The sequence below is a fragment of the Haliotis rubra genome, unplaced genomic scaffold (genome assembly GCF_003918875.1).
Source record: "Haliotis rubra isolate DU_JTF1 unplaced genomic scaffold, ASM391887v1 Scf175, whole genome shotgun sequence".
NCBI classification, from domain to species: Eukaryota; Metazoa; Mollusca; class Gastropoda; order Lepetellida; family Haliotidae; genus Haliotis; species Haliotis rubra.
The window spans coordinates 79,212-223,390 of record NW_025765725.1 but is presented as its reverse complement, the minus strand read 5'-3'; the positions used below and the strand labels follow the sequence as shown (position 1 = coordinate 223,390).

Below are 144,179 nucleotides of genomic sequence, written 5' to 3'. Positions count from 1 at the left end.
GTAGTTTTACTGTCCGTCGAGGACAGGTTTTTACGTTCTCAATTTTTAATTTTGTTTATATTGATATGATTTACATTGTTCTCGTCACGATATGGCTGGGATATTGCCGATGTGGCGTTAAATCATAACTCACTCACTCACTCGTGAAAATGAAGTGTGCACATCCCCTTTCTCAAAAAGCTGTATCCGCCCCTGAATTATTATTGGGCACGTTCCACATCGAGGTATGTGTTTGCTTGCTGTTGTTTGTTGGCTATTCAACGACACACTCATCAATATTCCAGATATATATTGACGAATAATCGAGTAATACTATGATCAAGGCTATCCAGAGATTGACATCATGTGCGCAATTGGGATACGATGACATGTGCCTTACTGAAGACCAATTTTAACCTGAATCTTCAAGGGTGATGCACGTGTGTGTTGGTGTGCGTCTGCGTGTGGGTGTGCGTATGGTGTGTGCGTGTGCGTGTGAATGTGTTAGCTCACATAAAATAGGGATTGTGTATGGAGATTGTATGTATTCTTGTACTGTCAAAGACAACTTGTTTCGTATGTAATTATAACAGGATAACGTATCACGTGTGGTGATATGTATGTGTTGAAATGTATCTCACGAACCTGTTTCAGAAGGAAGGTAATTTAAACACTGATAAGAAGGAGCAATCGTATAGTGTTCACTTTGGCGTAGGTTCGTTTCAGGCTCTTAAACTTGCCACAATGAAAAAGGAGAAAGCCGGATTTTTACCCCGAAGTATTTTTAAAGTGGAATTAACAAAAGGTTTTAAGCATTCAATCCTACCAATTAAGACTGAATGGCAAGAATGCCTAGATTTCGGTAATTCTTCGAACAGTGAGTCAGTTTAGTTTCACGCCGCTTTTAGCAATATTCCAGCAATATCACGGCGAGGGACAACCATGTGAGGAAACGAACCCGGGTCTTAGACGTGACCGCCCACCGCCCCAAATCTTCGAAGAATGTCATTTAAAGCTTGCTTAAAGGTTCACAGACTACTCTTAGTCAACAAATGTGCTTGAGGAATGTATTCGTGTGATTAACTGTAAGATTATGTTATGTTATGTAATGTTTTTAAAAATTCGTAGTATATGTGTCTTTTTAAATGTATGGCTAGATGTGTCTAAATTGCTAACGGCTGAGGGCATGGTGTAAATCCAGCTAGGGCCCATACAGGAAGCAAATGTACTGTAAGTCCCCATGGTCCCTAGTATGGTGATCTACCTTCAGTCGTTGGGAATCTATAGCCTGTTTTTATATCGTATTGTCATATATAGTCAAAATATTTTAGATTCAATTACTAGTTGTATATTTATATCTGTGATAATCTACTTGTTTTACTGTCTTTCGCTGACAGAATTTTATGATTTATCTTTAATTTTTAATATATTTATAACTTGATATAGTCACGATATGGCTGAAATATTGCCGATGTGACTTAACTCTTAACTTCCTCACTCACTAATTTAAAAAAAAAGCGTTTGGTATTATTGTGAACAAAGGCTGTTCTGTGCGTTTGGGGAACCCATCAAATGAAGCGTCCCATAAATATCAGCATGCCTCGAAATGAACTGGTTATTGAATAGGTTCCGATATCATGCTTCCCACAAATTTCAGGAACCAACGTTTGAGGTGGCGGACTAGCGCATTAACAACGCTAACACATGTAGAAATGTAGACATGATCGCAAGTATCTGCTAGACATACTAAATGATAGGGCGGAATATCAATACTGTTAGTGAAAACTATATTGTGATACTGTTAGGCTCAACGACTCCAGATAGCGATTAGCAATTGAACCTGCTTCAATTCACGAGGTACTTCTATAAAATGGCTGAGAAATATGTTATATCATTTCAGTTACATACTTGTAGTTGAACCGGTGAAGGTCCGGGTTAGAATATTGATCTTCAGTAACCCATGCTTGTCGTAAGAGGCGACTAACGGGATCGGGTGGTCAGGCTCGCTGACTTGGTTGACACATGTCATCGGTTCGCAATTGCGCAGATCGGTGCTCATACTGTTGATCACTGGATTGTCTGGTCCAGACTCGATTATTTACAGACTGTCTCCATATAGCTAGAATATAGATGAGTGCGGCGTAAAATTAAACGCACTCACTCACTCACTACTTGTAGTTGATGTCGTGACACTGACGTGGTCGTGGGTTTACTGGTTTGCCAGGAGACATGTGGATATATACACCGCCCACATATTGCTACTTTACCTTTTTGTATATCTACATGTATTATATTCTTGTTATGATTTTCAATTTATTTGTTTTCTCCAACATAATTCGTTTAAAAAGATGTTAATTATAGGAGGAGCTAATATATGTTAACATAGACATCTGGAACACAAGATGTGGTGGGGTAGTCTAGTGGTTAAAGCGTTAGCTCCTCACGCCGAAGACCCGGGTTCGATTCCCCACATGGGTACAATGTGTGAAACCCATTTCTGGTGTCCCCCGCCGTGATGTTGCTGGAATATTGTTAAATGCGGCGTAAAACCATACTCACTCACTCACTCACTCTGGAACACAAATGTTCTAGTGTTATTTGTCAGCAAACAGAAGCTTATCAATGCCATTTGTGTAGTTAATTTGAAACACGCTTGATTCCGAAGTTTAACACTGGAAGTGTCTGACGGAAGGAGCTGATTTGACCTCACTGGACACTGTGATGTGTATCTTTATGGTCACAGGTAAACATTTTTATGGCTACATGTCATCCTTTTGTCAAGGCAACAAAGAATTGGTCTCCTTGGTTGTCAAAAAGAATGGCTTTGGTGCATTCTGTTTCTGAAATTAATAAAACAGATATATGACGTTCACATTTTCCATGTTCAGTTCTGTAAAAGATCACGAATAGTCCTTCAGTTCTTTTTATCGCAATAGTGGTTGTATGTTTTATGAAGTGTGGTCACTGATCAGAGTACTACTGATGTAGTAAAGCCTTGATTGTAAATCAGGATCATACCTTGGGTATAGAATACAGTACCCAGAATGGATATACTGAAACCCTGGCTTTAACAAGATCATGATCTTGTTTGGGAGATATAGAATCAGAAACATGCGGTGAAGCGATGGTTGTGTATTATACTGAGTCCTGGATCATGCTTTGATGCTGTCAAGCCATGACGGAATGATAGGCATGAGGTCATCGAATCACGCTCGGTCATATTTTACTCTATATATCTGGAGGAAGATTCATTTCCAGTTCAGTGAAGTAAAGTTACCTATTAAATCACGAGGACGCTTACGTCAATTATGTGTAACGTGACGCAAAAAGTGTACTTTATGGCCTGTGGGCGGTGGGACAGCCTTGTGGTTCAAGCGTTGGCTCGTAACGCCGAAGACCCCACATGTGTGAAGCACATTTCTGGTGTCCCCTGCCGTGATATTGCAAGAATATTATTATCAGCGGCGTAAAACTAATCTCACTCACTCCAATCTTACTGCAATACCGTTAAAGGTTAGGACAAAGGTTTAAGACATACGTTTGTCCTGCTTCCTTCCTTTTTCATATGTAAATCTGATATACATCGCCACGGGTCACATCGCTGTGGGATTGACGTTAACGTGGTTGAGCAAAGGAGGAATAAAATCCTTCAAAATAAATGTTCTTTGCTAGCACCCGTTGAAGCTCATCATCCATCATTACATATGAATTGCTTGGTAACGTGACAGAGACGAATGTTTCATCGTACATTCAAGATCTAAGACTGAAAATGAACATTTCTTTTTTTCAAAGATAACAGCCACACCGTTCAGAAATGAAAGATTACATGTCCCATACTTTTTATCCCTTCCTTTACTCCTTGGCTAAAACAGGGGAACTTGTGGCACACACTCGCAGGTTTAACAAAACATCAAAAGGGCAAATATGCACAGAACGAGGTTTTGAAACAGTTCAGAATTCCAATAGCTTCAACTGAGTTACTTCCCTTTGATGGTCCGCACTCTGATTTTAAATTTGAAAAAAAGAAATTGGGATCCTTAAAAAGGTTGAAAGGTAGATAAAAATGCATAGAAGAAAGGTAGATAGAAATGGTTAGAGGAAAGGTAGATGGAAATGCATATATGAAAGGTAGATAGAAATGCATAGAAGAAAGGTAGATAGAAATGCATAGACGAAATGCAGATATAAATGCATAGAAGAAAGGTAGATAGAAATGCATTGAGGAAAGGTAGATAGAAAAGCATAGACGAAATATAGATATAAATGCATAGAAGAAACTAAGATAGAAATGCATAGCAGAAAGGTAGATAGAAATGCATAAGAGGGAAGGTTGATAGAAATGCATAGAGAAAAAGGTATGACTCGTCTTGCAAACAAAGAATGGCGAAAGATGTCATGGGAGCAGAGAAACAACTCATTCTTCGAACTCGTTGTTTCTCTGCTCCATTGACATCTTCTCGTTCAATACAAAACATTCAAATGCACTAATATGACGTTCTGTATATACTGCACAAAGAATAGTTGGGGATATAAGTAAATTTTGAAATTATGAATTATGATCTATTCATTCATTGACACTCTGATACAATATCAATCATAATAATACCAATATCCCTAACTTATTTTGTCCAGTATATGTATTTTATGTTTAGTAAAGTGAAGAGGAGCACGTTTTATTGATAGACAACTTCTTGGTTGCAGTAAATGTAACGTTTCGGTGTAGATCTCCGTCACATTTTTGGCAATAAAGAAGTTGTCAATCCATAAAAAGTGCTCCTCTTCATCATTCCATCTCCTAAATGCCACTTAAATAAGTTAAGTAAAGTAAGTTACAGTTTTTGCTTTAAACAAAGTTTTCATATGATTTCGGAAGGGAAACAAACTCCATCTTTTAGTCGTTCAGCCGGCGCCTATGTAAAAACAACACTGTATTCAAAGGATTAACCAGTTATATACAGACTGATTTTCATTTTCTAAATTTGCTTTTTTGTAAAAAACCGTGAATATCATAAACGTATTTATTACCCACGTGGTCAACCTATGGGTAGTTGCATACTAATCTCGTACGTCACGTATCGCGTTGACCTGTGTCGTAACGACTTAACCTGAGATTCTAGCGATTTGATTGAATAACCGATGACCTCTCATTTAGGTCACGCTGTGACGGAACTACTTTTTCATTCATAACAAACGCGTGAATTCATTCATTCTACAACTTATATGCATTTTGGGAATGTAAACATTGCGAACTTTGCCGTATCGCTGTTTAATTGTGAGTCGAACTGAGTCATTATATGCGTCGAAAAACATAAACTCAAAGTTTCCACCAGTAAGGTTAGCCGACTGAAGCAACTGCAAACTAAGAAACGGGGTGCTACGGAGTAGTTTAATGTACGAGGCGATGACAGCTGACATGCATCTTGACGTCGGTTACCAAGGGGGCAGACGAGCAAGGCGTAGTGACGTCATTACAGTGTGACGTCATGCAAAATGTGTACTACAGAACAGACGTGGGTAATAAACATAATACCACACTCGGTCTCATAACATACGAATTATACGAAACTCGTGACCTTCTTATGGTTTCAGACACCATAGGAAGGACACTCGTTTCGTAAAATTCGTATGTAATGAGACTTCGTGTAGTATTCTCTATATATCAAGTATGCTATCTTAGCTGACCAATGTGACAAGACACCGAAGTTTAACAGATGAAACCTACGTGATCTATTGAATACGAACGTGGGTTATAAAATGCCGAAATATGCAGAGATATTTTTTAATATTAGATTGTTACAACGACATCGTCTTGTTTATGTTTGAAGTTGTAATAATTTGGCCATAATCGCCAGCTGCTTAAAGGTTGATATAAATCCAGCTAGGGTCCATGCAGGTAGCCAAAGTCTTGTAAATCTCCATGGTCCCTAGTATGGTGATCAGCCTTCAGTTGCAGGTGATCTACAGCCCGTTTTTATATTGTATTGTTGTGTATAGTGATATATTTTTTTATGAGAGCGTACTAGTTTTAGATAAAGAGCTGTGATACTCTTTTACTGTCCTTCGATGACAGATTTTTTATGTTCTCAATTTATCGATTTTAATGTTGATATGAATTAAATTGTTCTCGTCACGATATGGCTGTAACATTGCCGATGTGACGTTAAATATTAACTCACGCACTCACTCACTCACCCAAGTTGTAATATAACTGTTTCATTTATCAAAAATTATACTCTGTGTTCCTACATCTTATACACGATGACATGGACGTGAACTGGTCTAGTGGTGTAGTATAAGTATCATGTTATAATATAAGACATTTTTGCCGTTGAAATGAAGCCCTTTTCTACATTACCAACATTCCCAATCAAACTGTTTTCAGTCTCTGTTGGCACCCCTGAAGAGCCACCTCCTCGTGGTGGGTGCTGGGTCATGCTAAGAGCTCTTCGACCCCCCGTTGTGGACCCGGGGGGATATTTGGTCCACCAACCCGTTTGCCGTGGGTTGCGCCCCTGTGTCGGTGGAGGACGGGAGTCTGGTGGTTGTGGGCACTGGTTCCAGGAACAGCGTTCCTTTGCCCAACACACCACTTCGCCCCTTACTTCACCTAGACGGGTGGTTGAACTGGCCCGGTTCTATCAATCGGCTGGTCATGCTAAGCCCTGTACATGTACATTTTGCTGCACCAATATTGAAATTCTTTAAATTTTTTGTCAGTTGTCTTAGCTTCATGAAAATATATTTGAATCTCGATTGTTCAACTCCAATTTTGTAATTTGCCTTGAGTCCTATGTCCAGAAGGCAGTGGCTCATGGGCCAATCTGGTGGAATAACTCACTTGTTGATTATTCTGCTTGAGTATATCATCCGGGTATCCTTGGTGCTGCAGGCTGGAAACCCGCCTGTTTTTAGCATTGTCCTAGTGATACTCCGTGGGGGGTGGGGACCCCGGATGACGAATCAAAATAAACTCACCATGGAATACCAAACCCCAAACAAGAAAACGAAACGTCTACTCGACAATGATGACAACGAACAACGACCCTCGAAATCCATTGATTACTGGCCACGTTTTCTGATTCTTGAGACTCCCTTAAAGCTGAATCCGTTTGCGATATCTAAGGGTGTCCACGGAATAGCAGGAGAAATCAAAGGCGTGAAACGCTTGCGTTCAGGATCTCTATTGCTCGAATGTAATAGAAAACAGCAAGCAACCAACCTGCTGTCCACTGAAATGTTTGTTGGAGTTCCGGTTAAGGTCTCTGCACATAGAACTCTGAACACCAGTAAAGGTATTGTAAGAGATCGAGATCGTCTATTTGCAGATATGACTGAAATTGACATCGTATCAGAAATGAAGGATCACGAAGTGATATATGTAAAAAGATTTTCAACCCGGAAAAATAATGCGACTGTTTCAACTAACACATATCTTTTTCGTTTTCTGCGCCGAATCCACCAAAATCGATCAGGGCAGGTTACTGTAATGTTAACGTTGATTTGTACATCCCCAAACCTCTGCGGTGTTTTAAATGCCAAAAGTATGGACATGGTGTGAACACTTGCACATTGTCTGTTACATGTGCTCACTGTGCTGAGAATACACATGTGACAGAAGATTGTGACAGTAGTTCCAAAAAATGTGCAAACTGCCACGGTAATCATTCAGCCTTTTCTAAGGATTGTCCCATTTGGAAAAAACAGATGGAGATCAACAGAATTAAATTCACCAATAATATCAGTTTTGCTGAAGCTAAAAAGTTGACACAGTCAACTGATACTACTGAAACCTATGCAGCCATCGCCAGGAAACCATCAGAAACAGCCCCAAAAGGAAACACTTCAACAGTAATTACTTTGTCACATGCCTGTCAAACAGACTTGACATGGATCAGCACGGACACTCCGGAACTCTTTTCCCCTGAACAGTCAACACAGACCGCAAATTCACTTCCTGATCAGCAGAACCTCTCTCAGCAACAATCTCCTATTTCACTCACTCGATCTCAACCTGAGAAAACTGAAAAACAAACAGGAAAAACAAAAGTCAAACCAAGGTCAGAAACTTCTAGCACAAATAGAGCCCGTAAGGGGTCAGACAAGATCAAATTATGTAATAAGTTTGGGTCATTAGAAGATATGGATGTGTCTGATTACATCCATCCTCGGGCACATAGCTCGTCGCCCTCCAAGAAAGTGCGGGGTAGATCCCAAATCAACCCACCAAAAAGATAATGTCTTCCACAAATATAGTACAGTAGAATTGTAAAGGATTAAGAACTAATTTAAATGAGTTACATCTATTAGTCCAAGATCTGGCACCATCATCTTTCTGTCTGCAGGAAACCCATCTGAAACAGACAGATACTTTTAATCTACGTCAGTACGTTGCATATCATTCCTTCTCACCGCCGGGTGATAGAGCCACTGGTGGATCATCAATTCTTGTTAAGCAGAATATTATTCACAGCCCTGTCCCACTTACAACTAATCTTCAAGCCGTTGCAGTGAGACTTACACTTCAAGTTGTCTTTACATTATGCTCTCTGTATATTCCGCCTTCTTCAACACTTCGCCTGACTGATCTTCAAGCTCTCTGTGATCAACTTCCGAAACTCTGCATTATAATGGGTGATCTTAATGGCCATAATCCACTCTGGGGCGGTACAAATACTAACACTAAAGGTAAAATACTGGAAGATTTTATCTCAAATAATGACATGTGCATATTCAATGATGATTCAAGCACGTACCTGCATCCTGCGACAGGCACCTACTCTTCTCTGGATTTGTCTCTTGCAGACTCAAATCTACTTAATGAATTTGATTGGTAAGTACACAACGACCTCTGTGGAAGTGATCACTTTCCAACGATACTATCAGAAACTTCTCCAACTGATTCTCCATCTTCTACAAGATGGAATTTTTCGAAGGCAGACTGGCCCTTCTTTCAAACTTTATGCACATCTAAACTAAGACCCGAATGTTTCAGTGATATTGCTGATCCTATTCAGGTATTTTCTGGCGTTTTAAATGTAATAGCTGATGAGTGTATACCAAAGTCCTCTACAACCTCACATGTACGAAAGCCATGGTTTAATGCAGACTGTAAAAATGCTAGAAAAGCGAGGAAAAAGGCAGATAAATATTTCCGCCATCACCCAACTGTCCACAACTTGAATAAATTTAAAATACTGAATGCAAAGGCACGCCGCACCTTCAAACAAAATAAACGGCAATCTTGGAGGAACTATGTCTCCAAAATTAACTCACGAATGCCAATGTCCAAGGTATGGAACATGGTTCAAAGAATTCAAGGCAAAGGTTCAAAATCTGCTGTTCACCATCTTAAAGATGGTAATAATTTAATTACTGACAATTCTCAAATTGCAGATAAAATTGGCGAAACTCTTGCCAAAAATTCTTCATCGGCAAATTATGTCCCTGGGTTTCAGAGATATCAGAAACAATAGGAAAAGACAAAACTTAATTTTGAATCAAATAATGGTGAAGACTATAATGAACTGTTTTCATTACATGAGCTATATACAGCTCTTGAGCAAGCTCATGACACTGCAGCGGGTGATGACAACATTCATTATCAGCTACTGAAACACTTGCCTGAGCCATGTCTGGTCACACTTTTAGACTTATTTGACAAAATATGGACGTCCGGAAATTTTCCTCCCTCGTGGCGTAATGCCATTGTAGTCCCTATTCCAAAACCTGGTAAGGATCATACAGATCCGTCGAATTACAGACCAATATCTTTAACTAGCTGTGTCTGTAAAACCATGGAACGTATGGTGAATAATAGATTAACATGGTCTCTTGAAACCAATAACCTTATAACCAATATTCAATGTGGTTTCAGGAAAAATCGTAGTACCATTGATCATTTGGTACGCTTAGAATCCTTTGTTAAGAATGCTATAGTAAATAAACAACATGCTGTATCAATTTTCTTTGATCTTGAGAAAGCTTATGATACGACCTGGAAGCATGGCATTTTGAAGGATTTACATGATTTCGGTTTAAGAGGCCGTTTGCCTCTTTTTATAACACAGTTTTTAAAAAGACAGACAATTTCAAGTCCGAGTGGGTTCAACCCTGTCTGATCATTATAATCAGGATCAGGGTGTCCCTCAAGGCAGTATTTTGTCTGTCACTTTATTTAGTATCAAGATCAACAGTTTATCCAAGGTTTTAAACGATTCAATCGATGGATCACTTTTTGTGGATGATTTTAATATTTCTTGTCGTGGTAAAAATATGCATACTATTGAACGGCAATTGCAGTTGTGTTTAAATAAAATAAATAAATGGTGTCTTGAGAACGGCTTTAAATTTTCCAAGTCCAAAACTAATTGTCTACACTTTTGTAGAAAATATAAGCCGCATGAAGACCCAGAACTATCTTTAAATGGCACTCCCATCAAAGTTGTCAAGGAGGCCAAGTTCTTGGGTCTAATTTCTGACTCCCATTTAACCTTTTTGTCGCACAAAGCTAAATGCCTGAAGGCCCTTGATTTGTTGAAAGTTGTTTCCAACTCAAAGTGGGGAGGGGATCAAACTACCCTCCTCCACCTATATCGATCATTGGTCCGCTCGAAACTTGATTATGGCTCCATCGTATATGGTGGAGCCTGCAAAAGCAACCTAAAACTACTTGATTCTGTCCATCACCACGGCCTGAGACTTTGTCTTGGGTCCTTTAGAACCTCTCCTATTGAAAGTCTCTATGTTGAGGCTGATGAGCCATCCCTTAACCAACGTCGTATTAAATTATCATTACAGTATATAACAAAACTCTATTCTAACGAGTCTAATCCTGCATTTAACTGTGTTTTCAATCCTCTTTATGAGGATTTATACAACAAAAAGTCTTCTCTTGTTCCGCCTCTTGGGCACAGAATTAAGCCATTAATTTCTGCTGCTGGCATTTGAGCTGGCACATATAGCTCCTTCCAGTCTTCTTTCTTCTCCTCCTTGGCAGTTGGTTAGGCCACAAGTTGACCTAACATTAACAGCATTTAAAAAAGCAGAAACTAATGAATTACAATATAAACAAGAATATAATCAATTAAAAAGTAAATATAATACATATAAATCCTTATTTACAGATGGGTCCAAGGATGGTGGCGCGGTGGCTTGTGCCACTGTCATTGGATCCAGAACAATCTCCTCTCGATTACCAGGTAACTGCTCTATTTTTACAGCAGAAGCAAACGCCATATTAACAGCCTTAAAATATATTAAAAATCACCCTAAATATCAACAATATATTATCTTTTCTGACTCACTTTCTTGCCTTCAGGCTATTAAAAATATTTCTTGTAAACATCCACTTTTATTAGAAATTATTGAATAATATAATGAGCTTGCTACTGGCCAATGCGACATCGTCATTTGTTGGTTACCCAGCCACGTTGGCATTTCTGGGAACACGATGGCTGATCTTGCTGCTAAGGCAGCACTCAACAAATCTGTGACACCACTTCTTATCCCATACTCTGATTATAAAGCCAGCATTAGAACATACATCCGCGATCTAATGCAGAAGAAGTGGGACACCCAAGTAGGTATTAATAAATTACATGCCATAAAACCCTACATTGGTTACACCTACTTGGGTTGTCAGTCCAGATTTGAAGATGTCATTATGCGACGAGGTCGCATTGGCCACACTAGATATACTCACCAATATTTACTGAAAGGCGAAAATCCTCCGTTTTGCATCCCTTGTGATGAAAGAATCACAGTCAAGCATGTCCTGCTTGACTGTGTTGAATATTCCATCACAAGGGATAAGTATTTTAATGTCAAGACATTGAAGGATCTTTTTTATAATGTTAATTATCATTTAATAGTTGAATTTTTAAAGGATTAGATTTGTGGACTGATCTGTAAATAGTTAAATATTATATTGTTGGTAGTTTCTATTAGTAACTGAGATTGTTAGTGGCTGTACCCTCAAAGGGGGTTGACGTAGCGTAAAATTATTGTCCTCCTGAGAGGGTACGTAAGTCCCAAAACTTTCAAAGTCAATTTAAACTTGCCAGGATTTTTAAACGTAGTATTCTTGTTCTTTAATTTTGGCTAACATTTCTTCCAATCGCCAGCAGCTGAAGGGATGGTGTAAATCCAGCTAGGGTCCATGCAGGTAGCAAAAGTAATGTAAGTCCCCATGGTCCCTAGTATGGTGATCTACCTTCAGTTGTTGGCGATCTATTGCCTATTTTTATATTGTGCTGTCCCCTAAAGTTAAATTTTTTTTGATTTAATTACTAGTTTTACATGTATATCTGTGATATTCTAGTTGTTTTACTGTCCTTCGTTGGCAGGTTTTTATAATATCTGTATATATATTCTCTTTAAATGTCAAATGTTCTCGTCACGATATGGCTGAAATATTGCCGATGTGACGTTAAATATTAACTCACTCACTCAGTCTCTGTTCGGTCTGGCTGAGGCCGGGCTTTCAAAAACAACTTAAAACTCACTGAATTTTGTTGATCCATGCACTGATATTATGTCTACCAAAATACCACTTTATATAGTATCAAAGAGATGTATTGTTAAAAAGGAAAACGCTCCTCAAAGTGAAGCTCTCTTTACACATTCTTTAGCACAAGTCTTCGATCCGACTTGGCCTGAGCTGTCAAAAGCCCCTTATACATGACAGATGTATCCTGAATTGTATTTAAGCCATTGACTAGTATTATATCTACCAAAATACCACTATGTAACGTCATAATACATCACTCTTATAGATAATTGGTCCGTTAAAGGAAGCCCTTTTCTCTTTAATTTCCAACATAGCCTCAATCGAGGGTGTTTGGTCTCTGTTCGGTCCGGCTTGGGACAGGCCATCAAAAACAACTAATACCTCACAGATGTATCCTGAATTGTGTTTATACCTGTAGAATATATTATATATGTACCTTAATATCACTTTACATAGTCTCAAAGTGAAGTATTTTAAGCAACCACTTTGTCCAAAGTGAAGACCTCTTTCCATATTTCCAGCATGGTCTCCATATCAGAGGTGTTCGGTCCCTCTTGGCCAGGACTTTAAAAAATAACTTCAACTTCATAGATCTACCTTGAATTGTGTTAGTACCTCTAAAACAAGTATCTAAAGTATTCTATCTACTGATGACAGTTGACAACATTCTCAACATGGTTGGCCACATGCACAACCACAGAGCTCCCGTATTCAAATCCTAACTTACCACCGTTCTAGAACAAACACCACAACCCCGACTCCGCAGACTTACCAAGAAGAAATATGCAACCCCAGACGCAACCCCGACATCGTCTGCAGAATATACCCACCTATGACGCAGTGAGAACCAGCATGTACCGGCAGTGACACAAGGCTGTTCCCGAACTCCCGCAGACGCTTCCTGATATCAACCTAGAAGACCAGAGGACGAAGACACAAGCTGGAGACAGGTTCCTGCATACCCCCAGACTGTCCAGATACAATGCTGATCTTTAGAACCTTGGGAATCTTTCTGATGCAGTTGTCCTCTTTGCAAGTGGAACCTTTTCTTCAGCATCAAGGTTGTTTCACCAGCTACATGTATATTCCATTCATGCATATTTTCAAGGACACATGCTACCACTTGTCTTCGCGCTTATTCCGAACCAAACAGAAGACACCTACACAAGATTCTTCTCTTGCCTGAGAGATTCTTAGCTGAATCTTGGACATCCCTTGGCAACGACAACCTTTCAGATGGACGTCGAGCGTGCTTCCCACAATGCTGCTAGATCTTTGTTTCCTGCTCCATTTCTTCTTGGCTGCGAGTTTCATTATACCTAATGCGTTTGGCGGCGGGGTTCAGAAGATAAGACTGGCGACTGAATACAAGAACGATGAAGCAGTTAAGGAGCTTGTGAGACGTGCAGCTGGTCTTCCTCTAGTGCCAGAGGATAGTGTAGAGATGTGTGGTTGGACATTGGCCGATGCTCCAGCTGGTGAGAAGAAGGCGACTCAGTTCATGGACTATGTGACGACGACTTGGATTGAGGGCTCCTGGTCTCAGTCAACACAGAACCACTTTCAGAATAACGGGCATCGCATCAATAGCCACCTGGAAGGGTGGCATCACAAGGTGAACAAACTCGCAAAGAAAAGCCACCCCAACAACTACGAAGGTGTACATCTGTCGCAGAAAGAACAATCTGCGACTGAGGTGAAAATTCAACAAATTTCAAGGACAAGGACGAGAACCAACCAGAAAGAGGAATACTGTGCCATAGACTCAGGGCTGAGGTCCCTGAAGTACGATTGGATTGCAAATCGTTTAGGTGACCTACAGTACACCGACCGTGTTTCTAAAATACTGTCCAACCAACATCAGAATGAGGTGCGCGAAACTCGCGTTTGTGAAAGGAGAGGGGGGAGCGTGCCGTGAACTGATCCACTACCTACTCGAATGGGTAACAGGTGTGAAAACTTGGCGCACGTGATTTTTGTGATCCTTGCAGTAATCACTTTCTACGCAATGATTCGGAAGCGTCGTGTTTCTGCTGGAGCATTTGTATACTAGTATCTTGTAAAGTGGACTGTTTTGTATTTGAAACTTATCATATCGCACTCTAAATTGGGTAAACGGGGCCAAGTCATTCATTCACAAACAAGTGAGGTCGCCTACAATGTCATTCAGTACATGTGTACTATTTCCGACAGCACACACAGTGCACTCAAAAAAGCCAGCGATGCTACTGGTATATCTGTCAGTATCTTGCGCAAAATATATGACGAAGGTAAATGCGTTCCCGCGATGGGTACCAGTAAGTTCACAAGCCCAGGGAAAGTGCGTACTCGTACAGAAGGGAAAACTGAATTTGATGATTTTGATAAATGCGCAATTCGCCAGTACATTCAACACTGCTACACAGTAACCAAGACAATGCCAACACTGACAAGCATTATGAAAATGGCTACTGATGATTTGGGATATACAGGGAGTAAAGAACCAATGCGTAAATTTTTCAAGAAAAATTGGTTTCAAATGGCGGAAAACTCGTTCAGACAGACAGGTCCTCATGGAGCGAAAAGACATTGTTGCATATCATATCTCAGAATGATTCGCCAGTACCGCAAAGAAAACCGTCCAATCGTGTACATCGACGAAACATGGGTACACGCCCATCACAGAGTATCAAAATGTTGGCAAACTGACGAGGAGGGAGCAGTTGGCGGTGTTCGGGTACCATCGGGGACAGGTCCAAGATCAATTATAGTCCATGCTGGTACATATGAGGGGTTCATTCCTAATGCTTCTTTGATATTTAAAGCCAAACAAAAGAGCGGCGATTACCATTACGAAATGAATTTCAACATTTTCTCTAAGTGGTTGCAAGAAAAACTTATTCCTAATCTGCCCCAAAACTCAGTAGTTATAATGGACAATGCCCCTTACCATAGCAAACAAATAGACAAAGCTCCAACAACAGCCAATCGGAAAGATGAAATCAAATCGTGGCTACAAAGGCATGATATACCTTTTACACATTCAATGTTGAAGGCTGAATTGCTTGCACTTGTGAAATCACGTCCGCGCGGCCCCGTATATCATGTTGATGAAATTATGAAAACCCATGGGCATACTGTTCTCTGATTACCCCCATAACACGCCGATTTCAATGCCATATAATTAATTTGGGCGAATTTGAAAAATTGGATTGGGTCCCTGAATTTAGCTTTCAAAATGGCTTCTGCACAGAGGGCTTGCGAAGAACGATTGACATCTATTGGCCAAAAGGAATGGTCAGACTGTTGCAGACATGTGATGGAAATTGAGGATCGTTACTGGCATCGAGAAATTGCCCTAGAGGATGAAATCGAAAAACTTGACATCAAACTTGGCGTCGATACTGATGACAATGATATCAGTGATATTGATGACGAGTAGCAGATTCAAGAGACTTACATGTAGCAAATAGCAGATAAACCACCACTGAGCAATCAAATTACTAAGGTTTGTTTGTTTTATTTATTAGTACCCCGTTTTGAATTTACATAACGTTATTTCATTCCCCTCGAGGACAGCAGAAACGTATTATCCATAAAATATTCACACGCACAGAACCTAGGCTAGGACAGATATTAACCTTTTGGTAATTTTTTCTATCGTTAAACACAAAACAAATTAGAGTGTTGTATTGGGTTGTGTATGGACATCGTCAACCACAAAATAGCAAATAGCACCCGTTCCAGAAGAGCGAGAGTAGACTGACACGCTTCACAGCAGTTTATCGTTTTACATACCCTCGGCCCCTTAATGGTAAAATGAACTGCACCGCTATTCAGATTCACGGGTTCAAATGACAGGTCGGCATTATTCTTAAGTTCGTCTCACAGTATTACGTCTTGGATAGTTTTTCTGTCATGAACTGCAGTCGGAATGTAACTGAATGTTAATGCATTATGAATAATATGTATCTACGTTCAATTAGTTTTACTTTACGTAATGATGCATAAACGAGGAAGCGACCCTATTTTACAATGTTGAAGTTTATTAAAAAAAATCAAAGTGATAATACGACTCATGCTTATAGATATACACGTCGGAACAGCCGAAATTAAGAAATTGTTGAACATGAAATCTTGCTTTTCATTTGCTATTTTTGTAATATCAACAGTGTCTCGAGAGCTATAAACTATACTGAAATGCGGCATATCAATTCCAATGTCATTCGTCAATAACCACTTCCAAATGAAATATATATTCTGTGCTGTTTCAGAACCAATCCGCTAATCAGGGAGCCGAAATCGGATAGTTGGGAACTCTGGAGGTGTATGTACCCTGATACGCACGTTTCAAACAGAGCCAGTTGTATCCTTTGACAATATTTTCACTGAATATTCTATTCTCGATATTTGAACTCGTATCAAAGCTGACATGGTTAAATTTTTCAGGAAACCGCAGTTTCGAATTTAGCAGCCTCTTCATTGTCGTCTTCAGACGTCCTTTGGGGGGATCTCTTCAGATATCTGACTTCAGCCAAAGCATACAGGGTCATTCCCAGAACTAGGAAGGTCATTGCGATTATAAGTTTGATAGAAGTACAGAGCATGCTGCTGTATACAAAGATACAGGTAAATGCTATCGATTTGAAACCCTCATATACTGCAAATGCTGACTGCTTGTTGTCTTGAAATATTTCCCCTAAAACGGAATTCGTCTGGGTTTTCCAAATACCTTCTGACACTCCCCACACTGAAGAAATAACATATACTAAGTGAATGTCATGGTGGGACGGAACCCAGTGATACAACCACAGCATCAGCACCATCTGAAGAACAGCAGCAAGGCCCAGTAACACATATCGTCGTGCATATTTAGCTATTTTGCTGAACAGGAAACTGCTTGAGGCAGAACAAACCCCGTATGCTGTCATCACGTACCCAACATTTTGTATCCCGAAAGGGCAGCTGACGTAGGACTTGGTTAGTTCAGTGAAGACCACAACCTCTTCTATCGCTGTGTATAACATAAATGGAAGCAGGAACTTGATATCCATCTGGATGATGAGTCTGAACCAGGACCACAGTGACTTTCTGATGGTGTTCTTGTTGGCTGGTGACTGATGTTGTATCGGTTGAAGGAATACACTGACAACCCCTAGACCCGTGGCGACACATCCGAGAAACACCCGTAGAAGTATGTAAACCACAGTTGGCTCGGGATCGGCGATAATATCAACTGTTTCTTCTTGTGGACAATCATTAGCGCCACAGAAGGCAGAGGAGTTGATGTTGGTGCTGTTATACTGACCTTGATAAAGAACAAGGGACGATAGTAGGTTGCCCACGATATTACAAAGTTCAAACATACCGAAGAAGATCCCGTTTGTTCTGCTGAGAGAGGTGGTTAGTTCCATACCCGTACGCTCACTAGCTGAAATAGCACACGAGGTGAGGTACATCCCTAGTGATGTCCATAACGGCCCCGTGACTGCTCCAAGAATAATTGATGAAGGAATAAGAGTTGCGAATGAAGGGTAGAAGTTGGACGCAACGTAAATCAAATGTCCGGTAAAAGCAATCATCATGGATCGTTTAACCCCAACAACAGTGATACACGTTGGAGCATAGATGGCCGACAAAATGGCGGCTCCGTAAAGACAACTAAGGGAGAGAACTCCCAAACCACCTTCATCGTTCAGACTTCCTTGTAGATTCTGTAGCGACAAGTATGACGCGAACACAAACAGGAATCCTAGTCCAAGGACGATCGTGTTCTTTGTTTCCTTCCCAGACAGAGGTGATGGAGGCTCTTCAGTCTCTACTCGAAACGTGTGGTTGTCAGCCTCCATTGTGTATGTACTAGGCGTGAATCATTAGAACTTCTAGCACCAGTGAGTTACCTTGTATAACAACCTGAATGTAACTCCAATATTAGTTAGACATGACACTGGGATTGTAAATACAACATTAGTTCGACGTGACACTGGGATTGTAACTCCAACATTAGTTAGACGTGACGCTGGGATTGTAAATCCAACATTAGTTCGACATGACACTGGGATTGTAACTCCAACATTAGTTAGACGTGACATTGGGATTGTAACTCTAACATTAGTTAGACGTGACACTGGGATTGTAACTCCAACATAAGTTAGACATGACACTGGGATTGTAACTGGGACTGTAATTAGTGCGACATGACACTGGGATTGTAACTCCAATATTACTTAGACGTGACATTGGGATTGTAACTCCAACATTAGTTAGGACATGACACTGGGATTGTAACTCCAATAATTAGTTAGACATGACACTGGGATTGTAACTCCAACTGTAATTAGTTCGACATGACACTGGGATTGTAACTCCAATATTAGTTAGACGTGACATTGGGATTGTAACTCCAACATAGTTAGACGTGACACTGGGATTGTAACATCCAACATAATCTAGACATGACACTGGGATTGTAACTCCAACAGTATTACACATGACACTGGGATTCTAAATACAGCATTAGTTAGACGCGAACACTGGGACAGGTAAATCCTAGTTAGGCATGACATGGGTGTAACTGGGACTTTAATTCCCAGACATGACACTGGGATTGTAGGCTCTTCATTAGTTAGACATGACACGTGTGGATTGTCAACTCCATTAGTGTACACTCCACTGGTGACACTGGGACTGTAACTCCAACATAAGTTAGACATGACACTGGGATTGTAACTGGGACTGTAATTAGTTAGACATGACACTGGGATTGTAAATCCAATATTAGTTAGACATGACACTGGGATTGTAACTGGGACTGTAATTAGTTAGACATGACACTGGGATTGTAACTCCAACATTAATTCGACATGACACTGGGATTGTAACTCCAATATTAGTTAGACATGACACTGGGATTGTAACTCCAATATTAGTTAGACATGACACTGGGATTGTAACTCCAATATTAGTTAGACATGACACTGGGATTGTAACTCCAATATTAGTTCGACATGACACTGGGATTGTAACTCCAATATTAGTTAGGCATGACACTGGGATTGTAACTGGGACTGTAATTAGTTCGACATGACACTGGGATTGTAACTCCAACATTAGTTAGACGTGACATTGGGATTGTAACGCCAACATAAGTTAGACGTGACACTGGGATTGTAACTCCAACATAAGTTAGACGTGACACTGGGATTGTAACTCCAACATAAGTTAGACGTGACACTTGGATTGTAAAACCAGTATTAGCGTCATGAGGCAAGACATGAGACTGTGAGTTTCACACTCCTCTGATAACAGTTATAAATCAAAGGACGCAACTTTTTTATGTCCAGGACAGATATCAGTGTTGTCCTTTCAGATATAGTCCAGGCAGATAACGGACGTCAATATCTATTCCCCACAGAGGGCTACTTACTGACCCTTGCTGAAACGAATCACACCCCGCACCGTAACTTTCAGTGTCAACATCTGATGGGTGTTTCGCAAACTGGTAATTCAACAAATGTGAATCCAGAATACACAATGCCAATGGTCATATGTAACGTATTTTATATTTGGGATTACATTTTCTCAGAAAAGTACAGATTCAAGTATGAAGGCGTTTCCTATTCTCGCGGTACGTACGGATATCGGCTGAACAAATAACACAAACAATTCTTATCGTATGAATGCTTGTTGTTTTTGTCTTCTCCTCTATCATCTGCATCTATCAGCTGCTTGATCCATCAGGTGAATTACCATTTGTGAGCCCGGTGATAAACAACGCCATCCGCCACTGACGACATGAGGCTTCTCCCATTCTCGCGGTATAACGAGGAAGCAACGTTGTGGAGTGTATGTAAGAGCAATCCTGCCGGAAAGCGCTGGGAAAAGTTATGATATGTCCAAGTTGGTATAAGCTCACCAATATTCGTGACATTGCAAGATTTTGATCACTCGCAGACTTGGTCCACTTCTAGTTACCGGTCGGCAAGGTTAACAACCGCTCCGTGTCGCGCATCGGTGATATCGGCAGTAAACGTGTTTACCGCGAGAATAGGAAACGGTAGTATTTAGTTGGGATGAATTCCATCCGGGATTCGAACCCACACCCTCAGATCGAATCAGACACCTAATCGACTAGTCTAGACTGCCAGATGTCTAACATTCCGTGGAAGCCGAGCTAGCTGAGTGGGTTAGACGGCTGACGTTGTGTGCTGGCGAATAGGTGCCTGACTGAGGATGTAGGTTCGAATCTCGGAATCCCAAATATAACATATGTTATAAATCAAGACCCGCAGTTTTAGTTTTGCCTGTAATCCTTGACACGGGCAACATATAGCTCAATCAAAACAACTTCACCAACAGCTACTTTGTCGCTACCTATTAGCTAGTTGCATTAAGACTTTGTCTACTTGACATGACGCAATATTGCTGAACACGTGTCTATATGACCCATGGGATGGGTTCAACAAATCGCTGGAAGTATTTGATTGTCATCATAAAGCGTGCCAGCTTTTTATATGGGAGGACACCCCGAAATGATACAGATTTGAGACCACTTCGTTGAAACAGGCGAGCACCGATATGCTGGGACAAACCTGGAGTGAGTGAATGAGTTTAGTTTTACGCCGCTTTTAGCAGTATACAAGTACAACCAGACATTATTGAGAATTTAAAGACTGTAAGTTTTTATATATTTTTCACTCATTACTCACGTATTAAATGTGAATATTAGCAGAACATAACTCCAGATTCAAAGACAGAGGAACAGTTAGTATTTTGTCAAGTCACCATGGGCAGCAATGCAGGCTTCAATGCGGCGGGGCATACTACTGATGAAAGAAGTTAGAATGCTGTCCCAAAATCGGACCACCTCTTCTTTCATTTCAACAATATTTGTCAGATTTTTCGTATTGACACTTTCCTTCATAAGTCCCCAAACATTTTCCATTGGATTTAGATCAGGGCCATAGCTTGGCCAATCTAATAATGTTATATTTTGGGTCCGAAACCAGGCCTGTGAATGCTTTGAACGATGTTTTGGGTCGTTTTCCTGCTGGAAAATCCACAAATTTCCATAGAACACGTGAGCAGATAGAAGTAAATGTCCCTTGAGAATATCTGTGTACCGCTCACTGTTCATATTCCCTTCAAATACACAGAGGGGCGTTGCCCCTAACACAGATATGCCACCCACACGTTACATTTAGCACTGTACTTTGGGCGCTGATACAAAGGTTTTTTAGTTTGTTTGGTCCAGAATTTCAGTGTATTAGGAAACAGCCACACAGAACTTTCATCTGAGAAAATCACATTGTCCCAGTTAAAATGTCTATGCTGTAAGCACCAGTTCAACCTTCGGTCCTTTTGTTCAGGTTTCATGATCGGTGATGGAATTCCTCGACTTTTCTGCCAACCAATTGCATGCAGCTCAGTTCTAATTGTCTCCTTACAGTTCCTCTATCAATCATATCCAGCCTTAAGTTTTCTAAACTCCTTCGTTTGTTTTCAGAAACAAGAATACCAAGCCGCCTCCTGTCACCGACAGTCAATTTTCTGGGCCTACCTGCACCTCCCTGGTGCTCAATGCCATATCCATTTGCAATATTTTTTGAAACACGATAAACAGTGGACAAAGGGATGCCTGTTCTACTTGAAATCACGTTAGCTGATCTGATGTCCTTGTTATAATACTCTAACATCAACTTCCTCTTCTCTAAATCATCCATACTGAGGATCACTGAATATGTCGTCTGCTAGCAAGTAAACAAAGGGGGATAACTCTTCACAACTTAATGAAAAGGGATAAGCGGAGTTGTCTCTCTTGAATAAAACCAAGCACTTGATAGCTGGTCAAGGTTGTTTATACTAGAAATCAAATTAAACATATTCCTAAAATTCTCAAAAAATTCTGGTCATACTATATCACGGCGTGCCAGCTTGATATGGGAGGACAACCCGAAGTCATGCAGGTCTAAGGCCACCTCGTATTTCTAGTCCCAAGGGAATACACTATCAGCACCTTAAGCCATTTCCCAGTTTCGATGTATATCTCCTCCTTCCAAAACGTATTTCTTTACCATTATTGAGATTTAGAATATGTAACCATAGTTTACATCAAAATATATCCTACATCTATCATCTCTTGTCAGAAAAAAATGTTAATATGTTGTTTACTTCCATCTTGAATGTTTACAATATATGCTCTTGTACCACCAAGGTGGTTTATGAGAATAAAGAATTGAATTGAATCGTTGAAACCTAGACTAAGGGACGCAACTTTGCACGACGAATTGTGTAGATACCTGGGACACCCGTGACAACATCTGACCTCTTAGATATCCTTCACTATGTATGTGAAAATGAGCCGAATATAGTCAAGGATGTGGTTAAATAAAATTCCCTTTTAGATAATTGAGTTGATTTAGCAACATTTAGCAATAACAGGTGAATAAGATGTAACGTTCACCTGTTGAATGACGTAGTTTATGCATTCACGAACCATAGCCTCAGTAGAAACAGTATATATACATTTGTTAAAAAGCGATGGAATGATAAAAGCGATAGAAACATATTACATAGTTGGGCTGGGACGGGTCCAAAATATTCTATCGGGGTACCCCACCCCCTATTACCCAACCCTACCCGGATACTCGTTATGTTAATTCCCGACATCAAATTTGTAAGAATTCGAAATGGCAATATATTCTTCAGCTCGGAGGCTAAAGTATCAAGTTTTTCAATATCTTAACCGTGTATTATATTCAAAAGAATTGACTGTAATTATGTCTAAATCTTCAAAACGTTACAACCTTTTAATCATGAAAGAATAACATATTACATTGTTTAATCTAATAGTCACAGGATCCGGGTACTGAGACGGGTACCCGGGTCCAAGTGATTACCCACCCGTCCCAGGTATCCGGGTTACCCGTAAAAGCCCTATTACATTGGTATTAAAATGACTAAACATTGTATACAGCTGAAACCTAAAATGTAGAATGACATCGACAGCCTCAAGTTAATTTATTCAAAATACCTACATCATACTGTTACTGTTATCAGGACCCGTAGCTTGTCCCCGCACATGTGTTGTTGGTTCACTCGAATGCTGTCAGTTTATAAACACTCTGTCAATTCCAGGAACTGTTGTTCACGCGATGATTTACCCGGAACGAAACTTATGGCCGAAGGCAGCTCGGCGTGAAGAGAAGACCAAGGTAGATAACTCTTGAGAGCTTACTGTTCTTGTTTATGCGTGGAGGCGTTACAGCAGGGTGATACGTTCGTTTCGTACATGTTGGGGTAAACATGTAGATAGAGAGTGACTGCTTAATGTTCCCTCTGTGTGTGGATGTGTGCCCGTGCATTGATAGACACCTTTCTGTATATGTGTATATTGAACCAGTGTCTCTCTTCAGGCCTAGCAACGATTTTACCACTCTTCATTACGTCAACTGTCCTGGGTGGACGTTATATAGTGTTTGTTGTTGTAGTGACGTTGAGGGATGCCGTATATTCTTGGCTGGTCGTATTATGATATCATCTGTGTTTATTCGACGTTTTAAATAGGAGATCGTGTGTAATTGGGGGTGACGTGGTAGGAGATCGTCTGTTATTCCGGTGACGTGGTAGGAGATCGTCTGTTGTTAGGGTGACGTGGTAGGAGATCGTGTGTAATTGGGGGTGACGTGGTAGGAGATCGTCTGTTATTAGGGTGACGTGGTAGGAGATCGTCTGTTATTAAGGCGACGTGGTAAGAGATCGTCTGTTATTGGGGCGAGTTAGTAAGAGATCATCTGTTATATGGGCGACGTGGTATGAGATCGTCTGTTATTAGGGTGACGTGATAAGAGATCGTCTGTTATTGGGGCGACGTGGTAGGAGATCGTCTGTTATTAAGGCGACGTGGTAGGAGATCGTCTGTTATTAAGGCGACGTAGTATGAGATCGTATGTTTTTAGTGTGACGTGGTAAGAGATCATCTGTTTTTAGGGTCACGTCGTAGGAGATCGTCTGTTATTGGGGCGACGTTGTAGATTTGTTATATTAGTGTTGCGACGTTGTTTGAGATCCACGTGGTAGAATATAATCGGGTGTTGTTAGATATACTACCATAACCTCGGATAGAAGCAAATCATAGGAACACCTTGCTCCTTCCACGCTGTTTGGCTTGACATCAACTAGGTGAGAGACAATTGGGTAATGGATCACAAAATAGACAGAGTCATTCCTGATCTCCAGTTCTGCAATTTGGCGGGGTATCAAGTAGGTGACTGCAGCAGGACGTATAAAGTGGGGCACGACACGGAGCTGACAAGGTAATGCATGGCATACACAGTGTGAGAACAGCAGTAATAAGGGAAGTCGAAATACCAACACGATAAGGAGGATTGGAAAAGTGGCATTGTACATGCTTATTACTTCCGCCTATGTTGTATATTTCGTTTTAACACATGAACAAGCGTGACAAGTAAGATCTACTGTAAAATATTACTCCAAAGACGATGCCAATATACGACCCGGTAGATTCATTATCTATGGGTGAGAGGGTGAGAATGGTTTTACGCCGTTCTCAGCAATTTGGCAGCAATATAACGGTTGGTTACACCTGAAATTAGCTTCCTACGTTATGTGGAGTCTGATACCGGTATTCTTATTGTCTCGAATACCGGAGACATTTAGGTATAGTTCAAGAATCCACATTATTGGAACCAAGGATCCCCTGTGTACATTGCACAGATAAACATAGTCAGAATTTGTCACTGATAAATGGCACCAGTCATAACAAAGGCAACCCTTGATGATACGAATTTATTTTTAGCCACACATGCCTGCTGTAACGGGATCGGGTGGTCATGCTCGCTGTCGTGTGTGATGTGTGTCAACGTATCTTAATTGCGTAGATCGATGTGCATGCTGTTAATCATTGGATTGTCTGGTCCATATTATTCACAGACCGCCGCCATATTTAGCTGGAAAATTGCTGAGTACGGTGTTAAACATCAAACAAACAAAATTACCCAAATATAAATGTGATTCTTTCAATCCGCATTGAAAATTCTAAGGAGTGTAGTTTTATTGCCTATTTACAAAGATCGATTCTCATGATATCAATCACTGGATTGGCTGGTCCAGACTCGATTATTTACATTTCGAGTCACGTAATTATTACTACTGACTGAAACATTAAATATCAAACAAACAAACAACAACGGTCCTACGTGCTTTAGTGAAATCTTCCAAATGTTAAATGATAGACGGCAGTTTTTAAAGTTCCCAGTGTGCATAGTTTTTGGACACTTGCTTTTGTTTTTTCACTTACAAGCCTCATGATGCTCACGGTTGCTGAACCTTAAACACCTTGGCAGCATGCCAACCCCTTCCCAACCCCACTGCATGGGCATTACACTTCATATAATGGGGATGTGTGGGTTATATTACTGAATGACGTATAGGTGTAGTAATGGTCATGGAGTAGGCTGTGTCTTTATTGGCTTAAAATTCATTATCCACCAATCTCAGCCAACTTTAGAATGTGTCTGTGGCTCCTTGTTCTGAATCACGAGACTCTTAGAGGTTTATTCTGATCTACGTTTCACGGCAGCTATAAAACTTTGGTCTTGCATTTTGTTTGCTCTGTGCCTTGAGCTCTTGGAAGAACGCATTCAGCACAAATAATTTTCTTTTTAATGCAGTGAGTGACTGTGGAGAGGAGTGAGTTTAGTTTTCCGCAATATTCCAGCTAAATAATCGAGTCTGGACCATACAATCCAGGGATCAACAGCATGAACATCGGTCTACGCAAGTGGGAACCGATGACGTGTGTCAACCCAGTCAGCGAGCCTGACCACCCGATCCCGTTAGTCGCCTCTTACGACAAGCATAGGTTACTGAAGATCAATTCTAACCCGGACCTTCACGGGTCCTTAATGCAGTGAGCACAAATTAACACTGGGCTTGAAACTTCGTGGTGTCGTTGTAAAGCAGATGGAAAAAAACTACCTAAGTAATATACTGAAATGAGAACGCTGAAAATGTTTCATTGATGCCAAACATGCTCAACTCTCGCAATAGTTAAAACTTTAACTGTGAACAGTTATTCAGCGTGGTATTTATATTCGGGTGTTTGTCTTACAAAATAAAGTTATACAGTCGTATTTTACACATATCTAGAGCCAAACTGGCATAACAAAATAAAAAGTTTTACGGGCACAATTACCCTCTCTTACACTCTCAAAAGAGCTCAAGGGTGGCAGCTCTAACGAACAGATTCGAAAACGTGGAAATTGCTTCATGTTAGGGTGCAGTGTGAATTCTCATGAAGCCCTAGACATAAAACGTGTTCTGTAAAGTATATAGTACTTTCAGGAGAAGTCTTGTAAATGTCTGGCAGTGAATGCCACGACGGGGGTATTCCTCTGATCACAAAGAGCGTCTTTTCCTAAGAGCACCATCCATCTTGAAAGAATGAACGACAGTCGTTATGAGCGGAAGAATCTCGTGATGCTTTTCAGAGTGGGGAGAAAATCATCATTCTGAAAATGCCTATTCATGAGCGTGCAATAAAGGCACAGACGGCAGCATTTCGGAGTTATGGGTTGGCTTGGCTACAGAAATGTTCCCCCACTCCTGGCTTAAGTGAGCTTCATCACTTCCAGGATTATATATCCTCAATGGGTAACCCTAGCAGCCTACCTGTAACGTGTTTCACTGTGCTTAAACAACCACGACTGATAATGAAAAACACTTGTTCCTTTACAGCTCGTGTTTGATTACCGACAAAAAAGCGTCCTTCTGAAGAAACTATTGCAGTCACGGGTTACTATCTCCTGTGTGTGTCCTGCCACGTCGCAAAGAACCACTTCTGTTGAAAGGGGGTGACTGCAACATCACTTCTTGTCTACTCCAGCATTCCCCTTGAAAGGGTGTGACTGCAACATCACTTCTTGTCTACTCTGGCATTCCCCTTGAAAGGGCGTGACTGCAACATCACGTCTTGTCTACTCCGGCATTCCCCTTGAAAGGGCGTGACTGCAACATCACTTCTTGTCTACTCCGGCATTCCCCTTGGAAGGGTGTGACTGCAACATCGCTTCTTGTCTACTCCAGCATTCCCCTTGAAAGGGTGTGACTGCAACATCGCTTCTTGTCTACTCCGGCATTCCCCTTGAAAGGGTGTAACTGCAACATCGCTTCTTGTCTACTCCAGCATTCCCCTTGGAAGGGTGTGACTGCAACATCACTTCTTGTCTACTCCAGCATTCCCCTTGAAAGGGTGTGACTGCAACATCGCTTCTTGTCTACTCCGGCATTCCCCTTGAAAGGGTGTGACTGCAACATCGCTTCTTGTCTACTCCAGCATTCCCCTTGAAAGGGTGTGACTGCAACATCACTTCTTGTCTACTCCAGCATTCCCCTTGAAAGTGTGTGACTGCAACATCGCTTCTTGTCTACTCCGGCATTCCCTTGAAAGGGTGTGATTGCAACATCGCTTCTTGTCTACTCCATTCCCTTTGAAAGGGTGTGACTGCAACAGCATTCCCTTGAAAGGGCGTGACTGTAACCCAGCATTCCCTGCAACATCGCTTCTTGTCTACTCCAGCATTCCCCTTGAAAGGGCGTGACTGCAACATCACTTCTTGTCTACTCCAGCATTCCCCTTGAAAGGGTGTGACTGCAACATCACTTCTTGTCTACTCCAGCATTCCCCTTGAAAGGGCGTGACTGCAACATCACTTCTTGTCTACTCCAGCATTCCCCTTGAAAGGGCGTGACTGCAACATCACTTCTTGTCTACTCCAGCATTCCCCTTGAAAGGGCGTGACTGCAACAACACTTCTTGTCTACTCCAGCATTCCCCTTCAAAGGGTGTTATCGGAGTAGTCTCCTACACTCCAATTACATCTTACCTACATATTTTTACTTTCTACTACACGGTAGATTACCTCTGCAGTAAGACAATTTTATGTCTGTATATAACATAACAAATTGTTGAAAAACTTAAACGTTTTCCAAATGCATATAAGGCATGACTAATATAACTATGATAAACTCACTTAACATGTTAACGTTTATATCATTCTGAACGTGATATTCATAACTAAATTCGATATCCAATTAAATTATAGCCATGTTTCTATAGCATACTGTCGTATTTCATCTGGTAAAGTCCATGCACGGTGGCCGAACTGGCTAAGACCCTAGGCTAGTGATCCAGCGAGTTTGAGGTGACGGGATCGAGCCCACCTGTGACCGGATGTAAAAAACCTTCGAGTGCAGACTCTTTCCGTGTTGTCACAACCCCTAGTGTACAGTACACAACCCCGTGCACTTAAAAGAACCCACGAATCCGTTGGTATATGACCAGATGGTGGCCACATGAATACGTGCAAACACCCAGTTGCGGGTACAGCAACGTGCAGTAAACTTGGACAAAGTACTGTGACTATGTGTCCCAGTCCACCCAGCTGTGATTGGGTACCTCGTAAGGATGGGAATGCCACACTAACTCGGTGCGCCTAGTGGCTGCAAGAGTTGTATGATCCCCAGGGAGTTGAGATTGACAATACGATGTGCCGTTGAGATTGACATCCAGTGATCGAGGGAAAAACAAAGCGCCTTTGAGCAGCTGAGCTGAGCTGGATATCGGCGCTATACAAATGTATGTATGTATGTATGTATGTGTGTGTGTGTGTGTGTGTGTGTGTGTGTGTGTGTGTGTGTGTGTGTGTGTGTGTGTGTGTGTGTGTGTGTGTGTGTGTGTGTGTGTGTGTGTGTGTGTATGTATGTATGTATGTATGTATGACGTCCTCGCCAATCTGTTAGTAAATACTGAATGTTAATATTTCTCAAATTATTACAAAAAAGGACGGAAAGACGTCAAACAATGTGGAAAATCTTTATGGTGATATAAACTATCAAGGCAAAACAATAAACAACAAACATGTAGGAAATAAAAGAGATCGTGCATACGTCAACGTACAATCTCGGAATAAGGCTGCTGGAATCTGTACAAGGCACACCCGGAAGTCGCTTACAAGACACACCCGGAAGTCGCTTACAAGACACCTCCGGAAGTCGCTTACCACACACCGCATCCGAACATATATAATATACATCCGGCAAACACCAATGCCGTTTGGGAAGCTTCCTTAAAATTTCAACCGAAGGCAATCCACAATATATTGAAATTGGACTCTTTTTCATACATGATCTTTCTAAAATCGGCCTACCGTATCTTGTTCTTTTCTTGTATTGTAACCATTCCCTTCACAACCACCTACGCCTGTTTCTGTGGTCAGGGCGGTTTCGTGTATATCGTGGTAGTAAGACCGTAGGGTATCCTCCATCAATGTGAGAAAATAATGATTTATTTTTCCATTGTCGTTACGTGTTTGTATAGTAGGACAAGCTTACTCCACACAGGCCCAAGATGTCTGCACCTAGCAGACGGCTGATACTCTGGCAGAATACCATTGTGATACTTGGCTTCGGGCCGTTGCCTCGCTCTCGCCTCTCGATGGAGTAACGGAGAGGCGAGCGGAGCTGAGAAAATTGGCTTCTGCCTCAACACCTGTCATCAGATCAAATCACGAAATATCACCTTGAACTATCACACTCAAGGTCATTTTAGCTTTGTCAATAGGTTCACAGTATAAGGAAATTATGTACATTGATCGGTGTAACAGGGATTGGTTAAATGTACATAATGGTAATATGGAGAAAATTCTCTTTTTACGCTTTCGAGCTAGCTATATACATGCGTTTTGAAAGGTATTGCTGTCATATTTTACATTTGTGAAGGCGAAAAATACCTTTGTTCCAATGACCATTTATTAAGCAATGGCACTATAGGAACTAACCAGGAATATGTACATATGTACATATGTACATATTGTTCGAAAATAACATCTTGTTGAAAATACAGTCAAGACATTTTGCATTTGAATGAATGGTCATGTGATCTGTAGGTATTTCTTAAAAATATTGTAATATGTGCTGCTGTATAATGTGTAAATACATCCAAATCCATATCCTTTTCAAACCAATCATCACATTTACTCAATGGTTAGATAATTTCAGTTTCATACAGATGATTCCGGTTTATCGATAATCCCCATTTTCATGCCCAACCATCTACACTTGGCCTTGACGTCTTCCTGTACAAGGTTAAAGCACATAGCAATGAGAGACAAGCCAAACACCAGGTATATTGCACACAGCACCAGTTTCTCCTCCTGGGACCAGGTATCCGTTCCGGGGACAATGTCGCTGAACCTAATCGTACTGAGTGTGATGAAACAGAAGTACGACCCTGTCAGGTAATCCCATTTCTCCCACAAAGCGAAAAGAAGTGCTCCAGCGAAGATATACCCTGCTATAAGAAGTATACACAGAGACGTTGGCACATGGATGACCTCTTTGGGCTTGTCCTCTTCTTCCTCTTCAGAGGCCATGACCTGATGAGCGAGGCCCTTCTCCAGGTCAGGTAAACGACGTCTACGACGACGTTGGAACAATTTGCAACACACACCACAACAAATCTTTCCGTAAAGTAATCGAAATCCCGTCGCCATGACGTCACCAATATTCGTTAAACACAACAACGTCAAAGGTATACCCAACACAGCATATCCAATTGTGACGATCCGTCCGGTGTCAGTTTTAGGAGCCACATGACCGTAACCTAAACAGATAAAGAATAAAGTGAGATACATGCCAATGTACATATAGATTAGATGTATTGCATACATAGCAAAAAACAAATCTGTTTCGGACAGTGACGATGACGAAGCCATAGCTCGTGATTCAAGCCTCCGTTCGTTACCTCAAGAAGCACATTCAGTTCCCCACCTTGATACAATGTGTGAATTCTATTCTTGCTTCCCCGCTGAGATATTTGTGGAATTTTACAAAAAGCGGAGTAAAAACATTCCTTATCACTCTTTCTTGCCAACAGGGCAATAAATCATTGTTCATTAGAAATTTCAATGCGGGTTTAAAGAATCACATTTGTATTTAGGAGATTTTGTGTGTTGTTAAACGCCACATTCTGCAATTTTCCACTTGTATATCTCGGCGGTCTGAAAATAATCTGGTCTGGACCAGACAATAGACTGACCAACAACATGAGCATCAATCTACGCAAATGGGATACGGTGACATGTGTTAACCAAGTCAATGAGCCCTACCACCCGATCCCGTCAGTCGCCTCTTAGAAGCATGGGTTGCTGAAGACCAAATCTGTATTTGGCTCAATGAAGCTGTCAGTGAGAGGCTGTAACTGGACTATTGTACGAAGCGGTGTTAAACCTAGTTTGCACACTCACTCCGTTAGTTAAAATACTTACGAAAATGTTGCTGTCCTGAACTACAGACTGGGTATAGCTTCTTAGCTGTATCAATAAACAATTGTCTCCCTTCACCTACTTTTACGTGAAAAAAATGTTTCTGTTCTGAATTACAGAGTGGGTATGGCGTTTTAGCTGTATCAATAAACACGTGTCTCAGTTCACCTACCTTCATGTCAATCCTAGCCTGTATTGAATACATGAATGCCCATGTCTAGTGTTATCGTTTTACAATACATACATAGAATTATGGTTCACTTAAATACTGAAATACACTTTACGAGTCTCGCAAAGTGTACCGTTTAAATTATAACATTGTTCAAGTGTTATTTTGGTTTACGTGTGTCGTCTTCCATATAGTGTTTATCTGCATGTTTATTGTTTCATGCGTTACGCATATAACATGATCAAATCCTGTCAGTATAGCATCTGGCATGATGCATGACTTTGTTGATGGTCTGTCATCAAACACCAACGGCATATTCTCCACACCCATCACCCAACGCTATACGCTTTCCACCAAACAGCATATTCTCTACACCCACTACCCAACGGTATACTATCTACACCCATCACCCAACGGTATACTCTCTACACCCACCACCCAATGAAATACTCTCTACACCTAACGGCATACTCTCTACACCCAGCACTCAACAGAATATTATCCACACCCACCACCCAACAGTATACTGTCTACACCCACCACCCAACAGTATACTGTCAACACCCACCACCCAATGAAATACTCTCTACACAAAACGGTACACTCATTCATTCGTGGCTTACCTGTCATTCGTGGTTTACCTGTCAAAAGCTCAAATGTGACATATTACATATTAGATAACAATCGTTCACTGACCCATCCATAGCAGAAACTATTCCCCAACATACACCCTTCGCGGTTCAGCGTCGTCATACAAACTACGCTACTCCCGAAGCCATGCATTCTTCGCCCTATTGCTGACAATATAGACCCAACTTTGTTCACAGTACACCCTAGATCCCGAGGCGTACTCTCTTCACCCAGCACCATGCGGCATTCTCTCTACACCCACCCACCGGCATATTCTCTACACACACCACTCAACAGCATAATCTCTACGCTCCACAACCAATGGCAAACTCTCTGCGCCCAACATCCAATGAAATACTCTCAACACACAGCACTCAACAGCATATTCTCCACACCCATCACCAAACGGTATACTCTCCACACCCATCGCCCAACGGTATACTCTCTACACCCAACGGCATACTCTCTACACCCAACGGTATACTCTCCACACCCATCGCCCAACGGTATACTCTCTCCACCCAACGGCATACTCTCTACACCCAACGGTATACTCTCCACACCCATCGCCCAACGGTATACTCTCTACACCCAACGGCATACTCTCTACACCCAACGGCATATTCTCCACACCCATCACCCAACGCTATACGCTTTCCACCAAACGGCATATTCTCTACACCCACTACCCAACGGTATACTATCTACACCCATCACCCAACGGTATACTCTCTACACCCACCACCCAATGAAATACTCTCTACACCTAACGGCATACTCTCTACACCCAGCACTCAACAGAATATTATCCACACCCACCACCCAACAGTATACTGTCTACACCCACCACCCAACAGTATACTGTCTACACCCACCACCCAATGAAATACTCTCTACACAAAACGGTACACTCTACACTCTGTAACATTCTCGACTCTGCATGCGAAGTCCTGTACCCTCCACCCTTCATCTCCTAACATTACCTTGTTCCAAGTGGAAATATCAAGGCCAATACGCTGATATTTCTACTCCAACATCCTGTTCAGATTCTTTCCCTGAGCTACAACACAAGTCGTGGGCCCTTTTCCGAGCAAACAACACACTAATTTGTTTACATGCCTTGACGTCACAACAACTAAACCTAGCAACATTGAAAACATCTACAGTCTGTCGTAAAGGTCTAACAAGCTACAAAATCAAAGCCCGGATCTAAAATAAATTTGGCTGGGAGACACAAACCGTGTTATCTATCCACATACTTACAAACATCTCCACTATGTCCTGACCTCGGTTTATCAAAAGGAAACCGTGGAAGCCTATATACTCCGTTCTATCAAGTGATTATATTTGTTTTGGCGCAAGATATTTGTTACTTTAAAAGCATGTCACAAAAACACCGTTTCTTCCCACTGGCTATTTTGGCATTCAGCATCAGTGGAAATGATGAGGCTAACTAGGGGGTAAATTGCCTACTTGTCCTGTCTAGCTTACATTTCCCAGGAGACAAGCTGCATTAATGCTTCTGGTATTAAGACATGGAGAGCAGGAAATGAACGCTGTCAATTGCTGAGGTGAGCTCTTTCCTGCCCTATTTCCAGTTTCGCTGACGCATCCTTTCTCCAGTGTTGATAAAGAGAATATTTTATCTGTTTCCTATTACATCAAATGTCCAAGTATTAACCATGTTTCTATTAGGTCACCAGGAACCATGTTGTACGAATCGACAGTAAGGGGAATCAGTGGTACTGAAATGTTGTAGTATTGCGTTCTCACACACAAAACCACACCAGAGATTACCGCAGCTACCAGGTGTTCATCTAGGGAATCTAGTAAGGTCTGGTTTCCTTGTCTGATGGCACCCGTCAGGTAAATAGGCCCTTAATGAGCTACCATTACTTTGGACCTGGACGCATGGATGCCTTACCGAGAGTTAATAGACGTGAAACTAATTCAGTGTATGTCAACTAATAAAATGATAGATTAAGAAAAATCCCACATACACCGATCCAAAAAAACTTTATCCATCACATCGCACTACAGCTCAATGCATTGCTACAGAAAAATTGCGTCAGAACATATTTCTACTAATCTTTGCTAGTTGTAAAAGCCAAGGTAATGAATTGATTGGTCAGGATCGTGCCTATCAAGGTGAAGACCCGGGTTCGATCCCCGGTGCAGGTACCTAGGTTCGGGTCCCATGGTGGGCACATTTGCGTAGTATCCTTGGACAAGATACTTAGATCCACATTGTCTCAGTTCACCCAGCTGTAAAATGGGTACCCGTGAGGATGTGCTGGCAATGTGAGTGTTTAGTTCATTGCGCCTAATAGACAGCATGGCTCTATGATCCCCAGGGACTTGAAAGAGTAACGGAAAGTATGATAGTGTCCTATGACTGGGCATAGTAATGTACGTAGCGCCGTGAGCAGGCAATATGGGTGGATATGAGCGCCATATAAGCGAACTATATCTGTTACTAATATTGCTAAACTCTTTCAATCAAAAGCGCCTCGAGAACATGCATGCAATGGTATTTTTCTTTGCAGAATTTGGCCCCGCAAAATTTACCACTAAACACCTGACATCGATCATACTCTTTATCAGACATTTAAGTTTCATAGCACCAAATTGACAGTTTCAAAAAAGATTATTAATAAATGACTGTACCAGTTCAAAAAGAGATAATTAATAGACTACGTTTGTAGACTTTGAGGATGGAAACCGTAATTACTTCTTACAGCGGGTGATAAAGGTTGTTACATGAGAGCTTCCCGTCTTTCATCGCTATCTTCAAACATCTCACCTTGTTGCTTTTATTTGTTTGGCCCGTTGTCAAATCAACTGTACATAAACCGTTATATAAACCGTTATAGAAACGGCTTTTCCTGCAAGAACATGCGTTTACATAGACACAGATATCGAGATATCCCGATGCTTCACAAGGAAGAGGAAACTCCTTGTGACTCTGTGATTAGGTAGGATTTCAGGGTTTGTTTTATTTCGCTGGCTTGTTGTTGGAATGTTTATCATGACTTACCCTGGACCAAAGTGTTATTGTTGGATGATACATGTTCAGTCGACCTGGCCTGAAGTATCACTGTTCGTGGATTTGTGTTGAAGTATTCAGGAACAAAGTATCTTTATTGGTAGATATTGTATATCAAAATATATATTGGAAGAGTTACCTTGGACTATAATAGTTTGTAGTATATTTTGAGTGACTATGGGCTAAAGTGACATTGTTTGTAGCTGTATGTTGAGATACCCTGAGTTAAAGTGACATTGTTGGTAGATTTATGTTGGTTACTTTGGCTTAAGTGTCATTGTTCGTAGTTTTATGGGCTATGCTGTCATTTATGTGGGAGGCGAATACGCATTTCGTCATTTTCTTACGTGTGTGAAACAACACCAAATTCCAAGTACATGACGGTTTCACGATCGTCAAACAGTTCAATTGAAACGCGTCTATTTCGAGGATTATAAAACACAATATTCCAAATTTAAGCATTAAAACTGGGTAATAAATTATTGTTCGTCCAGTAAAGCTGAGATATCCTTTTTTGAAATATCACTATCGGTCGTTGTTTGTCGAGTTAAACGACCAAGGTTAGCAACACTGTGGACAGATGTATATAGTTATAGTAGATAAACCCACAATGTCTTACAATTTAATGTAATCCAGCTAAAGATGAGATAACTCTTATATTACTTTAGAACTGAGCTCTTTAGTGCTCAGTGACTCATAGAATGCATGTACATGCCCTTGCCAATATACACTGGTTAAATGCGTCTATCCTATTAACATTGGCATTGATTAATGTGTATAGATACCTTGGCAGTTAACACTGACAGAATTCATTTCAGATACCCTGAAATCAAATTATAACTCCCACCTATCAATTACTTACCGCATGTTTTTAGTTTCTGGTACTGATTAGTCACTGTGTATTGTGTTTGCCTGTAGACATTCATACCAGTAAATGTCAACCTCTGAACGATCCTTTATGCTCAGTACAAGTATCCGTGGTTCAAACTAGTGTTAAAGGTGTACAGAACAGGACAGCAGTCCGAACAATAGTGTCAGGAGAAGTTTCACTTATCACGGCCTTCACATAGTGTATCTAGAATACCATCGAACCAGGGTCCCGTTCCTCAAAGCGATCGTAGCGCTACGACAGTCGTAAGTCTATGTTAAAGTATTGGAGTTACGATCACCTTAGCGCTACAATCGATTTCAGGAACGGGGCCCTGAACGCTTTACCCACTACCATAGAGGCTCTCAATACCAACACAGATAAAAAGGGACGAAAAATATCATGGTTATATCCGTGATATATTACATTTGTAAAACATTTATTTAATCTGTAAATGTAATACTGGAGTGCATTTCGGTCCTTCGAGACCTAGCATGGGGTAAACATTGTGACAGTACACCATAAACGCACACGCACGCACACACACATTCTTTCATAAATGGAGCAGCATATTTGTGTATCTTGTCTAATTCCACGAAAAAACTTCTGATTCGATTAGCCCATCCCTCATTAAACTACTGTTCCTCCCAGTGAAGTCTTATTTAAAATAATATATTCGTCATGCGACTTCTTATAGGAATACCACGCACTGAGAACACAAGATATAACGTGTTTAACGTATGCATTGTTGTCTTTAGAGCTGAGGTTTTTATCCTGTAGATCTTTCCTTGATTAGATAGAATTTGGAGAAGCCGGTACAATCATTATGCGCCCGTCTCCCATCTCTATACTCACCTCACCAACGTGGAAGGACTTTTTTAGCCCCAATTTTGGTTTACTTTTCCATCAGTAGTTTATCTGTTTATAAAAATACGTTAAGACTCGTTGGACTCGTGTTTGCTGGCAGGCACGGTGGCAATTCTTCTATTCTGTTTAAAACTACCATACTGTTGAAAGACTAACGCACTGGGCATCCCGTCTGTGATGTTAAAATAATAGCTGAAAATGCACGAGGATGAATTCCCAAATGCAGTTAACTGACTATTTAAGAGATGGCTTGATAACAGATATTTTAGCAGATGAAATCTTAACTGAATTCTCTTCACGATGCTCCTATCACTGAGGAAGTACTTTCAGTGCATATACATACATGTTATCTCCAGACTACAACAAAGCGGGAGAGGTGTTATGCCTATCACAAGACGGTCATCGTCCTAAGGCAAAAATTTTAGCAGGGGGGGAATAACATGAAGGTAAACTAGCACAAGGATTCGATCAGAGATTACATCGATGCAACTTTGGCTTATCATAAGGAACTATAAGGAGCTACACAACCTCAGCTATGAATAAACAAACGGATTCTCCAGGATAAGTAAGCAATGTTTCTTTACAGATATCGAAGCAATGCAATCTGGTCAACTAAGCCTAAGAAAACAGCGATGTTCCCAAGAGAGAACATTGATGCAGTTCCCTTTTTTAAATGAGTGGCTAGATTACATGCCACCCACAAGGATTGACACATACTTTGTTTTCTTTAACTGTATCTAAACGTATTAAGGGCTTACGTGGGTTCGGATGGCATACTGAAGAGAATTACATTGTTCTAATGTTTCCAATTCTATTTGAAATGTAGAAATGAAGGTTGCCTGTAGCGAACGTTTAGATGTGAGCGTGACTTGATCAAATATACTTTTATGACGAGTATATGAGTATTGCCTAATATAACAATGCTTCAGCTATGATCCAGCAGTGGTTTACAACTACGAAGAGAATGGAATAACATTTTGCTACCGTAGTCAGAACATTCACGGACAGACACGTCCAACCAAATGCTCCAGTCACTATTTAGCTTCTTTAGATCTATATTCTTGAAGAATGTAGGCCTACTGTCCATGTCCGTGCAGGTGATCAGTCATCATAATCATAATAATTATTCAACCAGTTATTCCGAGGTTAGCATCAGGTGAAACAGCTATTTGCTACATGCCAGACAGACAGACACGGAAGGATGGAAACGCCATTAAATGCTTTGAAAGCGAGTTACGATACTAACGAGAGGTAGGGGGTTCTTCTAAATTCCGAAATGACAGTAAATGTAATATAAGTTTTGGCTTCCGGTTATATGTTTTATCCTATTTCTTAAACAAATATTTTAGGTGGGGTCGGGTTAGAGATGAGGATAAGGTTTGGGTGGGGGTATCCTTCGTTATCAAACCAGTAGCACTTACATCTTTCTTTAATGTACATTGCAAGGGAGGCCGCTGAAATCAGTTTGTATCCAGGGACGTTCACGCATGCCCTGTACATTAATCCGTCAATCACATGCACTGAACTGTCAAACTCTCCTGGTTTTTCAGGTTCAGGATGAGTTTACCTCCAACAGCGAGTTCCTGTAGCATGTCTAAAAACATACCGTCTAGAACCGTTCCTTCATAACAGAGCATAACATGTTGGCATGTGAGACACGGTTATATCAGAGGTCTCTCAGGAAGATAGTTGTGTTCTTCTGCTGGTATTATGACCAGCCTGGTATCAATTTCAATTCTCTGTTGGCTGTCACTGATAATGCATTACATTAAATCTGTGTGAATGTTTAAATGTAGTTTGTTTTAGATGAGGTCATGCATGCATTCTGAAGAAAGGGTGTCCAGTACCATCTTGGTTGTATATTATGCAATGGGTTGTTTATTTTTGAAGATCGTGATATAAGCTATCATTTGTTGCTCATGAAGTACTGTTATTTCTTCTTCATCGTGAGGGTGCGGTTGGGTAGCCTAGTGGTTAAAGCATTTGCTCGTCACAATGAAGACCCGGGTTCGATTCCCCACATGAAGCCCATTTCTGGTGTTTCCCGCCATGATATTGCTGGAATATTGCCAAATGCGGCTTAAAACCAAACTCACTCACTCACTCTTCACCGCGAGTTGACCTGAGGTAGAGTGTGGCTTCACGACACGTTTCGGTTTGACTGCGCCTTTATAGCGACGTGCGGGCACTTGTGTGCGTGTGTGTGTGCGTACTTGCGTGTGTGTGATGTATTTTACCAAAGCTTACAACCAATTTTATAGTACTAGTGTAATGAAATATTTCGTGACTTACTGACAGTGTGGTCTAATCACTTGGGCTCACTTAGATCGGACTGCAGTTCCATCGCCATGTTGACGGTTATACCTGAAATGACCTCGTGTGACCCGGGTCTGAAATTTTACGTGATGAATTTGCCCTGACCTTACCCATGGGGCATCGTGCGATGACGTCATCAATGTGATAAATAAGGGGGGTTGCACGTGCCGAGGGGCAGACGTGTTGAGATGGCTGGAGAGAAGCAGCAAAAAATTGTAAGGGCGTCGGTTTGATCACACACACTTAGTTACGGTAGACACTTTGTGTCACTTGGGTCACAGGTAACTTGCTATTTTGTCAGTCACTACTGTTCACACTTTCCATTGGTATAAATTGCATATTTCTCGTGTGTGTAGCGCCCAGCAACACTTGCCACGCCTCTGTATTTTGCAATGTGATGCGCCTTATTTCTTTACGCTGTGAACTGTTGTTGGAATGCTTGCGAAACACAGATTATTGAAATATCGGCATGTGTGATGTTGCGGTGAATATGAAATGTGTACTTGAGCATGTTTGACTACTGATTGTCGAATTTGTATAGTGTGCTTGCATTCTCGTATTTGACACACGCACTCAGTTACAGTAGACACTTTGTGTCACTTGAGTCACAGGTAACTTGCTATTCTGTCAGTCACTATTGTTCATACTTTGGTAGGAATTGTATATTTTCCGTGTTTTATCGCCTAGCAACACTTGCCACGCCTCTATATTTTACAATATAATGCGCCATAATTGTTGACGCTGTAAACTGTTGTTGGAATGCTCGCGAGACACTGGATATTGATATGTCGGCATGTGTGATGTTGCAGTAAATATGAAATATGAACTTGTCGAATTTGTATCGTGTGCTTGCATTCTCGCATTTGGCACCGTGATCATGATATATAAGAATAAATCTGTATCAGCAGGAACTATTCTTGTGTGCTTCTTTTCTTTCTGCTGTATTTGTGTCGCACTTTGGTGCTGGTAAGTTGGTGAAGCACGAGCCAGTCGTACATACGCACAACATTTGGGAACACAGTAAGCACAAAGTATTATACTTTGGGGTAACCACGAATAAAGCTTACACTAGCATGCCAACATTATCTAATTAATAATGGATACCTCATACAAACATGGTGTACAGACAGACTTTGTCTTTTCACCCTTGATTTTAAGCCCACCATTAGTCAGAGTAACAACAAATAACATATGTTAACGTCTTTTGTTTGACGGATCGAACCACCGTCCGCGCCCCGGCATCACCCTATCTAATTAAAAGGCATTACACTTACGAGAACTAAAACATATATATGATCATGATCTACTGTTTTCGATACATTCATGAACTATCGTGTTTAGATGTACTCACGCAAATGTCGAGATTCCCCAGATACCAGCTGGCTCAGACAGAACCCCGACTCTGCAGTTTTGTACGGTAAGTTAACAGAGCCATAAAAAACACTACCGGTGATAATGGCTTCCCGACACGATTACTTATCGAAATCTAAAGTTATTTCAACAAAATGTGACTGCCATGAATCTAAAGTGATAACGCATGGACGTCAGATCTGACATCGCTTCCGATGTTACATTAAATATTTATACAAGGACCGATATTGGAACCAGCAAGACTATCATTCCACATGCTATGTCCATACCGACATACACTTGTCATAACTCGCGGTAGTCTGCGATAACATTATAAAGATAGACACGTGTGTCTAGCTCCGTACACCACGTAAAAACATGTATTTTAATATAAATGTTTACTTGTGGTTTTCCGGCAAATTTATTTTGATAATCATAAATATCTCTATTTTCACCTCATCTTCCCTGTGTTTTTAATCCGGTATAATACATTCTGTATATTTATGAGCATTAATATTGTATGTTTCTATTTATAGAATATGTGACGTTTACGCGTACTGACCCCACGTTGACCTCCGCGTGTATTTCTGACAGGGGTGTTGTGCTAAGCTTCTGCAAGCATGTGTTCAGCACGGGAGAGGGGTGGCATCGGTAGTAGATTTCTCAGCAGAAGTATAGCAAGCTGTGAGAGGAACCTTATAACAGTTCTGAAAACTAGGGAGGGCATACGATCAAACAACGTGATGCGCCCTTGTCTTGTCTCATAACACGCAAGGTACTCTCATAATACTTACGTCGAAGGTACAACTCCATGTAGTAACAGAATGGCAGTATTTACCAATAATTGATAAAGTATCGCAATGTGAGCCATACGATTGAATAACAAAGGATGTCTTGCATTACATGAGAATTTTGGAGATTTCTCATTTACCAGATACATAAGAAATCACCAGCAGCACATGTTTGTTTGTTATAATGATTAAGGCATAAATCACATCCGTTAACCCGGACCACCGTTAACTCCGACCGCCTTGGTTTCCGATACTTCACTGCTAAATGCTATCGCCGTATCCATACATCATTATGTGAAATGGCTTCATCTGTCTGTATTAACAGGGTTTCATTATGCATCCATTTAAAACGCTATTTTGAAGGATACATTCTCATCCTTTTGCCCGTTTGGACGTGGACTTTATTCTGATTTGACAACGTGAAAGTTACTCTGCTTTAAGGAAAAGTCGGCTAATGCTTCTAGCACCAGAAGAAATAATAACGCCATGTGCTACAGCACTTAACCTGCAAAACGTACTTCAACGTTCTGTTATCGTCTGGTCTATTTCGGATGCAATGTTTTTGTATAGCTTTTTAAACTTAAAAATATGTTTTCACATTCATAACTATGTCAATAAACGTTTTTCCTATTTCCATATCATTTATAGCATGAGGACAAGTCAAATCATCTTTCAATAAAATATCAAAGATACTTGGGAGGTTTGTCGTTGGGATGGTACGAATGCAGAAATGCTACTGTCAGTTTCAGTGGAAGTACCGTTGGTGTTTTTTAGAAACCATTATGCAAGACTAGCTATCGCTTACTTGACTTGGTGTGTGGTATAGTGTTATGAAGTTATTTTGAAAAAGGGAATTCAACTTATCTAATGATTACCGAATTCTATATCCATGTGTCTTTTGCAGTTGATATATCATGTATGCTTTGTTCACCATTCACCTGAAAACGTACATGCAGTTTGCTCTTTTACAGACAAATCTTTCAAAATATTTAGGTAATGTCTTTTTGTCGCAACTTAAATTGAGAAGAGAACCTAAACTGAGAATAATGTTTGTTTAAACATTGGATTCGAACCCGAGACTTGGGGATAAGTAAATAAGCAATACAGCGTTTCATAATAAGTTGAAATGAACTCATATAAAATAAACAAATATGATCACTAATAAAATGTTTATATTGGAAATGATGCCTTTTCTTGACACACGCCAGTATAGAAAGGAGGATCACATGGAATCACTAAGGTTTAACTAATTCTCAATTGGCTATGTATTTTTAAAACAACATGTGTACATCTTGTCACTTGCGTCATATGATATGCCCCCGCTCCCCACACACCTGCGAGCACCTGTTATGACAGTGGTAAAGTGATTTCTATCTTTGTGTGTCGAACGGTACACATATAATATGTGTTGTTGCTGTCGCTTGTTAGATGTACTATGTTATGTGCACATGGTGGAATGTTCTGCTCACACATTCTCTATTGGTGTTCACGAAAGATGAAAATGTCTGCCACCTTGTCCGCGGGTTTTCCACGTACATTAAGCTCACATGCCGGGATGTAAATGAAATGCTGTTTAAAGTGAGTTTCAACTCGGCCTCACATAAATTGGTTTTGTCAAGTCAGCCTTAAGTGCACCACTACTGTGGGTGTCCAGCAATGTCAGCAATGTGTGCAGCGTTGTACGGTTGCTGCCACAGGTATACACAATCAATCATAGACTGAAGGCCCCTGTCCCACGAGGCATCCGCTATCTCAATCAGTCCGTTTCTTTGAGCATGAAACAACCGATCATCTTTCATTTGTAGGCGTATAGTGTTTGGTACAACCCAAACCCGCCATGTGCAGGGAACTAAAAACTGTGATGGCTTTTGGTCTTTGAAAGACGTGATTGACTGAGACTGCAACTGTTTTGTTAGTTCTGTCAGTTTGCTCATTATATTGAAATATAAACTATAGATATTTACTTCAAGGAGGAAGCAGGATCAGGTAAGGTTTGGGGATCAAAATACCAACAAGGACTGACGTCGGGCTACGCTCGCAAATAATTTTGTACGACCGCACTTGTGGAAGGAATGGATATTGAGTGAGTGAGTGAGATTAGATTCAGAAAGGATGGAAATACAGAACTGAATGGTGGTTTCATGGTGATGGGTGGATGTGTGTGTGGATGTTTATGTGTATGTACATGTGCATATGGATGACATATGTGGATGTGGATGTGGAGGTTGAGGAACACGTGGATGTATATGTGCACGTGAACATATATGTATGTGTGGATGTATATGTGGACGTGGATGTATATGTGTGGATGTATATATGTGGACGTGAATGTATTTGTATATGTGTGGATGTATATATGTGGACGTGGATGTATATGTATATGTGGATGTATATGTGGACGTGGATGTATGTATGTGTGGATGTATATGTGGAAGTGGATGTATGTGGATGTGAATTGTGGATGTATATGTGGACTTGGTATTTGTTGATATGTGTGGATGTATATGTGGACGTGGATGTATATGTGGATGGACGTGGATGTGGATGTATATGTGTGGATGTATATGTGGACTTAGATGTATTTAATATGTGGATGTATATGTGGACGTGGCGGATGTATATGTGGACGGATGGACTTGGATGTATATAGACTTGGATATATGGATGGATGATGTATATGTGGACGTGGATACATTTGTGGACGTAGATATGTATGTAGATATGTGGACGGATGGATGTATTTGTATATGTGTGGATGATATATGTGAATGTGGGTATATGTGGACATGGTTTTATATATATTTAATGTGTGGATGACGGACGTAAGATGGATGGATGTGGACGTGGGATGGATGGATGGAGATATATATATGTGTGGATGTATATGGACGTGGAGATGTGTGGATGTATATGTGGATGGACGTGGATGTATATATGTGGACGTGGATGTATATGTGTGGATGTATATGTGGACATGTTGGATGTATATGTGGACATATGTGGACATGTAGACGTATATATGTGGACGTGGATATATATGGACTTAGATGTATATGGTGGATATGTGTAGATGTATATGTGGACGTGGATGTATATGTGGATCGCGGATGTATATGAATGGACATTGCTGTGGAAGTGGGATGTAGACGTGGATGTATATGTGGAAGTGGATGTATATGTGGACGGAATGTGGACTTGGATACATATGTGGGGATGTATATGTGTATGGAATGTATATGGACGGATGAACGTGGATGTATATGGACGTGGATGTGGACGTGGATGTAATGGATATATGTGGAAGTGGATGTATATGGTGGATGGACGTGGATGTATATATGGACGTGGATGTATATGTGGGCAATGGATGTATATGTGGATGTATGTGGACGTGGATGGATGTATATATGTGGAAGTGGATGTATATGTGGAAGTGGATATATATGGACTTGGATGTATATGTGGACGTGGATGTATATGTGGATGTATATGTGTGGAATGGATGTATATATGGACGTGGATGGACATGGATGGACGTGGATGTATGTGTGTGATGATATGGACGTGGATGTATTTGGATGGATATATATGGACGTGGACGTGGATGTATATGTGGAACATGGACGTGGATGTATATATGGACGTGGATGTATGTGTGTGGATGTATATATGATGGACATGGATGATATATGTATACGTGAATATATATATGTGTGAATATATGTATATGTGGATGTATATGTGGACGTGGATGTATATATGTGAAATGTATATGTGGACGATATATATGTATGTGTGTGGAATGTGGATGTGGGATGTGGACGATATGGACATGGATGTGATATGTGGACGTGGTGGAAACATACATGGAAATAAAAGACCAAACACTGGAAATATATGTGGACTTTAATATATGTGGACGTGAAATATATGTATGTGTGAATGTCGGAAGAGGTGTGTGGATTGAATATATTAACCGTAGAAATGTAATATTCCCTTTTATCGTATATATTATGTGTTGATGTGTAACGTGTAAAACAAAGATCCAAACACTGGAAAAGAAATACGCTGATCAATCGTATATAATCGTCTTAAAACTGTTGGAACAAACGCGATCAAAATATAACCTTGCCTTTGAACCTTCTTTGTTAGAAATACACAAGAACTACCCCGACAATTCCCATGTACGCAGTACCTCCTCGCTATCGCTTTATAACCGGAACTGATTACTCAGAACAAATCTATATCCGAACAACACATTTCCTAATGAAAACCACTTTCCAGACGGACGCAAGATGGCAGGCGTTAATCATACAGCAGACAGATCATATGTTCTTGACAACTAACATCATGTACACTGCGTGACCTATAGTCCTCAGATGAACATGATACCCGCTGTATGGACGTGTGATTAGTATATACGAACTACACCCTACATGTGTATATTTACACGAATTGCACTGAAACGAGTGAATAATATACTGCTTATTTAATATGTTTCTTGTATCTCAGTATCAAAGCCGTCTTGAGCGCCGTAGTCAAAGAAGTTAGACCTGCAGTACGATGTTCTACATTACACGTTTCATGGTGTATATTTTCTGTAGTAATATTAACCACAGAAACTAAAAGAATCACTGTCTTAGTCAGTACACGGGTGTGTTGTTATTGATCGACAGCAGAGTATGGATAGACGTTATAATACATTACAGGTTTTCCCTAAAGGTTACACTTCTACAGCAATGTCCCCGTTGATGGGGACGTCAACAAGACTTTAGCAGTTTGTATCAGTAGTTTATAGTGTGAGAAGACACAAAATTCACAGAAACGTAATATACATTTAAATATAACCACAGCTCAGACAGGTGAATTGGCCAATCACCAAATTCGTTACCAATAAAGTACTTCACAATTTCAGCAGCCATTTTGACCATCTGATACTCATTTTGGACCAGCTCAACTATTCACATACGTAATGAGTATAATATTAGTAACCTTAGAAGTCGCAACTTATATTCTGTATATATAACAAACATCAATAGAAAAGGTCCCATAATACAATGTTGTCCCTTAAGATATGATAGACTCATTATAGACTTGCATGGGCTTTCATGGATATATTTGTTGGGTCTGTATGGGTGTAGGGTTGGAGAATGTGTATGTTTACATCTACACACAGAAGACGGGTAAACACAAAGTTTATGCCAGCTAGTTACAGACGCTGATGATGATGATGATGATGATGATGATGATGATGATGACGCTGATGATGATGATGATGCACACGACAACATTTCTTCTTGTTTTTCATCTTCAGAGCCACATACGTGGCAAACAGCTTTTAGAATACCCCACGCGTTTCAATGAACCAGTAGCAGGAATGGTGTTCCAGTAGATATCGGTGTTTGTATTCCAATCACCGTATTCCCGTCAACCTCCCTCCCATAAATAACAGTCATTTAGTGCAACCATACCCACATGCACGCCTCTCTAGTATCAAACGAAGATGAAGGGATGGTTTGTAGGATCTGTTGATGTGACGTTGTCATACATGGCTACATGTACGTCAAGTGTTTGGAGTCGTCAGAGACCACCAAGTCAAATTAACCAGCCACACATGTGGACCGACATACTCCTCTCTCCACCATCGGGGATTGCTTGTATGGCTCGGAACCAGTTTAAGCCCAATTGCTATCGTTGTGGGAAATGGATTACCCAGTGTACCTTTCTTTGTGATGTCTTCATAAACGGATGTCAAGATGACAAGATAATACACGTTAAGATGATCCGTCTTATTGGCGGCAGTTGAAAAACATGATATTATCATCATATAGACTTGCTTCACAACTGGTATTAAATACGACAATGGAAGTGTAGCAATTGTATCCTTTAGTCTCACTTTGCGGGCAGTACAGCGCAGGGCTGTTGTTACTATTTTTACAATGTAGAAAGTATCATTCAAAATAACTATCATTGCATTAGAGATTTATGACAGTCCGCATATCAGAGTACTTGATGGGTTCTCAGTGAACAATGAAAAACCAAAAAACAACAACATATATCCTGCCCCAAACGATCCCCCTTTTTGATATCGTGATGATCACGTGAGGTCTGTCTGTAATATCAGTTAATAGAACTTTGAATCTATTGACTCGGGTGTATACCGCTTCAGGAAGAATTATCATAGTGTATCATTTTGTGGGGTAAGGGGATACGTGTTTAGCTCAAGGTGACCAAAGCAGAGATCCCTTTGGGGAAACAACAGAAGTACATTTCTAGCTCTTAATGAAAACAGGATTGAGCTAAGGTCCCACATATAAAGGATTAAAATTGTGACGAAATAGGAAGTTCAAGTCAGAGCTGACCATACGATTACGACAATCTGAGTTGTCATGGCTGATGTAAAATGAATGATCGTTGGACTTTCTTTTTGGACAGGACAACACCTCGGTCTTTTACGTCACCCTTGTCGATCCACATAACGTTATTTTAGTATATAAGAGAATTATACGAGTAAAAGAACATTTCACCAAATGGGTGCTTAACTTGAAAACAGAACCCTCCATGAAGCACAACATTTAAACAGAACGCTAAAGTGTTAACATATGGTACACACAAACAACATAAACGGTATGCCGGCAAGCAGTCAGGCTAACAGTTGACTGTACAGTAGTGTATATCACAGTCATGTAGGGGGTGGTTTCACTCAGATCCCTATCTCACGCCCCCGGACTGGACAATAAACACCCACTATCACATCCAGGAGATCAGCAGCACAAGGCTGGTCTATGGAGATCCCAAGAGATCCCTATCGTTCTGAGACGGCATGTCAGAGGCCAGCTTCAGAGCCAAGACATCCTCTAAACTTAGACGCCACGAACACCTCAAACCGGTTCAGTGTCCCCCAGGGACTCATCTGGGAGCTGTAAGGGGTGGATACACTCCGTCCTGGTGCGCTGTTTATTTACTCTAAGATTTATTTCTCCGATTACTCTACTAAGACATGTGAGGATATGGTGGTATGGCTCCCATTGCAAAAGTGGCGCCGTCGTTTTCATTGCTCTCGCTGCCTCAAGAAGCTTCAAGTAGACACATCAACCTGGATACGTCTCTCCGCTTACTCTTCCCAATGCTTTGCCGTCAAGGAACGCAACGAACTGGGTTATTATGAGTGCGTCGAGAGAACTCATCATCATGAGATTTACAACTTATTTAGACTGTATAACTGCCTGAGTAGGGTTTGATATCAATCATTTAGCCAAAGCTTTATATCATCACTTGACATGTGACATATTCTACATTCATCATACCTCAATAAAATGAACACATGTGAGGGGATGTCATGGCAGGGCATTTGCTTCAGTGCAAGACTGCAATTTCGCATTCATCAATTTAGAAATATTTCCAAGAACATAAATCTACTAATTGGGCATCTTTATTCTGACTTTTTGTCCTTTTTCACTTATATGAAGGAACTGAATTCACAGTTAATTTCCTAAATGTCGAGAAACATGTCTCGTGTACTCGTTTGGGACCTCTCACAGTTTAATAACCTTCGTGTCTCTTTGCTTTCTGAAGTTCTAAATTGATAGTGGTAATCGATAGTATCTATATCTGCAACATTGTATCCACATGAGATTTGCATTTGAACACAGATCCTTGTCTACTAAGCAATACATAATGAACGTACGCGTGATCAAAGGGTACACCACCATTATTCCTATTTGTACTTTCTACAACCCTCATCAAATCTCAACACAGGATACAAGTGGTTTAGTCCAAATCAATTCAACATTGTAAAGCTACAATATATCCCTCAAAACAACATGCTTGCAATTACTGATTTAACACATATGCGCACATCAAAGAATCTACCCATGATTAAACGTTTCAGAGCAATACAATATATCAAAATCTGGAATATTTCTGGAAAGTCAAAAGTTTGAAATGGGTTATCAATCCAATTGTTCAAAATTACTGAACAATCATCACTCTGTCATATTTACGGGTAGTTCTTATTCGTTTCCAAACGTATTACCAGTAAGCAAATGGTTGATTTCTGGCTTACCAGTTTGAACACAAACGCAGCAAAGGTTATAACAGTATTTGGTCAGTACTAGAAGCCACATAGTACGACTACACGTCTCGCAGCAACACCAGTGGCTCTGGGTCCCCGTTACAATGAAGGGTTTGGTGGAGAGGCGGTAAACCAATCTGCTGAGGGTTCGTTGGGTTGGTAAGACAACTGACGCCCTCGACGATTGACGTCATGTCTTCCAAGGGGGAAGCAATGGTGTTTTGGTACTTCATTTTCTACATTGCACATACCAGACACGCAAATATAGCCGTGGACCACACACTGTAGGGACAAGGGCAGTCCAGAAGTGTATCACGAGTAACAATACAAAGTAGCTCATATAGTAGCATCTTAGTTATTTCTCATGCATGTGTTTAGTTATTTTAGGCACACAACAGAAACTTGGACCCCGATCTACAAAATGTTAGTAGAACTATGACATTCGTAAACAAGCAATAGAACTACGACAGGTCGTTACGTTACGAACGCTTCGTGGATCGCGACCCTGGTGTATATGTTTCGGGTTAAGCTTGGTAGTCTTTCATAGGTTTAGGATTAACGAAAACCTTGTTTAAACATGTTTTATAGTAAAGGGTCAGATTTTCAATATCAGTCAGGGAATACGCTACGCTTGTTTCCTGTCTAACGAATCACTTAGCAATATTTCAGTTGTATGACGGTGGCCATTGTATAATCGAGTCTGAACCAGACAAACCTAGTGATTAATATCAAGGGCATCGATAAAAACAATCTGGATACGATGACACGTTGTCAGCCCGGAGACCAAGTCAAGGCCAGCGACTTTTAATAACAATATGCATGGATTGCCGGGGATCTAAATTTTACCCGGAATCATGTATGGCAATTAGATAAGTCTGAATTCTTGTGCATTTAGTTCAAGGAAAATAGTTAACAGTTGCGTATTCATAATCACTATCTATTTGTAGTAAAAACCAAAGTATCACATTCATAAATGACATTCATTGTAAGTACAATGTAACCCGATTGACTCGAATTCTGATATGCCGAATGCCCAGGTGTGTCGAACTGAAGTGCGGTCCCGTGAAAGTTTGTTACATTTATCATGAACTGGATGACTCGAAATCCTGGTTGTCTCGAACGAATATTTAAGTCCCCTGAATTTCCAGTAACGTAAAGCTTACCCCGGTAAGTAAAAAAGCAGAACTAAGCCCAAGCTGACGTGTGTATCAATTATATTGATGGCGTCCTTAGTCGGGAAATTCTCAGTAACGGAAGAATCATAGCTAAGATATATTGTACAGCAGAGTTTAGCATTTGCTACATTAAATTTATAATTGCTTGGTCAAAAGGTGATACGGTAGAATCAGTCGAACCCTAGATAAATGGAGCTATAATGTGATCCCCTTGGTTACTAGACAAGCGTGTACGACGAGATTTTAAACATGTTCATATATCTGTTGACGTCAAGAAAATAGTCATGTATTTCGAACAGACATGTACTTATGTACCAGATTAAGTAATTTTGAAAGTAAAACATAAGAATGACGTTGGTGTTCTTTACCACTGCTGTGCATTTCAAGTAGGTTCACTCAGAGCATTTATTTAATTCAGTCGTTATTCATAGCACACAGGAAACATAGCACACAGGCGCAGAAGCAATGAGAACGTTAAAAGCACATTCGCTGAGTGACAAATCACTTCTTTAAAATTGGAGTAGATTGTATGACCGCCATATTTCAAGCAATAGAGCTAATTCAACATTATCATAATTGAATTTCCAATTACATGCTGAATACAGGTTGGAGAGTTGAACCTAAAATGGGTGATTGATATCAAACATTTACTTGAGGATATTCACACAACATTGATATGATCATCGATACATTGATATATTGATATGACCATGGTGTATTGATATGGTCATAGATGTATTGATATGATCATAGATATATTGATATGTTCATTGATGTATTGATATTATCATAGATATATTGATATGGTCATAGATATATTGATATGGTCATAGATGTATTGATATGATCACAGATGAATTTTATGATCATAGATATATTGATATGATCATAGATATATTGATATGGTCATAGATGTATTGATATGGTCACAGATGAATTTTATGATCATAGATATATTGATATGATCATAGATATATTGATATGATCATAGATATATTGATATGGTCATAGATGTATTGATATTATCATAGATATATTGATATGGTCATAGATGTATTGATATGATCATAGATGAATTTTATGATCATAGATATATTGATATAATCATAAATATATTGATATGGTCATAGATGTATTGATATGGTCACAGATGAATTTTATGATCATAGATATATTGATATGATCAGAGATATATTGATATGATCACAGATGAATTTTATGATCATAGATATATTTATATGATCATAGATATATTAATATGCTCATAGATGTATTGATATGATCATAGATGTATTGATATGATCATAGATATATTGATATGATCATAGATATATTGATATGATCATAGATGAACTGATATGATCATAGATTAACTGATATGATCATAGATATATTGACATGATCACAGATGAATTTTATGATCATAGATATATTGATATGATCATAGATGTATTGATATGTTCATAGATGTATTGATATGATCATATATATATTGATATGGCCATAGATGTATTTATATGATCATATATATATTGATATGATCATAGATGAACTGATATGATCATAGATGAACTGATATGACCATAGATATATTGATATGATCATAGATGTATTGATATGACCATTGATGTATTGATATGTTCATAGATATGTTCATATATGTATTGATATGATCATAGATGAATTGATGTGATTATAGATATATTGATGTGATCATTTAGGATGCATTGTAAACGATGAACAATATTTCCTCTACATAACGTCGGTATTTAAATAATCCTGGATGAGCCAGACAGAAAAATTATTGGCAGTTTGAGCACAAAGTGCAATGACACAAGCCAAGTCATCGAGTCTGTTTGTTTGTTGTTTAACTCAACACTTTTCCAGGTACGTCTGGGCGGTTAGTAAATAATCGAGTCTGGACCAGACTAATAACGATCTCCACATATGGGATACGATGACATGCACCAAGCAAATCAACGAACCTAACTGATCCCTTTAGTCGCCTCTAATGACAGGCATGGGTTGCGGAAGACATAAACATGAACTTCACGGGTTCACCGCACCTGACCATCTGGCCCTTTAGGTCGAAACTTACGACTCACAGGTTGATCTGGACTGATTCAAAACCAGAATCCCATGGTTGAACAAAGACACCGAAGTTGGTTCACAATCACAACAAGCTTTGGATAAATAATGAATGGTAAATATGTGTAGCAAATAGGTAAATTCTCCTAAAAATCCTAAAAGTACGAAAAAGGAACTTCTGTCAAAAGATGCTGATTGTAGACATCTAATATCAATCATAGCTTCATTACACACTCCCCAAAGTCCACATATACTCTACACCATGTTTCCCGTTGTCATCAGACACTGGCCCCAGTCCACATATACTCCACATCACGTTTCCCTTTGTCCTCAGACACTGACCCCAGTCCACATATACTCCACATCACGTTTCCCTTTGTCCTCAGACACTGACCCCAGTCCACATATACTCTACATCATGTTTCCCTTTGTACTCAGACACTGGCCCCAGTCCACATATACTCTACATCATGTTTCCCTTTGTACTCAGACACTGACCCCAGTCCACATATACTCTACATCATGTTTCTCTTTGTACTCAGACACTGACCCCAGTCCACATATACTCTACATCATGTTTCTCTTTGTACTCAGACACTGGCCCCAGTCCACATATACTCTACATCATGTTTCTCTTTGTACTCAGACACTGGCCCCAGTCCACATATACTCTACATCACGTCACCCTTTGTACTCAGACACTGGCCCCAGTCCACATATACTCTACATCGTGTTTCCCTTTGTACTCAGACACTGGCCCCAGTCCACATATACTCTACATCATGTTTCTCTTTGTACTCAGGCACTGGCCCCAGTCCACATATACTCTACATCATGTTTCCCTTTGTACTCAGACACTGACCCCAGTCCACATATACTCTACATCATGTTTCTCTTTGTACTCAGACACTGGCCCCAGTCCACATATACTCTACATCACGTCACCCTTTGTACTCAGACACTGGCCCCAGTCCACATATACTCTACATCACGTTTCCCTTTGTCCTCAGACACTGACCCCAGTCCACATATACTCTACATCATGTTTCCCTTTGTACTCAGACACTGGCCCCAGTCCACATATACTCTACACCGTGTTTCCCTTTGTACTCAGACACTGGCCCCAGTCCACATATACTCTACATCATGTTTCTCTTTGTACTCAGACACTGGCCCCAGTCCACATATACTCTACACCATGTTTCCCTTTGTACTCAGACACTGGCCCCAGTCCACATATACTCTACATCATGTTTCTCTTTGTACTCAGACACTGGCCCCAGTCCACATATACTCTACATCACGTCACCCTTTGTACTCAGACACTGGCCCCAGTCCACATATACTCTACATCACGTCTCCCTTTGTACTCAGACACTGGCCCCAGTCCACATATACTCTACATCACGTTTCCCTTTGTACTCAGACACTGGCCCCAGTCCACATATACTCTACATCACGTCTCCCTTTGTACTCAGACACTGGCCCCAGTCCACATATACTCTACATCACGTTTCCCTTTGTACTCAGACACTGGCCCCAGTCCACATATACTCTACATCGTGTCTCCCTTTGTACTCAGACACTGGCCCCAGTCCACATATACTCTACATCATGTTTCCCTTTGTACTCAGACACTGGCCCCAGTCCACATATACTCTACATCATGTTTCCCTTTGTACTCAGACACTGGCCCCAGTCCACATATACTCTACATCATGTTTCCCTTTGTACTCAGACACTGACCCCAGTCCACATATATACTCTACACCATGTTTCCTTTTGTACTCAGACACTGGCCCCAGTCCACATATACTCTACATCGTGTTTCCCTTTGTACTCAGACACTGGCCCTAGTCCACATATACTCTACACCGTGTTTCCCTTTGTACTCAGACACTGGCCCCAGTCCACATATACTCTACACCATGTTTCCCTTTGTACTCAGACACTGGCCCCAGTCCATATTATACTCTACATCATGTTTCCCTTTGTACTCAGACACTGGCCCCAGTCCACATGTACTCTACATCATGTTTCTCTTTGTACTCAGACACTGACCCCAGTCCACATATACTCTACATCATGTTTCCCTTTGTACTCAGACACTGACCCCAGTCCACATATACTCTACATCATGTTTCCCTTTGTACTCAGACACTGACCCCAGTCCACATATACTCTACATCATGTTTCTCTTTGTACTCAGACACTGGCCCCAGTCCACATATATCCTCTACATCGTGTTTCCCTTTGTACTCAGACACTGGCCCCAGTCCACATATATCCTCTACACCATGTTTCCCTTTGTACTCAGACACTGACCCCAGTCCACATATACTCTACACCATGTTTCCCTTTGTACTCAGACACTGGCCCCAGTCCACATATACTCTACATCACGTCTCCCTTTGTACTCAGACACTGGCCCCAGTCCACATATACTCTACATCACGTCTCCCTTTGTACTCAGACACTGGCCCCAGTCCACATATACTCTACATCACGTCTCCCTTTGTCCTCAGACACTGGCCCCAGTCCACATATACTCTACATCATGTTTCCCTTTGTACTCAGACACTGACCCCAGTCCACATATACTCTACACCATGTTTCCCTTTGTACTCAGACACTGGCCCCAGTCCACATATATTCTCTACATCGTGTTTCCCTTTGTCCTCAGACACTGGCCCTAGTCCACATATATTCTCTACACCGTGTTTCCCTTTGTACTCAGACACTGGCCCCAGTCCACATATACTCTACACCATGTTTCCCTTTGTACTCAGACACTGGCCCCAGTCCATATTATACTCTACATCATGTTTCCCTTTGTACTCAGACACTGGCCCCAGTCCACATATACTCTACATCATGTTTCTCTTTGTACTCAGACACTGACCCCAGTCCACATATACTCTACATCATGTTTCCCTTTGTACTCAGACACTGGCCCCAGTCCACATATACTCTTACATCATGTTTCCCTTTGTACTCAGACACTGGCCCCAGTCCACACATATACTCTTACATCATGTTTCCCTTTGTACTCAGACACTGGCCCCAGTCCACATATATACTCTACATCGTGTTTCCTTTGTACTCAGACACTGGCCCCAGTCCATATATCCTCTACACTACCTTTGTACTCTCAGACACTGGCCCCAGTCCACATATACTCTACACCATGTTTCCCTTTGTACCTGTGACACTGGCCCCAGTCCACATATACTCTTACTCACTGTCTCCCTTTTGTACTCAGACACTGGCCCCAGTCCACATATACTCTTACATCACGTCTCCCTTTGTACTCAGACACTGGCCCCAGTCCACATATACTCTACATCCGTGCCCCCTTTGTACTCAGACACTGGCCCCAGTCCACATATACTCTACCATGTTTCCTTTGTACCTCAGACACTGACCCCAGTCCACATATACTCTCACACCATGTTTCCTTTTTGTTCAGACACTGGGCCCCAGTCCACATATACTCTACATCGTGTTTCCCTTGTCCTCAGACACTGGCCCTAGTCCACATATATCCTCTACACTGTGTTTCCTTTTTGTACTCAGACACTGGCCCCAGTCCACATATACTCTACACCATGTTTCCCCTTTGTACCTCAGACACTGGCCCCCAGTCCATACTCTATACTCTCCCATTCCCCTGCTTTGTACTCAGACACTGGCCCCAGTCCACATGTACTCTACATCAAAAGTTTCCATGTTTCCTTTGTACTCAGTGACTGTCCCCAGTCTCTACATATACTCTACTTGTACCTCAGACACTGTTTCCTTTGTACTCATGTTTCCTTTGTACTCAGACACTGACCCTGTAGTCCACATATACTCTACACCATATGTTTCCTTTTGTACTCAGACACTGACCCCAGTCCATATTATACTCTACATCCATGTTTCCCTTTGTACTCAGACACTGGCCCCAGTCCATGTACTCTTACATCATGTTTCTTTGTACTGTGACACTGCCCCAGTCCATATACTCTACATCATGTTTCCCTTTGTACTCAGACACTGGCCCCTAGTCCCATATACTCTACATCATGTTTCCTTTGTACTCAGACACTGGCCCCAGTCCACATGTACTCTACATCATGTTTCTGGCCCCAGTCCATATTTCACTGTACTCAGACACTGACCCCAGTCCACATATACTCTACATCATGTTTCCCTTTGTACTCAGACACTGACCCCAGTCCACATATACTCTACATCATGTTTCCCTTTGTACTCAGACACTGGCCCCAGTCCACATATACTCTACATCGTTTCTCCTTTGTACTCTCAGACACTGGCCCCAGTCACATATATCCTCTACATTGTGTGTTCTACCCCTTTGTACTCAGACACTGGCCCCAGTCCACATATACTCTACACCATGTTTCCCTTGTACTCAGACACTGGCCCCAGTCCACATATACTCTACACTGTGTCTCCCTTTGTACTCAGACACTGGCCCCTAGTCCACATATACTCTACATCACGTCTCCCTTTTGTACTCAGACACTGGCCCCAGTCCACATATACTCTACATCACGTCTCCCCTTTGTACTCTCAGACACTGGCCCCAGTCCACATATACTCTTACATCACTGTCTCCCTTTGTCCTCAGACACTGGCCCCAGTCCACATATCTCTCTACATCATGTTTCCTTTGTACCTCAGACACTGGACCCCAGTCCACATATACTCTACACCATGTTTCCTTTGTACTCAGACACTGGCCCCAGTCCACATATACTCTACATCATGTTTCCCTTTGTACTCAGACACTGGCCCCAGTCCACATATATTCTCTACACCGTGTTTCCCTTTTGTACTCAGACACTGGCCCCAGTCCACATATACTCTACATCACGTGTCCCCTTTGTACTCAGACACTGGCCCCAGTCCACATATACTCTACATCCGTGTCTCCCTTTGTACTCAGACACTGGCCCCAGTCCACATATATACTCTACATCACGTCTCCCTTTTGTACTCAGACACTGGCCCCAGTCCACATATACTCTACATCACGTCTCCCTTTGTCCTCAGACACTGGCCCCAGTCCACATATACTCTCTACATCATGTTTCCCTTTTGTACCTCAGACACTGGCCCCAGTCCACATGTACTCTACACCATGTTTCCCTTTGTACTCAGACACTGGCCCCAGTCCACATATACTCTACACCGTGTTTCCCTTTGTACTCAGACACTGGCCCCAGTCCACATATACTCTACATCATGTTTCCCTTTGTACTCAGACACTGGCCCCAGTCCACATATACTCTACACCATGTTCCCCTTTGTACTCAGACACTGACCCCAGTCCACATATACTCTACATCATGTTTCCCTTTGTACTCAGACACTGGCCCCAGTCCACATATATACTCTACATCATGTTTCCCTTTGTACTCAGACACTGGCCCCAGTCCACATATACTCTACATCATGTTTACAATATGTTTCTTTGTACTCAGACACTGGCCCCAGTCCACATATATCCTCTACATCGTGTTTCCCTTTGTACTCAGACACTGGCCCCAGTCCACATATATCCTCTACACCATGTTTCCCTTTGTACTCAGACACTGACCCCAGTCCATATACTCTACATATCATACATGTTTCCCTTTGTACTCAGACACTGGCCCCAGTCCACATATACTCTACATCACGTCTCCCTTTGTACTCAGACACTGGCCCCAGTCCACATATATACTCTACATCACGTCTCCCTTTGTACTCAGACACTGGCCCCAGTCCACATATACTCTTACACCGTGTTTCCCTTTGTACTCAGACACTGGCCCCAGTCCACATATACTCTACACCATGTTTCCCTTTGTACTCAGACACTGGCCCCAGTCCACATATACTCTACACCATGTTTCCCTTTGTACTCAGACACTGGCCCCAGTCCACATATACTCTACACCGTGTTTCCCTTTGTACTCAGACACTGGCCCCAGTCCACATATATTCTCTACACCGTGTTTCCCTTTGTACTCAGACACTGGCCCCAGTCCATATACTCTACACCATGTTTCCTTTGTACTCAGACACTTGCCCCAGTCCACATATACTACATCACACCATGTTTCCCCTCAGACACTACCCAGACACATGGCCCCATGTTTCCACTCAGACACTGGCCCCAGTCCACATCATGTTTCCTTTGTACTCAGACACTGGCCCCAGTCCACATATACTCTACATCAAGTTTCCCTTTGTACTCAGACACTGGCCCCAGTCCACATATACTCTACATCATGTTCTCCTTTGTACTCAGACACTGGCCCCAGTCCACATATACTCTACATCATGTTTCTCTTTGTACTCAGACACTGGCCCCAGTCCACATATATCCTCTACATCATGTTTTCCTTTGTACTCATCGTGTTTCCCTTTGTACTCAGACACTGGCCCCAGTCCACATATGCTCTTACATCACGTCTCCCTTTGTACTCAGACACTGGCCCCAGTCCACATATACTCTACATCATGTTTCTCTTTGTACTCAGACACTGACCCCAGTCCACATATACTCTACATCATGTTACTCTTTGTACTCAGACACTGGCCCCAGTCCACATATACTCTACATCACGTCTCCCTTTGTACTCAGACACTGGCCCCAGTCCACATATACTCTACATCACGTCTCCATTTGTACTCAGACACTGGCCCCAGTCCACATATACTCTACATCACGTCTCCCTTTGTACTCAGACACTGGCCCCAGTCCACATATACTCTACATCATGTTTCCCTGACACGCTGACAACAGCAGCAAGAACATCCTCATCCTTACGTTATTAACATTTCCTGTGCAGGCTGCCGTTCACCTGGATAGTTGATGTTATGCTTAAAATAGGTGCGAATGAAGTAAAAGTAAAGAAGATATTGTTTATGGTTAAATATAAATTGGCTTCATAATGGAAGCAGACTAGTTAACCTTAACTTCCCGGTTCTTAACATGACTCAGATGTACGTAATTATGAAAAAGACAAGGGCGAAATGAACACGAAAGTTAACGTTTAGAGTAACAGATAATATCTTTAAAATTGAATGTTTTTAAATAAACGGTGTACACGCACCCCAAATGTGTATGTAATATTTATTGTCTGACTTATGTGTCACTCAAAATGCATAAGAGACCTTTACTCATCAGTGTCATAACCGCCACTCTATGATATCGTTTCAGTGATGATTACAAAGTTTACTAATGTAGAGTTTTACCTAAGAGGACAGACTTCCACTGTAAAATGAATTTACTCATTTAGAATCGGATTAGGCACAAGGTAATGTTTAAACCTAACGAGTAGGTCGTCACTGGCACTGATGGGGGAGTGAGGTCTGAAGTAACCAGGGAAGGGTTTCGTGAATGATTCACACACGCCGGAAGCTAAGGTTATTCTGAATCTCCAAAATGTTATCCAGTATTACGACATCTGCACGAGTGTTTGGGGAGTGTTACGTAATACATTCACATCTGTTTTGAGGTAACTAGTTTGTGTGGAGCTATCCACACAACACAAAGTACACACAAAAATTACAAGTGATAATATTTACTCTCAGCAAAATTAACACATTACACCATTTATTGTTAAAACAGTTTAAAAACCAAAACGTGACGAAATACATCGAGGTAAAAATAGGTTAAAAACACAGAGACTATACCACGCGTATCTCATTCACCTTATCCCTACCATCTGACTACCGTACTTTCCATTGACGTAAACATCAATTAAATTGCCAAGTTTAGCATACTTCGCATTTCGCCCGCCGCTTATAATGCATCAATGTTAAAAAGGTGAGAAAACAGTTACCACGGTAGCTGTGAGCCCATGATCATAAACCGTTTAGTCAAACTATGGAATACAATAACGGCCATTTGCTTGTGTGTTACATTTGCTTTGACAAGAATAAGTACAGCATTACCATGTATTAATAACATGATTACCTGGTACACATCTACTAATATGATAATGAGTTCAGAGGTCATTACCCTTGTCGTGCTGCAGAAACTTCTTGTTGTTATACGTGTAACTGTGGAACATATCCCAGCTGTTACAATGCTCCTTGGGAACATCTGACTTACAGAAACATTTAATTACCGAGGTCAAAACAGCTGAACTGGCGTCTCTTTGTATCACTGTGAAAGTAATTCTTAGCTCACATGTTCACCCATACGTTTGTATCAGATTGGCTGATTTCTTTAAGAATCAGTGTGAAACGTTCACTTTAACTTGAACTTTCTGGTGCTCTTCATGTGAACTAAACTTATGATAATATTGGAGGAAATATCCGGTATGATTATACTAATGGAGTGAGTGAGTATGATTTTACTAGCAATATTAGCAATATCACGGCGGGGGACACCAGAAATGGGGATTTTACTAGCAATATTACGGTGGGCGACACCAGAAATGGGGATTTTACTAATGTGGTTGCTTGGTCACTTGAGGACAAGTATGGAGAGAAAAACGTCAGCCAGCGAAAAGATGACAGCTGTCTTTTTTGAGGGTCTCCGATTTATCTTCTAAAGATGTACATACTTATAATAATGCATCAAGAAAATAAACGTGACTGTTATAAACTTGTATATTTACGTCTGCCAATATACCGAGACTAATTCTGCAACGTAATGCTCCTTATTATTTTGGAAAACCATCACAATCACCACAATTCTCTTAAATTTTCTATGTTGATCAATAGAGTCATGTTACTTAATATTGTTTATACCTGCTATTGTAACTATATTGTTCTCAATATAAACAAGTATTTAGTGTTAAAACATCACAATATTCCTGATATATGCGCCAGTCTGTAAACTGCAAATAGCGTGCCATGGATAACATGAGTTGTTTAGTTTTGAAATCAGCATTTATCATCCAGGAGAGTTCCGTTTGTAATGTCCAACTCAGCGAATGACCGACCTGCAATATATACTCTTGATTGGACACTATGTCACTTTTAATGTTATTCTGGCTATGTTTGAAACCTTTAACCGAGACACCATGACTCACTATCTGTGATACACTGTGGGAAAAACGAATTTCCGAGCAAGAGGTAACGTCCTTCAGTCATAATTAGAATAGACAATTACATATTCCGTGTTTGTCATGTAGACATGTTCCTTTAATTTGCTACGGAGGCAGACACAACATCGTAACGATGAGAGCTTAGGTTGGAGAGGTTTAATCTTGCCATCAGGGACTATTACAAGGAGTTATTATCTCCCGCCACGAAACAGCGTCACGGAGCATAACACAAACACGGTCTGAAATGTTGTGATCATATTTTGCAAACATACCCTTGTGGCAATTAACTTATGCTTTTTCTTATCCGAGATTTATGAAAGTATGTATGTTTCTGGTTTCCATGTCAACATCTTCTAGTCACTGAATCATTCATGAATCATTTAATTGTCCTCACCAAAAATCAATTGGTCAATGACTACTTTAATGTTTCTGCATTTAACAATTACATTGTATTGTTTAGGATTCCACTGAAACAAATGTAAAACCTCAGTATGTCAAGCGATAACACATGTAAAACCTCAGGATATCCAGTGATAACAGATGTAAAACCTCAGTATATCCAGTGATAACAAATGTAAAACCTCAGTATATCCAGTGATAATTGTAAAACCTCAGGATATCCAGTCATAACAAATGTAAAACCTCAGTATATCCAGTGATGATAAATGTAAACCTCAGTATGTCCAGCGATAACAAATGTAAACCTCAGTATGTCCAGTGATAACAAATGTAAAACCTGTATATCCAGCGATAACAAATGTAAACCTCAGTATGTCCAGTGATAACAATGGTAAAACCTCAGTATATCAAGTGATAACAAATGCAAAACCTCAGTATATCCAGTGATAACAATTGTAAAACCTCAGTATATCCAGTGATAAAAAATGTAAACCTCAGTATGTCCAGCGATAACAAATGTAAAACCTCAGTGAAATTATTAATACCATCTAGTAAATATTTACGCAGTTGTTATTGAGATAAAATCCTGTGTATTGTCGTAAGGAAAATACTTCTCATGGGACTTCTGCAATAACGACCCGAACCAGTAATTATCAGCGTTCAGCAATGCCAAACAAAAGGCTAACCGGTTTTGAAGAACATGACAGGTAAAGCCACGGATGCAGCTACATGTCTTAGAACTGGCAGCACATCAATTTGTGAAGGGGTGGGAAATACACTCGGAAACGACCTTCAAATATTCAGTTATAGAAAAACATGAAGAAAACTTGCTCCAATACTGCTTGTTCCTTGCATTCGCCAGAGCATTTGCAGTTTACCACGTTATATACAGATTGGATTTCGTTGCCATTATCATAAGAGGCAAATATTTGCAAGATCAGGAGAAGACAATCTAACATCTAACATCACACACTGACTGAACAAAGAGGATCTAAGTTCGTGAAAACTCTTCCATAAAAATAATAACATTTTTCAATATGGAAGATGCCAATTCTTTGAGACCATCGGGATCACTGTGTTCAGGGTTTGTATGTTTAATGGTAACCATTACATATACGTAGATAATATTCAGAAATGCCTTAAATGGAACATTAATGATAACTGGTCGACAGAATACAAGGCTGAGATGTGTTTCTAATAAAATTACCAAAACTCCGTACTACTTAAATTAACTACCTGCTGAAATTAGATTCTTACCTCTGACCTAAATATCAGAATAAACGTTCATTATGGAATCACGATACAAAGCTCCTGTCGACGAGTGATTAAATTAATATTTTCTTTCCTGATTTAATTGCCTGACGTAAGATTACTTTTAATAATTCCAGGCATATGATTTCAATTCCCTTCGTTATCCTGCAAAGCCTGATAACTATTACAAAACGCCAAAAGTCTATGAGTAGAAACCTAGGTCAAAGATCAAAATTAAACTCGATGGTTGATTACAAAGCCACCCAAGGGTACGTAACAGATTAAGCAGTTTAGTTTAAACAGCAATTATAAGCCCAGCAGGTGTTCGCAAGAAGGTAATGGGAAGATACAAAGTGAACATAAAATGAGCAGACTCCCCGTCAGATAAGGAAGTAGTGCTATATGGAGTCCAATGGCCCATAAAAGTCGAGTGGTGAAAGACGGAACACGCATGACGACTCCAACACTGTAAACTCCCCATCTAGACGAAGGAAACAAATGAGTTCTAGTACCTCGGAGAAAGCGAAGTGCACTACAGTTTATTTCACTTGCCAGACATTGGGAGTTTTTTACTTTGCGGTTGTCAACAGTGCTGGTCTGGCGAACGTCCCAACAAAGGTTGCTGCTTGTATTTACTTGACTAGAGTTATATTGTGAGTCAGGTTGTAGCCGAATGAACAGAATCGTATGTATTTAGATTGTTGTTTTTTGTCATTTGGTGTCGTAACTAATTCTCTATATTGTGAGTCAGGTTGTAGAAGAATGAACAGAATCGTATGAATTTAGATTGTTATTTTTGTCACTTGGTGTCGTAACTTATTCTCTATATTGTGAGACAAGTTGTAGAAGAATGTATACAATCGTATGTATTTAGATTGTTATTCATGTCACTTGGTGTCGTAACTTATTCTCTATATTGTGAGTCAGGTTGTAGCCGAATGAACAGAATCGTATGTATTTAGATTGTTCTTTTTGTCACTTGGTGTCGTAACTTATTCTCTATATTGTCAGTCAGGTTGTAGCCGAATGAACAGAATCGTATGTATTTAGATTGTTCTTTTTGTCACTTGGTGTCGTTACTTATTCTCTATATTGTGAGACAAGTTGTAGAAGAATGTACACACAGAATCGTATGTATTTAGATTGTTCGTTTTGTCACTTGGTGTCGTAACTTATTCTCTATATTGTGAGTCAGGTTGTAGCCGAATGAACAGAATCGTATGTATTTAGATTGTTCTTTTTGTCACTTGGTGTCGTAACTTATTCTCTATATTGTCAGTCAGGTTGTAGCCGAATGAACAGAATCGTATGTATTTAGATTGTTCTTTTTGTCACTTGGTGTCGTAACTTATTCTCTATATTGCCAGTCTGGTTGTAAAAGAATGTACAGAATCGTATGTATTTAGATTGTTCTTTTTGTCACTTGGTGTTGTAATTTATTCTCCAGATAATGGAACTAAAAGTGCAAAACTGGGTATTTTTTTAAAATAACGTTGTTCGAGTATAATCAGTGAGAGAGAGGGAGAGATAGAGAGAAACAGAGAGACTGAGAGTCAGACTGAACTGAAAAGGGTAGAACTGACATTAACTGACTGAAAAGCATGTTTGGCTGTGTCTATTATCAAGTATTATGGTTCTCGATAATGTTTCAATGGCCATGGGCTGAAGCGTCAGTACACAGTGTAATTGTTGGTATATTTACACTGGAGGGGATCCATTACTCTGTTAGCAGAGCTTAACAGAACATCCCATCTATTTACACTCAATGACCACTTTCTCAATTCCCGACCCACTCAATTCAACCTTCTCTGCTCAAACAACTGCATAACTGTTTAAAGGTGTATCAAATCAAGGACGATCAACTGATATGTGTCACTATCAGTGTTGCAGTAATAAACGTTCATTCGTGCAGTTTGCAAGGCATATCCACCTCAGATATCATCCATTCATACACGTACAATGAACAACACTACCTGCATCACCAGCCAAAGAAAATAACCGCCGATTACATTTACCAAGTGAGAAACACATAAGAAGCAGTAACTGTCTGGAAAGCGGGTTTCGGACTTGAGTGTTCTCACTGAATTGGTCATACAGACCCTGAAATAAATATTTCCAGTCTACAATATTTGGCAAGTTAAAAGTAGAAAGTCTCATGGTACCTCTTCATTAAATTGTATTTAGATAATTTAAGAACTGTGGGGCCAGTGAGGCCTCACACCGTGTTAGCATGACGTTTGATCACCAAGACTGGTTGAAACTCCACAGGGGAATAATATGTTTGAAAGAAAGAATCCACTTCCAAAGTATTGACGTGTTGTTTGTGCGTCAATTCTCGATAGTGAACGGAAGACAGCTATATAACGAGATTGCTTGATGGATGGATGAGTGGATGGGTGGATGGATGATGGATGGATAGATTGATTGATGGTGTGGTGGATGGGGTGGATGATGAATGGATAGATGGAATAGGGTGTATGTGTATGTATGTATGAGATGAGAGAGAGAGAGAGAGAGAGAGAGAGAGAGAGAGAGAGAGAGAGAGAGAGAGAGAGAGAGAGAGAGAGAGAGAGAGAGAGAGAGAGAGAGCCATGTCATTGAGAAAGACTGATATCCCTGATGTAAAAACCCTGTGTCATCAGCTTAAATGACATAAAGCAGATATTTATTAACATCCAGTTCCCAATGATTGAGTAGCTAATGCGTCGCTGGCGACATTTATATACAGCATGGTATCTTCAATATGAGACGTCGGAGTGCCCCATGGTGCCAACATGGCGCTACCCTTAAAAATGTGGCCGCTCAACTATAATGATAATACCGCACTTAACAGCCTCAAAAAGCGAGAAATTGCCACTGATACAGACCATGTAGATTGAGATTAAACTTAGTTAAGTAGAAAGCTTGATGCATTGAGCTATGCTTTCATCTCGCCGCCTCTCAGAACCTACCGGGTGTTATCTGGCAATATTGTTGCCACGGTAATTATTATTCCGAAATAGACTGCAAAGATTCATGGGAATGTTCTACAGAGGAAAGTGTGGTATGGTCGTTTCCTTAGCCTGATGTTGGGTAGAGTGTACATGCTATCTCCATTCTATTGTGATACACTTATAAAGTCATTCGCCTCCATAGCTTCGTTTTGAACAGAATTCTAAAAACAATTCTAAAAACAATCCTCTAACGACGCCGTCCAATCAGATTACACCTACGTGCGAGAGACATTTTGTGCATTATGATAAGAGGTGGACCGGGACAGTGACGTCACTTCCGTCACAAAGCTTGGGTGGGGAATGGATGAAAGAAATTCTGTTATAACCGGAAGCGATATAATACTTTGAATAATGGACAATGTGACCCTCGATTTTGTTTCTCGGACAGTCAAACATATAGACGATCCGAAATAATTTTCATGTCCTGAGGTGACAAGTTTAAACTTGTACACAAACGTGATTATACGTTGTGTTCATTTCTATCAATTCTAATATGTCCTACTTAGTATCACACAGAGATATATCACACAGTAAGCTATGCTTGTTTAAGCCTGACTGTAGCTATTGCGAGGGTGATGAACTTACGATTCTATAATTGACTAAGAATCTATTTCCAAAACGGGTGGCTAACCGAACGTCTAGCCATATAGTACTGTATCACCGTACGCTCTGTAAACAACAATTCTGTGTGTTGTAATCACGAATGCGTGTTACAGTATTGTATATTTCTACAACGTCAACGTACTCACTCCACTAGAACAGCTGGGCGAACTGTGTCAGACTAGTAAATACATATGCTGACATCCAGTGTATGTTTGGCGGTTGGCCAGTACGTATACATTAGTGTACGTAATTGTGTCTAACACAAGTGTGAGAATCACGCCATATTACTCTGTCCACAGACACCGGACATTGCCCATAATAACAACACACGAATCTACAACAAGGCCAGTAGAGGATAAAGTCTTCGTCTTGGTAAAGGTTTACATACGCAAAGACACAAAGAATAATTAATACAAAACTTGCTGTTTCTATCGGCATGGGTGTCATTTCATTGTCCTCAGCCCCAGAACGTTTCACATTTATCGGTGGAGGTTTCCAGTCCCTACAATTACCATCTGGATATATTTTAAGACAAGAGGAATGGCACTGTTGAAATACGCTCTTCATTGGCATTGTCTTGCTAACGTCGATTGGAAGTGACTGCTACCAAACATACAAATGCATTTTGCCCGAGTTGAGACTGAGGAAGTATCTACATATATACGTATTGCCAATGCCATGATCATCCATGAGAGTGTTGATCTAAGGATAAGACGTGGAGTGGTCACACAAGTTCTTCACTGTATGATGTGCTTAGTGGGCATACGTGTAAATGAAGACAGGGAACATTGATTTTACCTTTGTCATTATTCCAACATCGTATCGTCTTCTAACATACCTGACACAGATACCTTACACACCTGACACAGTCAACCAGGCCATAACTTTAAAATTTTACTCCATATGTACTTACAGAGTTTGCAGAATATTACGAGCCTTATTTATAGGCATCCCAACTGAGTGCGTCTGATTCGAGGTGTTTTGAAGCAGATAAAAGTTTGTTTATAATTGTTTGAAAGTCTTCTTGCTGGGTTCAATATTTTCTGTGATGTGTCATTTTGGAAACTAGAAACCAATTTGTTTCAGGATTGCACTTTGATCTAGGAAAGTATAATGAGAAAATACCACGTGACACATCTTCCTTCAAAACTAAAAAAAATACTTATCAAAGTAAACGTAAAGCGTATAATGCTTTTTGTCGCATTTGAAAACGTTTCTGGTTTAAGTCGCCACCTGCAGATATACCAACACTTAAACTGAGTAAATGTCCGAAATGTGCCGACGATTACCGACAACTAATGGTACAGGATATTCTCTTAGCTATCTGTAGCGGCGTTTGAGCTGACTTCTCACACAGGGAGAAGCAATTTACCATAAATTACCTGAACGTCCCTGTACAAGCCGCACTGTCTGCCTGCTCCAGGCTCAGAATGTTCTTCATTAGATACGTCTCAAGTCTTGTTTTCCTGATTACAAACGTCTGTGCTGTGTTAAGTAAATTACTGTTTTCATGTTTGTTTAGCCTGTGGTGTCGAATTCGGATTCAACGAGGAGAGAAATATTATCAAGGTGTTAATCAAGGTTGTTCATATGCTATGTAGGACTTAAAGGGCCGTGTAAACCTTAAACGTTTTTGATTAAATGTACACAAGAAGGAATAATGAAAACTTGAGTGATGGAAGAACTTTATTATAGGTTTCTAAGCTACATGAGGAAACCGTATACGATTTACATAACTTTGTCACTTCTTTCGCACATCTATGCATATTTAAATATATTAGTACACAATTGTCTGCCGTAACAGTTACCAAAGACCTAACAATCTGTCAGTTACTCTTTCTGTTTATATTTTCCGCGGGGTATGTTTTACATACAGAGACGACTGGAGTGGGTACGGCGAGTACGACGATGGCAGCGACGTCAATGGCAGCGAGTGCTCTTTAGCGACGAGAGCAGATTTCTCTTATTACCCGAAACGATGGCAGGGCACGGGTTTATCGTCGTACTGGAGAACGACAGGCCGCCTGTTGCGTTCAGGAGGTCGTTCCTATGGAATGGGAAGTGTGATGGTGTGGGGAGGCATTTGTGGAGAAACAAAGACGCCACTGGTCATCGTCAATGGCAACCTGACGGCCAGACGGTATATCGATGACATTCTTCGCCCCACAGTACTGCCATTTATGCGCAATCGCCAACAGGGCATCCTGCTTCAGCATGACAATGCAAGACCCCATGTGGCAAGAATTACACAGAACTTCCTTCAAGCAAACAACGTTAATGTTCTTCCGTGGCCAGCATGCTCCCTGACATGTCACCAATCGAGCACTTGTGGGACGCTCTTGATCGTCGTGTTCGGCGCCGTCAACATCCCCAGAAAGGTTTCAAGGCAGTGAGTTGCGGTTTTATACTTTGAGCTCTCTGCCAGTTATATACGGTCATGATGGTGACACTCGATCGAGGAATATACACAATTGCTAACATACAAAGAATCATTATGGAGGATTATACACAATAGCTAACAAACAAGCAAGATTATGCATAGTAGCTAACAATGGATTATATATAATCTAGGATTATACATAATGTATTTCCTCTTCATCTTGTCTATATAAGAAAGATATCAGTATCAATATGAAAATATGTTAACCGAATACTGAACGCTAATGTACAAATGTATTTGTTTTGGGGATCGTTCAATGACAGTTAAAAAACAATTTGAATCGACTAAAGAATAAGTTTGAAACAGATAATGATCCCCCGACAACGTATGTAATCCAAAGCCTAACTGGTTTCACGGATGGTATGCGTACGCAAACCTAGCTGTGCGCTTAAATACGTAGGATGGTCAGGAGACGAGTCAAGATCTTGACCGCAAGGGTTCACTGAACGGTGTCAGTATCAGATCATCTGTTAACGCGGGATCTGTTCGAGGAAGATACTCCATGCATGATTTAACCCACGTGAGCTACCATCTGGATACGTCGTTTGACAGTGACAGGTAACTGATGGGATGTTCTGGTGAAAGACTTCATTCTACGTATGTTGGCAATTCTTAAGCAAATCATGTGCAGATTTTCCAAAGACAATACCTTCGATGATAGTCAGCCTGGTGTTTGTTCTCGCGGTTGTTGTAATTGCAGTATTTTGGAGGTTGCAATAATACATGGAGCACTCTGCTAATACGATGATGTCATCATTGTTTTTGTTATTTAAATCTGTTTTCAAATTGGCGTTTCCATACTTTTTTTGCTTTGCAGACATGAAGGTATTTAGGAATAACTGCCAAAGTGTTTGTTGAAACACAAGTTGGTTTACGTTTGCCATTTCATTTGAAATATAAATATGTGTTACCTACGTTAGCCCAGACCACGCTAGTTCAGAACTCTGGCTTTCCTTACTCTTTTAACGTCTAACCATCTTTAATGTCATAAAAACGCAGCAATAGAACAGACATATGCTGATCTGAACTGTCACTGCAACCAATAACCTGTTAAACAGTGTGCTATGATGCTGCAGTACAAATAATACATTATTTATGACAAGGTATCTGGTTGCCTGATTAAATTCATAGAGTTTGTATTTATACTAATTTTTGGTTTTTATGAAACTGCTTCTATTCTTTAAAACCGCTCCATGAAGAAGAAGCACAAAACATGGGACCACTGATTAATCTGCATTTGAATCTGCATTTAAGGCCAAAATTCAGAATCTCCTCAACCTTTCTACGAATGTCAGAGGGTATTTCCAAACTTCAATTAGTTGTGGACGTCTTTCATCACACTATTCAATTAACAAAACCGATGGATATCTTGATAACAGCTCTCCATTAACATCGGCTGATACTTTTTTCGTCAGTTTTCAACAGTATCGTCAGATCTCCATCAGTTACTGTCCGTCTTTATATTATCAAAACAAGCAATTACAGGCCAACGATACCTACCACTCTCCGGTACTACCGAAAGTGAGCTAATCGGGCGAGTCGTGATAAAATACTGATACATTTGGCACGTTAGCTAATTACTAGCAATGCCGTTATCTAATGAGATAAGAGTTTCGTCCCGACCATTTTGTACACAGGATTCACCTGTAACATCAACTAATGAGAATATGAAGGGGAGACGGCCTAGCCATTCGTTCCTCTGTGGGAGTTGCGATCACCTATGTTTGGATTTGTCATGGCTCATTAACAAGCGAAGTGTCATTTCGGGCTTTCCTCCCAGTTGAACCAGACACGTCATGATATTACTAAAAATTTGTTCAAAGCGACGCTTTACCAAACTCACTCACACTCGATGTTGCTATCAGATTGCATCGTATTAACTGTATACAATAATGTGGTTTTGTTGGGTGGAAATGTAAATTTTCATATTGCTGTAGGAATGGTGGAAATGGATCCGTATTATACATAGACGTCCGTGTGTAATCTCCTCAGCAACAACAGCGATATATATGTTGCTGGTCTGCCTTGTTCCATATATTGCAATTAACACTGTGTATCAAGTTGAGACAATATCTCCCTGTAATTATGGTTACCACTGACTGCTTTATGTCCGTGATAACACTTGGACTATGACACAAACAAAGTTGTGTTTCGGAAGTTGATTTTAATTTGCTTGACCTGCCAAATCATTCCTTTGATACCCGCAAAGAGGAATCGCCGTTGCCAACTGCATCTCCAGGTGTTGGACTTCTATCCGTGCACTGCACTCACAAGAAACAACCATCAGGAACTCTGAAAATATCGTCTTCAATAATGGTTCTTTTCTTTCAGTTGTCACCTCGACCTTCTGAAACCAAGGTCGCTACTGGGAGGGCCGAAAAAAGAGTCTCTTTCGCGAACACCCGTTGGAGTTTTTCCTCTACCATGTGACAGAGATGCGACTATGAATCCACATGCAATACCGTTCAACTGCAATGTGATATTACAACCACAAGTATTTGCAATAGTAGGGATCTTTGACGTGAACAGGATATAAAAATATACAGGAGGTGAAGCTTAATGTCAACCAGTAATGATATCACCCCTTGAAGGCATATTGTGGAATTAAGGACAAAATGACGTTCCATTGATACATATGCTTGCAACTGTGATTGATGTTTTATTGATTTATCAAAAGGTTATCCTTAGAGTCCGGGATACTGAGATGTTGGTACCTAAGTAGATACGAAAACCTTCGATCTATATGATATTCCAACAATTGGGTAAATGATGAATACATATGATTTTCATGGGGTTGTCAAGGTTGTGTTGAAAGGGTAAAAGCGTTAACATGCTTCATGCTGGATTCTTACACGCTCGAACCCGTGAAGATTCAGGTTAGAATTGGTCTTCAGCACATGTCATTGTATCCCAACACAAAGCTGTTGATCACTGGATTGTCTGGTCCAGACTCGATTATTTACAGACAGCCGCCATGTAGGTGGAATATTGCTGAGTGCGGCGTTAAACAACAAACAAAACAAAGCAATTATAGGTTCATCACGTTATCCATCTCCTGGCTACACAAGCAATTGGTCGACAGTCATAGCAACAGTAGAAGCAATCAGGGTACGCTGGAAGACAACAAACTTAACATTGAGCGAGTGTGTGTTTATGCCGCATTTAGTAACAATCTTGGAACATGACGGCTGGGGACACCACAAGCGTACCACTGAAAGCATTCGGGGAATCCAAATAAGAAAAAAAGGGTTATGATTGTTACGGCCCAAACATGTCATCTATGTAGTAACGAGACAAAAATAAAAACTGGTGACAAGACCGTGATCTAACAAGGTGTGGTGCATGTTTTAAACTATGAGGTGGGTTGTACGTCATATTGAAGTACCGGGAAGTAAATCACAATTACTTACAAAAGAATAATTATTCTTTAAACGATACTTTCCACACTGACGATTGACTTCTATAAAATCCAAAACTAAACACCTTGAAAAAAGGCCATCAATTGCTGTTCTTTTCCCTTGCAAAACAGATCCTATTTTCCAACTCATTTGAAGAACAGTTGCCAATTTCAACACATGATAAAAAACATGAAATACCATTGTACGTTCAACGGCACATTCATAACCCCACGTCTCTCAACACGGTGCATAGAAAACATGCCTCATCCACGGGCTGCAGCATGCTCTGGGGGTCTGTGTCTAACTGACATACGTTCCGTGAAATAGGATGACATGACGGTGAGGTACCGAGTCTGTCTATCCATCCATCACATCCAAATTAGCATTTATCCATATGTACAGTGAGTTAGTTTAATTGCCCATTGTGGCTGATTATCCCCTTGACTGTACAGATCCTACTTTGACGTGGAACCTAGGATTCTTCTTGTAACTCTATACTTAATGGTTTTACAATATGGAATCCATCAATGGACACAGCCGTGAACTTCCAGCTCCGGGTCACCTCGTGGCGGCTATCTCTATCTGTATTGTCTATTACCATGACATTCTTGTTTATCAACAGCATGCAGGTACTATCAGATATTTCCAGAAGTGATCCACGTGGACCCATGGTCCTTACCATTGCAACAATGTAAGGTAATATAGTTGGTCATCAATGAGCGAGAGAGCGAGTTTTAGTTTTACGCCGCTGGTAGCAATATTCCAGCAATATCAAGGCAGGGGACTCCAGAAATGTGGGGAATCGAACCCGTGTCTTTAACCACTAGGCTACCCCACCGCTCTAGTTGCTGATCAAAGTGACCAAGATAATACGTTAGGTTCGAATGTTACCAATTATTATAACTTTTAGGACACACGTCATATTTTATTCCTTTTACGGAAAGTTTATCCCTCAGTTGGATTGGTTGTACACATGTGCTGCCTTAAATTACATATTGCATATTACATACAGTGAGGGAGTTTAGCTACAAACAATGTCACGACCGGAGACACCACAAATGGGCTTCCCTTAATGTGCCCATGTTGGGAATCGAACCCGGTCTACGGCTTGACGAGAGAACGCTTAAACCACTAGGCTACCCCACCACCCAACAAACTGTGTTAATGAAAACAACAATTACGCTCAAAATATTCTGATATGCTGGTAATTCCCTGCTGAGAGTTTCGTCGCACGGCGACCCCGATACTTATAGTCATGGGTTCGAATCCTGTTCGCGTTGAACCAGCACAATACCGCATTTGTGTATCACCAGAGTAATCTGATAACTACTAATTACAAACTTATCAGTTATGATTTGACTCAAACCTTCACCCGTTGATATAAATGAGATGTTGTTCAAAGCGGATTTAAAACAAATTTCACTCACTAAAAGTGCAATATATCACATCATACCAAGTCCAGCAGAATAAAATCGCGCCGATAACCCCGATTATCGATACTCCATGTATAACCCTATACACTGGGTGTGTTCCAATCTCCACTACCTGCCGACTGTTTGGGATTGAAACAGACACATACATATCGTGTTTCCAGCTCTCCGGGTAAGTATTAACATACATGAGCGTCATATGTTCCACCGACTGACCCTGACTGTACCCACGACCCGGATAGCCGCGAGGGGTATTACATAGCAGCGGTGCGAGATGAGGGGGGCAGGTACTCCCTCAAGAGCCACGATCTCCCTCTTCTCGTAGCAGAGATGGAGAGAGGCCAGTACGAAGAGCGGTATACGAACCATTCTATCCATCCCTATCAAGTTGATTTGATCAATTTGCGGAGTCACTAGCTGATGGTTAAAAAGCTTTCGTGAGCAAACCACATTTAACCTATTGTACGTTAAATCTTTACATCTGGGGTAGATTTCTTTGATTAAACGAGTGAGTGAGTATGGGCTGATGAGCTACCCCACCACCCCTTGATTAAACAAAGGTGATGGTAATGATGATGATAACAACGACAATAATGATGTTAATGATGGTGACAGAGTGACCAGGTACAAGGTACGGCATCGACTTTGTACACGTTTACATGTCAACATTAGTGATCATCTCAACCGGATAGGTCTCCTTGACAGACTCGAACTTCATCAACTCTGAGTTATATTTGTGGATTAATGAAGATTTAAACACGTGCTAGTACGATGATAGCCATGCAACAGCTGTTTCACGTCATCTCGTTTGATCAACAAGTGTGTGCAAAATGAGGGCAATATGCATGAAATTCGCATTTAGCGGATATCAAATCTTGTTCAAGACAAGGCTGAACCATCTGGAGAGAGCGAGAGCGTGTAGGGTGAGAAGAGAGAGAAGGAGACACTGCATGTGAGAGAGAGGGAACAAGAGGGTTGAGGGAGAAGAGAGAGGAAAAGAGAGGGAGAAAGGGGAGAGAGGGGAAAGAGAGGAGAAAGAGAGGAGAAAGAGAGGAGAGGGAGAGATTGGAAGAACGGGAGGATACAGGGGGATGAGAGAGGAGAGAGGGAGGGAGAAAGGAGAAAGAGCGGAGGGAGGGAGAGAGAGGAGAAAGAGAGTGAGAGAGGAGAGAGGTAAAGAGAAGAGAGAGGGAGGGAGAAAGGAGAAAGAGAGTGAGAGAGGTAAAGAGAAGAGAGAGGGAGGGAGAAAGGAGAAAGAGAGTGAGAGAGGAGAGAGGTAAAGAGAAGAGAGAGGAGGGAGAAAGGAGAAAGAGCGGAGGGAAGGAGAGAGAGGAGAAAGAGAGTGAGAGAGGAGAGAGAACAGAAAGAAAGGTGAGAGAGGAGAGGAAGAAAAAAATTGTGATGATCCTCGAGAGGATAGAGAGAGAGAAAGACAGAGAGAGAGAGAGAGAAACAGAGAGACAGAGCGTCAGACTGAACTGAAAAGGGTAGAGAGGGACGTAGAATGTGTCAGACAGACAGACCCATTAGAAAGGAAATAACAGCAAATGTCCTGATTAACGGGGTCCCACTCTGTGTGATGTAATGGAGTCTGACTATCAATCTGGTTGGATGGCCACAGGTTACCCAAACAGAGTAAATGTGTGCCTGTATATAAACGCTCGAGGGGATCATTTACTCTGTTAACAGAGCTTAACAGAACATCCTATCTATTTACACTCGTTCACCAACTGCTCCATTTCCTACCCATTCACACACTCAGTTCAACCTTCACAGCAATAACAACCCCATAACAGTTTCATGGAGTATCAAATCACCAGTTGTAGACAGTCTCCTGCTTGTGTAACTCCATCACGATCGTAGGATTAAACCATAATGCACATACACTTTAGAGCATGTGGATCTTCTCGTCACAGATATCATTCATTCATGATTTCTATAATGAACAACACCACAGGTATCCATTGCCAAACAAAACATCCGATGACGTTTTCTGTATTATCATCTCAATAACCTGTTCATAATGTTTGTATAATTAATGACATAAATGAGATATTAAATGTACATCTAATTGCATAAGAACAAACTTCAACTATTCCAGTTTTGAAAATGAATGCTCTTTTTGAAAATCGTCATTCGTTTATTATACACATTTATCTGGGTTATTTCTAAATTCTGATTGCATGTTATTCCGAACATTGAATGGAACTACAGTTTGGTATATTTAGATAGGAAAATATATATCTCCGGTTTGTTAACTTTGATGACGTTATTTTGGTCACTGATGTAATCGTTACGGATTATGTATTTTTGTATTTTTACAGTGCACCCAGTGTCGTTTTGTAGGTGCCGTTTTGTAGCTCCATGTTGTTATTTGTTGTAATACAGAGTGGGACGGTGTGATTTCCTTACAACAATACAAAACCAACAGGTGATATTTTCCTAGAAACTGCTTTCCATCGCTCGCCAACTTAAACAGTAGGCTACAAATACCGACGGGAGACTCCCATCCGGTCGTAGGGGAAATAGCATTGAACTATCCACTGAAATGAAAACAATATCTGTTACTCTAGGTGTCTCTAAACATAATATGCATTTTCAGCCTACCCAGTGACGGCTTGAGCATGCGCGTGACGTCATGACGTCATTGATGAAATGACTGTCTGTAGATAGAATAACACTGTTGCAGACTCAGAATGAAGGCATAACGTAAAACATTCGCGACACAAGTGGTACCGGTTTGAGACTTCAGAATCGGAGTTTGTACCTGATATCTTGCTTAAATGTTTCATAAATAAATACTGTGTTGAAAATAACTTAACACTTGCCATGTGGAGGAAGACGATTTGCAGAATTTGATGATCTTTTTCATGTACCTGTGAAACTAATTGGGCAACAAAACAATGAATGTAATAAACATTTCCCATAGACCAAGACAAGTAGAATGAGACGACCACGTGTTACCATTCACTGTTTTATTTGACTAAGCAGCCAACAAAGTGGAAGACAAATTGCTCCATCGATATCCGTGATAAATCCTTGGTAAATATATGTTAGTACAGGCATAATTGAGCAAATTGGTGTGTAAGTTATTCTGTGGGTTTGTTGCAGACATCATCCAGTTATTGCCCTCATTTAACAGCCAAGGAAGCACCCTACTTCACAGGTGATTGTCTGACTCATAGAGCAGATTACCTTAATTACAAAAACATAGTGACTTACTTATCTGCTATCTTTGCTTAAAATCCTAGCGTCGCCTCCCCGCTACCTCCATATGTGAATCGTTTAAACAACAAAGCGCGTTTTGTCATTAATCACCGTGTACGACTCCCGTAAAGAATAGTTGTGATTCCTCGAACCTTTGTGTATAGGGTACTCACTGTTCCTACCTTGGAGCCTTAAAACTAACAACTATATGATATCATCATCATCAGCAGCATCAGCATCATCAACATCACCACTACCACAGACAACTCATCAATGTCGTCGTCGTCATCACCATCATCATAATCATCATAATCATCACCACGACCACCAGCACAGCCACATCACTGTTGTCATCATCATCATCATCACCATCATCAACATCATGACCACCACCACAGCCACATCATCATTGTAGTCATCATCATCACGATCATCATCATCACGACCACCACCACAGCCACATCATCATTGTCGTGGTCGTCGTCATCATCATCATCATCATCATCATCATCACAACAACACGTGTACTGAATCTAAATATATATATCTATATCTATATATATATATATTTATGAAACTGACAAAATGAGTGTACTTATGCATTAAGCAATAGACATATTTTCTAAATGTGATTGAAGCTTTAGAACCTTGATTACAATCATTTGTCTGTATATACGTTTCACCTATTTGATGCTATACCCAAACAGATCAGACTACTGAAGCCATTGGGCCTTCACATTGCGGGTTCTAAAACATTATCTCTCTGTAACACAAAGCAACCATCTTAAGAGGCAATCTGTTTGGTCGACTCGTCGATCTATATTCCCACAACCGTTGCCACAAAATACGGGATAAAGGTAATAACGATTGACTTGTACATATATCACAGTCAGCCGTCACATAGGTAGCATAGCTAGAGGTCCAATGCATGAGTCAGTACAGAAGAATGTCATCCCCTACAAGCACGATGTTAAGGACATCACTGAACCTGTCATCAATAGTTGGCTCTTGTTGTCTTCGCCACGCGAAACACTAGGCACCCTGCCAGCAAGCTCTGGAACCAGTCTTTGGGTAACCCCTCAAATATTGCAAATAACCACACAACAATGATTTTGCACACATTGATGAAAATACGAAATTGAACGCGATTAGTGATAACGTTAAGAGAATGGATACCATATTTACGTTTCGAAGCTGGCAAGAATATGAGATCATTCGCAGTAACTTACAGAGACAATGTTTTTAATGAATACATGGAAACCATTTGTGCGCAATGTGTTCCACTACTTGGCTCCATCTCTGAATCTCGGTGTCATCAAGCACCGTAAATGGGTTTTTAAATGAAAATTGAAGTTAAGGATCAGAGTTTTTGTGAATGTCAACTTCCCATCACCTGATGAAGAAGTAAGGATATACTCCGAAACTTTGTGTCCCTCACAATAAAGAATCTGACATCTATAAAACTCTCTTCCTTATGTGTATCACTTCTAAATGTCACTCAAAGACCTGCTTTTTTAAGTTACGTTACAATAGTTTTTATAGAACTGTATTTGTCTAAATCTGTGTGTTTGTAATTTTCAGGACAATAAACAACATATATTTCTTACATCAGTATATAAAGTCTTGTTTAAACCTAGGCATACAACGGTAAGATCATATATCACGTGTACAATTCCACGTAGAAACCTACATGACTTCTAGCTGAAACCCACATCTTTAACCAAAGGTTAATCTGTCTTCGAAACAAGTTAAACGACCTCGAAGAGTCATTCAGACAGAGCGTACAATGCATCTCCATGTTAGCGTCTACTCAGAACACACAGGTAAAAAACGATGATACGCAAATATACTTACGGCACGTTTCAATGCATCGTTAACTATGAACGTCAACGTCGACACGATTTGCATTTATATGACGTGGGTTTGTTATTACCTTGTTACATAGTTAAATCGTTTTACGGTGTATGCATCTTACCAGGTCATAATCGGCAACGATACGTGTAGTTGTATATTGTTCTTGTGTGTGGAAATGACACTGTGTCAATGAAAGATGCAGCTCATTGCAACAAATGACTCTGTACATTAAGTAATTGAATAATACAAATAATGCATATTTCTCTAGAAATACTGATTGCTGTGTCTTTGGTATAAGCGGTTCCAATGATGTATGTAAATCACATCGTCTAAAGAACGGTTGGGGCCCACGTGGAATAGATTACTCTTTTCCATGTCGGTGATAATATATACTGTGTACACTTCTGTGTGAGTAGTCGGGTCTGTTGAAGGGTATATATAACTAAAGGGTTCCTACCGTGTATGTAAATAACTTGTGTAACTGGGGGATGATTGGCACATGGAAATGAAGAAATTCTTCAATAATAGAATAATACCTTGACCCCTGCTGGGGGAGCATCTGCTGAAGGGTTTATATAACCAAGACGTGGTTCACAAGATAGTCGTAGCTCTACAAGTCTGTTTTAAAGTATAGGAGTTCCAACCACCTTTGCGTGACGATTGGTTTGTGGAATTAGGCATAGAAGAACCATACGGTGCATTATAAATGACATTGTGAAAGGTGCCCATCGACATTATGAGTATGTACCTCAGTGATACAATAATCCCTTGTAGAAGGTGGAGGAATATATTTGGAAATTTGCTTTTGAGCTTCCTTACAAAAGTGGGCTGCAGTGACAAAACCGTACAAAGGATTGGTTTTGAGAAAGGAGTTTAGTGGATGGATTAAGAAAAATATTTTGTACAATAATTTATACGTGAAGAGGAACATTTATTATAGATAAATTACTTATTTATTGCAATGTATGCGACGTTTGGGTGTAGACGGTAACAGTGTTATCATGCAAAACGTAGCATCTATTGCAATAAAAAGTTGTCTATCCATGAGAAATTGTACGCTTACAACTCACCAGCTTCTAAATGCCACTCAAAGAAGACAATTTAAACATGTTTCTATCTATCTGTCTGTCTGCATGTCTATCACATATATATGCCTCGAAGGTAGTTATGGTGATATACTGCCTTTGTGAGTCAGGTTTCAGCCATCTTTGCAAAGGATTCGGCATTAATGTTTCATTTCATTAATGTTTCAATCCATTGTCTCTTTATTTTGTGAAGAGCTGTTACAAACATAGGACAAAACAGTTCATTATTACTCTGGATGACTATGTATCTTTATATGTGTGATTTCATGACATTATGTACTGTTGTATAAATAGATTCAATACCCAGAGCCGTCACTATATCAACGCATAACTGTACCTGTAACAAACACAAATCGTCATGTTTATAGATCGTGTAGTCACTTTGTCAGGGCCATTGGAAAGCCAAAATGTTTCATCTCTGTCCGACCGTGCCCACGTGTACACGTATACAATTAACGCTATTAGATAGCATCACGCAACAAGCACTACTCCCTTCTTATGAATAAATAATTCTTGAATAAACAGAAACGTTTCTTATCTAAGTGACAGGCCTATCTTGTCAGTTTTCTTTGTTTAGCACGAAGTCTGTGTTTTCTGCTATCGCGCTGTCTACTCTACAGCAATCTCGCGGCTTGTGCTATCGCCATCGCGCTCCTTACACTACCAGGATCGCGCGTGTAGTCTGGCAGTGTGAATACAGAGTCTGTGACTGGAACCTTTGGTGCCAAATGATGCCATTTCTGATATAGCACACGTGGCTGCCTGTACTTATCTCTGTACCAGTCAGTCAGGCATCTGCTATTGTCAGTAATCGAGGCCGTTTTTTTCAGTACTCTTTGCGGGGGATATTAGCCGTATGACGGAGCCCAGTCAGTGCCGCAATCGTCCCTACAGTACTTAGCTAGTTACTTAGCAAATGGTGTAGCTATCATACAGCTATTTCTCATAAATCCAAATGTTTATGTTCATTTGTTAGGGTTATTATGCTATCTGTGACAACTGACATGTGTTAAGTAGCAAATATATAAGACTACTTAGAATATTTTCTGGTCACGCTGGTATGTTTTTCAGATTAATTCCTTCTTGATGGGACAATCGAAGCATCCAGTGCAGCTGTTGGGTTGTAGATTCCATTATGTCTAATTCATTTACATATGCGATTTTCTTACAGCTCAGGGTATAGCATGGCCTGATATACCAAACAGTTGGTTATAACGGGCCTATTTATATTCCCAAAGAAATCAAATCACGTCTGGATACAGAAACTACGGATATGGCGAAATGACATAATGCCAATTATGTTCGTTATATCCGGAGCTGCCGATAGTTCAGGGCACATATGCGTATGCTCGACTGAATAATCTCCAAGTACTTCAGTATTTTATAAGTAACGTAATCCATACGTTAAACTTTTAAGTTTCCATGACAGTGTCATGTCCACGGAAGTTTTGTTACTCGAATGGCTGAAACAGCTTAATTGTACTGATCAATGTCGCCGATATATTATAGCTGTGTCCAGTGTTTTGTGTTAAGGATGAACTTTAACGGTCTCTGAAGTTATTATCACTGACTTTTATAATGATGAGAACCAACTTGATATATCCTTGTGTTTAAGGAGGTATAAACTTTAAACATTATGTGCATACTTTCAGCGAATTGGCTAGGCGCACGTCCCTGTAATACACACCGGTTGTTTTGCGTAAAGAGAAAGAACTCAACAATTTCAAATTCAGAGACAAAATTGTTTTGCATTCATAAAGTGATTTTGAAAATTGAACATTCACAATTTGCTAACTATTTTTGTACTTTTGACTATAACGTTTGGTAGTTCTTGATGTATTCTTTAATTACATCCAAGTGTAAGTTTAACCTGGTACCTGGTTTTGTGCAGCAATTACATTACTACAGTGATTGCTATTTGGTAACCCCTTTCGTAATTGTCCTACACTCCTTCCAGTAATTATATTCTGCACACAACTAAAAAAATGTGCTTTTTCCTGATTCCCTTTGACAAAAACATGAAAGAGAATGTGCAGATTATTGCTGGAGGAAGAGTACAGTATGTTGCATGGGACTATAAAACGAATACCATATAATGTAAGATGTTTGCAAAATGGTACATGTTCAATGAGCCTTTGGATATACAGCTGAAAATGTGGCGTACTCTGATTCAATGTTAAAAAAAGACCTTGAGACATGAATCATCACGTGCATATACTTTCAGGATCATCTGAAAGACCTGCAACAACACACATCCTAATTAATTATCTTCATGTATTATTCGGTAAATGTTACTAGGGAACTGTGGCGCATTGCGGAACACCACATCCAACCTGAATCACTAGCATAACACAACTCTCCATCTCTGTACACATCACACAAATCAACAACAACCGTCTCCCCCCTCCCCCCCCCCAATACATCAAGGGGGTATGGACACATTTCCCGTGTGTAGTTACATATTTGTATATTTTCTTCCCCGTCTTAGAACAGAAATCTGTTAGACGTATGTTACTAATTCCCATCGGAAACTTTTTCCTAGGTGATTTTACAGTGGTTGTAAATATTGCTGTAGAAGCTTCACAACTGGACATCTTTTTGCAGGCAATCATAATAAACGTCGGCATCCCCCTCAACCGTCCTGCACATGGGGACACGTCTTTTAACATTTGTTCTTTACGGAGGACCATGAACAAAGATGGTTTCAATAACAGGAAACCGTTCTACATTTGTTATTCGCTTTTGGGCCGCCAGCTAAAAGTACTGATTTATCCGCTCATAGAAATGTATTTGCCTCTCATCTTAACGTGTAGCTACATCTGAATGTCGACAAGATGTCTGCAATGCGAATATTGTAGCGAGTGAATGCCGACATTTACTACAGAATTAGAAGCACAGAAAACCACAGGTGGAATAGGCTTGTAGTACCACGGCAGCAGAACGGAATTAAAAGGCTTGCAGAACGCGCATGTGGTTATGTCATTAGATATGCAGTCATTCTGCAAGGTACATGTTCAGGAAGTAGCCGTGTCTTATGGAAATGCAAAACACACAATTTCAGATATGCATACTAAGTATGGTGGGTTAAAAATCTGAAGACATGTTTACGTGAATTGCTGTAAAGTTTTCTTATTCTTGAGCAAACCATCCCCTGCACTTTATGATTATGCCCATGCCAACCAATTAATCCCATGATGTACGTATGCCAACAAACTGTTTACTCTTCTCTGCGCAGCATGCAGTACTACCAAGTAAAAACATGTCAGTACTATCTTCAGGAAGATAACCGTTTTTACTACGCTATGCTGGTGTTAGTGAGTTGGGTTTTACACCCATGTGATCACTGTGTCCATAAAAGCCTAAAATGATGAGATTTGCATCGGTCTACCACTTTGGTGAAACCGTCTTGCATGGGTCCAGTGCTAACAATCAATATAGAGCAACAACAAGAACCTTCATGTGTTTCAGAAACCAAATCTGATAATGAGTGAGTGAGTGAGATTTGGTTTTATGCTGCTTTTAGCAACAGTCCAGCAATATCACGGAGGGCGACACAAAATATGGGCTTCACACATTGTACACATATGGGGAATCGAACCCGGGTTTTCGGCGTGATGAGCGAACGCTATATAACTACTAGGCTTCCATACCGGCCCTAAACATGCTAAACTGTACATTTATTCAACACCTGTCATTTGTAAGTGACGTTAAAATTCAAGTTTTACTCTGCAAATGTCTCTGGTAGCTGAATCAATGACACAAAGGATCATATCACGAATAGATTTTCAACAATATTTGCTTAGATTGCGCTGATCTGAGTCAGGACTCGGAGCCCGGAAATATAAATGAAGTGGCTGCTCGTTCTCTCGATTTGTTAAAAGCACATGTATGAATCATAAAGATATGCAAATGTCCACCAGTGCACAGAGACATGTTGGACGAAAATACATCAACACCTGTTTCCTTTGCTATTGGATATCCTCTCTTTCTGACCTTGAGATTCTTTCTGCTAAAATAGAAGAGGAATCTAAGACTAATGTTCATCCACAACTCCATGAATCTCGTCTATGAGTTTGTACTTGTCATAGTCCATGGGCGTTCTTCTTTTCCTTGCAGAACAAACAGTGCACAGGGAAATGCACTTCAGGAAGGCTTTTGACAGGCTTCATGTACTGCGGCAGGTTAGGGTGAAACCTCGCTAACAATTCTTTCAATTGTGAAATCAAGCACACACGCTCTGCAGGGGTTGCACCGACAAAGCCACCTCTATCTTTGCCTTGCTAACATGTATGTGCACGGAAGTCTGTGGGGATGACACAATCTAATGATATCTCGCACCAAAGGGGCCACCACGTGTATCATGCATGTTGGAAATTAGCTCATACCGTGTTCCAGACATGAGTGTAGTTGAATCTGATGTTGTTCTTTGTGTTGGTTCAGAAGATGACATGCTGGGTCTTATATGGTGTTTCAAGTCATTACATGGAATGTCTGATGATTAGAAGTGTACCAAGGATTTGACTGTATGCTATGTGATTGGTCATTACATGGATTGTGTAGTAAAACCACGGACGCCATGTTATTATAGGGTATCGTCGGTCGTTAGATTGGGTGATAGGTCATAACATGGTGTGTTTGGTGAGTAGATGTGATGAGATTGTGTGGTATGTGAACAGATTATCTGATAGTCATCGGAGGATATGCTACAATACTTAAAGATATACTACGTCATTACACATTGTAAACCAAAAGTCACTGTGTTCTTTAATCCGATTGGTTGAAAAACATGATCAAATGGTAATCGATTCCCGGAAATTGGCTGCGTATTAATACATACAAACATCGCTCACACCATTGTATTGTTACGTCGTCAGCAGTGATGACGTCATTCAAATCATATTGTGACGTAAAGTCCGAATGACGTCACAAATGAGCAGTTCCAGATGCTACCATGAGAGACAGCCGAAACGGCCGGTTGATGACATTTCACTGCTGTACCCATACACGATGTCAATGAGTGCAGACACAAAAACGTGTGTGGTCCTTTTGGTTTACTTTTGTGTTTACAATGTCGATAAACATCATGTGTTGGCCAATTTCCGGGTGTCATTGAGTATTTGAAGCACGAGTATATTCCATTTGAAACCTCCGGCTGACGCCGTCGGTTCCAAATGAATTCCCGTGCTTCAAATACTCAATAACACCCGGAAATTGGCCAACACATGATGTTTATCTCCTAAGTATGATATGGTATGAGACAAGCCTAAACTGGATATCTTCTGGTAAGTGCATGCTGGTATGCGATCTGGATATCTTCTGGTGAGTGCATGCTGGTATGCGATCTGGATATCTTCTGGTGAGTGCATGCTGGTATGCGATCTGGATATCTTCTGGTGAGTGCATGCTGGTATGCGATCTGGATATCTTCTGGTGAGTGCATGCTGGTATGCGATCTGGATATCTTCTGGTGAGTGCATGCTGGTATGCGATCTGGATATCATCTGGTGAGTGCATGCTGGTATGCTTGTTTGTCGTGTAATAGCTCAGCAATCTCCAAGTACATGACGGTGGTTGGTAAATAATGACACCAGATAATCTTAGTGATCGACATCATGAGCATCGATCCGCGCAACTGAGATAGGATGGCATGAACGCAACCAAGTCTACGGGGCCTTACAAATCGACCAATTGAGTTCCCTCTTACCACAAGCACCTACATCTGGCATCTTATTGTCTCCTGGAATCTACATGGATACATTCTGGTAAGAAGTGAGGTGTTACAGTGGTGCCATGAATATAGATATACAATATGTTCTAGAATCTTCACTAGTAAACCAGTGGTTGATACAGTGAGCAATGACCTTTGGTGTTGCTGTACGATGATAACTACCAGAGCAGCGTGACGATGTGTTGCTGAAACAGTAATTGAAGGACTGCATGCAGTAGAGGCACAACAAAGTCATATATATGAGGCCTAACATGCAATACAGATTAATGGCCATGTTGTTCTCGTCATTCAACTGAGCTATACTCATGCTTGTACATCATCAAGGTATCGACTGTACCCTGGATATAATAATAATAATAGTAATAACAACACTTGTGGTGTGGCCAACATTAAGCCAGGTCACACATTACAACCACAATGGGGACCAGATGAGTGAGTGAGTGAGTTGTTATTTAACGTCACATCGGCAATATTACAGCCATATCGTGACGAGAACATATGTGACATTGATATGGAATAGATGTAAATTATAAAAACCTGTCGACGATGGTCAGTAAAACAACTAGAATATCACAATTACAACTAAAACTAGTGTGGAAAATTAAAACTAATAGCACTATTTGGACAATACAATATAAAAACTGGCTACAGATCGCCAACAACTGAAGGTAGATCGGGGACCAAATGATGGGAAATTATTCATCGTTCTTCTTTTATGGGAAATAAGGTACACGATTCAATGGGGTTTTGTTATTTTAAAGGCACGAAGGTGAATACAACGTTGGTTATTACCTATGATGTGATAAATATACTTTACAATATGATATACACTTATGTCTTTAACGGCCGATTCTCTACTTCAGAGCTGACATGCATACTAGACACTGCCATAACCTGCTTGAGGGTGACATCAACCTGCTGCCTACAATCTACAATCTAATTAGTCTCACCACATAAGACGCTCGGCGGATGTTACAACCGTACCTCTACGTTCACTTTGGGAGTGTGACCCTGGGATACAGGCATAAACCAGCTTTAGCGACTTAACACACGTTGCATATTTTTCATCCTCGTCATAAGCTACAGCCACTTCCATCACATGCCTTCACACTGGTACTCCAGGTTACGCTTCTCCAGGAACACCGGCACCTTGTGTTGGAATTGTGGTAACCACAACATGCCACCATATATACTCATGCCAATAATGGTTGTCACCCCCTTCATTTTTTTTTACTGGAGAGGGTGTGTGGGGTGTGTGTGTGTGTGGGGGTATGTGTGGGGTTGGGATGGGGAGGGGGTGACAACCACTATTGGCATGAGTATACTTATAGTAGGTTCAGTGGAAGGTTGATTTGTCTCAGATGAGTAAAATCTTGGATCACAATTCGGGTCTGCCCATTCAGGTTTTTGGCACTGTGCATTTTCCTTTATGCTTTCATCCACAAAACCATGTTTGCTATCTTAAAAGGTAGAACCAGTGGTTGCTGAGCAATTATCCCCGACCTTGACGTACACTGACATACAATAAACAAAGACCACTAAACGAGACCACCTGATCCTCATTTAACTGATTCTAAGCCAGACATGGAACCGGAGATGTATATTCCGAATCTGAATATTTCAATATGCTGCGTGTGACAGCGAAGCAGAGAAAAAGCAATTTGGGCCAAATTAATCACGAATGTTATAACACAAACTATCAATAAAAAATTTGGTTATAAAAATAACAAGAAGGTGATAAATATAAGACTGCATTCGTAAAAATAATGTACGGGTTGTTTACGAACACAACAGTTCTATTTTGTCGAGGGCCACGCCGTTCCAGTGATTAAATCTTGATTGCCTCAGCGAGATGAGTTGAACCAATACTGATAATGAAAATTGCCCTTTTGTTTGATTGTTTACCTGGAATGGATTATATACAAACAAACGAGAAGAACAAATGTGTATCGCAAGAGTTAGCAAAATATCTGTCGAAAATCAAACACAACCGTCCATCTCTGAAACAACAGATTATTGTCTGCTATTGGGCGGACACTAAACAAAGAGTCCACCGCCCCCTGGAGAGTTCGCCACGGGTATGCTGTATGCTGGGGTCCATCCATGCAACGTGTGTTGCACGTGCAAGGTGTGGTCACAGTATCACGTGACCACTGGATGTATCGTAGATTATTTTTTTTGAAGAAAGGAAATGTATGCCAATGTATAATTCATGATATCTGATTACATAACACAGCCAAGTTGAGTTGATTCAGCGCCGTTATATCGCCCGTATGACTGCGTGTAAATGTGTATCTTGCATTTGCAAAAGTTCATAAATGATGTTGTGCACGGAAAAGGTTAAATATTGGTATTTATACAAGTGTTATGGGGAATGAAACGTGTTTTCATACAGTTATCGAATAATGAAAACATGCCGAATAGTGCATTAGATAAAGCTAAATGTGAACATTAATGAACTATCTGACGTCCCCGCCAATGGCATGTATGTTACCATAGAAATAGGTTGTCTCTAGTTCACGTGGAAAGATGGCAGGAATTGATTGAGTCCAGGCAAACGTCAGTATCTCACACATTGCGGATGACTTAACACTGGGGTAAATATGTAGTCACACACTGAAGCAGAATACGTCTGTATAATGGATACACGGATACAATTAATGAGTCGATCAAATAAATAGCCCTAGTTTCCAACCGTCTGAACTCTGCTGCTGACAATATTGAAAGATTGATGGTCGAAACACGCCTATTCCGACCCCTGAAGATCCGGGTTAGAATTGGTCTTCAGCAACCGATGCTTGTGGTAAGACTAACAACATCGGGTGGACAGCTTCGCTGACTCGAGAGACGCATGTCATCGTACCCTAACTGCGTAGATTGATGCTTTTGATCACTGGATTGTTTGGTCCAGACTCGATTATTTACAGACGGCTGCCATATTTAACAGCGTTAAACAACAAACAAACCAAACCTATCCATCACATCTATTTTTGTTATCTATATTCCATGAGTCCTTGGCACGTAGTCTGACTTTTTGTATTGTCGTGAACGCGGCATAAAACTACACTCACTCAATTAAAATGTATTGTATTCATAATTTCACAACATACAGAAAGACTTTCGTTGCATGTGCACACGAAATCCTTGGCTAAATTGAAATCTCCATTTAACCTTCAAAATGAATGGAATGACTGAAAAAGGCAGTTCTATATTGAAAAACCTTTCACTTGATCAGTGAATCGCAACAGACAGCAGGGAAGAAAGCGATACATGTCTGAACTCTATTCCCTAAAGGAAAGTGCTTTGACGGGAGATTCCTCAAATTTGTTGAAATGACAAACTGTCGTATCCATTGCCCTGTATTAATGTTGTAGACAGATTAAGACACCTCAATATTAACTGCATGGGTATATGGCGTATGGGCCACGAAAACAGGAAACGAAGTTAATTTGCTCTGTCGGTTTTATCCACAGAGTTAATGTATCTATTTGCAGATCTGACATGGCATGAAGGAAATATCCAATTATCTCCGCGGTATTAAACGTTGGAACAATGATGAAGCTGATCACAAAGGTGTGTTCCATCACTGTGCGCCATCTGCTGCAATCCAACTCCAGATACCCCCACATCATGCACATTATATTCATAAGAAAACAAGCAGATATAAAGTTCCTTTCATTCGTCTGTTGGCGCTTCTTTGAAATGCCACATTCATTGTAAACGATAGGGTTGATAAACCTGCTCTAACGACTGATATAACCTACTGGCAAACATACCAGCTAACGTGACAATTATATCCCACAAATTATTGAAATTGTTTATAACGCTGAATGTTGTCGAAGTATCATATGCTCCGGGAAGATAAGGCGATACAAATGTCAGAGGAATAGGTTTAAAAGCTAATGACACGTGACACGAATTCTCGCAAGGCGAGAAGTCAGCACGTGTTCTCGTGAAATACCGCAAGGTGACCACGAGACCTAAACAGACGTGCTTGTGTGGAACCGATGCTCACAAGCAGTATCTCATCTCAGGTAACTCAGAGGCAAGTTTATTTAACAAACAGACGTTGCGGTTTCTGGGACCTTGGAGTGTCCTGCCCCGAGGACACCCCAAATAACTGATGTGGAATAAACAATGGCGCCACATGATCTTCCGGCAACTTTCATTGACACGTAAACGAACCCTGAGACTGTGTTAATGTTTGGGGGTGCGTGGTCTTTACGTTCAACCGTGATTTTCTCTGTAATGTATTGTTTTGGGTCTCTATGTCGAGAAGGAACCTTAAGTATGTTAAGTGGGTTAATGTTAATGCCACATAGTACTGATGTAGCTGTAGAACACAAATAGTACAGTGTACTGTTCAGTGTAAAGTGTATTAATGCCATATAGTACTGCTGTAGCTGTAGAACACAAATAGTACAGTGTACTGTTCAGTGTAAAGTGTATTAATGCCACATAGTACTGATGTAGCTGTAGAACACACATAGTACAGTGTACTGTTCAATGTAAAGTGTATTAATGCCACATAGTACTGATGTAGCAGCCTGGATCCATGCATTATCAAACACGGGAGGAAAAACGATTATTTTCACAGCTTTAAACGATTGTCAGAATGATGCAATTTCGTTTGGCAATCCCGTCTGGCGCTTACCATCTAATTTAATGCACAAAAGGTGTCTGCCAAATCTGGCACCATGCGCGTAAACGCACACATGGCAAAGTGTTTCTGTGAGTTACTTTGAGCCGCAGGGGAGATAACTCGATCGCATACAGATCTCCTGATAAAATATCGTTTTCATTGATGAGTGATATTACGTAACAATCGGCCTACGGGAATTCAAATACGGAGTAAAAGGTCAAGCATTGGGTGCGTGAAAATTGAAAATATTTACTTTTCTCACAGCAGGATCTCTGGGAATACGAAACATTTCTTTGGAGGAAAAGCATATCACGTAGTATGTTTATTACACAGTCGGATCAAGAATTCACTGTTTGCTTTCTCTCCCACTGCACACGTGCCATTGTGGATATCAAATATGGATTTTGTTTTCTTTTCAAAATAGCATATGTAATCAATGTTCTCCACCAAAGACAGCAGGAGTGTCCCTTTTCAAAAACAAAATGTCTTTAGACAATTTTGGGGATATTATTTCAAGACACACCTGAAAGTGTGATGCATAAACATAGTATTGCAACACGTACACTGCTGTGCTGGCAATACAACCTCAGACATAGACTTAAACATCACTATTGCCTGGAAGTGTTTCACCTTCAGTATAGTCTCAGTTGAGCAGAACTTGTGATGCCGTTACAAATGTATGCATATGTTTTCGCCAATCAGCTAATCTGCATTAGGCTTTTAAATACGTTATGTCCGATATTGTTGAACATTTGCATTTGACATTGCAAGTCTGCATTGGACTTTAAGGATGTTATGTATGCTAGTGGTGCATCACTGCATTGGACTTTAAGGATGTTATGTATGCTAGTGGTGCATCACTGCATTGGACTTTAAGGATGTTATGTATGCTAGTGGTGCATCACTGCATTGGACTTTAAGGATGTTATGTATGCTGGTGGTGCATCACTGCATTGGACTTTAAGGATGTTATGTATGCTAGTGGTGCATCACTGCATTGGACTTTAAGGATGGTATGTATGCTAGTGGTGCATCACTGCATTGGACTTTAAGGATGTTATGTATGCTAGTGGTGCATCACTGCATTGGACTTTAAGGATGTTATGTATGCTAGTGGTGCATCACTGCATTGGACTTTAAGGATGTTATGTATGCTAGTGGTTAAGGATTATGTATGCATTGGTGCATCACTGCATTGGACTTTAAGGATTTTATGTATGCTAGTGGTGCATCACTGCATTGGACTTTAAGGATTTTATGTATGCTAGTGGTGCATCACTGCATTGGTCGTTAAGCTCGTTATGCTGCTTTCATTATGCTTAAGAAAGCGTTATTATTTACAAATCTGAGTGGTTCTAAATTTGATGTGCGGCAGACATGTGGATCAAGCGTCGGGGCCCTGGGATCAACTCCATGCATGTGGATAAAACAAGAACACAAGGCTGTGGCGAAGCTATTGCTATAAGTATCGTACATCCATATTCCCTCCTATAAAATTATCTGTGTTGTGTCATGATAATATAGCATGCAAACAAATCACCACTGTATGTGATCACGGAAATCCTTATAATATCTGTACTCACTCACTCGTATTAAATTATGACATATTATGTTGGGCATGGATGACAATTTGTTCAAGGACTTCAACACATGAAATTGGGTAGCACAGTTCGGTATTTTTCACATGAAATAATGATGGCCATATGTATTATGGGCCAAATCCTCTACCCCAAACGCTTGCTCAAAGTGCATTATTATCTCGGTTCTTGGATCAATGTGCAATCGATTTTCATTCGCAATTCCTAAGGACGTAAAGAACCCTGGTACCCCTTCACTGCAGGATGAACAGAGGCATATTTCCCTGTGCTTCTTATATATTTCATTCGATTTTCACAGCCATTTTTCCTCTTTAAACCAGTAGGAATGTGTTTATGAGGATAGCAAAGTCTTGCTATTTTCGGGGGGTTTCATATTTAGACTGGCTGAGTATGGTTTTACGCCTTTTTTAGCAATATTCCAGGTGAGGTGAGGTGAGGTGAAATTGGGTTTTACGTCGTGCTTGAGAATATTTCGCTCAGCAGTATTCCAGGAATATCACTGCGGGGGACACCAGAAATGGGCTTCACAAGTTGTACCCATGTGGGGAATCGAACCCGGGCCTTCGGCGTGACGAGCGAATGCTTTAATCACTAGGCTACCCCACCGCCCCATCATATTTAGAGATTTTCTGACCTGTTTACTCCTGCTCTGAACACAGGGCCACAAGCCATCATATACCTTATGGAAAAGTTGGTTACATATATGACTGGGTGATATTTGTGGAAGGGGAGAACTTCACACGTGGTTTTATTCAGTTTTGAGTTGTATCAGTTTTGACGGAAATATGAACTGCTTGGTGAGTGTTAAGAAGACTAATTATTCATAATCCATCTATTTTCATTGCTCTTTTTCATCTTGAAAAACATTCTAAGGAGTGGAGTTATACCGCTTCTATACGGTGGCCTTAAATCATAATCTGTCTACATGTGCGTTTTGCTTCTTGCTCGAACTTATGGCGTGAGTTTAATGCGGAGTCATTAAAATACACGTGCTTTTGATAATACCATTTAAATGCATTGCTCGGTTGATTTAATCCAGATGATAATTAGCAATTAAATGAATACTTGAAGGTCAAGTGAGACTAGGTGAGTCGAGGAAAAGGAATTCCAAAGGTATTTGACTATGGAACACTTTGTTGAGACCGACGAGCAAGTATATGGTGCACACAAATATCATCACCAATGACCCAAATATATTGTCGAATTACATGTTTTCGGACTGGGTTTTTACTCACGCTATAACGAGGTGGGTTGCCTCACACATACACTGTGCTTTATGACTCGTGGTCAGTATAGCTGTTGGTAGTGAGTGAGTGTATTTTTACGCCGCTTTTAGCAATGTTCCAGCAATATCACGGCGAGGAACGGCAGTAATGGCTTCACACATTGTACCCATGTAAGGAATCGAACCCGGGTCTTCAGCATGACGAGCAGACGCTTTAACCATTAGGCTACCCCACCGCCCCTTATATGTAAGATGGATATTGAGTCAAACAATATGTTTAAATTTAGCGTAACATACGCAGTCTTTCCAAGCACAATCGGGTTTTCATAATCGAGATTATAAAATAGTAAATACACGTATATGTGGATAGTGACTCAAGCATTATGATTAAATTTGGTATATCATACCCCATACCCCAGCACAAAAGGGTTTTCATATTCTACATTTAATAATATATTCAAAGTGACTTAAACACAAGCATACATGTCAGCAGTGAGACAAAAACTGGCACAAATGAGATTATACATCAGTTCTAGATGTCATAAAAACAGCACCACATTGCCATATCTTATCTCTTCTCCAGGGAGCCAATAGAAAGATACAAGCCATGTCTTAAGAATCGTTTACCTTCTAGAAGACCCGGTATTGGCTATGACTACCGTTATGAATATAGCATATGCCGGCTGTCAGTGATCGGTAAGCCTATATGTGTATCTATCTTATCGTTATTAAGATAAAAGCTGCATGAGACTGCACATACAGATATGATCTGATTTATACAACTAACGCCTGTGAACACCTACCGCGCTCTTGTTGTAGTGCGAATGTGTGTTACTGAGGAGTTGTGTATTTCATCAAAGCTGATAAAACTAGCAAACAAGACTGAGCAAATATTGACGTTATGTGCACTGCATTAACACAATCAGTCGTGCGCCATATGTCGAGTATCATCTGTAGTGTAAGGATCAGCTGAAGGCCTGGCCTACTCCTGACGACGAACCGAGGATCTGGTGTTCTTCTTTGGCTTTTTATGTGGCAATGGCTAACGTTACGGTGTCAGATGGTAGGCATTTTTATCATAAAACAGCAGCGAAAGGTGTCCGAGCCCTCTCTTAGTGTTCCGTAAAATACGTGCGTTGCATTCTACCCAGCGATGATTTTATTTGTATCTTTATATTTTTCTATTATAAATTAGGCTAAATTTTAGTGGGTTTCACCAGCTTCTCTCGATCACGATTTCGCGAACACCTGACATCATGGCTCTTTGATAATGGTTTGAAAACGTATGCTTATGTCATAGTCAAAATTATACAATTAACTCTACTTTCAGCAGAGATTTCAGAGACCTCTTCCATTCCGTCTGAATCACGAACATGTATTTATGAATCACTATCAATTAGCAAGGACACCTGGTGTATGTAAAATGGTTAGCATATGCTGGCTGATGAGTAACACCAGTCACAAAGACATGCTGGTTCAAGTCTATTGACAAGCTGGAAAAGAGCAGACGAGAAAATATGGTACAACTTGAAATAGAAAACAACATTATATATCATTTGGTCACTGATGCATGACATTTGGGAATATTCTCCACAAGTTTGAGAAATTTTCTGAGAATCAGGTATGGAGTATTTCCAGACGTTTTCCGTGTATGATATATGGTGTATGTAACTTGATACATGTACAAAGTAATTCCGAAAATTAAAGGTACATGCTTTGAAACTTTCTTAGTTCATTAAGGTTTATGAATAATCTTGGCGATAATGATTTGGCGGGACAAATGGTGGGCCAAGCTTTATATCTCGTTGTAGTGATTTTTTATAAAGCTTTTGAAAAGAGAAATGCCGGAAAAAGGCACATGTTGATAGTCCCGATGCATAGTTTGGGCAGATGTCTTCCATAGTAGACATGTTGGTGATCTATATCGCATTATCAGATGTGTTTTACTCATTTCAGTGGGAATAACGACAACGGTTTATGTAGGGCACACATACTTCGGATGACAGCAGGTTGATACAGAATTGGTTTTTGTCAGTGTCATCTTTTTCATTTTTACGTTTGACATTGTCACACACTAACTTAACCAGCTCGGGATGACATTCAAAAACTTCCTCCTCTGTTCTGGTCGAGTTCTGGCATATGCTTTAACAACATTTGAAATGTCTGATCCCAAATGGTTGGAATTAGACTTTGCACGATAGTTTGGTGAATACTTTAATGACAGGGGTTGTTATTGTCAACAATAGAGAAGTCACCTGTGGTTACATGGCCCGCAGGTTGGTGGCAGTACTGCAACCATTGGTAGCTTCAAGAAGTGAGATTTATATAATGAGCTGCCATGTTACGTTGTGAAATAGAGAAGGAGTTTGGTTTGACGCTGCTGTGGGCAACATTTCTGTCACAGCATGACCTATCAGGTTAATGTGCGAGTACATTCTACCATGATGTACAACAACGATGCTTAGCGGCTTGAAGGAACCTACACAGATATGGTGCTGGTAAATAGTAAACAACATAATCATCAAATCTGAAATTACATTCAACTCATGATCCATAAATCCTGATACGAGATGATGTCACGACACCATTTGGAAAAACAAATCCTTCCACAAAAAGACTTTGGACGAAGACTACCACCAATCCCCAGTGAATTGAAACAGATGGATAAGTACAGGTCCTTACTTTTAGTCATCATACTTACACAACACAAATGTCGGATTTTTAACAGTTTCTCAAAACAGTTTCTGTCTTAATGCGCCATGGTTTCCTATTTGTCCTTATGTTTTACAACAGGCGTTTGAAGAACACCTGGTGAAGGATTTTTTACAAGAACCATTACAATTAAGAATAGACGTACCTGTCTTTAACAGGTACGCATGTCACAAACAGATGCCAGAAAAGATCCTTATCTTCAATCAAGAACCTTTCAATGGACTAAAGATAGCCTTGAATGTGTTTGTCTTTCCATCACGCCTTCGTTTAAGAAAACCGTCAATGCAGTACAAAACGATCGGCAAACCGTCACCGATTCACTAACACAGGAATACAACATACCGAAAAGGGTTCAATTAAATGGCGGCGTTTATGAATTGGGCTAATAACTGGTAACTTATGATAATGAATGTTAAAACCACGTTGGGAGCGAGACATGGCAGGGGTACACGTGAGTTCACCTATATTTGTGTGTGAATATGTTCGTCGATGTATGTTTGCTCATGTACGTGGTTACGTAAACAAAACGCGGTAGATATCTGAAGAATTGAGCTAAAAAGGAAAATAAGATGTGCATAAAAGCTGTTGCACCTGTGAATGGTGTTGGTCCAAGGATGTTTACACATACAGCACAAAAATAAAGACTGACTTTCGTACAAAATAGCATGTACTTCAGTGTGAGGGCTTGTATTGGTGGTTAAGAAGGAAGCATGCTTCATGGATTAAACCTCTACCAGACGAGTATTTCATGAAGACACTGCTAGCGCAGAAAACCAGTTAGTACATCCCGGAAGAGGGTAATTATCGTAGCTATTGAAAGAATTTAATACCAAGTCAGACAAATGCATAATTGATAGAAGTTAAAACATACAGGTCACATACAAATTGTCATGAGAATGAACTCAGTATTATCCCCAATGGCAACAATGATTTCTATTGTGTATATTTTTTAAATATAGACATTTAAGCAGTTAGTACAAAACTAAGCAGGATACTAAGGTTATAAATTATTGTTGAATACTGTTTTAAGTATATGCATGTAAGACTTTATTACCAGGAAGGGGCGGTGGGGTAGCCTAATGGTTAAGGCGTTCGCTCGTCACGCCGAAGACCCGGGTTCGATTCCCCACATGGGTACAATGTGTTAAGCCCATTTCTGGTGTCCCCCGCCGTGATATTGCTGGAATATTGCTAAAAGGGGCGTAAAACCAAACTCACTCACTCACTTATTACCAGGTAACTCTAACTACCAAACACACTTTACAAACATAACATGGTGACCAGAACTGGAAGAACTTCTCTTAAGTATCATTTGACACGTGCAAATCTCTAGTTATATGTAGCAATTTCGTTTTTGACAGTCTATGTTTGGAACAATCTCTTTTAAAAGATCTGAAAAAAATGCGTTTGACCAGCAAGACGATCATTAATGACGGCGGTAATGGTGTGGAGTTGCCGTAATTAATCTGATTTTGTTTCAAGAAGACTGTACCAAGTTTGTCAAATATTGGCATCTCAAGATGATTAGAATTCACACATAAATTATTATCATTAAACAAGAAGATTTATAACGTGGAGAAGCATTGACCGAAATACGGAATGACATGAAGAAGAAGACAAATATTGTCAATTTCCCAGCAACAACAGCAAGGCGATGTAAGTCAAGGGTAGATAGTGATAGTGTATTTCCAGCTTATTTCTGCTTTCAGCGGTGTGGAGAATGAGGTACAACTGAGGCCTGCCACCTGGTGAAGAACATTCTCCCAGCACCACTGTCTACAGTGACCGGGCACATTGCAGCACAATATCGTAAATCTACTGTAACTGTCTAAGATTTAATTAACGCGTCTGCACCAAATACTGCATCTAATCAGTTGGTGCGATGCTCTTCTCAACATGTGCATCCTTAGTAATGATACAGGTTGATTCTGTTCGCCGTCAGACATACCTGAGAAACCGTCCAGGTGCGCTCTTTGCCAACCTCGGGTTATCAACAGAGTCCGTGTTTATTTCTTTGCCCGAATTATTACAATTAAAACCGTGCAGAGATCATAAATCTGTAGCTTACATATGGCAAGCTGATTGTAAATAATTTGTAGCACTGTAGCAATTGGATGTGCTCTTTGCAAATAATTTGTCTTGAAGGAGAGATTATCTACACTTACTGTAAACAATAGTTATTCCAATAGGGATTGCTTGTAATGGTATATATTTTTTAATATCGTTGTGATATGAACTCATTGTTCTCTGTGAGTATTGATGTGGCTTTCAGACTGACGTGAACTTCAGATATTCTACAGGAAATACATCTGGAGAAAAGAAAGTAAATTTGGGTCTAACCCAGACCAAAGTTTTTGTGTTCTTTTAAATTTACCATTTTTAACGCATTTATAGGTACAGTACATGTAGTCAATGTGTGACGTTGATAGGTACAATGGTGCTGATATACAAGGTATGCAAAACAATCAATGATATTTCTATAGAGAAAGTCTGCAAATGCCATCAGATGACTGACAGAGGCCCAAATAAACTGCGTATCCGGGTAAAATACGCATAGAAAATTTCCAATTACGCATTGAAAAATAATTGTTGCGTACCAATTACGCATTTAAAATGTTGGATACGCAAAAAGTTTATAACAAATGCGTACGGAATATATTTATAAAAATCGCTTGCGTAATGAAAAAGACATCGATTGGTATCACGTTGTACTGTTAGTATAGGACAAGTGTTGTACTGTCAGTATAGGATGAGTGCTTTTTTATGAAATCATTTCCATTATATTTAACTTGGTTTTGATTAGATAAGGCAGTACATACCTGCTTAGTAAACTTACTCAATGACAACTAATACTTAGATGAGAACTATGACTGAAATACGCACATATTTGAAAGCAGTGGGTAACGGAAAATGAAATACCCACTCAACATTCATAATATCCACTCCAAACAATTACAGTGGGTACACATGGCACCCACATAAGTTAAATCTTATCTGGAGCTCTGCAGATGGCACCATAACTTCACTTATTTACAGGTACAGTACATACATTAATAGTCAATGCGTGACAATTGTGCTGATATGCAAGCATACAGACAAAAGTTACTGTTTATATCAACGTAAATCATATATTAAGTCCAAAATGAGGAAAGTCGCAACCGTATACGACAGTCTTCGTGAGATGTGTTGGAGTGTGTATGATTAAAATTTCTGAGCGAATGTGGGAGTCGAACCGCACCCATAACACTGTAACCATTAAAGTGCACCGTTCCAACCTTTAATAATAGCCAGTACATATTGTAACAATGTTTCACGATCACGATTTTCAGTGAGGCAAGAGAACGCACAATCAATAACAAAACGGCATACACATAACATGATATATAATATATATAGTGGCTCCTTATAAAGTTTTAACAACAACTTCATCAACATGATATTATAGACGCAAGACGAAGGAAACAGATATCAATTCAAGTGTACTGAATTTCAATTTGAATGTGTTGAAATTCTGCTGAGTGTATTGGATTTGAATTCAAATGTATTGAATATCAATCGAATGTACTGGATTTCATTTCAAATGTATTGAAATGATATGCTTGTTGAAACCTCCGCTTCTAAAACGAGCCTTTGTATTTGTAGCAACACTGTTTGTGTTCACAGTGTAGTTTTAGCTGTTCCAGACTTTATTTTTATTTTTTGTGGCATCACACACTAAAATATTGTTTATCAACAGTCGTCACTGCATCATCTTGTGCGCCGTAAGTATTGCAGGTGCCCCTTAATCGAAAACATTGTTCAAACAAACATCCACCTTTCTATAACAGTATGTTGCTAATGTGTTTGATAACACTGAAAAACAACCTGATTTGTATGGTTCTGTCAACACAACACACTCTGTACGCCACATACTCTTCAACCGTGAGAAAAAATAAACATGTTCAAAACTCACCTCCACCATGACAAGTTGGTTATTATGTGTCCACTTATCTTAAAACCGCTAAAGATGAAGAGCAGATGGCATCCCAGTTGATTTTTTAATACTTACACCAACAATTCTCAGAAAGTAACAAGAAAATTTCATATGAAGTTAAGAAGTATATCTTATCAAATAAAAGTCAGCCCATGAGATACATACATTTCTCAACGATAATAGAAACATTTATAACAGAATTATTTTTCTTGCAAACGGACAGTAGTCTTAATTTCCTCTTAGGACCAATTTCCAAAGATCGTACGTTCTGATATGTCAAAGGAATGGGGATTGATGAGCAACACACACGATAAGTAAACACGTTTCTATCTTTACCGTTCAACTAGGTATGAAATATAATCAAGGAAACTAGTCAATGACGTGTGAATTTATGCAGTGTTTTTACTTGATGGTGATTATGTATTTCCGGTGAGTTTCCATGCCTCATCCAACGATATGAAAGATCGCTACACGAAATAATCTAACTAATGGCATGGAATTCAAAACGAGCTGAATGTCGAGTTCAGGGAGTTTGAAAGATAAAGTTATAGCGTCGAAATGAAACCAAATGTATGATATAATTATACAAGGTTCCTCTTTAATCCTATGCCTTGGCAGAGGTGGAGTAAGACCGCCAGGTTCAGGGTGTGAGTCACTGTTAAAAGGATGCTTGCAGCTGTGTGTGTACTCTCAGGTGAAACACGCCAGCAACTGGTGGTTTGGGGCTTGATGATTGAGGAGAGCACTTGTAATCACTCCGGGCAACCAATTAATAATTTTACTCTTACTTAGTTATTATTTCTTTATAGTTATTATTTCTCTGTAACATCCAAGCACATTTTCAGTAGGCGATGAACATTAATTTGATTCGCTGTTAATAGAAGTATTCCACTGCACACCGTTTACACGAACAGAATACTGTAAAAACAACGGTTCCATACAAACAAAGTATTGAGCAGGTGCAGACATTAAATAAATGCAGTGCACTTCAATAAACTCTTTCGTAAATCAGGGTCCCGATCTACACAGCGTTGGTAGGGCTATGACATTCGTAAGCCTATGGTAAATTGTTGAGTTACGACAGGTCGTAACTTTACGAATGCTTTGTGGATCGGGACCCTAACCGATGTCACGAAGACACTCCTTCAACTGGACACTCTTCTTTCCACAATCAAGCGTCAGATTTAACGAGATCCTGTACTGTCCATTTTTCCAAGAATAAATAATAATGATTGAGAACTTTGTTTACCGGACAAGTGTGTGTTGTTTATATGACACAGTTTAGGCAAACGTACAAATATAGAAGCTTGGCACCACACAGGTACATGCATATAGTGTCTTGGTATTGGTACAGTTCATCTGGAGAAGCATGGACGCTCCACCAGTGTGAATGTTTATCAGGGCGAGTGTTCGGCAGCTGCTGTCTACATGATAGCTCCTGGGTTAATTTGCAGGTAGGCCAGCCAGCCGATCTTATCGTCGTCTACAGAGGTTCTCACAAGGTTTTGCTGATGTAGGTCTCGGGATTGGGAGAAACGATGGATATAGTTCGCACGTCACAGAACGTTGCCTGACAATGTCATTACGTCATGAATACGTCATGGAGATCCTTCTTATATGTCTGAGTAGAATCCTACTAGGCGATTGTATTGTTCGTCTATTTTGTTAACAGCATACTGAGATGGAACAAGTACCCTATGTAGAAATTCGTTCTTCATTTCCCCTGCACGATTAGAGAGTAGTATAGGTTCAACCCTGCGTGTTTTGATGTTGGTGTCAGCGATAAAGTTCTTAGATCTTTACTACTTAGCTGAAGCCAAGAGCACGGCTATGTGCTGACAAATCTAGAAATATAGCCTGGACAAGTATTAGATTCAAACTCATGCGTTTCTGGTTCGCCAAAGGTACGCAATTCCGCATAGCAAACGGCAACCTCAGCCGACTGTGCCACATGTGCTTTCTTCCAATAGTAATTGTACATTATGAGAAATGAGAAATACATGAGCAAACGTTTAAACTCCCTCATTCTGCAGCATGTCAAACTTCGAAGAATATTGATGTACAGAAACTACTGACGCTATCTACCTGTTTCTTCACCATCTCTGGATTGCGTCATGATATCAACTTGACTTATAGACACATTCCTTAGCAACAATCCATACTATTTTTACCAAGCTTGATTTACTGCTACAATAAAACTGTACAAGTATTTGAATACTTCACTTCATTACATCACACGCATGACAGTGCAATGAATCTTCTAATATTGCTCACAATAAATAAACCGTTATCGTGAACATTTATAAGATACGAACATGTTATAAAGATGATATACTACTGACAAGCCGGGAGAAAGGAAATGTCTTAACATTTTCTCAGATTCCTGAAATTCTCCCAGCATTTTAGTCAGAATACAGAGATGAACCGTTAAACAGACTGGTTGCCTTGGCAAGCATAGCGTGTTATCAGAACGGTATGCAGTATTGTAACGTCCGTGGAACGTAACATATCAAAACCAGGTTCTCATATCGCCGTCTACCGATAAACTCCCTAATATTTCCCATGTGTACAACTACAACCAGTCCCACGAGGAACATCATTACAAGCCTGCTGTCCCTCAACCTGACACCTTGGATACATTACCCTTGTGCTGCTTGAACAAACTGATGATTATGTGATACCGTCGTTCCCCATCCAATTAATTATATACTTAGAATCGGTCAAATTACCGAACAACAGCTATAAAGAAAGGAACATTATCTGGACTTCGATGCTCCTATATTTCGAAGACAACAGTAACGTGAGCTTCACCTTCAACTGATGTCGTTATAGTATTGATTAACCGTTTTTTAAGTTGACCATAGTTAAACAGATGTTGATATTTCCTTTGGCATGCCACAATTACACTATTTGTTTCATACAATATGTTCCATGTTGTATCCATAACACACATTTCGAATAAATAGAGAATCTCACCCAAGTGTCTTCTGATATCAATTATATCAACACGAGTTGATAAAGTTACAAATATCCGAGGCTTGCCGAGGATATTTTAACTTTTATCAACGAGTGTTGATATATTTGATATCAGAAGACACGAGAGTGAGATTCTATTTATCATCCAAAATCACTTTTCATTAATTTTCAATGAAATATGTACATCTCTCAACACGGTACTGCCATTACACTTGCAGTGCAGTGATGTCATAGCATTGTGACGTCATCAAGTACATGACGTCATAGCATTGTCAGGGCATTGTACAAAATCTACTGTCAAAACGATATCTCCTAGGAGATATCGTTTGATCTCACACAAGCCGATATCTCCTGTGGAACACAGTTTTGGATGATAATATTTTATATTCCTTAGGCTTTGGAATGTGATAGTGTTGGTCTAGTTTTGTCATTTCCCTTTTGAGACTGTTTAGTCATATTTCCTTCAAACACCTGACACCAAATCCTGGTTCAAATTACCGCAGATAGAGATCTAATAATTTACAATACTAATACTGTTGTCTCCCAGTAATTAAATGCATCGCACATTGAAAGGATACTGTTGAAAATCAAAACTGATCTGAAAAACATGATAACGTGTGAACAAAGCTGAATGTTTATCTAAAGAATATCTTGCATTACCTTCTCATACCAAGAAATATACTAAGTTTGAACAGATCCACAGTATATTTAATAGGAAATTGAATAATCACGAAAAGGACAAAACATGACAGTTTTGGAAATTAAATTGTATTTCTTCAACAGAAACTGTCGCTTGTCCAAACAAACATTTTCCTTTGATTCCACTTTAAAATATGAATGCCAGATAATAGCCAGTCTTGATATTGCGTGGGGCGGGGGGGAGTTCACTCACTCACTCACTCACTCACTAATATTCCTCCCTAATAAATTAGATTTGGCTACAGATTTGGCAGCATATCTGTGAAATGTACATGGTCTCAGTAACTTAGTTCTTTTTTCGCAATATTTCCTATAAAAGTAATTAAATGACATGAATCGAACCTGGATCTTCGATTAGCACGATGCCACCCGGCCCGGGGACCCAACCGCCAGTACGAGTGGTATACGACGTCATTAGTGTCATTCCTGGCATATTTCTCTTGTTCCCACGACAGAGACATCTGCAGCGTTTTTCGTGCACGTCAAACCGCATTAGGCAGATGCTAATATCATCCAGATTTCATATCGGAAAAATAGTTCCTTGATGTGCGACCTTGTTACCCTACCCCTATGGATATCCTTTCGCATCATTTCCAGTCAGGATGAGTGCCTTGGTAACTGAATACCGTAGCATTCATAGCTATACATGTCATAGGTGATTATTCTGCACTTCATGGCCCTACACTCAAACACTGAGAAAGGTATCTGCTGCATGAACGGAGGACAAAACGGAAGGAGTTCTGCGTAGTGATATATACGATCGTGTCACATGGTCCGTATAGTTTGATGGTGGGTTAGTTCAAAGTCATTGACCCGTTTCAGATTCAAGCGTTACGACTGTCGTAACGCGTATCGCAACCCCTATATTGTAACATACCCTCTGGTAGTGGTTGAACGTCAGCCAGGACTAGGAACAGAGAGATGATTAGTCTGAGTCTGAAGGAATATAATTGAAATAGTAGTTAAGCTGTGACCAGCTTGGCCTATCAGTAAAACAATAGAAATGACTGACAGCTGGAGCAAAGAGTGTTGAAAGCATGCAGTGTAAAAATTAGACTGAGAGTTACAAGGCTTACTATGCAGAGCTATGGACTAAGAGTAAAATAAAGTATAAAACATAACTAAGATTCTTACAGGTGTTCTTATTGTTTAATAGAGTGAGTCATTAAATGGAAACAATGCCATCCACCTTGATACTTAATATAATCTTCCTAACTAAAACCTATGTACACATATATATATATATATATATATATATATATATGAGTCTGCCACAGCAGCACACTTCAGGATTTACTTCCCTAAGTGGCATTTAGAAGCTGGTATGATGAAGAGGAACACTTTGTATGGATAAAGAAGTTGTCTACCCATAAAAAGTGGTCCTCTTCCCTTTAGCATATACTTTCGTAAATTACATACATATAGGTAGGGTGAACGCAACTTCTGGATGAAGGAGTACCTTTTTTGAGTTACTATTTTCCTCTTTATAGCCATCCTTTATAAGCAAGTGAATTTCATAATATTTATTATTTTTATATGGCGAGTGAGTATTTGTGTGTGAGAGAGTATGTGTGTGTGACAGAGAGGGAGGGAGAGAGAGAGTGAGAGCGAGAGAGTGAGAGAAAGAGCGAGACAGAGAGAGAGAGGGAGGGTTTTGTGTTTTATGTCATATCCAGTATAACAGCCATGGTGCTCTGACCTGTCATGTTCTGACACAAGACCAGGTAACCGTGCCATCAATAGGCTGAAAGCTGCTCTTCCAGATTGTCACCTTATCATGGACTGACCAGGCCTAGCGGTCATTGTGGCCAAATAATCCCAGTTCAAATCCCCACGTATAACAATTATGAGAGTCCCGATGTTGATTTCGCTCCGAAATTGAATATGGAGAATAAGGTGTACTAAACTCGTCAATAAACAACGTGTTGAAGGGGTGTATTCCTGTTCCCCACCTTGAGGTGCGTGAAATACGTGGTCATCAATCCATTGCCTTTATAATAGATAGTCTAAATGTAATTTGTCAATCACAATTTATCAAACATTTTTAACATTTAACGAACATATGTGTTAAATCACGCGCCCTATCACAATAATGGTTGCAGATCATTGTATTTGAAAGGAGCGGGGTAGGCTTGTGGTTACAGCGTTCGCCAGTCCCGCCTAAGACCCGGGTTCAGTTCCCCATATGAGTACAGTATGTAAAGCCTCTCTATAGTTTCCCCCTATGATATTGCTGGAATATTGCTAAAAACGGCTTAAAGCTAAATTCACTCACTTACTCTCTGGTGCCATGTTACTTATCCCTCATATTGACCAGATGTCAGTTAGCGAAGCTGGTTTTCGGGTCATCTAGAGAGGACCTCATTAACAACCAGGGAATCCTCTTGAATTCTCATATATACTTGCTCACTCATAAAAACTACTTTTCATATCGGTCAAAGACCTACATAATACGTGACATTTGATCTAAATATGTCGGTATCAGGTTGAGAAACCTGTACAGACGAGTAAAAAGTGTGTTCGTGTTCAAAGCATACGGTGGAATATTTCCCCAAGTCACAGTGTGCCATCAACTCCTGCCGCATCTTCAGCGTAACAAGCTGCATCTCCCACGCACAGGAAATGTTTATCGTACCTGCTGTATCATCTATCGGTTCCCGCCTTCAGCAACTACAACTACACCAGTACCATTACAACGTCGAGCACAACGCCGTCTTGTCGACCATCAGCAAAGAAAAACAAGCTAAACATAATTATCTGCATCAGAGGCAAACGTGCCTTGGGTAGGTCATAGGCTTCGACCCTTGATCTCATTAGAAATTGAACACTTTACCCACAGACCTATAAACAGGACCATAGTATCTCGTTACTTCAATATTCTCCGACTATTCTTAGCCTACCAGACGGCAACACAGAAGAGGCCATGCTAGGATTACTGCCATTAGGTGAAACTTTTGTTCCAAACAGCTTGCCGTATGTTTACTTTTTTTCTGAGAAAAGAAGAGGGCGATGCATTGAAATCATGTGTCTTGTGCAGTTTAAATGCATGCCCTTCATATGAAAATCTCTTTATGGTTTACCTACACCGGTTCTATTGTAGACTGGGGGTTAATCGGAGATATGTGTTTACCTTCGTTTGGTCTTCTCTGAAGATTTGATGTGCTGTTTAGAGATGCAACGGTCGTTTGGGCTACCTTCAAATGTGTTTATATGACGAAGTGTTAATCGTTTCGTTTACTCCTGTTTGAGTAGTGATATTGCACTTATCGTGTCTTCCATCTGCCAGGATCGAGGATTCAAGTGTATTGTCTGGCTTGGTGCGGCGAGTAATTATTCCACTGAGATTTGTTAAAGTTCATAATGGATAACGAAACGTAGAGATCTAATAAAACATGAACCCCAGTCTCAGCGTTTACACATGACGAGCTACTTCACATATTGGGCAAACCCTTAGCTGTTTCGGTGTGTGGAGGTTTCAGAATCTTTCTTGAACTTCTTTATCGTGATAAATGATATAGTATACATTCAGTTGAAAGATGAAGATGATGGTACTCAGATATTACGTCATTTCATGATATATATATTGAACACCAAAATAGCTACTTTATCTCGATGATTATTGGTTGATGCTTGACTGGATTCCAGTTACTTGACATATACACTATAAATATACATCCAATTGCCAATTTAGCTAGGGAATATAAACCTAGAGACGATTTGACTCCTACCAAGAAGGAATGATATACACAGATGCAATGTAAACTGGCCTGATAACACATGTTTCTACACTCACATCTATACAACACACTGTGCCAGTTCAAACACGTCATCTGTTTATGAACTTTAGAATTCGGGTTTATCACCTTGAGACAATAACAAGACTTAACTTTCCATGTTATTATTCACCGCAGTAGTAATGATCCCTACGATCGCTGTTATTTGTGACCAAAATCTGATCCTCCGATCTATGGGTTCGCCTTGAAATCTCAATTTATTCTAATGAAAATACTGTTATGATTTACCTGAACAATATAATGTATATAATGTAAATGTGCCATCAAGTTCAAGTGGTTTTGTTGCTGAGTTTTGTTTTCAGGCGAACAAGACTTGCCTGTGAATGTATTCGTGACGAGTGACCGCTCTTAATGCCTGGTATCATTTCAGAAGTGTGATTCATAAGAACACACTTCATTTTCTTCTGTCAAAGTTTTTATGGCTTATATATAGCAACTACACAGGTACGATTTTGTGGTATAAGTATATTGAAAAATAAAATATAATACCCCTGCACAATGAATCTGAGAATTTAGCTACAAAACAATGTCTGTAACGTTACAATGTTTGAAGCTATATGACTTCAATGATTGCTTGTTTCGAGCACGTATATTGTTCCGTTTAAAACGCTCATGGTCTTCAATTGGGCCTCGACTAAAGTGGCCCTCTACGCTTCATGTTTATGTACATACAGTTCACTCAAACACAGTTACTGCCACCTAGAAATGGAATGTGGTCAGAAGATCTTCCCCCTGCTGTGAAACAACAAGCCTTACTAATGGTACACGATTTGACCACTAATCGTTATGTACAGGAAGCGAATATGACGGATAGCCCTGTCTAGAACACACGTGGATCAGGTTGAGGAGAAAGACGATGCCGTTTCTCCAGACCTTACAGTATGTCTGTCATGCACTCCCCTGCTCTCACCTACGCTCACAAACTCCATACTCCCACACTTGCTGTTTCTTCTGCTGTAGAAAGTATAAGCCCCAATACCACGCGTTTACACCGCCCCGTATTACACTGAGGCTTAAACATGAGGGTTGCAGGACTACACCTTGTCGATGTCTATCTGCCTTTGACAATCGACATTACGTCCTGCTACTACTGGTACTGCTTCGAACCTTGGAAGGGTCATTTTTGGAAGTGGTGTAACAGAACATTTCTCTGGATCACATTTTGTCTTATTCTTCTGGCAGATCGATACATTTTTTTCATTACATACGGTTATGGGCTTTTTAATAAATAAGATTCAATATCAGTTATAAAAGTATGCAGAACATAATTGTCGTTAACACAAAGGTAATGAGGATAACCACAGCACAAGATGGCATAACGGTTTAAATGGTAACATTATTCCTTTTAACCTTTCTTTTCCTGCTCTTCAAAAGACTCAGCTAAATAATATATTCGCAGAAAGATGTCCCGGTAGTTATATTGTATTTAGGAGATCCTCAACATGTGCACCCCACATTGGACATTATCATACAGAAAATGGTGTCTTGTGACGTCATAAGGGTTTACTTGATACACAGTGAAGCGGCTATTGCCACATTCTCCATATGTTTACATCATTGTAATGATGTACACTGCGTGGATATGGAATGGTGCGTAACCCGTTTAATGTGTACGAGTTATCTTGTGTGTGCAATTGCACTGTCTGGTAATAATATCATTGATATTTTGGAGTGCACAGGTATTAGAGACTCGTTATTTGCAACGCAGTTTTAGACTGATCTATATTGTATATGAGAGAAAATGCCCCGTTACAATAATATTTTCAATTTTGTTGCAAAGGCTGAAGCAAAGTGTTAAGTTTTGTTTGTGACCTGGGACATGTATTTCTATTGCTAGATAGAACACCAGTGTGGCAGTAGTTACAAGGACACACCTCAACAGATTTGTCTGTTGACTATTAGGATTAATATATTAATAGCAATAAACAGCTCTTTCACAGACATATAGCTAGTTTCCTCCGATCATGTTTGTGATATAAATACACAGAGCCTATAGAGAAGCTGGTGTTTGGTTTCAATATCAAACTGTGATAGATAATGTTTGACATATATACTTTCCTGTTACATTAAATGAACATCCTTAACACTAAACAGGGGACCATGTTCTGTGTGCTCAATTTGTCTCTATGAAATCATTGTACCTAGGCACTTTTATAAAATCATTTTACACAGGTAGTTCTGCTTGAACACGTACAGCGTCACCAACAAGTCTGCATTATATAAAAGTGTATGTCATCGCAAATGTATAGGATACTGTTTTCCTATAAATGTGCATGGATGCAATATTATCATAATCTCCTCTTATTCAGGTAGAACACATTTGATGAATAGATAATAAACTTACCGATTGTGGTCATCACTGTAATTGCGTAGAGTAAGGAACTAGCAAATGACCATTGCATTTCGGGGACGTCTGCGTCACTCTTGTCCTTTCCATCCCAACCGTGGTCTTTTGTTTCTTTAAACACTGTCTTTTGAAAATCCTTTAACTGTTGATCCACAAGTGCAGTAAAGTTTTCGTGTCCAATCTCAGACAAGCTTAGTTCTGTTGCATGTTGCAACATTTTGTCAACCATCTTAATCCTTGTTTCTCTGATTTTTGTTTTAACTTTATTCTCGAAAGGTCCTTCAATTGCCTTAAATATGAAGCCCCCCATGATAGTATAGGCAACGACAAGAGAGCACAGTCCGATGTGTGAAAAGAGGAAAGCTGTAGCTTTCTTACAACATTGTAGACACTTTCTTCTCTTTTCTCTCATTGTACTCTCTCTTCTACTACTTAATCTCTTTGTTCTGTTTCTTGTGAGAGGAGGAAGAGGTTCTTCTCCTTGAATGGGTTCATCAGACGCTATAGGTTCGAACCTGATTTGTTTCCTGGGAAGATCAATTGAAACATCAGGTTCAATAATTTCATCATCAAGTATATCAGTCTCTTTTATGTCCGCCAGTTTGCTGAGATTTATCTCATTCTCAATAAGAAACATATCCTTAACAGGATCCTGATCAGAAATATTTTTCTTCTCTTCCAGTCCCTTCTTCTTCCTCCTGCTGGCGATTCGCTGTTTCAGAAAAATTAATGTAGTAAAGGACAACTTCTTTGGTTTGGGCATTGAATCAGTTTCAGGTGTATTCTTCTCATTTTCATCCTTCTCTGTAATTTCGGGAGAAGTTTCGTTGTCGGGAGAATTCTTATTAGAATCTTGTTTTTCACTTCCATTGTCCATTTCCTTTTCGTTATCAACAGTTTGGTTATTTTCTGGTTCTTCCGCCTTGCTCAGTTTCTTTTCTTCTTCCTTGTTAGCATCTTGTACAAGTGATGATAGCTCTTTCAACTTTTTCTTCTCCTTCTCCTTTTTCTCTTTCTTGTTATTCTTTTTACTCTTTCCAAAGAGTTTAGATTTCTCAGACAGATCAATTTCGGATGTTTGTGTACACTTGTCATACATCACTCGAACAGGGGACATTTCGTCATCTTTAACAACTTGTGCCTCTGATTCCAGGGTCGTTTTTGCTTCAATGACCTCTTCATCGACTTCCTTCTTCCTTCTAAATGATCTCCCGGTTTTACGGCGTCTCTTCTGAGATTCGCGTCCCCTGTTTTCGAGGGTTTTGCTCATTTCAGCAGTGCCAGTGTTATTCTCAGTGTCATCACCTCTCTCGGGCGATTTCGTCGCCTCTCTCTTTGTAGTCTCTATTTCTTCTTCATCTTTGTCCTCCTTAGGTTGAATTTGTTTTTTCTCCTGCTGTTTACACTTATCAGCATCAGTGACTTCGTCGGTTGTTGTCTTGTCTTTGTCAAATACTGGCTCTTGCCTTTTCGGAGAAAATGTTCTTTTGTACTTCCGCTGGACACTAGTCCCCATTACGGGAACTCCATTTCTATCGCCATTCGTGTATGGACGCTCACGCCCTGCTGTCTCCTGAGATGGTTCGCTGACAGCCGAAGGACTGCGATGACACTTTTGTGTCAATTTGTCAGGTTTTTCAAGCACAGTCAACCCCTCCCCATCACTTAGTGATCTATCAATCAGATGAGGCACCCCAAAGTAATCTTAATTTTTTTCGTTTTATCTTCGTTCTCTTCGGGTATTTCAGCAACTGGACTCATCTCAGTTGATGTCTCCTCAGGCTTCCGAGTTGGAGATAATGATTTGTGGGATTCATGCGCCTTAGCTATGCTGTCAAGTTTAGATCTCGGAGATGGACTCCTTGCTTTTTCCAGAAGAAGTCGACTTGGGGATAAATCCCGTCCCCCACTTATCGACATAGAGGAATGAGGGTTTGGTGAACGACTGAGTTCAAGGAAAAGTGACAATGATTTTTTCCTCCGTTTTTTCTGTACGTCCATAATAGCGTTTTGCCACCGGGAGATAGCTTTAGAAGGGGGCACACTAGACACAGCAACAGTGGGAGTCATTTTCTTATTTCTGTTGTATATACCTTCCACAAGTGCGACAATTCTCTCACCTTCACCAATGTTTAGTTCATTGTCGTTCTTCGCGTCCTTTGGATTACTGGAGATATCCCCAGCATCTTTGGCTTGTATATTAGATGTCGCCTTCTTAATAGTATCCTGTTGAGGGTCCATAGGAGGCTTCACTTCAACAATATTCGTCTGCCCCGTGGACGTGTCTTTTTCTAACAGATTAGCTATATCATGTACCATCACCTCAATTTGAGTCTGTGGTGATTCTCTCTCTGTTTGTCCGTTCTTATCACTTTTATTCTGCCCATCATCCTGCAACCTGGGCGATATTTGAGGCGCATTATCACTGATAATATTATCATCACTGTCAGCCTCTATGCTCACACGTCCAGACTTCAAACCTTTCCGTTTTTTGCCTGACCTGTTTTTCTTTTCTCTCGGCAAGGTAACACTTCCCCTAACCAAGGCACTAGCGCTGTCAACAGCATCTTTACTTTCATCAGGCCTGTGCTCATTAGTTTTATCTCCATGCGAATCTACAGAAGTAATGTCTGGCAGAGATGCAGTTCTTGTTCTTTCCTCAGCCACTACCTCAGTTTCAATCTGTTTGTTCAGACTGGACAACGCATAGCCGGATGCCACTAGCCTCCGTCTCCTCTCCTTCTCCGCATCCCTCACTGTCATCCTCCGTAATCTGTCCCTGGGTTGTTTGGTAATGTCATACACTTCATATGTACTGCTTCTATTGTCACAGCTTCTGGACCCGCGTTTAATGTCCTCCGCACTCTCATGTCTTTGTCCCTGTATTCTGGTCAACTTTTGACAGCTCTGTCTCAGATTTACTCCTCCTTCCACGACTCTCAGACCTGCTTTTCCTTTTAAACCACCCTGACAATCGCTTCCGTGACCCGCTTAACGAACGTGTCTTCTGTTCACGCGAGTTTATGGAATGCTGACGAGCTAAGGTACCCGCCGAAGTTTCTTTCATGTCGTCGGCCTCCAAGGGTTCAGCTGCCCCGTCAGAGGTAACTTTGGAATGTAAACGTTTTTTTCCGACCCCGATTTTTACTCTTTTTCCGAGAGAGTCTTTTTCCTTTCTTTTCAGCAGTATCTTCTGTGCCTCTGACCATCCCTCCATCCGCTTGTTCACTCTCACCTGTTACGTTTGAATCCATTATGCCATAAATTCCACAGTCTCACCTTTAGGAAAGTATTCATGCACAGATTATACAAGAATTTTTCTCTCTCTTTCTCACCTTTCTATTGGGTGCACACTCTCCCTTAATGCTCGGCGTATCCATGATATGAATGGTAATTGGGTTTACACAAGCCTCTTTGTGGAAAGAAGGTGGCGATTTTAAGGCATTCCATCCTACCGAAGCGCATACGTCTGTTCACTGACAACTTTTCCGAATCTCACGGCAGCGGATTCAGCCGCTGCCAATACACTAGACCAATCAACCACCAAAAATAGCACGTACCTGATTCATCATCATCATAATAACTTACATTTCACACGTGCAAATCGGAAATCCTTTCACAAAGTCCTTCACTAATCAATATCCATCAATGAAAAAAAGTACAATGAATATTCCTGCAGGAAAATATCCTTCACAGTGTTCGACACGGCAGCAATGCGCGCCTGCCGCCTACCCACATGCATCTAGCTGGGATTGTAACGTACACCACTGACTTGACTAAGCTGCCTCTGTGGTAAGTGTACGGATATGAAGCTCCAGAGATTGGGAGGTACTCGCTATCCAAGTGCTGGGCTACAGTGGCGGAATGAAAGGCCAGGCTCGGCAGTTCGCAAGTCCCTCCACGCACACACGTGAAGAGTATTCCTTGCTCTGCCGATAACATCACCTCTCCACAGCGTAGAAATTACCAAACACATTTATTTCTTTATTTGCGTTTTTACAATGCTGATTTGAGGTTGTTGAGTGATTTGGAATGAGTTAACATTAAACGCAGAGAAATGGCATTAGCTGCAATGTAAATTGAGTATGAAACTAGATGCCACGGGCCTCTGGTCTGTTAAACAACACTTTCATGCTGTACCTGTTCCGTTACCAACCTATTCTTCAAATATCATCTGTTACAAAATGCAAAACCTACCCGTCTGTTGTGTGTGTTTAACATTTCTCTTCAAAAACGTACTAACCATTTCTTCATCTAATTATTTCCGGATGTCTAACGATGCCTGCAGACACTTGTAGAGAACATGCTTTGAATACCCATTGTTGAGGAGGGATATGCATGACGAAAATACAAATCATTACACCAAAGTTACTATGAAGCTGTTCATTTAAGGCTTTCCTTGTTATTGTATTTCTGGTTCCTAAATCATATTATGCACATGTGAAGGGGATTTAAGTGAAACACTCCTTTTCATAGCGTTCGCCACTTGAAATAGAACATAATTTATACCTCGATTGTGAATGATTTCATTTTTAGATAAACCTGCAAAACTGGACGGTAGTTACCCATGTGATAATGATCCGGATCATACGAGTTCAAGCATCCTCATTCATCACTTGTTCTTAAGACTCTTTGAGTACCTACCGTTCTTTTCTCAAACTTTTAGGGGGCGGTGGGGTAGCCTAATGGTTAAAACGTCCGCTCAGCACGCTGAAGACTCAGATTCGATTCCCTCATGGGTACTATGTGTGAAGCCCATTTCTAGTGTCCCCCGCCGTGATATTGCTCGAATATTGATAAAAGCTGCGTAGAAGCAAACTCACGATTTTAGACAAATGAGGTATCAATCATGTGATTCACGCTTCTTAATCTCGATTAACGTTTTACACATGAAACGTGCACCACTAGCTACAGACAACTGTTGTTTACATTTAAAGTGTTAGTATACTGTATCAGCTTCTAAAAAATCCTTTTTCCTGGAGCAACTGCCTTTGCAGACTTGCAGAGCTATCAAGAACAATGCACGTTAAATTATCAATACATCCTTTGCACCAGATTATAATGGTTCTTGCAAGGATGAACATATCATTTCACATGTTATGTTTCAAAGTATATCTTCTCTCCAACCTACAGCAATGCTATCCCAGTGGAAAAAGTAGTCCATGTTTAAAAGAATCTCTACTTTATAGTATGTGATTATTCTTCCACACTTGTAAAAGTCTATTATCTAACCAATTCGCTCCACAGTATGAGAATAACGATTTAACACTTGCAAATTATTCTTTCTTATATTTTTTTTTATGCACCAACACTTAGTGTTCGCAATATAATACTAATATTAGTTTTAATGAATATACCCAGAAACTGGTTCGGCTATGACACGGCGCAGCATGCTGCGCAACTTTACCTTCAATGCCTTCGGAGAAGCAGTACCAGACGCACGTAAGATCATATGCTCATCACAACTACTTATCACAGGCCGAAGCAAGCACAGCAGAAAACAATAAGTCTGCGCAAACTGCAATTACCGTTGCGACGGCGTGGGGAGAGCACTAATTGGTTCGACGTCCCAGTAACAGCTGGGGGAAACGATGGCATTTGACACCCGTGTTTTCATTATACAGGTATTTTGTCGAGCTCTATGGTTGATGTACGTAGTCTATGAAACTGATACTGGTTCGGAGTGTATGACTACAAAAATGGATCCGTGAAGGAAGGTCATATGAAAAACATCGCCTATGTACATCGTCCTTGACGGTAGACAACTGCGTCTACCTGCGCATGCATGTTTCACAACATATTTTAGTGTAGACAGTAAATAATAAATCCGATGAAATAAGGAACGAGGTATGTTATTAGTAAACATGTCAAATACGTTCTATTTACGAGGTCTGGTACTTTCTAAGTAACGACTGTTTACGCATGGTTATCGCTGGTGTATGCGCATCGCAATGTTGAACCCTGTCAACTTGTAAATTCGGCACTGATTGAATGTGCTTGATTGTCCCCGACAACTATCACTTACTGGGATCAAATATAATGTATGTCCGTTGCACCGACATCAATTCGCAATGACACTCTGAAGAACATGTGCATGAATAAGCTTGTTTAACTTAACAGCAAAATTGTTGCTAAATCCTGGTTGCTGTCCACATCTTCGTAGAACGAACACAGAGGTAAAGTCACGGCAGCCCAAGTAAACAACCATCTGATTCTCCGGTGGTCGGGGGTGGTGGGGTAGCCTAGTGGTTAAAGAACCCGCTCAACCACCGTGAAAACCCGGGTTCGATTTTCCACATGGGTACAATGTGTGAAACCCGTTTCTGGTGTCCCCCGCCGTGATATTGCTGGAATGTTGCTAAAGGCTGCGTAAAACAATACTCACTCACTCTTGTGGTTGGACATGTGTGCGTGCGTGCGGGATGGTGTGCGCCTTCTTTCGAGCCTGGGATAATTAGTGTCCTTTAACACTGGAACAGGTGGAAATGATGCGAGAGGACAGCTGACGTGATATAGGTATTCGAAGAGACAACATGGCGACGGCAGGGGCTGACAATCCTATAAACACCTGGGATAAATCTGGAATGGAAAACATACAACATTGTACACGTACAGTGCCTTGTGGCGGCTTGGAAAACTAGACCACCCATACCCATTGCAGTTTAGTATTCAGACACGAACCACGATTCATGACCACTATCAATTGATTGCCCCGTCCAAATGTTCCCAATATCATGACCTCACGAACAACAGGTAGCGGCTGTTTTTATTGACAATGCAGAATGGGTGCAGCAACCTTACACTCACTTCACTTGCTCATTCACTCTTCCCTCTCGTCTGATTAAAGGCCGCGAGATGCTATCATGATAACAAAGAGGTCAAAACGTTTACTGCTGCCACTGATATCCAAACCACTCATCTAGATATTTCTGCCACTCGTCTAGATATCTAAGCCAATAATCTAGATATATAAGCCATTCTTCTAGATACCTAAGCCACTCATCTCTATATCTAAGCAGCATATCTAGATATAAAAGCCTCATATCTAGATATCTAAGCCACTCATCTCGATATCCTAACCACTCATCTACATATTTAAGCCTCTGATCTATATACCTGAGCCATTTATCGAGATATCTCTGCCTCTCATCTAGATGTCTAAAGCTACTAATTTAGATATTTAAGACACTTGCGTAGATCGTCTAGGCCTTTAGATCTTTAAGGCACGCGTTTGGATCTCATGTAGTAACTTCGATATGTAGCTAAGAGAGATCTTTTAATTTTCTTTACACAGCTAGACTTCTAAGATACTTCTACAGCTCTCCTCTATGGATAATTTCGTCACTACAGATCTCCTCTATAGATATGCATCGTCACTACAGATCTCCTCTATAGATATGCATCGTCACTACACATCTCCTCTATGGATATGTATCGTCACTACAGATCTGCTCTATGGATATGTATCGTCAGTACAGATCTCCTCTATGGATATGTATCGTCACTACAGATCTGCTCTATAGATATGTATCGTCAGTACAGTACTCCTGTATGGATATGTATCGTCACTACAGATCTCCTCTATGGATATGCACCGTCACTACAGATCTCCTCTATGGATATGTATCGTCAGTACAGTACTCCTGTATGGATATGTATCGTCACTACAGATCTCCTCTATGGATATGCACCGTCACTACATATCTCTTCTATAGATATGTATCGTCACTACAGTACTCCTCAATGGATATGCATCGTCACTACAGATCTCCTCTATGGATATGTACAGTCACTACAGATCTCCTCTATAGATATGTATCGTCACTACAGTGCTCCTCAATGGATATATATCGTCAGTACAGATCTCCTCTATGGATATGTATCGTCACTACAGATCTCCTCTATGGATATGTACAGTCATTACAGATCTCCTCTATAGATATGTATCGTCACTACAGTGCTCCTCTATGGATATGTACAGTCACTACAGATCTCCTCTATAGATATGTATCGTCAGAACAGATCTCCTGTATGGATATATATCGTCAGTACAGATCTCCTGCATGGATATATATCGTCAGAACAGATCTCCTGTATGGATATATATCGTCAGTACAGATCTCCTGCATGGATATATATCGTCAGTACAGATCTCCTGCATGGATATATATCGTCACTACAGATCTCCTGTATGGATATGTATCGCCACTACAGATCTCCTGTATGGATATGTATCGTCACTACAGATCTCCTGTATGGATATGTATCGTCACTACAGATCTCCTCTATGGATATGTATCGTCACTACAGATCTCCCCTATGGATATGTATCGTCACTACAGATCTGCTCTATGGATATGTACAGTCACTACAGATCTGCTCTATGGATATGTACAGTCACTACAGATCTGCTCTATGGATATGTACAGTCACTACAGATCTGCTCTATAGATATGTATCGTCACTACAGATCTCCTCTATAGATATATATCGTCAGTACAGATCTCCCCTATGGATATGTACAGTCACTACAGATCTCCTCTATGGATATGTATCGTCACTACAGATCTCCCCTATGGATATGTATCGTCACTACAGATCTCCTCTATGGATATGCACCGTCACTACAGATCTCCTCTATAGATATGTATCGTCAGTACAGTACTCCTGTATGGATATGTATCGTCACTACAGATCTCCTCTATGGATATGCACCGTCACTACATATCTCCTCTATAGAAATGTATCGTCACTACAGTACTCCTCAATGGATATGCATCGTCACTACAGATCTCCTCTATGGATATGTACAGTCACTACAGATCTCCTCTATAGATATGTATCGTCACTACAGTGCTCCTCAATGGATATATATCGTCAGTACAGATCTCCTCTATGGATATGTATCGTCACTACAGATCTCCTCTATGGATATGTACAGTCACTACAGATCTCCTCTATAGATATGTATCGTCACTACAGTGCTCCTCTATGGATATGTATCGTCACTACAGATCTCCTCTATAGATATGTATCGTCACTACAGATCTCCCCTATGGATATGTATCGTCACTACAGATCTCCTCTATGGATATGTATCGTCACTACAGATCTCCTGTATGGATATGTATCGTCACTACAGATCTCCCTATGGATATGTATCGTCACTACAGATCTGCTCTATGGATATGTACAGTCACTACAGATCTGCTCTATGGATATGTACAGTCACTACAGATCTGCTCTATGGATATGTACATTCACTACAGATCTGCTCTATAGATATGTATCGTCACTACAGATCTCCTCTATAGATATATATCGTCAGTACAGATCTCCCTATGGATATGTACAGATCTCCCTATGGATATGTACAGTCACTACAGATCTCCTCTATGGATATGTATCGTCACTACAGATCTCCTCTATGGATATGTATCGTCACTACAGATCTCCTCTATGGATATGTATCGTCACTACAGATCTCCCTATGGATATGTATCGTCACTACAGATCTCCTCTATGGATATGTATCGTCACTACAGATCTCCTCTATGGATATGTATCGTCACTACAGATCTCCTCTATGGATATGTATCGTCAGTACAGATCTCCTCTATGGATATGTATCGTCACTACAGATCTCCTGTATGGATATGTATCGTCACTACAGATCTCCTGTATGGATATGTATCGTCACTACAGATCTCCTCTATGGATATGTATCGTCACTACAGATCTCCCTATGGATATGTATCGTCACTACAGATCTCCTCTATGGATATGTATCGTCACTACAGATCTCCCCTATGGATATGTATCGTCACTACAGATCTCCCTACTATGGATATGTATCGTCACTACAGATCTCCTCTATGGATATGTATCGTCACTACAGATCTCCCCTATGGATATGTATCGTCACTACAGATCTCCTCTATGGATATGTATCGTCAGTACAGATCTCCTCTATGGATATGTATCGTCACTACAGATCTCCTGTATGGATATGTATCGTCACTACAGATCTCCTGTATGGATATGTATCGTCACTACAGATCTCCTCTATGGATATGTATCGTCACTACAGATCTCCTCTATGGATATGTATCGTCACTACAGATATGTATATGTATCGTCAGATCTCAGTCGTCACTACAGATCTCCTCTATGGATATGTATCGTCAGTACAGATCTCCTCTATGGATATGTATCGTCAGTACAGATCTCCTGTATGGATATGTATCGTCACTACAGATCTCCTGTATGGATATGTATCGTCACTGCAGGTTCTCAACCTTGTTACTGTGTCCGATGAATGCGGGGAGCAAATAGGAACCAAACATGCCTAGAAACAGCGTTTTGACAGACATTATACCAGAGTGAGTGAGTTGGGTTTTACGCCACTTTTGGCAATATTCCAGCAATATCATGGAGAGGTGGGGGGCACAGAAATGGGCTTCAAACCCTGTGGCCACCTGGGGAATCGGACCCGGGTCTTCAGCATGACGAGCGAACGCCTTAACCACTAAACTACCCCACCGCCCCATTTTACCAGACAATAACCAGGGTACAAAACATGATCAAACTCGTGGACTGTCTATTATAGCACTTAAACCACATAACCATAATATTTAGGCATGTTCCTTTAAGTGACTGAGTGAGTGAATGAGTTGGGTTTTTCGCCGCTTTTAGCACTAATCCAGCAATATCTGGGGATATCAGAAATTGGCTTCACACATTGTACCCATGGTGGGAAACGAACCCGGCTCTTCGGCGCGACGAGCGAACGCTTTAACCGCTAGGCTACCCCACCGCCCCTGTTCCTTTAAGCTTGTGTCTTCAGTCCGATGTCGACTGTCCGACATATAACACACGTTCAGTGTTTTTTCACTAAGATTAGCCATAAGGTACCGATATTACCTCTGGCACACTGACGTCATCGAGGCATCTCAGAAGCTTAATGAGAACCGATCCAGTGATAGAGAGGGGTGCTGGTGTTATCAGTCGCTATAGAAAAGCCATGCCATGTATTCCTATAAACCTCTCTTCATCTCCACTCTACTTGTTGAGTGAGTCATCAAACACACTACCTGTCTCTAAGCTTCTAAGCGCCAAGTGTGCACCGGGCACCTGGCTGCTCCCTCGTGGGGCAATAGCAGGCTGCTCCTACCAATCCAACCACTTACTTCTATACTTCTGGGTGTGCTGAGGGTACTGCAGAGGCCATTATAATCAATCATCTTATGAAAGGTTCAACAACATTTCAACTAATCATGACTGTAAATCTTATTTCTCACCCGTGCTTATAAATTATACGACCTGACCAACGAAGTTACAAGTTAGAAGTACAACTAACAATTAATGGTGTCATTGTTTAATTATGCTGTTATATAGAGTGAGTCAGTTTAGTTTTACGCCGCTTTTAGCAAGCAATATCACGGCGGCGGACACCAGAAATGGGCTTCACACATTGTAGCCATGCAGGGAATCGAACCCGGGTCTTCGGCGTGACGAGCGAACGCTTTAACCAAAAGGCTACTCCACCACCCCCTGTTATACAGAAACTTCAGAAATCCAAACTGAACATCATTCTGTAAAAAGAACTCAGGACTAGTCTCCTGCCTCTCCAGCACCCATCCACCCACCAATCACCCAACTTCAATGTGCACTAATGCCTTGACTGAGATCTACGGGTGTTATAATGCACGTTGCAATGAAATTGTATTGTTCAAGAGCCATCTCTCTTTAAAATCTGAAAATAACCCACACCACAAAGGAGACTGAAGTGAACCTTATAAATTCAGTAAAAACTGATATCATGAAACGGTCCAGTTAGACCAGACACACTGAAATAGCACCTTGAAAAACAGAACAGCCAGCATCAGAGAAGAACGCATCCTTAGTCTGGTTCAGTGAAATATTACCAGTGCTGATGATATACCTAGACGCACAGTGTTAAAAATGGAAACAACGCTTTTCTTCACTAAATTAAGGAATTAACCAAGATTTATCAAATCATAAAATCAAATACAAAACCAAGGTATAAATACGCTAGACATAATATACTCTACCAAAAAAGAAACGCATATAGGAATTTCAACTGTATTTTTATGTTTATTTTGAAACATCTTGTAGGCTTTATGAGTCAATGAAATATAGCGAAATTGCACACTGGGAATGCAGACTTATCTGTCTTTGGCACCAACTCGAGGAAAGTCAGTTTGAGTGTCACATCGAGACGTGTGGTGGCGCTGAAGTCAATACCCCGTGTGACCACCGTGGGCATCCAGAACTGCACAGCATCGCCTTGGCATCGAACGAATAAGTCTCTGAATCACGTGTTGCCCAATCGCAGCCCACTCTGCCTATAGTGCCTGTGCGAGTTGCTGAAGTGTCTGGGGCTGAGGGTTACGGCGTCGCACCCGTCTGTCCAGGGCATCCCACAGTTCGATCGGGTTTAAGTCCGGTGATCTTGAGGGCCAGGGGAGCACATTGATGTTGTGGTTCTGGAGGAGGTCATTAGTGTGACGTGCTGTGTGGGGCCTGGTATTGTCCTGTACCGTTGAGGTGTCAGGTTGCCCTGGATCATCACCAAATCACCTCTCCTACGGCAGGTGATCGCTCCCCACATCATAACACTTCCCCGGCCGAATCTGTCCACCTGGGGAACGCAAGCTTCGGCGAAACGTTCACGTCGACGTCTGTACACCCGCATTCTTCCATCGCGTCGTTCCAATAGAAATCGTGATTCATCACTGAACCAAATTCTACGCCAATTCGGTAGGTTCCAGGCCTGAACGTTGGTGCACCATTGAACTCGATGTCGACGATGTTGTTGTCGAAGCACAGGGCCAAAATAAGGTCTTCTGGCACGTAAACCAGCCTTTCTCAACCTGTTCCTGACGGTCTGTGCAGAAAGCCTCCTCAATCCGGGTATTTGTCGAGCGGTACTGGTCGCCGTAGCTGTTCGATGACGCAGGTGATGTACCCGGATGTAGCGATCCTGCGCCGCAGTGGTCGCTCGAGGTCGCCCACTATGAAGGGCATCTGCTACCGCATTCTGCCGGCGATTACTCTCCCAGAGCCGTGAAATGGTGCTTTGGTGAACATTCATGCGTCGGGCAACTGCACGTTGAGACTGGCCAGCTTCAAGCAAACCAATGGCGATATGACGGTTGGCTTCACTTAGACGTGGCATTTTGCGTTCGTCAACAATATTCCAAATACAGTAAATAATCGACAGACAGCGATCAACCTTTTATACCCATCACTGAGACTATCTGATCCCCGACTTTCACGTACATTGCATGTGAATTGTGTATTCTGTGACACTACACCTTTTTTTAAATGAATCACGTTTTAATTCATTGCTACATGAAATTGCTATTGTCATGATGCGTTTCTTTTTTGGGAGAGTATATAAACGTCAGCGTATTGTTGTATGGTGTTAGAAATTGTACAATATTTGTACTGTCGCTTTGAAATAGCAGTTTCAGAACCATTTACATATATGTTCAGGAATAGTTCCTTTTTTGGTCGTTCGGCATTTATATGCTACGCATTGTTGCATGGTGTCAGAAATTGTACGTCATATGTACTGTCGCTTTTTGAAATAGCATAATGTCCTTAATCTGAAAAAAGCGAGAAATCCAATGTTGCGGGGATGGTTTTGTATCTCCTCAAGCCCAGTCCAATACAGCCACTGTGTATCCTCGCTATGCCTGTGGATGTTGAAGTGATTACAGTTGTAGACAGACAATCTGCCAAATAGGTATAAAAAAGTAACTCCAAGTAAATGTTTGTAAGATGTACTTTCTACCGGATTGGTAATTATGTTCGCCGTGCGCCACTAGTTACCAAAGTGGTTGTGTCAAAACCCTGTCTCACACAGTCTCTAAGAAATGTTAGTTTTTCAACCTTGCTACCAAGGGAAACATATTGGTTACGACAGATATACTATTTACTTTCGGATACATGGGCTTCAGTTGGAGGTTATCAGACATATACAACTGATGCTTGTGATTCTATACGTGGCGTGGGCGGTGGGGTAGCCCAGTGATTAAAGACCAGGGTTCGATTCCCTCATGGGTACAATGCGTGTCCTCCGCCATGATATTGCTGGAATATTGTTAAAAGCGGCGTAAAACCATACTCACTCTATACGTGGCAGGTTTAATTGCATAAACACTCAAATACACACGGAAGGGCTACATTTTGAAGCATAACCGAACTATATATGTTCAGAAATCCTTCCTTTGTTGATCGTTCGGCACTTCGACGAGATGTGCGACCTTCAATGCTCCCTCGACAAATAAACATCCCAATATCTATGTAAATCTCGATTAACCATTCAAACGAAAACAAAATCGTTGTTCATCCTAATCAGCATGTTCAGTGTACATTTTTTTGTGCCCATTTGGTTGATGTCTGGTTCTGGAAAAGCTGGACAAGGATGGTGCTTAACAACACTGACTCACTCACTCAACTTATTTGATGGCATACATTATCAATTCTGATAATGTATTTAAAGAGTAAATATTTTTAAATTTGAAATAAATACATGCTCCTTTTTAAGCTGTATGAACGTGCGAACTATATTGGATGGATATAGCTCGTTTTTGTCAAAAGTACATGTTATTGCGCTAGTCTTGTTATTTAGGTCACACATAGCGCATAAGCCCCAGCTAATTTGCTTGAGTGGTCGTCAATCTTGTAACATACTTCACAATGACTATGTTCCCGTCGCCCTTCCTAAAACATCCTCCTACATAGCTTGGTAAATGAAACACAGTACCAGTAATCAGCTCAAGAGGTAATTATTCCTATCTTCAAAGACAACTAAGAGTAATTTGCGTTAACAATAAAATAACTGCATTGTAACTGTACACAACTTGTGTGGCGCTCTCATCGATCAGCGCCTATCCCATTAAGTGTACCCATCTCGTAAGAGTGCCGATCCCTTTCTGGAGTGTACATGGTAGCCGTAGGTCTGCCCATCCCTATAAGGGGTGTACGTGATAGCCGTAAGTCTGCCCATCCCTTTAAGGGGTGTACATGGTAGCCGTAAGTCTGCCCATCCCTTTAAGGGGGGTACATGGTAGCCGTAGGTCTGTCCATCCCTTTAAGGGGTGTACATGGCAGCCGCATTGTATGTCTGCCCATCCCTTTAAGGGGTGTACATGGTAGCCGTAGGTCTGTCCATCCCTTTAAGGGGTGTACATGGTAGCCGTAGGTCTGTCCATCCCTTTAAGAGGTGTACATGGTAGCCGTAGGTCTGTCCATCCATTTAAGAGGTGTACATGGTAGCCGTAGGTCTGTCCATCCCTTTAAGAGGTGTACATGGTAGCCGTAGGTCTGTCCATCCCTTTAAGAGGTGTACATGGTAGCCGTAAGTCTGTCCATCTCTTTAAGGGGTGTTCATGGTAGCCGTAGGTCTGTCCATCCCTTTAAGGGGGTTACATGGTAGCCAAAAGTCTGCCCATCCCTTTAAGGGGTGTACATGGTAGCCGAAAGCCGTAGGTCTGTCCATTTAAATACATTTTCGAGATTTAGTCGTAGATCTGAACGCGCTGTGAAAGTGGACCACGTTCCAATACGAAGCTTCGGCTAATCAACATCCTGCCTTTGACCTAGAGCATATGTGCATACGTGCAGTTATATTCATATGAAATACCATCAATACTGTGCACCGGATGCTGTGTCGGTTTGCGCTAAGTACTAGTTGATTGAAAGGTCCGTTTGATGCACAGCTCAGTGCATATGTTGGTTTGGTTTGCTTGTTGTTTAATGCCGCACTCAGCAATATTCCAGCTATGTGGCGGCGGTCTGTAAGTAATCGAATCTGAACCAGAAAATCCAGCGATCAACAGCATGTGAATCGATCTATGCAATTGGGATACGATAGCATGTATAAAAAAAGTCAGGGAACTCGACAACCCGATCCCGTTAGTCGCCTCTCTGAACCAGAAAATCCAGTGATCAACAACATGTGGATCGATCTATGCAATTGGGATACGATAGCATGTATAAAAAAAGTCAGGGAACTCGACAACCCGATCCTGTTAGTCGCCTCTCACAACAACCACGGGTTACTGAAGACCAACAGAACAGAACAGAGTATTATTTCGCACAGGTAGTATACTTGGCATATGTGTTCAAATACACATTACAGAAAAGAATTTTCACATGTTGGCGGGGAGGGTTTGCTTGCGGATTCAACACTTTTCATAATAATAGTATAATATTTCCTTAAAGTTTTCATAAGACGAAGTGTAATACATTGGAAGAGAGCCTGAAATTTCACCATATTGCGTTGAGTAGAGTATGACTTTGGAAGGTTCTGCATTAAAGAATGGACAGATAAAAATATTATGTATTCATCACCAATATCACGCAAGTTACAGATATGACATTTTCTTGCCGAGATAGGAATATCATTCAATCTCGCAACCTCGACTAAAAGACGGTGGCAGGAAATCCTGATTAAAAGTATATTATATACTTAATGCAAAGGATGTTTGAAAAGATAATGTTCTATTTTAAGCTATTTTTTAAGATATGGTAAGTGTATCCTTTGATGAATATTAAATATTGCAGTTTAATATCATTAAGTGTCTGTGACATAAAACAGTCCGGAATGATTAAGGCTTAGTTTGTTGTTTTACGCCGCACTCAGCAATATTCCAGCTATTTGACGGCGGTCTGTAAATAATCAAGTCTGGACCAGACAATCCAGTAATTAACAGTATTTGCAACTTACGACAAGCATGAGTTGGTGAAGACCAGTTCTGACCCAAATCTTCACGGGTGATTTCGGCTGTGTTGTACGCAAGAAAATCATTTGTAAGTGAGTGAGTGAGTGAGTTTAGTTTTACGCCCTTTTAGCAATATTCCAGCAATATCACGGCGGGGGACACCAGAAATGGGCTTCACACATTGTACCCATGTAGGGAATCGAACCCGGATCTTCGGCGTGACGAGCGAACGCGTTAACCATTAGGCTACCCCACCGCCCTATCTGTGTCTCTTTACAGAAAAGAATAATGGATATATTCAAGAAAACGATTTCCCCAGAAGGTAATCATTCTTGTTTTACACGTGATAGATAATTAGTACTATTCCGGATTCGTCATATAGCATGAACAGAGGGGTTCTTTGTTTCAGTGGGAGTTGCCGTTTTAGAAATGATAAATGAATATTTTCTATTGCTTTTAGGTATTGAACACCCCTAAGCCATAAAGTAAAATAGGTTTTATCATTACTTCGAAGAAATACAATTGACATCATAGAGAAAGGTTAAACCGTCAGCCTTTCCGTAAAACAAAATACATAGCCTTAGTCCCTTGGTCACATAGGTTTCTAAACTTAATATTAAATGTATATTTCTTTTGAAACGTAACCCCAAGGTATATAGATATATTCATCAGCATGTTCTAGGAAAAAGTCGTTTAATTAAAGCTTAATGTTTGTTGTTTGTATATTTCATGTATTACTGTTCAGTTTCCAATATTCAAAGAAAACAGTGAATGCTGTAGGGCCTTAGCAGAGGTTGCTATCAAAACAGTATCATCAGCATACAATAAAAGAATCGTGATATTTATACATATATGTAGTAGGGTCTTTATAACAGAGTAGGGAAGTCTGTTAAGTATATACTACAGAAGATCTAAGGTAAATAAGGCCCTTACAAATGAAACCAGTCGTGTAAACACACCGATAAAAACAGAAGGATTATATCGGACTTGAGTCCCTAATGAGTTGATGGTGAGCTGGAAGTATGTAATAGTCTTGGTCACAGATGGAGGTCTTTGGATGTGGATGGCATCTTGGAGTTTTCTGATTTTGAAGTTTTTGATGTTGTAGTGAGGGTTATATTACGTGAGTGCTACTCTACCCTGTACATCACTTGCTTGATAAAGGTTTCAGAATCTGCCCCTGGAACCTCATTGTAATAGTGAAGTTGTTCACCCATATATCTTATACTTACCTAGCACCTAAACACTTTTAAATGCCTTTCGGGGCGGTGGGGTAGCCTAGTTGTTAAAGCGTTGGCTCGTCACGCCGAAGACCCGGGTTCGAATCCCCACATGGGTAAATGTGTGAAGCCCATTTCTGGTGTCCCCCGCCGTGATGTTGCTGGAATATTGCTAAAAGCGGCGTAAAACCAAACTCAGTCAGTCAGTTTAAATGCCTTTCAAGAAGTTTACGTGCAGACATATACAGCCATACATTACACCAAAGAATTAAACACGAGGCATTACAAAATTATTAACTCAGTGATGTTAGCAATATAAGAACTTAAACAAGCCCGCCGTGCATACCAGTCAGTAACAAATAAAGTAATTGTCAAGTAACTGCGGAATGTATTATCAAGTTAGATAACTTTCACATTTTAACAACAAAAACAATAACAACGTTTCAAGCAGATTTTTCTGAGAATGACACTAACCTCTAACTCTTCTAATTTCGTTTGATTCGTGGGACATAACGTGTTTTTATTCAGTGAGTGAGTAAGTGAGTGAATATATGTTAAGCATAACATCTATATCATACATAACACACAAAACATATGTAACATGTCATCATCTTTGTTAACTAGAGAACAGATGATAACAGCAAACCCGTGAAATAATATCTGCAGTAAGATGCTTCATAAGCACACATACATCCCCGTTTTATCAATACAGAAAGCACATATTGGGATCTGGAAAGACCAGCAACTGCTAGACTGACGTCATAAGGACGTCATACACGGAACCACATGCTCATTTCTCGCTGGTAATGATTTGACAGAAACACACACCAGATGGTGGGAATAAGACTAGTCAGAGGAATGGTTCGCAGGATAGGTATACACTACTTGCGAACAAGATAAAAGAAATAATATATGGGACATAAATAATGCTTAACGATAACACTGAAGGGTATGTCAATGGGCAATAACATTTACTGCTGTGCTTGCCACAGACATTTAGAAAAGCTCATGTACAATAGCGTGCTAACGAAGTTGTTACCACACGAGTCACTGGGAAAAGGTATGGTAACAACCATCAGCTTAATAATGAATAAAGAAAGAAAGAATACTTCTCGACAATTCACAATATAAGTATTGTATTTTTCAGGATCGGAAATTGCTTTTTATTAGTTTACACATCATATCTTTGGCTTCGATGTTTCTACAGCCTTGCTACTACCTCACCTGTGTTTAGCAATTTGAGGTAGATTTTCTGAATTGCTTTAGATTTATCTTCTACCCTGACGACGAGAAACATTTCAAAACGCTGCTGCCTTGAAACGACCATATACTCATGGACACATAGGCCAGCTTTCTTTGAATAGGTCGAAAATTGGTCACAGATAGTGATAAACATAGAAATATTTAATGAAGTTAACGATTACATCATTGACGGGTTCCAAATATTGCATACAAGGCAGGTAGTTTTTGAAAAGGGAATTGATAAAATAACGCTCCATAAATGACTGCATATATCCACTTTCATCGCAAGACATTTCTTGGAAAACTACATTGTAGGATAACAGGTTATAAACACCGTGGCAAGAAACTAAATATTTTCTCAAAAAAACTCCCCAGTATACAGAATAATCGTCTCTCCAGCCCTTCCTTCGACAAGTCTGAGTGTGACCTTCTTTCCTTACGCTATATTATGACCATGCCTAAATGCGCAGGCATTGCAAGACACATAAGAGTCTGATATTCAGCAATATTTAGTGAAACATGGCTGTGTACATATGACTCAGTGGATAATCTTCGTTTTCATAGTGTGTTTTCTTAAAAAAATTCATCATGATTCATAAACTGGTGTACTGATATCGAATGTGTACAGTTGTGATGGGTTTTCGGTTGCCATTGTTGCTGTTGATAGATCGAGGCCCTCACATGTCAAGATTTTGTGTGTAAAGAAGACAATTAATGGAACTGGACACTTGACTTCATCTTAACATTTATTTCCATTCCTGTTATGCGATATGAGCGCCTAATGGAATACATCTTTTGGGGTATAATTTAATCTGTTATTGACGCGGTTCTTGTCGTAAGTAAATGAGGGGCAGGATGGTTTGACATGTTAATCCGGAAGTAATTCTGTCTTAGGTCTACAATATTTATAGCATCAAAATGTAAATTGGTAATCTGTGAAACTTGTGAACATATAGCTGAAAGTTCATTTATACAATTTACAAAACCAGGAAGCAACGATTCCATGTACACTTTTACCCTGACCTCTCCGCAAAAATATTCTTTAGGTTTTAATATGTCAGGGGTGCCAGGAGGAATGCATTAGATAAACACTCTTCAGAGTGCTGAAGGGACAGATCAGATAAGGGACCCCCAGGTGCGCAATAGAACAAATCGAAACCAAGTCTCATTAACCTATTCAGACAATGACCAACTTTTCAGCCGTCCGAAATGTCTCGTGTGACAGTGAAAATAGACATCACAAACAACTATGGTTACACTGAATACCAATTACCTGTTTCATACCAAAATGGTATTTACAAATAAATTTTAATTTTAAACTTTGATAACATCGTATTTCTATATTTTATGGCGAGGATTAGGCAGCATGACCTTCACTAAGACGTCACAGACTGCACCAGTTTGATGAGGTCGTAAAATGATTCAAAATACATCTGGCTCACTGGTTACACCTGTTATGTGTTTTTGACGCTCATTCAATGTAGTTCTGTAACGCACAATGTGATTGATATCTTATCAAGTCCGTACATAACTTTTCTAGCAGCAAAGCCTCGTTTTGATATTTCCACGATTTCCAGGTTTCTGTTTGTCAGAGCTCGCTGCACGACATTTTTGCAAGGGTTATACGGATTGTAAATGATACTGATTAATATTTATGTATTCATTTAAATGAATTCTGGACTGGTTATTGTGCTGAGTTGTGCAATAGGACGGAACCCAGTGAACAGGAAACGACTCTGTTGTGTAATCAATGTTTTGACTTGTTGAAATATATTTTAAGGTAATTCATGTTTTTCAGAATGAATACTGCATGTACTATGCAGTCCACTACGGAAAACTATTTCATTACACTGCGCTTTTATATGTACACGTTTCACAACATAACCAGTTTCTGTAAAGGGTAAACTAAATACAAGTTCAGTGTATTGCGTTCGCGAGAAATGATCAGGTTAATCTATTCACTGAGCGGTCTACCAAAAAGTGACACGTGCATGGAAACTTTGTACAACTGCGCTGCATATTTGTTTCTACAGCAACATGTGTTCTACAAAAAATAATATCTAACATGTAGCACTGAAAACACATGGCCTTCATAATTCTGAGATATTGAGTGTCACCACTAGAATTAGAATAAGACGAAACTGATAAGTCACTTAACAGGTGTCATATCTGCTGTGGAAACAGAGGTTTGAAGAAATGACGAGCTGGAAACACTCACTGTTGATGCCAAATGTCTGACCCAGTGTTTTGCCTTTCGGGACTGTAAACCTAAACCAGCTGCATATGCGTTAAAGAGATATAATATATATATCTTTCCCTGAACAACCCTATGTTAGGACAAGTGATATATATCTATGCACAAAGATGCACCAGAGAAGAGCAGCTTTACTTGTTTTCAGATAGAACATAAGTAGTAGAGCATCTCCCGTTTATGTGACAATTAAGTGGAACAAATATTAATGGTGTATTCTTATAAACATTGTTGCTAGGTGACTTTTTAATTGAAACTCAAAAGTTAAATCTATAATCAATCCATAGGGAGCATACTAATTCATGTCAATGAATTATTAACACATATGCAGGTTTAGGTTTACAGTCCCGAAAGGCAATACACTGGGTCAGACATTTGGCATCAACAGTGTGTAACAGACTATGGGATGTGTAGTAATGCATGCCCGAATGTCCAGAATTGTTCACAATCAAAGATGTCTTGAAAGGGGGACCATACTTCGGTGGCCCAATCCGCACTGGTCAAGTCCCTACGACTAAGTTATGTCGTAAAACCATTCGAAGAGATACACAATAACAGTAGTGAAGCATAGATCTAATGAATATGACTAATCACCACGTATTGGCCCTTGCATGGATTTGAATAATTATTTTGTGCTGTTTGCATCAGGTGTTGAAAAAAGTGTATTTCTGAGGATGGCAAATTTAATGTATAATGCAACTTCACACTTATCAAAGGCCATACAATGGGGACAACATCTGTTCCAGCATCACGTGTATGAAATATATGTTTGTTTTTGTGCACTCGAAAAATATTGATTCCTTGGACGTTGAAATATCCATAAAAGTGTTTTAAACATACACACTTCAGGCATTTCTCGATTTACAGTAGTGGCTGGTATCTCATGGGTTCAAGCAGGTGACAAGTCGCAGTCTGACATTGCTCCATTTGCGTAGCCCCAAAGACCATGGTGGCAGACATCCCTCGGTTTGCTGGACGTCAGACCGTGAAGCAGACTCTCTTACTGTCCATGACCATATCATGTCCTCCTCCGACCTGCCCCAACTCTACTGCTAATTGAAGCAAACCCAGATTTTCCACAGTTTCAAGCTGAAGTTTCCAATGGTCCTATTCAGTATAAATATACCGGCTTGTTTCTATCAAGTAACATATTTTAGTAATGCAGCTTTAACCTACCCGTGAAGCACAACTATCCAAAACGTCACATGCAAGTTCACATATTTTGCAAGAATTGTTCAGACAGATTACCTATATATGTTCATTGACAACTGAGCTGTTTGTGATATTATTCAGCCCAGAGAGTCCATGTTAGTCTGCCGCTTGCTGAACATGTCAATTTACTTCTCGCATTCATTTTCCCACACTGCCTTTTATTTGTGCATGCCAGCGTGACTCCTTTAAAGGTGTTTACACGCAAAACACATGTTTTGATTGATAAAAGTTGTAAAGAAGTCAGCGTAGTTCTTTTACAATCGTTTCCACACAAAATAATGTATTGATTGATTAAAGGTATGTGGAAGTACATGTACAATTGCAACAAATGGTCTACAAAAAATAATATCTTATATGTAGCACTAAAAACATATGGCCTTCATAATTCTGAGATATTGTGTATCAACACTAGAATTAGAATAAGACGAAACTGATATGTCAGTTAACAAGTGTTATATCAGCGTTTGAAACAGAGGTTTGTAGAAATGACGAGCTGGAAACACTCCCGCGGCTGAACGTACCACACTGTCCTTAATATGCGTCAGGAAAATGAGCTACCAGTTTCTCCAATAAAGAAAAATAGCATCTCAGCAATGTATGTACATATTTTTTGGAACACTGCGTCTGTACACACACAAAACATTATTCGTACTTTGGCCAATCAGAATCGAGCATTCCTCGGCATCATTTCAGAATGTTATATGGATCGATGAGTAGGTTATCGATTGCCTGATGATTTCATACGCCATGTCTTTGTATGAAAAGACATGTCAATTCTTAGAGTTAAAACACTGCTGAGAAAAGTGAATACATGCCTTTCTTCATTGATGAATGATTGATCACGTTTGAACCTAATACGAGGTTGGAGTGGATTTGGACGTTCAAACTTCACAGAACATTTCAATCAACCCCTCTATCATTATGTGTTATGTTTCAGTACATATCATGCAAGTGCGAAAATAGCTATCAACGAAAACGACCGACCCTAACATTAAATGTTTCTGTTTCAAGGGCGACGACCCGTGAAGATCCAGGTTAGACTGACTGACTGACTGAGTTTAGTTTTACGCCGCTTTTAGCAATATTCCAGCAATATCACGGCGGGGGAGACCAGAAATGGGCTTAACACGATCCAGGTTAGAATTGATCTTTAGTAACCCATGCTTGTCGTAAGAGGCGACTAACGGGATCAGGTGGTCATGATCAGGCTCGCTGACTTTGTTGACACATGTCATCGTATCCCAAGTGCGTAGATCGATGCTCATGCTGTTGATCACTGGGTTGTCTTGTTCAGACTCGATGTTGACAGACCGCCGTCATATAGCTGGAATATTGGTGAGTGCGGCGTAAAACTAAACTCACTCACTCACTCATAAAGGCGTAACAAGAATAGTATGACATACCTGTTTGTTCCGGGAACATGAACAAGTAAAACAATCCTGACGTCATATCGTTGAGACAATCATGCATCGACATTGAAGCTATGTTACATCAAGGTGATCACATTCCTCCTCTGAACTCCTTGAAGCATGGGTCACTGAAATGATGCAAGCCAGCGCACTTATCAGCATTACCTTGAGGAACACCTTTCTTATCACAAGAGCAGAAATTTTAACAAAGTTTAATTTGAGACGGTTTCTGAAAGGTTTGAAATCCTTCGAGTCAAATCTCAGTAGAAATCAGATACAAGGGAAACATCTTGGCTCTATGAGATCTTTTCAGTCTGAAAAATCAAGGAAGGTTTATTTATCTTGAGATATATTTTACACATCAGTAACAAAACGAAAACAATCATTCTACTACTGCTTGTGGGGTTTCTATAGGAGATAATTGGTTTTATGATAACGCGCAGGTGCAGTCGATTTGGGTGATATTTTGCACGAACTTTAAGATATGGAATTATATCTCATAACTAAGGTATGTTTGTGCATCTGAGGCAGGTTTAAAATCTACATTTTATCTCAATGCAATGTAAAACATATATGTATATTAAACGATAAATATTAATTCCTATGTAAATCAATCTCATGATGTGTATGTTTCATACTTGTGTGGAGTAAGGTGACATCGAGTATGTTTACATAGAAAACTATGTAAGTGTTTTCTGCCAGAAATACCACCCTGAACTATGGTACGTTTCTGCACATAAATAAACTATTTAGCTATTACCCTGTCGTTGTTCGGTCGTTTTACACACATATATTGTGAAACGTAAATGCAGAGAATAAGTAGCCTTTAGTCAAATTCCATTTGGCGTAAAATGGAAAAATAGCTGTAAACATTTTAAGATTGGATTACTACAGATCAGTGGTGACACCGGGTGTTCACGAATTGCGTAGGCATGTCCTTAATTCTATAGAATCCTATTTATGCAGTTTCAGTTAGAAACATAATCGAAAACATTGGAGGTACATGTTCGCAGTATGTAAACTATTCAGCAACCATCCTCAGATTGTTTGAAAGTTTATTACCATGCATATTGATACAGGTGTTAAACTAGTTTGAAGTCAATTTCTGTTTTGTGTAAAGGGCAATATAGCTGTGAAAAAGTTGTGATTGAACTATTGATAACACCAGGTGTTCCAGCATTCGGAATCAAGGCTTCATTACAAAACGCTGTAAAGTGTAGTCTTATTATCCATGTAAACAAACTATCACTATTTAATATAAACACTTGCTGAAAATATTAAATGCATTGAGGCATTGATGTACATGAATAGAATTGGTGTATTTCTTGGTACTGGTATTACTGGTGAACACTGAGGCATGGTCGGACAATTCGGGCCCTGAATAAGGTGTGAAGGGTTGCGTTGGTCTAAAAGTATTTGAGACTCGTAGCCGCGGATTCATATCTCCGATTAGAACTGATTATGGTTCTTGATTTGTCAGCACAATACACAATGCTCGTGGTTTTCACCAAAATTGTAACCCTTGAAAACTATCTCACACGAAGCGATCCGGGTTAGAACTGGTCTTCAGCTACCCATACTTGTTGTAAGAGGCGATTAACGGGATCGGGTCGCCCGGCTCACTCTCCTGATTGACACATGTCATCTTATCCCAGTTGCGTAGATCGATGCTCATGCTGTGGATCACTGGATTGTCTCGTTCAGTCTCGATTATTTACAGACCGCCGCCATATAGCTGGAATATTGCTCAGTGCGGTATTAAACAACCAACCAACCAATCAACAACCTACATGAAGCTGACACGCCGTTAAAACAAACGCTTGTGTGAACCATATTCTTACAACAGGAAGGAACGTTGTATGGCCCATTGGATCAAAAGTCCAATTTTTGTAATCTCAACTACACGTATATTGCTGAAGAATTGGAGATTATCGTCAAAAGCAAAACAGTACAATAACTCGTTGTGCTTATGCTGCACATACATGTACATGGTTCGTTGTTGAATTCGTTGCTGTTCCTGAACTCGTAAACACTGTACAATAGTGAACATTACCGAGCATTAAATGGCTTCATGATCCAATGTGCTTCTATACTGAAACAAAAGCAAACACAAACGCAAAAATAGAGTAAGAATGTTTTAAAAAACTGCCAGAGTGTACGTAAATATTGTTTCAATTACTCAACTGAAGAGCCGTTTTTGTGTGGTCTCGTATAATCTCGCATTACCACGCAAACCCGCGTGTTGGGTCATGTGACAAATACAGATGCTAATGAGAGGTTGCTATGGTGAGGTTACCTTACAACACATTGTTATCATTAAGGAACCATGGTAAGGATGATACAATGTAAACATACGTGTCAAGACAGCGTCATCGAGGCGTCTGTCATAATCTGGAATACGGCGTGGAAGGAGACGAATAACAAGCAACGTCTACCCAAAAACATGTGGACGATTTGTTTGCAAGTTTTCCACGCACATCTCACAGGGCGACCGTTCAATATTCTGGGAGTGGTGGTCGCTGGTATTTTGGTACAGATATGTACAGAAAAGTTAGTCGTCGCCGTAAAAGGCATTATTTACCCTAAACAGTATGCAAAGGTCACATAAACGATTAATTTGTTTGGTTCAATCTGAGCACAGTTATTAGTTCCTTCATATTCGGGAACAGATTGTCCGATCGCTCACCTTCTGGGTTACCAAATCGTCGTCCGCTCATTTATCTTTAGATGAATTAGCCCAGTGGGTAAAGCGTTGACTTCTGACGACATAGTTCTACTCCTCTCGTCATTACGATGTGTGAAGACTATGTATATACCTTTTGGTCTAACCGTTGGTCACTAACATCTCATCTAATCTCTCCTCATCTTTATTCTCCAAAACCCAACAACGGTAGTACATGAGACGAATAAATGCAAATGAATACAATAAATGCCAAGATAGTTTCGAGAACCCAAGTCAATGAATATTTGAATTTCCAATGTGAAATGTCACTCAGATACGTGTTTAGTGTTATGAGTTTAGGAACCGAGTTCTGATGCTACATTCTACATGCCTGCCATGCTACCGCTCTAGTGAGCAGAGGTACTGTTTCTCCAACACAGGATTGCTGAAGGAGAACATGATATATAACTTATCAATATTAATACCAAGAGCTTCATCTACCTTTATGTCTAATCGACGAGTGTCGCATTTCTATTTAGAAGAACCATTTCCAGCCTGAAACCGTGACCCCCGAGGACCCTGTTGCCAATTGTTTCCCCTTCCCCACATCCGCGCCAATACCCCCACGAAGGTTTCAATGACGAAAAACAAATGTAAAGCAACACCAACCCCAAAACCTGTCTTTGCCAAATGAAGACAAATGCACAGTTTTATAAGTGACTCTTCAGTAGATCTCTTACACAGTTAGTTTCAAAGAACTAAATGAAAAATCACATAATCAGCTTCACTTTTAACATACGTGAAACAAATTATCGGTGTGCGCATACGCCACTTTTCATGGAATTAAAGAATAAGCGTTAAATCCAACTTATATTCCCCAAGCAAACGCTGGGTGATCCAAGGCAGATATACAATGAATTATATACACATATTTATTGAGGGAGGAATATGGAATCAATAACTTCTGGTCATAGCAGGGGTTCCCATACGCAAGTGACGTCAATGTGGTGGTCCACGGTTTGCAAGAGGGATAGGTACTTGCTGTAAGTCCTACCACATAATCCCTTGAAGTTCAGCTTTAGTAGACGCCGGTGTTTTGAATTTTGCTATAATTGTTTCAGACGCCACGTGTGTGAGAAAAAGCATTCAATTCAAATTGCTATCTGTAACTGGCGAAATGGCACAAGACATTCTGTAATGGTCGTATTTGCATGAATTATGCATGAGGTATGAACGACAGATGCATTACACTCTGTAAATTATTTGGATATGTACATCTCGTTCTGTTACTTAGTGTGTTAATATATCTCCCAGGGACAGAAACCGCCTTACATGTCATTGACCTTCCACGTCTGTCTGTACAACATTCAAAATTTCTGAAGGACGGTGGGGTGGCCTAGAGGTTAAAGCGCCTGGGAGTCACGCCGAAGACCCGCTTTCGATTCCCCACATGGGTACAATGTGTGAAGCCCATTGCTGGTGTCCCCTGCTGTGATATTGCTGGAGTATTGCTAAAAGCGGCGTAAATTAAACACACTCACCACATAACTGTGTCTGTTTGCTTAACTGTAACAAGAAAGTAATATACGTTTGGATCGCAACTTCCTTATTATCTATGATGCGACGTTTCTTTATAGATTCTTATACTCTTGCTTGACAAAGCTGACTGCACTCTTGTTTGACAACGGTATAAGAATATACACCGAAACGTCGCATCGTATATTATAAAGAAGTCGTCAATAAACTATTTTACTTTCTCGTTACTCATCAACTTCTAAAATGCAAATGAAGATGATGAAACTGTAACAATTGCTGTGTTTGAAATTACCCAGTTATGTAACCCGTGCCAAGTTGTTATGAAATATATTTCGGTGTTCTCTCCAAGATGCTGGCTCTGGGGCCAACAGTCGGATGCACATTGTATGAACTTGCCAAGTGCATACTAGCAGGATGTATTTTCATCGGACATCTTGTTCCTCGTGCTTGTCAAGATATTATCCAATACAACATACACCTCCTAGAGAACAAGATTGATTGATTGAGTTTAGTTTTTTGCCTTTTTTAGCAATACTCCAGCAATGTCACGGCGGGGGACACCATAAATGAGCTTCGTATATTGTACCCATGAGAGTATTCGAACCCGGGTCTTCGGCGTGACGAGCGAACGCTTTAACCACTAGGCTACCCTGTCTACAGACCAATACCATAGCGAAGCATCTAACTTATGTAAATGCCTCTTCATCCATGACTTGGTCAGAATGGTACGACGTAGCTTGAGAAACATGTTTCACACACTTTCACTCTCCCCTCCCGAGGCACAGAACTAAACCCCACGGACCCCTAAAAGGGGGACTTGCCCCGACAGCCTGCCCCTTATTTCGACCGGGACGTAATAACGATTTTGTGACATATGGAGATGCTGTGTAATCCTGCACGCCGTGGGAGTAAGCAACATGCTCATATAGTCATCCTACTGACACCAGCTGGCACCACCAGTTTGACACCATACACCTGGGTGACTCTTCGAAAACAACTATCCTTGAAGGTCCGGATTAGAATTGATCATCAGCAACTCGTGCTAGTCGTAACAGGCTACTAACGGGATCGGGATTATTTGCAGACCACAGGTCATCGTATTGCAATTTCGAAGATCGATGATCATGATGTTGATCACTGGATTGTCTGATCCAGACTTTGCAGACCTCTGTCATATAGCTGGAAGATTGCTTGAGGTGAGGTGAGGTGAAATTAGGTTTAACGTCGTGCTTGAGAATATTTCGCTCATATGACGACGTGCATGCGTGTATGTGTATGTGCGGCTGCTTGTACTAGCCCAGACTTAAGCTGGTTTTATAGTGCTAGCCCACTGAGATACCGTGCCGCAGTGAAGCATGAATACCCCACTCAGACACATTATACTGACTCCGAGCCGACCAGTCCTTGTTGTACCCATTAATGCCGAGCGCAAGGCAGGGACCAACAAGCAAAAGTATTTTAAAGTCTTTTGGTATGACGTGTTTTTGTTGTGGACTAATGCTTGCAAGATTTAAATCGTGAAGCTATCGATGAACGTCTTTATAAATGCACAGTAAAAACACACATCGAAGTGAAAAGCTGTCTATTATAACAAAGGATATACGCTAACGAGGGACAGCCAAACTGACAAGTGTTTTTGTTATGGACTAATGCTTGCAAGACTTAAATCGTGAAGCTATCGATGAACGTATTTATAATGCACAGTAAAAGCCATATAGTATCCCTTCAGCAATTTCAGTTAAATGAACAGGTAATAACAAACCAGTAAAATCAGCAAAAAGTTAAATCTGAGATAACGTATATACATGATGATTTTCGTTCTGCTATGCACAGTTTCTAAACAGAGATATTATATAGTGTGTGAGTTAAAATTCATGGTCACATCGGCAATATTTCAGCCATATCGTGACTAAAACAGTTAATATGTTAACAATAGATTATATAAAATCTGTCTACAAAGAACAGTAAAACAATTAGAAGATCACAATTTGAGGTATTAAAACTAGCATTTAACTTTAAAAATATATGAGTATTAGGGACAATACACTATACAAATGGGCTATAGAATTTGCGCCAACAACTGAAGGTAGATCACCATTGATTTGAAATTACAAAGATACCACGTTTTAATAAAACCCTGGTAAATTTAAATTTCTTTTGAATGTTTTCGGGACTTACCTACCTACGGACCTACCCTCTCAGGAGGACAATAATTTATAATACGTTAACCCTCCCTTGAGGATACAGGCACTAACAATCTAAGTTACTAATCTAAACTACCAATCGTTAAAATGCATCTATCCACAAAACATACTAATCAGAATTCATCAATCAAAACAATGATTAAATGAAAATTAACCAGAGATATAGTACTTACTATGTGAATGCATGTTCTTGTAAACTTCTTGCAGGAAACTACTAATCAAGTTGTTCGCACATTTTTCACAAATCTTGCTGTTATACGGTTAAAAAAACATCAATAATATAACTTCAATTTTTGTGGGGTGCCATGATTGAATGAAATTTATTTGATCAGAAACTATTTATTCCAATCTCTTGTTAGTTTAGTCGCAGCTTTTACTATATGTGTAGAACAAATAATAGCACTTTGGAATAATTGTTTGCCGTTTTGTCGGATATATGGTTTACGCATGGAAAAAATTGATCAGTAACCACTGACGCCTCATGCGTTCCTGCGACACCCAATGAATGAAAACGATATGCAAGTATCGTAATTACAAAGTTATATGTATAATATCCGACAGGTACCTTGTTCCAAGAATATTTCCGTCAATATCCACAAATAGGAACAATGTCCTATACATCTTAAGCTGTAAGAAAATTGATCGATGTCTTTGTAACAAGCTAATGTTTAAAACTATCTCAGCGTTTCGGGATATTATAACCCACGTTTGCCTTTCAATAGATCACGTAGGTTTCATTTGTTAAACACTGGTGGCGTGTCTCATTTGCCAGCTAAGATAACATACGTGATAAATACTTTCATGATATTCTCGGTTCTGTTGAAAAAAGCAAATTTAGAAGGCAATGAAAATAACCTATTGTTAATCCTTTGAATATAGTATGTTGTTCAAACATAGGCTTTAATTTATGGCTAGATTGTCTAAAATTGCTAGTAGCTTAATGGATGGTGTACATCCAGCAGGAAGCAAAAGTACTGTAAGTCCCTATCGTCCCTAGTATGATGACCTACCTTCATTTGTTGGCGATCTATAGCCTGTTTTTATCTTGATTGTCTTTCATACTTCAGATGTTTTAGATTTTCATACTAGCTTTACATTTATAACTGTGATGTTCTTGTTATTTTACTGTCCTTTGCAGACAGGTAAGTATTGATTTTATTCATTTATAAATTTACAACTATCTTAGTCACGATATGGCTGAAATACTGTCGATGTGACTTTAAATGGCCACTGATCCAGAGCAATGTCCGTGGACTGGTTGTTGCTTTTGTTATTGTTTTTCTCCCGTTAGTAACCGGATGATATCCAATAATTCTTGACTGGTTCGTGACCTCTGCTGCGCTACACGCAAGCGCAATTGATAGTATAAGTATAGACTGATCACCAAAGAGGAAATCGTTTTTACTCGATAATATTTCCATCTTCATTAATTTGATAGAATGAAACGCCCGTCTTTATATTTTTGTCTTATAATCCTCAAGTGCGACCTTAGTGTATGTTGTCTGTCTCATTACACTTCACGGCGAAAAAAATGATTCTGTATTAAATGCTACAACAAATGAATAAAAACACTATGCATTTCTATCTACCCTTTCCACGTACATTTCTATCTACCTTTCTTCTATGCATTTCTATCTACCCTTTCCCCGTGCATTTCTAACTACCGTTCCTCAATACATTTCTATCTACCTTTCTTTAATGTATTTCTATCTACCTTTCTTCTATGAATTTATATCTACCTTTCGTCTATTGACCTCTATCTTACTTTCTTCAATGTATTTCTATCTACCTTTCTTCTCAGCATTTCTATCTACCTTTCCTCAATGCATTTCCATCTACCCTTTCTTTATGCAATTCTATCTACCTTTCCTCAATGCATTTCTATCTACCCTTTCTCTATGCATTTCTATCTACCTTTCCTCAATGCAGTTCTATCTACCTTTCGTCAATGCACTTGCATCTACCTTTCTTCTACCTTTTAACCTTTTAAAGAATCATAATTTCTTTTTTTTCAAATGAAAATCAGAGTGTGGACTATCAAAGGGAAGTAACTTATTTGATGCTATTGGAATTCTGAACTGTTTCAAAACCTTGTTCTGTGCATATTTGCCCTTTCGATGTTTTGCTAAATCTGCGAGTGTGTGCCACATGTTCCCCCGCTTTAGCCAAGGAGTAAAGGAAGGGATAAAAAATATGGAACACATAATCTTTCATTTCTGAACGGTGTGGCTTTTATCTTTGAAAAAAGAAATGTTCATTTTCAGCCTTTGAACGTGAATGTACGATGAAACATTCGTCTCTGTCAGTTTACCAAGCAATTCATATGAAATGATGGATGCTAAGCTTCAACGGGTGCTGGCACAGAACATTTATCTTGTATCTTGAAGGAGTTTACTTCTTCTTTGCTGCACCATGTTAATGTTAATCCCACAGCGATGTGACCCGTGGAGATGTACATGTCTTTCACAGATTTACATATGAAAAAAGGAAGGAAGCAGGACAAACGTATGTCTTAAACCTTTGTCCTGTCCTTAAACAGTATTTCAGTAAGATTGGAGTGAGTGAGTTTAGTTTTACGCCCCTTTAAATAATATTCCAGCAATATCACGACAGAGAACACCAGAAATGTGTCACACATGCGGGGAATCGAACCCGGGTCTTCGGCGTTACGAGCCAACGCTTTAAACACAAGGCTACCCCACCGCCCCACAGGCGATACACTTCTTGCGTCACATTACACATAATTGACGTCAGCGTCCTCGTGTTTCAACTTTAATAGCTAATTTTACTTCATTAAATGAATATTCTTAAGATATATAGAGTCAAATATGACCGAGCGTGATTCAATGACCTCATGGCTATCATTCAATTGTGGATTGACTGCACCAAAGCATGACCCAGGACTCAATATCTTAAAACAATCGCCGTTTCACCGCGTGTTTCTGATTCTATATCTCCCAAACAAGATCATGATCTAGTTAAAGCCAGGGTTTCAGTATATCCATTCTGGATACTGTATTCTATACCCAACGTTTGATCTTGATTTACAATCAAGGCTTTACTACATCAGTAGTACCCCTGATCAGTGGC

General features: G+C 40.3%; 2 protein-coding genes across 2 annotated transcripts; both read right to left on the bottom strand.

The window, feature by feature from the left end:
• Nucleotides 1–16,911: 16,911 nt before the first annotated feature.
• On the bottom strand, nucleotides 16,912–18,315 carry LOC124272956 (protein unc-93 homolog A-like). The gene has a single exon (XM_046708198.1). It carries the CDS (start codon nucleotides 18,313–18,315, stop codon nucleotides 16,912–16,914), a length of 1,404 nt encoding a protein of 467 aa, XP_046564154.1.
• An 11,029-nt stretch (nucleotides 18,316–29,344) lies between these two features.
• Nucleotides 29,345–113,360, bottom strand: LOC124272976. Its single transcript, XM_046708214.1, has 2 exons — nucleotides 110,594–113,360; nucleotides 29,345–31,148 (listed from the first exon to the last, which is right to left on the bottom strand). The coding sequence occupies exons 1-2, from the start codon at nucleotides 112,110–112,112 to the stop codon at nucleotides 30,547–30,549; spliced, it is 2,121 nt and encodes a 706-aa protein (XP_046564170.1). The 5' UTR covers nucleotides 112,113–113,360; the 3' UTR covers nucleotides 29,345–30,546.
• Nucleotides 113,361–144,179: the final 30,819 nt, after the last annotated feature.

Excerpts from the sequence above, each read along its gene's own strand:
- LOC124272956 (XM_046708198.1), bottom strand. The coding sequence starts at position 18,315 with ATGGAGGCTGACAACCACACGTTTCGAGTAGAGACTGAAGAGCCTCCA.
- LOC124272976 (XM_046708214.1), bottom strand. The coding sequence starts at position 112,112 with ATGGGGACTAGTGTCCAGCGGAAGTACAAAAGAACATTTTCTCCGAAA. Across the intron at positions 31,149-110,593 it reads TACAGTGATGACCACAATCG|GTTACGGTCATGTGGCTCCT; the intron begins GTAAGTTTATTA and ends TTATCTGTTTAG.